Source organism: Fundulus heteroclitus, unplaced genomic scaffold (assembly GCF_011125445.2).
Source record: "Fundulus heteroclitus isolate FHET01 unplaced genomic scaffold, MU-UCD_Fhet_4.1 scaffold_94, whole genome shotgun sequence".
Lineage (NCBI taxonomy): Eukaryota > Metazoa > Chordata > Actinopteri > Cyprinodontiformes > Fundulidae > Fundulus > Fundulus heteroclitus.
The window spans coordinates 657935-800653 of NW_023397406.1; the positions used below are offsets into that span (position 1 = coordinate 657935).

Consider the following 142719-nt stretch of genomic DNA (forward strand, 5'->3'; position numbering starts at 1 on the left):
CTCGTTTGTGTCAAGATGGAGTTAGACGAGAACTGCGCGGTTACCAAAATAAGGGTCCTCTTCCTGCACCTACGTTTTGTTGCGAATAAAAAACAGTAAGCAAAGTTGTTTGCTGTAGTCTGTGTGATAATTTGTATTTATAGTGGGCACGGAAACGTTGAGTGAGTGTCTTTCGCCCTGACAGAAGGCCGTCTTTTATTTTGAAATAAAACACAGTTCCGGTTCGCTGCAGGTAAAGCGCGCAGCTTGCTCCTGGAGCTCTTTGTATGACTGAACCACATCTGCGGAGGGGCATTGACCAACAGAGTCCCAGCCAGGGACAGACAGGCACAGCGACGTCCCCTGTCTCCGCCGCGCACCGCAGCAGGACCCGGAGCCCGACAAAAGGAGGGAAAACTGCGCTCCTCTTTTTTTTTAATTCTCCAGCCTTCCCCCCCACAACCACCGCGGCGCTTTCCACCGGGAACTTTGGTCCTCTGAGCTGCAGCCGCAGGAGCATGAGAGCCCGGCGTGTGGAGAAGAAGCGCGTCCAGCCTAAACTTTAAGAAGTCTCTGCTTGATTTTTCCTGACAAAAACCTGAAAAAACTTCGCGTTTTAATGGACCGAAGCCCTTAGTTGTCCCCCCTCCCCCCTAAGTTTTATTAGTGCCCGGCAATAAAGAGAGCAGAAAGTGGAAGAGCAGATCGGAGGGAGACGTGGATGTATTTTTAGCCATGGATGTAACAGTTTACCCGCCTCCTCCTCAGCCTCTGTCCGCTTCAGACCACTCCAGACTGGGACAGCTCTCCTACCCTGACCCGGCTTTTGGGACCAACAAGGTTCGTGCATCTTCTTTATTTTTATTTTTTAAAGGGAACCAAACGCTTTCTTTTTGTTACCCCCTGTTCCTACATGTTCCCCTCACTCCGGTGCGTTCACGTGTCTCCCTCTCCTAATTAAGTGGTAATTAATTACTTTATTTGGGACCTTCTTAGTTAACTCAGCCAATGAGTGTAACTACATTTTACTCTCCCACCAGTCCTCCCCTCACTGTATCAGATGTTTTTTTTTTGTTCACCCCCCCCCAACAAAGTAATTATTTCACATAACTGCCTTTAAAATAGATCCATAACTTGTTTACCGCAAGTAAGACATATACTTATAAGAACGTGGTACATGGTAATAAGCAGAAGTGAAAAGAGTTAAGGACCATGCCCTATAATTTCTTTTTTTTTTTTCAGCTGAATTTCAGAGTGGTGACTTATGCAGGAAATGGTATAATGTTGATTTGTGCTCGGTGTAGGCTCTGTTGTGTGCTTCCCTCCACAGAAAAGCCAAAGGTCAGCGTCAGACCCCCAGCATAAGCCTGGACTTGGAGCTCCTACACACACACACACACACACACACACACACACACACACACACACACATATATATATATATATATATATATATATATATATATATATATATATATATATATATATATATATATATATATATATATATATATATATATATATATATATACATACATGTATGTATATGTTATGGGTTCATATGGAGAGAAATGCTTCTCAGAGTGAGTTGTTGGTGCCTGGGGAAGCCCACGTTCGTTTGACAGTAATCAATTGCTTGATTATTGAATTAGCCGTAGCTGATGAATTGAGCCAGCGGATTAATTAACTTTTCCTTCTGTCGTGGTTGTACGTACAACACCGCATATACTCGCTTTGTGGGTTTGGAAGCCGTGAAGCGTTCTGAAAAACGCTTGTATTTTTCTCAGGAAGTTGAACTTGGTGGTGGAGTTGGCTCCAGGTCAGTTGTCCCCCACCAATAACTCGTGAACCCATTTCGTCCCCATTTTGGACATGTAAACAGAACCTTTCTTTCCCCTGCGCTTCGACCCATGCACACCACCTTTATTGTTTCTTAGCAGTTACATATTTTTTAATGACTTGTGAAGATAAATAGACATAAAATGCTCAGATATGATAGAATGTGATTGTGAACACTATTTCAACTTCTTTTGGTCCTGATTCCCCTTTGAGCCATATGACACATTGGAGTCAAAGTGATATTTAAAAAGCAGAAACAGAGAATAGCCGAATACAAACAAAAACTGTAAAGGCTAACCATAACAGAAAATGTGCCTTTATTTAATTTGGTTTGAACCCCCTAGGAATAAAAATCTGTTCCTTTAGGCAAGGCAGGACGAGCTGGGGCCCACTGATCAGTTTTCAGCTTTATTGTGCAAACTTCTCGGAGTAGCAGTGACGTTTTCCCATTGAAACTGAAAACTGATTAGCGAGATCAAGACGGTTCTGCCTTTGCAATTTTAACATCCTTCTACAGCGGCCGATTCAGCCACTGTTTGTTGGAAGATGGGGAGAGCGCCTCAGTTTGAATGTCAGAGCTGTTGTAGGGATAAGGGGAGTTTCAGCTCTAAGCACTCCCCCCCCACCATCAACTATTGGGGCCGTTTTTTGTGAGCTTCTCTATTGTTTAACAGGGGCATTACATCAGCAGACACTGAGCAGGTACCTCCTCCCACCATAGCAGTGTCTACAGCCGTGGTGGTCTTCAGCTGCTAGCTGTGGGAGAGACGCTTAAGAGCAGCGATTTTAGGCAACGTAACGCTGTAACCGCTGATTGTGTCACGGCAACGACACCCATGACTTGTATAAAGTCACAGCAGACTCGGCGAAAAGATTCGAAAACAGATTTCTGTGTAGTTTGTTTTTGGAGCGACAGGAAGAGGAGTGAAAGCCCCGGTCAGGAAACCTGGTGTCCTAGCGTGGACACCAGGCTTGTGATTATTTCATGGCGTTTACACTACGGAACCGAGATAAAATCGTTTCAGAATCCGAGAAAGTTTGCGACACTCACAGATATTAAAAAGAAAACCTGCGAGATGTGTCCCTAAGGGCCGTTCTGTCAATGATCCCCGGGGCTGTTTGGTGTTTTCTTATCCGTACCTCAGAGTGACAGGGTTAAAAATCTAAGCTATGGCTTAGCGTGAATGATTCACTCTTTCACAGTAGAAGGTTGTAGTCAGACGTTGTTGATTGGAAAGCTTTCTAAATCGTAATAAGCTGAGCTGTAGACTATTATCAATTAATAACTGATAACTCCATCCAAAACTTCCTGGTACTTAAAAAAGTGGCTCCCTACCATCGCCCTTTTTTCTTGGGTAAATCTCTGCCCTGGTAATTTCATCTTACCCTGGTATGTGCAGTGGAATAGGAGAGGGTAAAGGGGGGATCTGGAGGAGATTGCTGCAGTGAAAACATTCCTTTAGCTGATACTGCACTCGAGTTTATTCAAATGTGATGAATAAAGGGGACCTGTGACCTTTCATTGAATGATCACTGGCAATGATTACCCTTCTGGTTTTTTAACATTGGAATCAATCAGCAGCTTTTTGTCATGTACTAGTTTTTTATAGATGTGTCGGTTTCATATCACACTGACTAAATGGACATAGTGCAGCAGGAATGTACTGACCTCACCGCAGTAGCTACATTTACATGGGCATAAGTAAACGTAATAAAGGGCCGATCAGAATAAAAATGCGTCATGTAAACAAGCCAGTTGGAATATCGTGATCGCATTAAGCTAAAATCGTATGAAGTTGTATTCCGAATGAGAGGGGTTATTGATGCCGATTTGATAATCCGATCGACAAGCACGTAAACGCTTGTTAGGATCAGGTTATTCCGAATGTGGCAAACTGACCCAAGTGCGTGCCTGACGTAAACGTGACGTATTTCCGCGTTGTTGAGTGGCGGAAATACGCTGGAAGCAAAACTGTCGGGGCTCCCGATACAACCTTTCTGTTTGAAACATTAAAAGACGTGAACATTATTATTTATTCAGTAACATTTCAACATGGAACTTGGTGTAAGTCCAGCCTGGGCGCACAGAAGACAAACAAACTCGTACAATACTGCTTTGTTTATTGTTGTTCAGCAACGACGGGAGTTCTTCTTCTTCTGTGTTTTTTTTTTTTTTAAGGGAAGTTTGATAACTCCGCACGTCAGAGTGGTTGTATTGTGAATAAAGCCAGGTGCATATAAACGCAGAGATTATGATCGGAATAATTGATTGTGTGCTCATGTAAACGGTACAATCTGATTATTTTTGGGTTAATCTGAATACATTTCAATCTGATCGTGACATTTTGTGCATGTAAACATAGCTAATGACTGCATGACCCTCAGTTTGGTGGTTGATTGGCTGTCGTCTGATGCATGCTGGGAGCTCCCTTCCATCCCCAAGCATGATGATTGATTCTCCAATGGACACACATGGGTCTTTTTATTTTTTCAGATGCATATATATATATATATATATATATATATATATATATATATATATATATATATATATATATATATATATATATATATATATATACATATTTTCTTTTGTATCATTCTGTAAACGTCTGATCCTCCCTCTGTTTTTATGGCCTGCCACGTTTAACTACCCAGATCCCATTCCTTTAGCTCAGGCTAGCCCTGCAAACAGGAACATCACCATTTTGACTTATTATCGCTGCTTTGAGCAACCACTGCCGTGTGAGTCTGCAGGAGCTTCCCATTAGCTGACATGCTTCCAAATATTTGAATTAGTCTGATAATGAGAAAGCAAGGCAACAAGTAATTAAATAACCACGTTTTATCAGCCTGTGTACGCCACTGAAGATGTTTTTTTTTTTTTTAAAAGGTGAAAATGGGGTTTAAGTTAGCTGTAAAACGAATTTTACTGCTAGTGATACAGTTGTGCTAACGTATAAAACGTGCACAATTCACAATTACATTCCTCATCATCTAAGTATATATATATATATATATATATATATATATATATATATATATATATATATATATATATATATATAAAGAATAAAAACTATGGCTCTTCCATGGGTGTCGTTAGATTTTAGGTGTAAAAGTCAGCCACACTGGCTCAGCAGATGTATTCAGACATCGTTTTCTCTGCAGAAAGAACTGCTCCTGCTACTTTACCAAGAGGGTGTGCTGGGCTGAGGCCGTGACAGATCGAGAGGTTGCTCACCCAGTTACCTCAAACAGCATCTCTGTTCCCAACAGGTTGGGCGAAGGACTTTCCTTCTCATGTTTCTTCTGTGTGCCAGCTAGGACTTAAAACAGCCCAGCAATGTCTAGTGATTAAAGATCTGGTTGCATTCTGCTTATTTCTCTTACGAAGTGGCCCTTTTAAAGATGCCATGCTCTCGTACTGCGTTGCCGGCAGAAACCCCTACTTTGTTTCTGCCTTTCTAGAAGACGGGAAGCAGAGATATATAGACGGTAGATGCTGGGGATGTGGAGAGAGCGCGAGCGAGTGTGGTTGGGGGTAGGGACTGGAGAGAGATACGGAGGGTTGTTGGGGGTAGGGATGTTGTAGATGAGAGAGAAAGACTGAGGGAGAGAGAGTGTGTGTGTGCAGTGGGGGTGGGGCTACCAAGGTTTGTACTATATTTCTCTCTGTGTCTTTTGATTCACGGCAATGTCGGCCTGATAGACGAGATCAAATTACTCTGTGGCTGAGCGCGGGGAAAGGGAGAAAGAGAGAATGCAGAAAAGGAAGAAAGGCAGGAAGTGAGAGAGAGAGAGAGAGAGAGAAAGAGAGGAAAGGAAGCAGAGGAGAAACGAAATGAGAGGAAAGAAGAGGGGGAAAAAAAGCATTAAATTAGAGAGCTGCAGGGACAGATGTTTAATGTGAAGAGGTAAAAGCAGAGGTGGAAGAAAGGAGGCAAAAAAAAAAAAGTCAATGCATGGTTACCGCCGGAAAGGCAAAATGTCATCACAATTTCTTCCCGTGATTAGGGTGATGGCAGACCACCGTAACAGTAAATTCTCTCCACATACATTAGGATACGACGATTATACGCAGCAATTGAGCCCTAAACCCTAAAGCAACCCTAAAGCAGGCGCTCCTTCCCCGTCGGAGCTGCTGTGTAACCCTTCCTCCCTTTATATAATCCACGTTTTGCTTTGCAGTTCTTGCACTTTCAGGCATGGTGCTGGCTCTTAAAACCTATTTTAAAGTCTTACATTTATTCAAGTCCGTTTTAGGCCTTAAAAAGTCATAAATGTGTCCAGATCGTGATGTATTTGGTCTTAAATACATTTGGTTGGTCCATTCCCTCTGCTGGGGGAGGTATTCATTCGTTCCACATGGTGTAGAGCTGGATAATGTGTTAAGGTTTTATTTCCTGATTACAAAACTACTAGGCCCATGATGCAGTGCAGCAAGCAGCGTTGGTTGGTGGAAATTTATTGCTTAACGTTTGTCCTTAAAATACAAGACAAACAGCTACTCCTTAAACTGGTTTGTTGCTGCTTGTTAGGAATCCAAAAACTTTGACATGGGTATATTTATATTCTTTAAGTAATTTATTAAGTCAAGTCTATGTTAATGCCATTCATCTGGGTCTTGAATTTAGATAGTATCAGCCTTAAAAAAAAAGTTTAAAAAAAAACAGAAGCCTTGTACTTTGCATTTCTCATTTCACAGCGCACGGCACAACAAGGAGAGGATGTAAATGCTTCATCCCTACTTGAGTACAAAACGAGTAAATTGCAAATTCAAAAGAGAAGCTGTTGCCAAGGGCTGCACTATAGAAACAACGATTGCCTTGATAAAACAGTTTAGTCTTTAAATGTTAAATCCATCAAGACGTTTTATTCAGTGAGATCGGTCATGTCCCCGCTGCCGTAGGGACATTTTCAGCTTTTGACTTTAAAAGCACGGTGCATCTTTCAAAAGGCTTTACTAACATTTATAATGTTCCTTTTAAGAGGCCGGATAAAGACACTGACTTTAAGTATAAGGCGGTAAAAGATTGCTGATTATTTCGCTGTAGTGAAAGCCAGATTCTAACAGGTGCTTTTTATTTTATTTTTTTTACTTTTGCAGCTTTGTACGTTTTTGTTTTTATCCTTCTTTAGGGACGTTTCACAACCACTTGGACAGCTAATAATTTCAAGTATTTCTTCTTTTAAGTCTGCTGTGTAGAAATGTGTTTATAGAGTTCAATAAATTCCCAAAAGTTTTTTTCAGATTTTGTCAGAGTTGACTGTCTAGGATGGGGATCAGAACCAAAAGGAGTGGAAATAATAATGATAATGTTAAATCCAGAGAAAAAAATTGATTGAAGCCAAGATTTGAGCAGTTTTATACTTACCCTCCTTCCCAATCCATCATAGTTGTTACCTACTAGAGGAAATTAACTGATTTATTCTGGTTAAATGCATTGGTACAAGGTAAGCTGTTTGTGGGTTATAAATGGAACATCTATTGGGTTGAATATGTTATTGGCATGCAAAGTCTGAGTTCCTGACACGTTGAGCGTGGTATCCAACAAATATTGCCTTTCAATCGGTTCTTTACACACACCGACATTGGGTCGACTGCATAATTTGTGTGGTATCGTGCAGCCCTGCTGCCAAAGTGCTCAGACAGCCACGAGGAGATGACGTTCACCATTCAACTTTTCACACATCTCAGAATTTACTGCAATCACCCGTTTGATCGGGAAAAAATGCCAAACTGAACGCTTTTCCATTCAGGCCGCGCTCCAACCTATTTCCTTAGTCTTGTTTGCATAATTTGTTTAGCATGTAGTCACAGTCGACACCAGTTGCCTTTTATTGACAGATTTCAATAGACGATGTTATCACGTTGAGTGCAGCAGACCACAAAGATTATGTTCCTCTGTGTGTCCCACACACCGCCTTGGCCTTTTTCTTGTTGTGTGTACGCGTGTTTTTGCTTTCTGAGGTCTGGAGTAGCTTAACTATGGAAAAGCTTAAGCAAACCGACTGATGGACATACAGAAGCAGGCGACGACCCCCCCCCCCCTCTGACCGAATCCCTGCCGATACGATTCACAAGCGCCTTACATTTACCGCCAACGTTGACGGACTCTGCGTTTGACCAAAGCTCTTTCTTACGAGGTCTCACCTACCCGGAGTGCAACCGTGTAGCCGTACGGCTGCTCTCAGCCGGCGAAAGGCAAAGAGAGAAGGAGGGAACCCTGGAAAGCAGGAGAAGAAGGGAAGAGGGACGGAGAGAAGTTGAGGGCCTAATGTAAACACAATGATTGTGAAAGCTGGGTGAGGTATTTCTAAAGCAAATAAAGAACAGGAGAGAACGGCGAGGAAAGAACGCGGCGTGAGAGCCGAACAGGAGGACATGAACACATTTCTACACGCTGTTTAGTGAGGGCTGAGGGAAGCAGCGCAGCAGCAATACATGCTAACGCTTAATGTTTTACTTGAAATGTTTCAGCTCGTCGAGGGCGACTCCACTACACTTGTCTTTCACGTGACCGTCGCTAAAGACAATGGGTGTTTTGAAGTCATGCAAATCGTTGCGTTAGTTCCTGGTGTTGCTTTAGTGTTCCACCGAACACCGTCTGTAATGGTCAGGGAAGATAATCTGTTCAACGTGCGGAGCTTTCTGTGCATTTATTGAGCGTACACTGACGCCCCTCTGCTAGAAAAAGGGTCCAAACTGTGCGGGGCGGCGGTGGCATTGACGGCAAAGCGGAGATGTATTGAACAGATACTGTATTTTAAAAGCTCTAAATAGCTCCAAACTGAATCATGCTCAGAATTGCTATAAACAGCTTTGATTTCAGGGTCCAGATGTTGTTTATGCTCCTCCGTGTCACTGTTCCATAGTTTATATAATCATTTCAAAGAACTGAGCTGTAGTTTATGTTATTAGAAACACTTCAGAGTTTTGCAACAGCAGAACGTTCCCCCCCAGTCTTTGCTACTTCTCTTTTGGATGTATTTTTAACAGACTTAACATTTTAGAGACTTAATAGACACAACACAACACACTTCATTCAGACATGGATCAAAAAATCTTTCGGTGAAGGCAAAACTCCAATCTTTTTTTCTTTTTAACAACAAATACAGTGCTACCAGGTGATGCTGACAGATAACCGTCGGTATGGAAGTTGTTACCGACGGAATAAAGCTCAAGACTAGTTAGTCTAGTTTAAATAAAGTCAGGGGAAGAACAAATGCCATAAGATGCTTTTAGAAAGAAAGCTGTATTTCTATAACCTGACAACAGCCAGATGCATGTATCGCTCCGCCTAGCTCCACTCACATACATCTGGGACACGGCTCATTTAAAGTGATTTCCCCAACCAAATTTTTGGTCTGGCCAATCAGGACGCAGGGCGGGTGTTTCCTGGATGTGACGTAGTGGAGAAGCCACCGTAAGATTCCAACAACAATGGCGGCTCGCATCGAGGAAGCAAGCGTTAGCATTGATGCTGCTATTTCTTCCGTGTTGTCCAATCTATCTGATATTGTTTCATTAAAAGAACATCAGAGAACGCCTCTGAAGGCTTTTGTTGGTGGAAACCATGTTTTCGCCCTTCTCCCGACCGGATTTGGCAAGTTTTGTTTTCTGGGGCGCGTACGCGGACGCGCAACGCGGACGCGCCCCGGAGCGGTTAGCGCGAACCATATTGGGAGGCCTTTAGTCCTCGACGCGGTCGGCCCGGGAACGACTCCGACCCGCGGCGCTTTGCCGCCTGTCTCCCCCCCTCTTCCGCGGACCGGCAAGCGGAGCGGGGGGGGGGGGGGGGGGTTGGGTGGACGACACGTTTTCCGCGGCCGCCTCGCCAAGATAGCGCTGCGGGAAACCCTGCACTACAGCCGCAAACACATAAAAAAAAAAAAAAAAGTTTTTTTTTTCCGGCGTCGCTCTCATCAGCGTCACGGGTTGGCTTCGGTGTGAGTGGTTGAAATAGCACGTCGATAAAGATGACAGACAAGTGGCTTATCCAATCATATGCAAGGAGTTTTGATAAGGCCCAGCCTTCAGTAAAGGCAAGTCCTATGGCGGTGTCCCAGATGTATGTGAGTGGAGCTAGGCGGAGCGATACATGCAGCTGGCTGTTGTCAGGTTAGTATTTCTACATATCAATTCTGTGGTTCGTTTAATGCTGTAAGGAAGCTGAAGACAGGGATACTTTCAGCAGATAACAGGAAGGCTGCTCACAGCTTCTCTGTCATGGACCAATTTGTTGATGTCGGCTGCCCTTTGGTAATTAGTAAGGTAAAGTCTACACAATAAGGGAAAGTACAGAGACACTAATGTTAAAAGTTACTGTTCCTATCGCTACTAAGTTCTAACACGAGATGCTAAAGAAAGTTTGAAATGTGAACTTTGGCATGAATTTGTCTGTTTTAAAATGCCAGTCAAAGAAACACACACACACACACACACACACACACACACACACACAGAGGCTTGTTTACAAAGGTCTGTAAGCTTAACACGCATATTTTCAGGACTTTGGGAGGAAGCCGGAGTACCCAGAGAGAGCCCACGCATACAAGAGGAGAATATACAAGCTCTGGGATTTGAACCCAGGACCTTCTTGCTAAAAGGCCACAGTGTTAACTGCCCTGCAAGCTTACAAATGTTCGTGGGAACTGGAATTCAGTTTTGACAGAAAGTGATTGAAAGTGATTAGGGGACGCTATCAAATCGTGGAGTTTGCCGTATTCCAGCTGATAAACAACGATAAGACGCCCGGGACTTGGACTGACAGGCCAAGGTAACCCGACAGCAACCAGAGGACTTCTTTAAAAACGAAACAGGCTGAATATGTGTCGATGCAGCAAAAGTCACCTTGGAGGGTGTCAGAACGTTATCGTCATCGCACCAATTTCTCCCCGCGCTTCATGTTCACCTGCAGGGAGCACACCGTGTTTGCATGTAATAATAAATCTGCCTCCACGTGAGTTGGCCGACTTAACTTACTGTATATTGTGATTGCTGGCATGCAGCCTTGGCATAAACAGGATAATCCCCTGTGCAATGAAAAAGTAAAAAAAAAAATAATGCCCTCCTCACCAAACCTGAAAGGAGGCATTACCATTTTTAAGCAACAATCTTTGTCAGTCAGGATTATACAAATGAATTAATATGGATTTGTCAGTGATTTTACAAAAGTCATGCACCAGGCACTGATATGTAAATGCGTTGTGTAATTGGTGTCTTCATGGCGGCTGCTGTTGGCTCCGCTGCGGCAACGCTTTGCGTTATTTATTCAGCTGAAGCAGTTGTAGACGTACTGTACACCTACAGCTCTCGTGGCTGTGGCCCTCTCCCAGCAGCTTTTTGCTCATGCTCCTACTGTACCCTCCTTAAGTTTCTATCCAGCCGGAGTGCCGGCATTTTTTCTAATTATCTATCAGAACACAACCAGTCAATCTGTCTGTCCGTCTGTCCGTGTTGGCAGTCTCTACCAAAGAGCGTCTCGCCAGACTCGCTACACACACACAGACACATACACACACACACACGCGAGTGTAAGGCTTGCTGAAGACTGGTTTGCTTTCAGAGCTTCAGAGCTGCTGCTTTTGTGGCGGTTTGTGTGAAAGCGTTTCAGTTGGTTAAATCTCGGGGACGGAGCGACGAGGGGCTCCTTGTTGGTGGAGGGGTGCCAAATGGAACAGATGGGCGGAGACAGCGCGCTGCCAGAAGAGACTAATTATCAGGATTTTGGTTCCAAAACAAACATATTGCAATCAAATCACATGCTGCAATCATCTCCGCATTGTTCTGTGTTTGTGTGCGCCGTATTTGTGACAATGACTTGGCTCAATTAACTTGTGGCAGACAAGATTGGATCAGTTCCAGCGTCGTTATTCGAAAATAGTTGGAGCCCGTTTTTTCCTCTAGCACCCGGCTTTTGTTCTCAATCATGCCATCATAGCTGTTGTAGCGAAGTGCTAATTGCTGTGGATAGATGGAAACAACTCTGTCACAGTTTGAATTTGTAAAGTTGTGCCTGTTTCGACCCCCGCTTCCTTCTGACCCTTCAAACTATCCGGGACTTTGGATAAACTTTCATTCTTTTGTGATTCATCTGCTGGTTCTCCTCTGTGGACGCACCAGGGCGGTAAAACACGACAGGGCTCAAAAATGACGTTGGGCTTTCCTTGTCTTGAACTTTAAACTCTTTTAAAAGGTGTAAGGTTCTAGACTCAGCACGTGTTCTGAGGTTTCAAGTGCAAACACTGTTAAAATAAATGGTAACTTACTTTGAGGGGTAACCTTTAAGCTGACCTTTAAGTTTTTGTTTTCAAAAAGATACGATAACTAAAATCTACCCAGAAGACTCCAGGCTGGTTTATCTTGTGCAAACAATGATAGGCAACAACACCATATCAGCTATGCCTGCATGCAGTCGTGTCATTAGTGTTCAAGTTTTCCTGTTAAGATGAGTCTTTGTCTTGGTGAGGTAACTAACCTAATGACTACTGGCCTCATTAAACCATTTAGTACCCTATTTTCTGGACCATAAGGCGCACCAGATTATAAGGTGCACTAAATATTATTCCCAAGTGTGTAATATCACTCCGCCCCTTCACGTACACAGCTCTCTCCTGAGAGAGAGAGAGAGAGAGCTATCCATCGCTGTTGGAACGACAGAGTAGTTAGACTACACTGCCCTGTTTCTAACATAAGGCCAGTGGATGGTAAAATGTGTGATTAGCTAGCTGAGCACCTAGAGCCGTTCCTTTTTCAGCAGGCTCCCACCGGTCAGTGAGAACAGAGAGGGCTGTGATACTGCACCAGCTTGTGGCAGCTCACTGTATCAAGTTCGGTGTCACATATAAAACAGTTTAATGTAAAGACTTCCTGCGGCCGAGAAGTCGTAAAACTCAAGCTCTGCACGTACGTGTGCGCCCAGACCTCCGCGGAGTGAACTACGCCCGAGTATGTGATGGCCTTTACATGAATGCACTTCTAGTTTAGACATTACAGTCAGGCAGTCGTGTAGACAGCTCAGTGGTCCGATCAGGTAGTGACACAGTGTACCGTAATACTCCATTGAGCGGAGCGGCTTTGTTGCTAACCAAAGTCATACTTTAACATTTTAACAGATTTTTGATCACATTGTACCGCATAAGATCCATCAGTAAGCTCAACGGTAATCCCCTATAAGGCGCACCATACAATTTTTGTTTAACTATTTTTAGTAGCAATTGTTAACCAGTTGGCGGACAATGCTAGCTGTAACACCTTTTACTTTCTGGATATTACTTAGATTTTCTATGGACTCATATTGTGTCAGAATCCGCCCCAGGCTGCAAATATTTTGTTGCATGAGTTTTCTTTACTAAAAATGACAGAAGCAACTTTCACAGGTCTAAATGCATCCACAGATAAGTAATGTGTAGAGTTCTTGTATTTTCTCTTCACTGAACTATATCCAAAGAAGTCCATGCAGAGATTACTCCCTCTGCAGCCATCAGGTGGCCTTCTGTAACAAGCTCAGCCACCATGTTAAGCAGTAGTAACCTAAGAAGTCTGACAAAAGCACCTATTTATAAATATATCTGAAATGTCCATTTATATACCCGTGTGTTTGGTTGAGATGAGCCTATTAGAATGTTTTGGCCGATTTCTCGATTAGGCTGAGCCCGGGCAGCCTCTGGAGAAACCTCATTTTGCCCGCTTGTATCTGGGATCTCATTCTTTCAGTCATGATCCACACCTCATGTCCATATGTAAGGGTGTATTCACTAGAGAATGCGGGTTTGGACCTTAACTGTGAAGATTGCACATTGGGAGCGCCAGAGAACAACAGGTTAATTAACACACATTCACTGGGAGCTAATGTGCTATACAGATTGTTTAACCAAAAATACTCGGGAGGTATTTTCAGATGAGTGTAAATATGGGACGCCCAGTCAGATTTCCAAAATACATTTACAAATCCAGGTTGAACGTTCAAAAAGATAAACCCAAGCATATTTTCAGTAATACGTATAGCCTTCCTGTTAACCGCTTGAAGTCTTGGTCTCTCACGGCATGAATGAAGCAAAAACATTTCAGAGAAAATAAAATGTCCTTGTTAAATAGCTTCTCACGTCTCTGTTCTTCCTCAGAATCAATGTCAAGCTCCTCTCTGATTCTTAAAGTAACTCTTTTTCTCAGTAAACCCAGCATCCAGACCAAACAGCGAAGTCAGCATGACCTGGTAGCGCACAGCACTCTAATCTCTGATAAGATAACGATTGTATTTTTGAGTTTCCGATAAGTTAAAGGAGCAGCCAATAAAGATATCCAACCATTTTCTTGGTGCATCACTAATATTTTAGAGATGTGACAGTTTTGTACAGCTTTAGGTGCAACACAGGACCATTCAGTCTGGATCGGTGCCTTCAGCGCGATAGTCTGTCCAAGACTGTCCTCGCTATCAAGTGCAGTAATGGTAATGGATCTGATCTGTCCCATCTCTAGCTAATTTAGCATCCGAGTAATCTTTTATCTTGGGCTAATAGTTTACAGTCCCCCCGCTGGCGGGCTAAAACCACATGACATAACTTGGTAACTATATCGCAGCAGCAGGTTGACTCCTGTGTAAAAGTATGTCAGCCGTCTTCCCGTTTAAATGTGATCTGGGTTGATGATTAATTGTGGCATAAGAGAAAGTCTTTAGGGTGTAACAGAAGTTAAACAAACCCTTATCAGTCGTAATGGACCGAAGCTTTAATTTACAGGAGGGAAAAAAAAAAATCACCAAGAGACTTAAGACACAATGTTGAAACAAAAATTTAATTAGATCGGCTCTCGCTGTAAACATAATGTCGAAAACGTGAGCCGCTCACTTAGCTAAAAAAATAATTCAACCTCGGATTTAAGAAATGTAATTTTTTTTTTCTCTCGGCACTTACAGGAAAGCGTTTGTCCGCGCACATCCAATCTAGATTTACAGCCAGGGTGGATACATTTAGCCAATAAAACCATGTTTATATTGTTGTCAGGGTGACACAGATAAGACAGATAAACAGTTGCTGAGCTGAGCCACCGCAGCTGGGTGAATCTGCCTTCTCCACGAGCACAAAGACGCTCGTACGTCTTCCTTCCTTTCTCCAGCTACTTCTCCATGTACAGACTCCCCCTGTTGAACGGAGATCCGCCGAGCCCGGCCGTACAGCTCCACACGTGACCCAGAACCATTGCAGTGCTGAGGGTGATAGCCGGGTATATTTCTGACACCGTTTACGGAGACGTCATCGTTTTCACGCTGGTGCAAGAGGAAGTCAAAGGCTACAGACGTTCTCCCCCCATAGAAGATGGTTTATTGTGACAGATCTGTTTGTAGAGCCATTTAACAACTTTATTCATTTCCTGCCTCTAATTGTCTGCTTTTTATGCTTTTAAATAAGATGTTTTCAGCTTGCGAGGCTCCATAGAAATTCCACTTCTTACCTCACATTTCAGATTATGTGACTCAATTGAACCATTTTCTGATGGAATAATATGTCAGTTAATTAGTTTTTTTTCCCCCCCCTCCTAAAAGCTTTTCTGAGTACCCTGATTTAGCTCAAGAGGTAACCAGACCGGCAGTCTTGTTTCTGGGAAATGGAGTAAAATCACACTCTTTCCATTTTTATCCTCTCGTCTCACTCTGTATCACTCTCCTCACATTAAGTCGCCCTTTACCTCTTTCTCCATCTCTCACTTACTGCACATTCCATTTCTCAGTGGCTGCTCCTTTTTCTGCTCCCTCTCCTCTTTTCCTTGATACACAGTATTCCTCTCTTTTTTTCCCCCCTTTGTCCTTGTCTGTCATCCTAATAGTCTCTCTCTCCCCCTCTTTCTCCCCCTTCCTCCGACCCTGACCCACTTAGCGGGCTGCTTGTTATTCAAACCTTTGCTTTACCCACACAAATACAGACGTACACACACAGAAATGGAGAGTGAGCAGCAGAGATATGGGAGAGAAAGAGATAGGCACGGGGAGGGAGAGAGGAGAAGTAATTTGGGTTTACTACAAAAACCCAGCAACCTTTTTACTTCTCTTTCTGAAAGAGCATACACATAGTGCGTACTGATATACACTGTTTTTCATAAATCATTACAGGATGCAAAATATGACATTTCTTCCTCATATTTACAATGAACAACAACCAAAGCCACATGTTTTCACAAAAAAAGCTAATAATCAAGCCGCGATGCTGCTTCAGTTCGGACCAGCCGTGCTGTTGCCTAATTTAGAAAAGTAAAAACAATCATTGTCTGTCCGGAGAATATCCGTAAAACCTGTTTATCCACTGTGGCCAAAAGGACATGATTTTGCATCCCTGTCGAAAATATGTTTGCAAAGGTTTTCAATACATCGTCATGTCTTAGTGTGAAAGGGTTATGATACACAAATGATGGCAAAAAAAATCCCAAGCATGCACTGGACCAGAACTAATCTACTGCACAATTGCGCCATTTTGTCCAAAACGTTAGAGAAAGTCTGCAAACTCTGCAAACTGAGCTTGTGTTCTTCTCCAGTCTTGTTTGTCAAAGTTTCAGTTGCTTAACTGTTGCTCTGACATGGGTATATATGCTTTATATATATATATATATATATATATATATATATATATATATATATATATATATATATATGTATATATATATATATATATATATATATGGGAAATGATGATAGTAGTTTTAAAGCCATTATTTCTGTTAACTATGATTTTTCCCCCATCACCATCTCTTAAAAACGCAGCATTTAAGATTAATATTGCATACAATACAATATTGCATCAGACCAGTAATAAAAACACAATTTTTCATGCAAAAACATCCTACAAAGGCACAATGTTGAAACAATGTCCAGCTGTCAGCTTTAAAGAACTATCGACTAGGAAGGTTATGTGTGATATTAGTGGTATACATCTTAATATGTCATCTGCTCTAAATAACTATAAAGAAATGTATTGATAATAGAACTTTAAAAAAATAGTAATCAGGTAAAAACCTCAATCTAATATTAGTTTAGCTTTTAGCATCCATTGAAATTATAATGTGTTTAAAGTCAAAAATATCTCTCTAGTTTAACACAATTATTATTCATTTTGAGCTTCATGCAGCACAAATATATCAGTAGATGTCATATTCATGTAAAGCAAAGTTGGTTTGCTATTTGAAACAAGCAGGCAGTCTCTTACAGATCAAGCGAGACAGATGATAGGCAGTATAGTGAAGTCTTAATGTCTAATCCCATTACACACAATGAACTGATCTTGTTGCAAAATTGCTAATCTTATTCTTTTGAACCAAACTCTTTTTCGTGAAGAGTATTAAAAGATGCAGATTCCAAAATGAGCAAGGTCTGCACTTCATTAAACCGACTGATTTCTAAAACAGCAGCACTGGTGCCTGCCCCTCTAACTACGTGCTAGGACAAAATATTTACTTAACTGATGTAAGACAGAAGCCGTAGTAAGGCTTCAGCATTAAAAAGCCTTTAATATTTAAACCAGTGCTGGTCTACGATTCATCATTTCTGCAAAAGTGTTGAGCGAGCAGATGTAAAGTTAAAGGAAGTGACAGCCACTGAGATCCATCTCTGTCCTTGTGTCTCTCTGAGTTAATGAAGAACGTAATAGGTTCCACTCACTGAGCGCTCACTGAAAAGAAATCATCACTATTTCTCTCCTCTGGCCTTTTTTTCTCTGCCCCCATTCTTTCTCCTCTCCTCTCCTTTCCTCTCCTCTGATGGTTCTTACTGTGAGCTCAGACCCGCATTTGTCCCTTGGATTACACAAACACATTTCCATTTAGTTTACTCCCTGCAAATGAGTCTACTTTTACCCAGATACAATCTGATTAAGGGACTCTGGAACTGCTTCTATTTTTCTTACCTAATACATTTAGAAAGCATATATGCGATTGAATGCGATTAAGCATATACTTCATGTTCATGAGTTTCTCTGTCTGCAATTTGGAAGATAACCATGAGTTAATAATAATACCGCTCGTTAGGCCTCTGTGCTCAGAACTAGGTCTAGCCGTCTAGCATTTATTGGAAGAGCTTGATGCACGTTTGTCGCCGCTATCTGGTTTTGGTTCAGTGTTCACGTATTCTTACATGCAGACAGAATTTCTGCTCTTTTTTTTTCCCAGGCTGAGCTTAGACCCCGATCCGAAGCAAGTTGAGCTGGTTCTGAAAAAGCTCCGGGCATGTGCTCTTGCTGGTTGTACGGGATTGAAGGTTCTCACAGAGCACATTCTGTTACCAGCTCTGTCACATTCTTACTCAGGAAATGAGGCAGGAGGAAAATAACTGAATCTGAAACGACCAAGGCATGGGCCAAGGCGGTATCGAGGCGCGGTGAGGTTTTCAAAAATTACTATTTAAAAAAACCTCAAAAAACATCGCCATCATACTCTTCCTATGGGTTCAAGTCTTTTAATGAGATGCCAGAGCCACAGAAATGTTCTCCCGGCTGATTGAAAAGTAACACAGCTCTGCCCCTCCCCAGCCTGTTACTGCACACTGCTGGCAGCTGGCTGAAAGAAGTCAATTACTTGTTTTATACAAGAAGGATAAATCCACCATGACTTTCACTCACACAGTTTTAAAGGTTCTAGCAGCATGTTAAGCAGGCTTTACCATCCAATATTACTCAATGAAGACACATGTTATACTTCCTTCTTCTATATCTTTAAATAAATACAATGAAACTGTGAAGGTGTGGAAATTTCACTTAAGATTGTCATACCTTGAGAATCTCACACTGGCCCACGCCTGGAAATGACCATCCCCAACGCAGCACTTGTTAGAGTCAGAAATGGTTTACAGTAAGGTTGCATGATATCAGCAAAACATGTAACTAATAATAATCTTCATTGTCATTGCAACAAGCATACCAGTGAAATTTGTTCTCTGCATTTAACCCATTTAACCCTTGCGGAGCAATGTGCTGCCACTGTGCGGCGACTGGGGAGCAATCGGTGGTTAAGGGTCTCACCCAGGGACCCAGAGTCTGGGACGCAAGATCAGTGCTCTAACCACTAGGTTGGATTCATAGAGCCCAGATGGGGCGACTGTGGCCTCAGTGTGTAGAGCAGTAGTCTTGCAACTGCAGGTTGTGGGTTTGACTACAGCTTCCCCTTGTTACATGCCGTTGGGCCCTAGGGCTGGGCGATATGGATTAAAAAATAAACCTCTGATTTTATCATAACAAATCCGATTAATCGATTTTTTCCTCCTTTTTGTTTCATAAAAAGAAATTAAAGAAATTATTTTAAAACCTTGCTTTTATGTCAAACATTTCGTCAGGGAGTTGACCTGAATTCAAAGTGCAACTAAAAACAAGCTGTGAAACATGCTTGTAAAACAAGATGGCAGCCGTGCCATTATAAACAATGAAAATATAACAAAACATTTGCTGCTAGTGGTATTACACATTGAGCTAAGAACAGGCTTCACTGCACTTGTGAACTTCAAACTAAGTTTAAAAAAAGTAAATAAGTAAATGAAGTACCTCGTATTATGGTAAAAGAAAGTTTCCAATTAACAATATTTTGACAATATATTTGCCTAAACATATATCCAGCATTACATACTGTTCTCTTCATGGAAATCATAAAGAATTGTAAATTCGTATTAATCGATTAAATCGATTTATCACCCAGCCCTATTGGGCCCCCGAGTAAGGCACTTAACCCCATATTGTCCCTTAGATTAGTGGATTTCAAACTTTTTCTGTTGCACCCCCCTTTGAAGAATAAAAATCCTGACAAAATGTAACTTCTATTGCTCTCTCTCTTTCGTTGCTGTTAAGGATTACCCAGAATCCCTTTTTCCTTTTATAGCAATTAAATTTGTATTACAACAGTAACTGTGAGGTTGTATAAACTCTATTCTATTAACAACAGTATATAACTGGTTTTAATAGGAGTTTAACACGTACCTGCAGTCACCGTTAATATTGAAACTAGAATGACTCAGCACATTCTCTCTCTGAAAAGACGACACATTACTTCTAGCTAGCCATGAACATCATCCACAATTAAATACAGACCTTAAGCAGGCTATTTGAAAACATGGCGACAATAATATCAACACACTAATACAGTTACATTAAGTTATATACTTTATTAGGAGTTTAATAATATTATTCGTGTCCAGAGACATTCACAACTACGTTATATCAGTGCAGTAAAACCGTTGCTCTGGCGATTACCCAGAATTCCTTGCTACTCATACTACTGACTGTAGTTACACACCAAACAGTAGATGGTGCTGTTGTCCCTTTAGCAGGCTTTAATTATAATTCTCTAATGAACAAGTGTTTTTGTTTGTTTCACTTTTGCTATTTTCTCCGATTTTCTTTTTGCTTTTCAAAGAAAAGGAGAAGGGGAGATTAATTTCCAATTTAGTATCATCGGTCATTAACTCATCCTTTTATCTGTCAAGAGTTAGTAAACACTGAACTCTGTCTAAAAGTGATGCACACCACACTGCAGCCCACAATTTAAAAAAAAATGCTCCAAATAGATGAATCCTTTTGGAATTACAAACGATATAAATTAATATTCTTTTTATTAAATCTTAAATTTCCCTAAAATGGTTGGAATAGTTCTTTCTGAAAACACGTGGACAACAGAGTTTATTGTAAGGATGGTTCATTTACAAGTTTTATTTATTTGTGTTATTTTTTAGAAGCTTTTGCACCAGGGCTAGATTGTGCCATTTCAGCTCTGGTGAGCACATTTCTATCAGACCCGTTGTGTGACAGGTTGTGTCGGAGGTACAGTAAATGGAAGAAAGTTATTCGACACTGAGGTCAGACGTTCTCCTCCTCCCTTCCTCTCTTTCTAAAGGTGTTGACGCTGAGGGAGCAGAATGAGCGTGATCCTGAGTGATGGAAAATGTACTCGTTCCTGTTATTGTTGTTATTGTACTGATATGTGAAACTGTTCTGCGAATAGCTCTAAAACTTAACTGTTAATGCTCCAAAGCAACACCCTGTCCATCACAGTGCCTGCTTCTTCCCTTTGGATTTCTGTTTGCTCTGTAATTCTACACCTCGTTTGCATAATACCCAACAGCTGGCGAATGGATAGGGCAGCTACACCTGTCTGTCCACCTTTATATATAAGTGTGTGTGTGTGTGTGTGTGTGTGTGTGTGTGTGTGTGTGTGTGTGTGTATACACAAGTCAGTGCTTCGTTTCTGCCCACCTGTTCAAATGTTCCTCTTGTGTTTGTCAACTGAAACAATGGTTGTGTACCTAGGATACCACAAATTATTTGAATATGGCTTGCCATGCAAATATAGATTTGTTTGGTCTCTCTTTGGGTTCCATGTAGGGCTTCAACAGTAAAAATCAATAAACGTGGTGCTGTTTTGAGATTATGGCATGTGGTGACTCTCCTTAAATTAGGAGAGTGACTGACGTAACCAGCAATATAGAAGTACATTTCTTTGATTAGTTTTCAAAAAAATCGGGTTAGTTTGCAGCTTCTGCTTAGAACTGCTGCTATCCTAAATTAGCATCAGGACGTTACCCTCTCGTTTTGTCAGGCTACTAGTTGAAGAAATTTCAACTGCTATAGTTTTCTAACACACTGTCCCCATGCTCTTATCATCATATTACTGTTATTTCAACAGCTGCAGGAATAAGTGTTGATTTTCTGTTTTAGATAAAAATCCTGATATGCATTTTATTTTTAATTTATTGTGTAAAGACTACGAAACTGGGATATTTTTACTCAAGGTTATCATACCTTTAGAGTCTCACGCTGGCTCATGCCTAAAGGTTTATACTTATTTTGGTTAAATATGGTGAGGTTTAGCTGTGAGATCTGCAGTTTACATAGTCACCCCCATAACCTATCTATAATAAAAAGATCACTAGTTTATGTATGGTAAGAAAGCTATATGAACCTGGTTGTCTAATACAAGGATAAAAGCTGTTTTTCTTTCCCTATTAAACATCAGTAACCTGTGGTTGGGTTTTGTTCAGGTCAAACCACAAAAGTAAGTACAAAACATTGTGGTTTGTACCTACATTGACATTTTGTTGCCAGTTCATCACAGGGGCAATCTCACATATAATTTATTTAAATGCACAATATAAATATACAATTGCATATACATTGTATTTCCATTGATAGTGGATCTGATCCCCATTTGGACCAGTTGAAATATGAAATAGGACATACTGTGTTCCCTAATCAAACCAAAACAGCTTCCTGGTGATATATGTTATTAATGGGATGCATACAACCACATTTCATTATAGAAAATCATTATCCTATGGTGTATGGTGGTGTAAATCCTTCTAATGAAGCAAAACCACTGACTGTCATTGAAAGTGTGTTGGGTGTGACATTAAAACTTTTGTACAGGTTAAAGAGTAATGAAAAAGAAGGAGGAAGTGTGGTTCTGGCAATAGAGGAAGTTTGCTAAAGGTCATGCTCTATACTAAGAAGAAATTCCTGTGTAAACTATATTAAATGTATTTTTATGTGCAGCTAGTTATTGCAAAATAAAGATAATATCCTATTTTGAATGAATACCAAGTAGAGTGACCCTGACAGACCGCAGTGGTGTATCCTTTAAACAAGGTACTGACATTAAGACCAAGAAGCGTAAGAAGTTAAAGAACTGGTTTGAGACTAAAAAAATATCTTTGACAATGTATCACTAACATAGGTGTATTGCCTGATATTAGTGCACCCAATTAGATGTACACTTTTAAAACATGTATTGAGCACTATATCCATTTTTTGGCTCTCTTTAGTATAATGTAAAAATATTCACATTGTTATTAGTATTGTAAAAAGAAAGCTTTTCTAAGCCTGTGTGTGATAGACATGGACTATAACAGGACTTTGAGTATCAGAAGAAGACAACTGACAAAAAATGGTTTGACTGCTTGCCAGTTAATCTGTTAACGGCATCTCACTGGAGGCTAGCAGCTCTATGTTTGCTGTGTTTGATTTTTCAGTTTGTTGACATTGTTGCTCTTGCTTTTGTTCTCTCCAGTTGGATGGGGACACTATGTTCCTGGGTATGCCAGAAGCAGGCCTTGACTTCACCTCCGCCTATCAGGTTAGTGTCTGGGCTGCAGTGTGCTGTTGTTTCAGTGGGTGAGAAAAATAAGCTGTGTGCTCCAAAAAGTTTGTAGTTTAATCTTAATCAAGGTATTTTCTGAAGTTTATTTTATTCTATTTTATTCTATGAGAGCTGGATTTAAGAGGATGTGGGCCACTGGGCTAGAGCCACAGGTTTATTTTACACTTGAAAATTACAATAAATTGATAGCTAGGTACAAGGGTTGTCAAAATAATTGATATTTTGTTATAAGAAATTCTAGAAAAAATTATTAATCAGAGATACTCATTTGAATCAAACTATCTCATTCACATTTGCCCAAATAGTCACACTTCTTCCCATAGGAACGGTGCAATAACAGACAATTAGGGTATACCTGCAGCCTCACCTGACTAAAAACAAAAGTGTTGGCTTTTGTTTGCATTGACAAACAAAAGCGTTGAGAGGAGGTACCTTCTCTGTGAGGCAGACATACAGATGAAAGGATCAATCATGCTAGCTGCGCTACAAGCTAATGCTACAAGTTACACTAATGTTTTAGAGCAATTTGAAATGGCCAATAAAGCTCCTGGATTTGAAAAGTAGCAAAGTAGTAAACCTCCAGGCGACATAAGATAATGCCATCTGTTTGACGCATAAAAGCAAAAAGAATACACATAAAACTGTGTTATATACCTAGCTAGCCAGTAGATTTTACCCTCCACCCCCAATACACCAGTTTAAAAACTTGCATTTAAAATATTTTCCCCACTGTGTTATTAAACTATAAGTGCCTATGCTTCGTTTGCTTTTATAATTTTTTAATACCAGTGATGGGATATTGTAGTGTTGTCAAAACAATTGATGTCTCAATATAATCAATACTAAACAATGAATTATTCAAACATACAGATTTGAATAGTTTTTATAAACTGCCCCATTCACATCTGTTCAAATTGTCGCGCCTCTAATCGGCAGCAGCGCAGACACTCGTCTCCTCTCTGCAGCCGCACAGGCACACCTGACCCAAACAATGTTGCTGAAAAGGTTTTAGGTCTGCTAACATGTGGAGAACAGCCAAAAGAAAATGTGACATTCTTTATAGACAAGATAAATCCACAAGCGCTGTTCGGAGAGACTTTCCCTGGCAGACAGACAAGAAAAAATGAATTGTTGAACTTGCTACATGCTAAGCTAGCATTAGCACTCCCTTTGAGCTGCGCTGTGCTGCATCACGGCACACAGCGTCCTGCTCTGACACATAGTCCCCCCCGACGTAACAACACACACTCTTTATAGACAAGATAAACTCAAAATTGTTGTTTGGAGAAACTATCCCAGGCAGACAGACGGAAAAAAATGAAAAGAACGATACTACATGCTAAGCTAACAGTTTGACACGGATGCTTGAGCGCAACAAAAAAATGTCAGTAAGCTAATGCTAGCTATCATTAGCTTGACAGCCCAGTCACCGGCTACTGTTGATCTGAGCTTCCCCGTCGAGATGTGAAGTGCTGCACCAAGCCATGCTCTGTTTTGCTGCGGTACAGATCAGCGCAGGAAAATCTTCATCAGCTGACGGCTTAGTGGAATAAAGAATAGTGAAGCAACGGAGCAAGAAAAGTAGGGCCCCCAAATTAAAACATCCCAGAGTGATATGAACCGAAATGTTTTCTGAACTGTTGTCACTCAAAATATTACAGAAATTGCAGTCTCCAAAACCTGAGGTCCCCTGTAGAGCGCTTTCCACATCCAAGATCTACAATATGGAAATTAAAAGAGAAACCTTAGACTTGTGATAAAGATGGGCAACTTGACAGATGCTGATATGCTAAAATAATTTAGATAAATATATAATGAATATATATATATAAATGCATAATATAATATGCACTCTATGCAGAAGTGATCTGAGGTTTGAGACATGCTTGAAACTGAACATGTACTCTAAGAGCAAATCCATGGCTTAACAAATAATAGCTTCATTCTTTAAATTGCAATGCTAGAGAGGATATTTACATGATGACCGAAACTAAATGGTGTTTTATTTTGAAGCTTCTCAGCAGAGTACATGAAGTCTTTGCTAAAATAATCCCTAAATTTATAGCAGGTCTGCACAAAATGTAAAATGAGCAATTTAGCCATATTTTCAAGTAAAATGAAATGCACATATTTTGTTTCCTCCACTTTTCCATCTTCCTAATCCCGTCAGAGAAGTGTAAAACAACCAGCAGTTTGTACAATTTGCTTTTCCACTTTGGTTTGTGCAGAACGGAGGAAAATTCCTTCATTCGTTAGCAAGTAATGGAAACTTTTAAGTCGCTGTTAGAATTCGGCCTCGGTTACACAGACAAAGACTCCCTTGTAGGTATCACTGAATCAATTAGTCTTTATTCTTCGGACTCGTTCCATACACAACGAGGGCTACACAGAAGGATTTACATAAGATCAAAACAGGAGGCAATGAAAAGCAAACATCATCAACAAAAAGAAACGCTAATGAGCTAAACAACCCTAAACATTAAGGGGAAAACTAAAATGTACAACACCTAAATTCCTGATAACAATGTTAAAACAAAAATCACGAATAATAGGAAAGAGGAAAAAGAAAGAGAGAAATATCTATATTTCATGCAAGCATCTGGTGAAAAGGTCTATGAACAACAATAAGAAAGTCAAACCAAGAAGACACGTCTCAGGTTTGCCGTTCGCAATGTCCTCATCTCAGGTCTTCAGGAGGGCTGCTCCACGGAGCAGGGCTGTAATGAGAAAGTTACACCTCGCCAAGTATTTTTCTTCTTACTTTTGGTCTGAAGGCTTTTTATCAGAAAATCTCGGGGATCTGGGATGCTTCTACAATAAAAGCAGATCTGATAAAGATGTCAGGTTGTAACCATTAATGATTTATAAGTCATAAAAAGGACCTTAAAGTCAGCGTTAAAACGTACGGTTAACCCATGCAAGATAATTTACAGCTGGACAGATGTGAGGCCTCTTTCTAGCCTTCGTCAGCATTCGTGCTGTTAAACTTTAAAGTAGCTGCAGAAAGAGCTGCATTCCTCTTGGGAAGGACCACGTGACTCCTGAAGACTGACATGACTGACATGCTTGACAGAAGACTTTGTTTGAAATGTGAACAATAAAAAGCAAAACACATCAACAAGTCATTTATACAATTTCTAAATATTTAAAGTCATATAAATATTCATAGTCAGATAAATTCACATGATGCAACAGCAGTGTAATTGCGTTTCTTGAAGAGCCGTTGATCAAGCGCCCTTCTGCCTTTGAGTTCACCTTTTAACTATTTTCGGTCTTATTTCCAGTTACAATAAACAAACTTCCTCCCCATTCTGCTGTATGAATCAATATCACTTACTGCACCCAGGCAGAGGCACCTGAAGCAGCGCGCTGTACTTCGATTTCTAACCTCTCTCATTTCTTTCACTAAGAGGCAGCCGCTGCGCTGCTGTGTGACTGCCGAGCAACGCCGCGCGCGTATCGACTGAGGAATGACTGAAATTCAGACCTAAAAAGACGCTCTTCGAAAAGCTAATCGTATCTTTATTCAGTGTATTGTTAGACACCGTCATAACTCTGAAACAGGGCTGTGATTCATACCCGGCCCTATGGATGTGTCAGATAATTAGTTAAAACCACTTCATTTAGGTACAGGTCATAATGTTTTTTTTCCCATAGAACCACTAGAGCGGTTCATCAGTTTTGCGAAAGCTCAGTGATGACTTCGCCGCACCTCTGAACTCAGAAAGGACCCGCAGGATCAGGGAAAATATAAATGAGCGGTGCACACGCTTGGCAGTTTTGAATAAAAAATGCATCAGGTTTTGGCTAAATTAGTTTTCTTTAGAGCTGAGTGTAAACAATGTCTCCCTCCACATGAAAGAAACAGTAGCTCTGTACCACAATCAGAAGTCACCTTGGCTGAGGTTTATACAGGTGTTTAATTTTTAGTCATTAGGAGTTTGACTGGCTTGTAGATAAATGAAACACACTGTATGTTTTCGCAGGGCCGTACTTTCTGTTGTCTTTGCCGCAACAATGACGGCCCCTTCCACAGCAGCTTGCCTTGTTTTACTAATATTAAAGAAAATGTATTATTATGTTTTAGAGTAAACTAGTACAAAAAAGTCACTTTGCCATGAGCTAAATAAAATGACAATTATCTGGAAACTAGCTGAATAGGACACTAGGCTCGCAGCAGCAGCCAGTAACGGTGGATTCTTCCCCCTCCTAGATATTTCGTGAAATTTGATAGTAAGCTGCTCGGATCACAAAACACTGCCAGGATCGCATAAAGCTTCAGCACCATCCACATTTGGGGAGCTCCTCGTAAAGATGTGCAAAAACCCTTGAAATGAATTCATCTTGTGTTACAGTATATTTGTAATACAGGCACCTCTTACAGTGCTAAAGTAAACGTAACTTTTAATTAATATTTTTCAGTACGGGCTCATCAAACGTCCCATTTCCGATGGGTGCAGATATGATCAAACGAGGCTAATTTCTTTTAGCCACTTTTCAAAATGGGAAAGACAAGAGCACATGTTGCTGCAATAATGCAGATGTGTTTTGCTCTTCATTAGTAGGGAAATCGTTACAAGGAAGTAGCTGCTCGCCTAGATTTCCCCCCATATTTCCAGTCATATTAAGAATGCAAAGATCTGAAACAGCACTAACAGATAAGGACAATGCAGTCGGGAAATCTCTTTGTTAGAGACCTGCAGCCGTGTTTTTCCCCCACTGTGAGGTCATGCTGCTGCGAGAACATGCGTCTTTAAGGCTTTTTGCACATCTTTACCAGGAGTGCCAATAAGTGTGCGGGGTGCTCTACGCTGCTGTTGCGCGTGTTGCCGCTGTTGTTGCGGGATGACGGACACGGTAAAGCGCGTCTGCTTTTTGGCAGAAGCTCAGCGCTGCGCCGCGCCGTGCAGCAAACAGTTTTCATACGGCAGGGGATGTAAGCTGCGTTCGCATCCCAGCTTCCAGTGGCCAAACATCAGAGCTCATGCGACTTTCGTTTGTCGCTGCAGAATTACCTCACCGTCGAGGAAAGCCCATGTTAATAAGCCCCACCACTACATTATTCATGGAGAAGCATATAGAGAATATTGTGCGGCACACAACCGAATGATTTGATGTTTTATTCATAGTGTTGTTCAGTAAGAAGATAGGGAGCAGTGAGGGGAATGAAAATTTACGGCTTTATTACTGAAGGACCATTTCTTCCATAAAGTCAGAGGTTGTTACGAAGAATGAGCTCGATCTGAGTCCAGCCTGAGCCCGATCTTTGTCATTTTATTACCTGTTAGTGCGGCAGGAGAGATGTAACTGTGTTACGGCTGAAATTAGAGAGGCTGTAGACATAGAGAGGGCAGCTACTGTTAAAAGAAAAAACAGAGGGGAACGATTTGTTCTTTTGTCAGATTATACTTTTAATACTCCGTATTCATATTCTATGTATGTTTTTCTATTAGGTTCCTCCTCATAAAAATCTTTTAAGAAAATATTAACATGTCTCTTCAAAACTAGTGCTTCGCCATACGGATTTTAAACCTAAATGTGCAATTAAAAGGTTAAATTGGAAAGATTAAACTAACATTTTGTGCACACCTATTGTTTAATCAGTTGGCTTGAATTTGCACATAAACAATCAACTCATGTTTTCCTCTTCATCTGTATTTGGACATTTAAAAATGTCGTTTTAGCCTTTGTTCTTCTACCTATTAAAAAATCTGGATGTTTATCTGCAAGTGCCGCCCTGGTAGAGTAGCATGCTGCTTTGTTGGCGAGGTGAGGTGCAGAAAGAGGTGAGCAACAGGATCCATAGATGACTTGAGCGCACGTGTGCAGGGGAGTTCCTGTGGTCTGTGACTGGGATGCAAAGCGTGCGCGCTTTCAAAGGGGGAAAAAATAGACGTTTAGTCACTTTGACCTTTCCATCTTAGTCACCATACCATGTTATTAAAGCCTAATTTCACAACTATTCTCCACCATTGTGACCATGATGGTAATCTACCAACGGATAATGTTTTCGATTTTCAAGAATGCCTCTAAAACGGAAAAACTGAAACCTAAGCGAAGGTTAAGCATCCTGAACCTTAGTCTTTGCGACAGAACGCTGCTTTTGTAACGAGTTGATTTACAGCTCTGCTTTTGTTCAAACGCATCCGTTTGCGTATTTGCAGTCAGAACTGGACATTTTTAAAAGATCAAAGGTCCAGGTCTGTTAAGACAAACATTATTTTATCACATTACAGCCACAAACTTTAATGTATTTTGTTGGCATTTCATCCGATAGACACAAAGGACTGCATGACTGTGAAATGGAAAACTATACGTGGCATTTTTGATTCTCAATCAGATTTAGGTCTGAAGTTTGACTATGTGGAGTCGTTGTCCTGCAGCAAAGCAAACCTCTGCCCAAGTCTCATGCCCTTTGTAGCCTCTAACAGATTTTATTGCAGATTTACCCTGCATAGAGCTCCTCCCAGCTCCCTATTAACTCTGACCAGCATTCCTGTCCCTGCTAAATAAACATCATGCTGCCCTCACCTTTGAGGATGTGCAGTATTTTAGATCTTTTTACATTTTATTAAATTCATAATTAAGGCCTTTCTTCAACTGTAGCTTTCTTCTTTTCCCTCCTCCATTAGGGCCAGACTTGTGAAGTGAACAACTAATATTTGTCACGGCGACACATTGTCCCACCTGAGCCATGGATCTCTGCAGCTCCTCCAGAGTGAGCTCGGGCCTACTGGCTGCTTCATTAATTAATGCTCGTCTTAATTAGCTTGACAGTTTAGGTTGAAAGTCATGTCTCGGTAGGTCTTTCCATTAATGGATTGAACAGAGCTCTCTCAGATTTTCAGAGCTAAGGATGGGCGATATGGATTTTAAATTTAATCTCGACATACTGTGGTACTAATGTGATAACAAGTGATGATAAAAGACTATTTACAGCTTCTTGCAGTCTTGTTAGGTAACTGTGTGGTTATGACTGCATGTCACAGTGCAATTATAGCCTCATAAACACAAATCCTGTCCTTAAAATTTTTATTCAAAATTGTATTTAAATTTAATAATGTAACGTATAACATATTAAAACAAAATTTGGAATATGTTTCATCACGGCACTAATGACATAAAGAAGTGTGATTTTCATCGCTAAACTGCACAAAGTAACTGCATTTAAATATATTTTTTAATTTATTGACATTTATTGATGCTCTGAAGAAACCAACAGTGTAGAAAATTGTAAAAATAAGAATCCTGGGTGTTTTGGGGGTTTTCAGACGTCACTATTTGAAATTTATAGTTGTCCAGATAAACCCAAATTCTTGTCATGGTAAGACATTTGTCATGATAACGATAAAACGATATGATTGAGGCCCACCCCTATTTAGAGCAATTGCTTTAAATAAAAAAAAAAAGCATGGTTTAAAATTCTCCAGAACTTTATTTATGTGTTCCTTGCTCTTCATAATGCCGTTTGTTCACTTATGTTAACGAAAAACCTTCACAGAACAGCCGGATGTATGCAGAGGTTAAATTATACTAACCTGGATTCTATTTATTGATGAAGGGACATTTGAAGGCAATTGGATGCATTGGGTTTTAGAGTAAAAAGGGAATATTAAAGAATAAAGAAAGAAACATTCTTTCACAGTGCACTACTTTGTGTTTGTCTGTCACATGAAACTTTCTTTTTGGAGCACTCTGTCACATTATTAAAGGGTTGTCTGTGTAGGTAGCAACTCCTTTACAGCCTCCATCTCTCTGAATGGGAGTCAGAGCTGCCGGTACGAACCATCTTTAATACGAGAGTGTCTCGGTTTGTGCTTTACATGCAGAATGCGTCTCTCCCTGCAACCCCCCCCTCCCCATATTACGTTTTTACTCCTTTCCATGACCTCTGTGTTCGACCCCTGACCTCTCCCCTGACCCTGGGCCCACTCGGGTCTTTGTTTGTTTTGTGATTCTTCCCACAGTTTCGTGTGCCGCAGCCCCCTCACCCACTCAGCAAGGGGACGCCACCGAACCCGGCATCCCAGCAGTGGAGGAGGGACCCACACATGGCCGACAACCACCGTCTGCCCTGGGTAAAATGTCCACACACACACACACACACACACACACACACATGAGAACGCAGACACAGCTCTGTTCTGAAAGCTGCAGCTCTAATCAAACTGTGATCATTTCAGGGGGGGGGGGGGGGGTAAAAAGTTCAAGCAGCAAGAGTTCGATGATTGCATCAGTAGCATCACGTCTGCAGTATCTGGCTTTTTAAAGATACTGGACTCAACCCAGGGTTGCAGTTTAGTCATGAAAATGCTGCGAAATTAGAGAAATAATCTTTTTAGTTCATTTTTTAAATTTCCATTTAAAAACACGGAAAACAAACTTTTAAATAAGACTTTTAAGAAACTTCCCTCTCACCTCTAGATTTGTGGTATTTTTTTTTTTAGCAGCAGTCACAGTTAGCTTTCATCTGGCTCCAACCTGAGTTAGCTTTTAGATTTTTATGGAGGTGTCACTCTGAAGACAAAAGCCTTTACCCCGTCTGCGTCGTCTAAGCTGAGCAGTAAACTTTGTTGTGCCTTGAATTTCCTCCTGCGTCATTTGCGTGCTCAATAGACAAGACGTAGATTTCTGTCTAAAAATGGAAGTAAAGACGGTGGGTTACGCAATAAATAACACAACTTGGTATTTTGCTGCCACCAGTTGAATTTTGTTTTCCGCGGGGATATATTTATCTGCTAGAGCTGCAGCTTTGCTGCATTAATGACTTTAGGTTAGGAGGAACGGAGCAGTCAGGGTTAAGAGAAGAAAAGTCTCACTTTAACATTGTTTGCCTGCAGGTGACAGAAGTGTTAAAGTGGTAACATTTTGCACTTTGCCTTCCGGAGACAAGAGTGACAGACGGAGCCTGTAAAGCTCTGCAGCTCACACACCGTGTCTGCTGCCGTTTTTCTGTGTAGTAAAGCTGCGCTTTTTCATGGCTCAGATTTCACCTCAGCTGAACAAACTCAGATCTGCATCCCAGTTATCAATCAGAGACGCAGGCGCGCTTGTGTGCACCCCTGCGAAAGATATCAAATAACTTCACAACAAAAAGATCAGAAAAAAACGCAACCTTTAGTGTTATTACATTTAATCAGATACGTTAAGGTTTTTATTTAAAGTGTATATTAGAGAATCATTGATGCCATTCACTCTGAAACAGAAGCAGGCCCACAGCATCACAGATCCCCCTCCATGCCTAACAGTATGCCTGAGATGCTACGGCTTTTCTACTGAATCTTATTCATTTATTTTACACCAAACCTCCGTGCAGTGTAGTCCATTCACCTATTATCTATGTGTTTATTTGTTTGTTATCATAACGCCCGATCTGACCAGCACACATGGTACCAGTTAAAGTACCAGCAACGTTTTAGCAAACTCCATCTTTACTTTTGTGATGGTAAGAATGATAAAGCCTTTTTTTTGTTGTCAATCCTCCCCTACAAACTGTTTGGATATCGATCTAGCATTGTTATGGAGACTTGGTGCCTCATTTTATTTACAGCCAGCTTTGAAGGCTCTTTTTGACTAATCTGACTGCCCTGCCCACTGTGCTTGGTGGCAAGATAAACGGACCTTCGTCCAAGGTCGGCTAGAAGAAACGGGCCCCTGTATCACGTGACATTTATACCTCAGGAACAGAAGTTTATCAAGAAGTCAACTTCAAATAGTAGAAATGCTTAAATTACATTCGTTTTAAAGGGATTCTTAGGGTGGAAATCAATTGTACCACCTGCAACTTAACCAAACAACCTTTTCTTAAGATCTTTCCCCCAATGAATAAATGTACATAAACTAAAGGATGGATTTTCCCAAACGTTTTACTGTGAATTTACAGTCAGGCATGTTATTCGGGGCTTTTTACACATCTTTTCTAAGCGTGTCGACAGATGGTGTTATGTCTTTTTTCTTTTCTTGTCCCTGAAACTTGCTTAGGTCATTTAAGAACAAGCATTTAGAGCATTCAGAGGCCCAACCCAATTTTTCACTAAAACAAATGCTATACATGTGCTTGGAAACTCGAAGAGCAGTAAAACATCACACTGCATCTCATTGTACTGGGATTGTTTCCTCCTTCACTTACTCATAACTAACGTCCCGGGCTATACAGCAAAGGCTTTGTTGATGGCGGCAGATGTTTTCTATCCACGGCTTCTGCAGCACAGCATTGGGCTTATAAGCTTCATGTTTGAAAAAAAGTTTTAGCTGACTCGACACATACAGCTTCAGTCTTATAAATCAAGACACATCTTACTCTTGTAGATGTTGTTTAGACATGACAGTCTTAGGCTGTTCACTATCTGTTTTCAGTGATAATTTGATTTAGAACCTATTTTAACGTGGCTCCAGGTCGTCTTGATGGAGAAAAAAATGACGGAAGAAGTTTTTCTCCCGCTTCATAAACTTGTCTTTGAACGTTGTAAAACTTAGCGAGGATCGTTTCAGCTCTCCTCTGCTGACAGCTGAGCACAGCTTGTAGATAAACTGGAGGGTGAAGTAGCAATTGTTTCTCTCTGACTGTTAATATTCCTGTAAAACGGGGAAAATACTTCGATTGAGTCTGAAAACTTTTAACATATTTTTTTTTTCATACCATACATTTGAAAACAGGCTGGAATTTTTGTGGGTGTGGCCGACCTTGTCTTGCTCGGAGGGCATCTGATAGAAAATCACAGATACCTTTGATCCGTTCCCTATAAAATATTCCCTTGCTCTTTATTTCACCACTTTTGGTTTGGTAACTGATTATCCTGCTCCTCATTCGCTCCTCAAGATGCTCAGCAAGGCCTCTGCATAAACAGACTTTACTCTTTGTTTAGACCGTTTGGGAATTTCTAAGAGTCGATCGACGTCTGTAATCACAAAATGCGTTAGAGAAAGTTTTGTAGCTCCAAGATGATCCTTGGAGTTTTGCAGTTTCTGCATTTATTTGAAATTAAAACAAACATCAGAGCTTAAAAAACTTTTACATTCTGTTAATTTGTCCCAAACACTTGAAAGACAAACACAAAGCTCTTCTTTAGCCATTTAGTTAATGTGATTATGCGATTTATGTTCATGCATTTGGAAAAATACTAACGGTTCTGATCAGACCTAATTTAATGACCAGCAGATGCATGCGTTCAGGAGATGACTCATATTCCCTCTGCAGATACGCGTAAATCACCCTCTTTGTCTTATTGCTCATATCAATATGTGCTTTCCCATATTCTGCCAAGTGAACACGGAGGTGTGAGAAGTTCGGTGTTATTGCAAACACAACGCGTGTGAAAGGACTTAATCCTGACTACATTAGTCTTTCTAGAAGCTCCCGGTGCACAAGGAAAGGCTTTTGTACCGATTTGAATGGAGGAGTGGAGCGAGAGCGAGGAAGAGGAGTAATTTATGCAGAAGTTGAAGAAATGATCGAGGAGGAGAGAGAAGGGTGAGCAAGAGGCAGACAGAAAACAGACAGGCAGTATAATTTATGGAGAGCTCAGTCAGGGGTCTGGATGAGAGATTTGCTTGTTCGTATATCAGGATGTGCCTTTAGGTATATTGTTGACTTCCAGGCTCAGGATCACATTTAACTGATTACCTGATTTCGGAAGCGAAGGGACACATTTGATAGAGACGTCAACATCAACGCACACATCACTTCCCTCCCTGAGATGTATCGTGTAACATATTTAGAGCTATTTCAAGCTGCGGGAAGAGCTATATATTGTATTTCAGTTCAGATATAGTGCCCTCTGCTTCTTTTGGCCTATTTGTTAAATTAAAATGAAGTATATTTTTTATTGCATATTGAAAATAAAAAGGGAACTTTTAATTTCAGTACATCCCACATTAGGAAATCATTAATTCGCACAAAATGATCACGTTTGGTCTCGATACAACCACAAACCTTGAGGTCTTTTACATCATAGACCAACACAGATGAATTGTTGTGAAGGAAGGCGAGTCGTGGTTTTCCTGATGGTTACAAAAAAGGAACATGAGCTGCGTGCCGAGTGTTTGAACCCAGCCTCCTTTACTCTGATGCACCCGAATAAAATCCAGCGCGGCCAGTTGCCTTCATACGTCGCCTTATGGGCAAATAAAGATCCACCTGTGTGGAAATTACTCTCAGTTGAAGTGCAGCTGCTTTGTGAAGGCCTTAGAGCGGGGATCTAAAACACCAGTCCCAATGGGACAATGTCCTGCAACGTTCAGAGCTGCATCAAGCTGCATCATTTGCCTTGGGTGTGTCGGATCGGGGACACGGCGGAAAGCTGCAGGACGCCAGCAGTTAAACTAGAGTTTAAGACCGCTGCCTTAAAAGGTTGTTCAGAGAGCAGAAGTGAACAGACAGCATCACGAAGACCAAGGACCACCGCGGGCAGGTCAGCGATGAAGCCGGGGAGAGATCAATAACAAGACATGGCCGCTCACCTACACAGACAGGCCAGACAAGGAGGGCGGTAATCAGAGACGCAGCCAGGAGGCCCGCGGTAACTCGCTGAGATCTGCAGCGTAGGTGAGAGTTTCCCCGTTGACAGATGGAAGAAGAAACCCTTTTTTTCAGAAACCACAGAAGGTTGGAGACTAGAGCGGAGGTTCGCGCTCCACAACCCGGACCCCAAATGTTCAGCCAGAGGTTTAGAAAAAAGCCCATTCATGTGTCAGAGAAGAACAGTCAAAGCGCAAACGGAGAAACGGTGGAAAAGGTTCCCGTCTAATCTGAATGAGTAGGAGCTATTACAAAGAAGAATAGGTAAAAAGTTCAGTCCCTAGACGGTGGAGGCCGTTAAAGACGTCGCTGGAAAGGTGGGTCTGCTAAGACTCCAGGGTACTCAACACAATGCACGCAGTACTTTTTAGATGTCTTTCTCTGGAAAAAAATAAAATATAAACATGTTTCCATTTCCTTACTCTTCACAGCTATGCACTCCTTTAAGATACCCGATGAAAAAAGCAGAAATCTGTGGTTTTAACTTAAAGAGAAATGTAAAGAATCATGTTTTATACATGCTCCTGTTTGGCTAATTTCCCACTCTCACTCATTAAAGTAAAGACTGTCACCTTGAACCGTGGCTTAGCACAACGGCTGTGAGTTATGAGGCGCTACTCCATCCCTAACTCATCACTCAAGCTCGTGGAAATTACAACCGAGCCCCCCGCGTGTGTGTGGGGTTGACACGGAGCAGAAAAGAGTTGAAGAGAAGGAAAAGATAGTGAGACATGAAAGAGAAATTAAGGATGAGATTAGAAGAGCAAGTGCACAGCAGAGGGGTTGAAGGAGAAGGATGGTGAGGGATGAGGGGGGGGGGGGAGGAAAACGAGATGGAGAGACTGGTGTGGCCAGCCAAGCAGAAAAGGCTGTCAGTCTCTATAAACTATCTCCTCTGTCAGATTAGTCTGAAGAAGGCTTCTCTTTCTCTTTTCTCTTCTGTGTTTTTCTTCCCTCTCCTCTCGCATGATTCTCTCACTCCATTTGCTTCTTCATGTCGCTCTCTCACGTGTCTTTGCTCTCCGAATCACTCACACACACACACTCACACACACACACTCACACACACACACACACACACACACACTCACACACACACACACACGACTCTTCCAGCTCTTCTTTCTGCTTGTCACATTAGCTCTGATGTTTTCTCTTCTCTTTTTGTAAATAAGGGTCCGCCCGTGTTTTTTGTTCCGCCGCGCAAAAAACCGTCCGGCGCATCTAAACGACTGCATTGCTCCGCTGCAGGATGGGGATCTTTCTTTAAAGACGGGGTATGTCATAAGGAGTGATTAGCGATGATTAGCGTGCGATCGGAGCGCGGGCTGAAGAAGAGTGACTAGATAAAAGAGCACAGAGTAGTTAAGGCTGAATTCAAACTCTCTGAGGTAATTATAATGGGCAGTTTTTACAATCTCCCCTATCTATTATCTCTGACAGTAATGTTTCGTGACACCTCAGTCTCCTGTAGTCCTCTTTGTTATTCCTGTTGATTTTCTCCCAAGTTGTCACTCTGCTGAAGGCAACGTCGCCCATCCAGTCGAGCTCTAAAGTGAGACTTTGTCCCAGATCAGTGAGGACTCACTAATGCGGGCCGAGCACATCGCCGAGCTACGCGCCGCTCTGACTGGACGTCTCTCTCTCTTCCTCCACAGTCCTATTCCATGAACGGCTTCAGTGATGAGGATTTCAACATCCCGCCCATCACGCCCCCAAATTTGCCAGACCACATGCTGCCCCCTCACCTCGCCCACGATGCTTCCCCGAGGCCGTACCAGCCCCTGGAGCCCCCGCCCAGCTCGGCTGCAGGCCACGCCTACCAGCTGCAGGGCATGGACCTGCCCGGCATGCCCGCCGGCCAGGACGGAGCCGCTGGGCTGAACCAAGACGGCGAGGCCTTCAGCCCGGACGGCGGGCCGATGACCAGCACTCTGTCCGTGGTGAGTACCCGCCGCGGATCCACATCCACTCATGTACTTTGTACTGTTCATGGGTGACGGGGAAACCAATCAGGAAATATTGCGGGATGTCACGCAGTGGCGTAAGGTGATGATACAAAGTATTTCAAGTCATCATAGCCTTTTTGTTTATAGCGTTTTGAAAATAATGCCTGTTTATTCAGATATATTTATATATATTATACATATTTGTAGATATGTATATTTAATAGCATTTTAACGGTTCTGAAAAATCCCAAAAAGACAGTTTTTGTTGAGAAATGAATGAGGCCAGTCCAGGTTTATTCCCACTTAAAATGCCTGAAATCCCAGAGAGGCCTTTTACATCAGGTCTGGTAGACGGTTACAAGAAGCATCTCGCTCAAGAAAACAAATTTTTACTCATAGGCTTTGTCTTAAAGAGTAAATAATTAAATTGCTGCTGCAATTAAATACGTTTATTTTTTAAAATATAGAGAAAACAAGATTAAGGCAAGGCAAGATAAGACAATCAAATTTATTTGTACAGCATGTTTTAGTACAAGGACAACGCAAAGTGCAATGGTACAAAAGGTACTTTTAAGCTGATAAACAGGCCTCTTAGAAATCAATTTTCAATTTTATTAAATATGACTGTATGTCCTGTATGTTTCTAAGACAAACCTCAGATCTAGGTTTTCAGATTAATGAATAGCATGTCGATCTACGTTTAAATTATTATGAGGTAGGGCTGGACGGTATAGGGAAAAAACCATATCGATCAAATAGAAATCATATTGATCGATATTGAGAGTATCAATAAATTCAAAACTTATATTTTAAGCGCACATGATATGTTTTAGAGAAAGAACACTGAATTTAAATTCAACCATTTATTCATCCAACTTCTTACCAAAACTGCAAGTTTTTAGAAAAAGTAAAAAGAACACATGCTCTCTGAACTCTTTGAAGGGGGCGGGGCTTGGTGCCAGAGCATCCCTGGGTCTGCATTGTGATTGGTTGGAAGGATGTAATGACGTTAATATTAACCTACATGATAGGCTAGAATGCCAAAGGAAGGAAAACTGTTCCGTCAAACTTTCTATCGCTTTATATATATATATATATATATATATATATATATATATATATATATATATATATATATATATATTGTTGTTGAATTATCGTCCGGCCCTAATATGAGAAACCTTAAAGTACTTTTGTTCCCATTTATAAAAGATTTGTGCTGTTTCAACTGAGCAGGTTTGTATAAGCTGTTGCATTAATGTTAAACCATCTTGTGTTCTCATAGTCTGGTACTATGATCATCTGTGCATTGTACAATAAGTTTGAAATCATGACGTTCCTTCCCTTTTTTCATCACTGAAATAATTAAACCTGCGATCTACTCAGAAGCCTGCTGCTTCCCTGACAGAGAGAACAACAACACACTTTGATACACAACGGACCCATTAGAGAGGGCAGTCCCTTTGTTTTCTGGTCAAACGTCCTTTTACTCCACTCTTTGAACGCTCAGTGAGAATCTCTGCGAGTCGTCAGATTCAAGCCGACAGCCTCCGGCGATATTTAGCTCTATTCTTCATACCGTTTTTATAAAATTCAGCGTAACTTTGTGCCACGGCGCACAGCCCGGGGCAGCGCTGTTCTGTTTGAAGGCAGCCGCTCCATCCGACGCCAGCCTCATATTTTAAGTCTTCATTTCACAGTAAAGTGAGATTCTTGCTTTTAGTGGTGACATTCAGGCTGTGACAGACGTTGTCACACGGTTCAGAAATGAAAGCTATCCTGAGACTCAGAGCCGCAGACAAACCAAAACTCTGTAATACAGATCGCTGCTGTTTTTTATTAAGTATGAAACTTCTCACCTCCCACTCATGATCTTTCAGTTCTTCAGTCTGTTTCCTTTGTCTCTATATTAAATGTGACTGCTGTGATATTAGGAGTCAGCTTGAAAAACACGGGAAGTGGAGCTAGAACGGCACGAAACACAACAACAGGCGGACACTTTCTAAATGAAATCACGACGTTTCTCCTCTTTTGATTTAATCGGCTCGTCTCTTAACTGCCTTGCAGGGGAGAGGATGATTTGACAGGAATTTCTTATTATATAGTCTAAGCCCTACTTTCTCTCTGTCTCCTTCAGTCTCCAGACCCCACTGTTGTATTTTCATACATTTACTGCCAGCCCATGAATTATTGTTGCCTAGCAGCCATACCGAGCTCAGCCTAATCGGTGTGGGTAGGACGAGTCAAATCAAAGGGTGTGTGTGCATGTGTGTGTGTGTGTGTGTGTGTGTGTGTGTGTGTATGTGTGTGTGTGTGTGTGTGTGTGTGTGTGTGGTTACTACAGAAATGTGGACTGCTCTGCTGAAATGATTAGTTCACAGCTTTCTGTACTTTTCTGCTGGTGAGTTTGATGTAATTAATTAATAGTTTATAGTTTCTGACCTTTTTTTCCTTCCTCGAATGTGTTCCAAAACAGAAGAAAAAGGCTGTAACCTGTTTCATCGTGTATTTAAACAGCACTTAGAGATTGAAAAAGGCTTAGACAGAAATACAAATACATAGATTAATATATATGAATATATATATATATATATATATATATATATATATATATATATATATATATATATATATATAAGACCGCTGCCCCTATATATAGATTTATAGTAGGAAATCACAAAAATAATGAACGTTTTACACCCATAATTTCACTTTCCTGACAAATAGACCTTTTCTCTTTTATTTAGAGCATTTTATGCTCTTGGAATAATATTTTAAATCTGTATTCAATTTTTTTCAGCTGGTTTATCACTGGAATATTTTATTAACAATATGTTCATGTATCATGAGCCAGAATCATCGTTTAAATCTCTTGGCCAATATATTTCCTGTATTCATGTCCAGATCAAAGTTTTATTCGTAACGCCTTTAAATATTAAAGTGATTCTACAAGGATTTCCCTATACTAATAATAATAATTATAATAATTTTTATGTTTATCGCCGCTCTGACACATAAACTTTAATATTTTATCACAGGATACAAGATATTAGATGTCAACTGTTTAAGTAGGATTTTTAATAATGTTTATGAAAGATAGAACCAGTCATTGTAATACAATCTGAAAAAGCTTGCCTCTTATGAAGCCATTTTATCAGGGTCATAAGTAAAGAATAGCTAGATTTATATTGCCATTAACTCCTATTGCCTTTTTGGTCATGTTAGCGCCAATGCGTCTCTAACCTGTACAAATAAGATACTTAACGCTCCAATTAGTTAGTCAGTGATCCAAAAGTATGTCCTTCTCATCGGCACTGATTAAAACTTGGGTTTTCCCCCCGTTTTTGAAATGTGTCAACACTGACAACTTAGACTTATTCCTGTTTTTTTTCGGATCCTCACACACATGTTCCTTAGTGGACGTTGCTTTGAGTTTAGTGACGATTAGAAATAGACCTTGATGGATTCAAAACTACTACCTCTGTCAAGAAACCTGCTGCACATGTTTTTCTGTTACAGTCCTTGTTTGTTAGAGCTACTTGTTGAATTAAAACTAAGTCTAGAAATCTGAGTTTTAACTTGTTATTGTCTCTAGAGAGAAAAGCCGAAAAGGACAAAATAGAAAAGGGTTGGTAAAGAAAGAAAACCACAACCTGAGATCAGACAGTAAAAGTGTTTGGTGGATCTTAGTGTTCCTAAAGATTTAGAAAGATTCGATTGCTGTAGTGCTAATAAAGATTTTTTCCATTGATTGTTGGGGAAAAAAAGTAACAGTAATTTTCAATATTTCCTATCAGTAACAAACTTCTTGGTTAAATTAATTTTAAATCTACACTACCACTCAAAAGTTTGGGGTCGCTTAGAAATGCCCTTATATTTTTAATGAAAAGCACTTGATCTTTCTACTTGATAAAAGCAAAGTTGAAGGAAAAAAAAACATTATTTCATGTACAAATCATTATTTCTAACCATTATTTCTTGTCAATGTCTTGACTATATTTTCAAATAATTTTATATTAATAAAATGCGACTTTTCCCAAACTGGGCGGTAAATCTGCCAGAGATATGATTCATTTTTTGCTTAACTGTAACATTTCTAATTTATATCCTTTTATTCTTGTAGGTCTAAATTTTCAATCATATGGTATTTCTCAAAGTCTCAAAGGGTCTTACATTTATCTTCTGGAACTGTACAGAAACCGTGATTTGAGGAAGGAAAAAAATTAACGAAATAAAACCAGATCCTTTAATTTGTTTATTTGTGTTTTATTTGGATCCCCGTTAGCTGTGTCACAATCTTGACAGCTTCTCTTTCTGGGGTCCTTTCTATAAATCATTCACATGAAACAGTTACACTACATTGCAAATTGATAAAAAAAAGTATTTTACAAACATCAGCTATCATGTTTGTAAAATTTAATTATGTTAAAATTTATTTGGAAATATTGTATATTTATGCTCACATTAATTTTTTTGTATACCAAGAGATGCTTTTTTCCCCTTCTCAATCGTTTATTTCCTACGTTACAAAGCTAGCTAAGAATTATGGTTACATAATAATAATAATTGTTATTATTATTATTATTATTATTATTATTATTATTATTATTATTACGGACTGAGATTTTAACCATCTGTTAGACATTTAAAATCAGTAAATGTGTAGAAATCCCCCCATTTCACTGCTGAATCATCTGAACTGCTCATCCAGCTTTGCTGAATACATTCAGAACATGTTATATTTAAGTTGCCTTGTCAAAACAATATTTCCCTCTGTTCTCATACACTCATTTGAGACAAATTCAGATTTTTCTTGAGTAAAAGCAAGAAGACGTTCTCACATTGAATCTCTTTTGTAAACCACACATTGGTGGAGCTGTGCAGCCACTGTTTTTCTCCCAACATGACTCAGTCGTTACCCAGCAGGGGTTCTCCCACCACCTCCCCAACCCTCCGGTCTCCTCAAAGGGTAAATCTAACACAGGTTTTTCCACCCATTATTCCTTTAGGTTGAAAGGGGTTTTCATTTCTATATTTCTTAGCCTCTTGGCTTAATCTTGTGTCTTCTTACCCTGCATTTTTCTTTTTCTGTTTTCATCCTTGGTATTCTGCTGTGCACAGCTGGTCCGCCCAAAAACAGTTCAGCCTCAATAATATACTTTACAAAACATTTACAGGAAATCATTTTCTTCAGTCTAGGCTTTCTGTCAATAGGTCAGTATGTTTTTTTTTAATTGTCAAGTTTTCTCCCCTTTTATTATACGCATCTCAAATCACTTTATTTATAATTTAACACGTGTGTGGAATAAATGTTCTTTTGCTAGATGAACCCAAACCACCGATACTATTTTTCACTATTTCCATCAGCATTCTGCACCAGTTCAAACCTCTTCCCATCTTCGAGAAATGTCACCCTGCGTTCCGTCTAAATACCACAACGGCGTTCAGAGGCCGCTGCCAGTAACAGTTCGGGTACCGTGTTCGCGAGAGGGGCGCAGCCCGCCCGCCACATCCGTTATTATTCGATGCTTTCTGAAAGGAAACTCGAAATACAGACGATCGTCTTATTATTTGTGACGATGAGTGTCAAAGTCCCCGCACGGAGACTGTCAGTCTTTAACTTTTGTTTTCCTGAGAAGTGGACAGAGTCTGGCTGACAAGGACTGACTCAACCTGAGATCGCTCGCCTTCACAGAATGCCATTTACAACCGAACCAAAGGGCGAAAAGATGATAGCAGTCAAAGTTCACCGAAAGAATCGTGGTCCCCGATCGACAAATTTGTGCTTTAAAATATAATAAGTAAAGAGGAAAGGCTCGGAAGAAGGCTACACGGGTAGTTAATGTTTTGGTTGGCCTTTATTTTAGGGGTTAAATGCGATTGACCAACACAAAGTCGAATATTGTGAAGCCTAAAAAATTACAAATGCTAATTTTTTTTCTACAAATACTAATAGAGCAATCTGTGAAAACCGGGATGTGCATTTGCATTCAGTCCCTCTCTAATATTATACCCTAAATAAAATCTAGCATCAGCAGTTGCCTTCATAAGTCACCAAATACATTTCAGAACCACCATTCTCAACAAATGCAGCTGCAGGTCTATACAGCTCTCCAGCTTTGCACATCTAGCTTTTCTATGCAAAATTTAAAATGACCCAATTAGGTTTGATGAAGACCAGCTTTGAATAAAAGTCGCATGGATTTTGGTCTGGACTTTGACTGGGTCACACATGATGAGTGGGAACAGACCCTCTGTATGTCGAGGGCCGTCCTGCTGCTGGACACCAAACCCTCGCGCCAATCTCACGCCTTTTGATCACCCTGTATTTAGCTCCATCCGTCTTCTAATCAACTAGATTCCCCATCCGTGCCACCATGTTTCTTCATGAGCTGTGTGTCCAAGCATCTCCTCCAGAATCAGCACAGGCATCCTGGCTGCTTCTCTGACCAAGGCTCTCCTTGACCAGCCTGACAGTTTAGGTGGACGGTCATCTCTTGTTAGATTTGCCGTTGTGCCGCCCTCTTTCCATTTCTCAGAGGCTGGATTGAGCGGTACTCTGAGGTTTTTACAGCTCTGGATGTTGTTTTATAACCTAACCCTGCTTGAAACGTCTCCACGACTTTATCCCTGGCCTGACTGCTGTGCCTCTTGTTCTTCACGAAGCCGTTTGCTCCCCCTTGATGTTCTCCCAACAAACCACCAATGCTTTCATACAACAGCTGCATTTGTGCTCAGATTAAATTACTCAAGCGGATACAATGTCGAAACGTGTTAAAGTTCACGTGTCAAGGGGTTTGAATACGTTAGCAAGTCGTTGTAATAACCTTGGTTACTACAATGCATCTGAACTGCCTCAGATTTCAGTTAACAGTAAAAAACATTTATGCCATTAAATTGCAGCAAGATCAGCTGTTTTTTTCCCCTCATATTTGATAACAGTAGGTGAACTCATAGCTGGAGAAACTGAATAACTTTACCCAGAAGAGCTGTAGGAGGAGTTCAGGCATCAGGTTAATTTTTTTATTTAACAACGGACATACAGTAAGCTCCTGCCTTATCTGCTGTAGCTATTGAACCAAAGGATGTAAGTGTCTAACATAAGTGTAAAATAAAATAGGAAATGTTTCTGATTGGTGCCTCAGGTCAACATTATTTATGTCTGCAGTGTTTAAGAGGGCCACCTATCATAGATCTTCAGCTCTTCATGACGACATCAACCCTCGTACATGTGTGACTGCTCAGCCGACGCCAAAACGTTTAGTCTGTCCTGTTTCAATGCAAAACTACGGTTTCCGAATGACATTCTGTATCGTATTTAAAATTACTGTGTGAGGTTTGTTTGTAGATCTATATGCGTATAAATCACTCCAAGCCTGTCGCCTTTGCCAGAGATTTATTTGAGGTGCCGTCCAATTCTGTTAAAACCTTTGTTTTAAAAGCCAATAAAACATTATGCATTCATGACACAGGTGTGACAGTAAAAGTGAGGACGGGGCTGTCTGGTTACTTTACATCCCGCAGTAAACATCTTTCTGATAAATTGCCTCGGCCCCGGAGGCGCCAGGAATAAACTTGTCCGTATTTGTTCAGTCTGCACCTGTGGACTCGCCGTCTCCTCCAGACAGGTTGCCACTTCTCTGGAGTGAGGCGAATGGGGTTTAAAAAGCTCTATTGATGTACTTACACATGAGTGGGAAAATGGGAATTGATGTTTTAAATGACTTCTCATCCTGCCTTTACCTCAGACCTGTATTTCCTGTTGCCAGGGTTACTATCAGATTTCATTATTAGTGAATCCCGGTCGGCGGCACAAACCCTGGCAAGCACAGGCGGGCTGGTTTAGAGTTGGGTCTGTTGCATGATGAGCAGGTTATGCACCTCTGACTCTCTTTCAGTGCGGCTGATTTAGGTCAGATTGAAAAGCAAACTAGAAATGATCTTGGTGACACTTAAACAGGATTTAATTTACTTCTTTTTTTTTTTAAACCATTTGTAACATAAACATGAGAACTTGTTCACCAGTCCGGTGAGCTTGTATTTGTAGATGTATTTTGATCTCCAGTGACTCCAGAGACAAAAGATATGCTTTATAAGTTACAATATTACGCTAGGGCTGGACAATAATCCAGCAACAATATATATTGATCGATAGACGTATATCAATGATAGAAAAAAAAGGGTAATAAAAAGTTCAATAGAGCAATTATTTTCCTTCTTTTTGCATCCTAGTCATGAAGGTTAATAATACAGTCATTATATCCTCCCAACCAATCACAGGCGTAGACCCAGGAATGCTCCGTCACCAAGCTCCGCCCCCTCCAGAGAGTTCAGAGAGCACATATTATTTTTTCTTTTTTTAAATACTTGTATTCTTGGTAAAGTTGGTTGAACAAAGGGCTGAGTTTGAATTCAGTGTTTGTGTGTTCTGTATTTAAAAATAGGTCACCAAGCCACAGCATAAAATGGCCAGGGCTGCACATAAATACATGTTTTGAATTTGTTGATAATTATCTATGTCGATCAATATGATTTCTATTTTATCAATATGCTTTTTTTCTATACCGTCCTGCCCTACATTACACTATGTTCACACATTTATCAAAAGCTGAGCAAGTATCTAAAAGCATTTCTGGGAATTCAAGGCAATACTTTCTCTTTTTTGAAGTGTTCCTTGACTCCAGTAAGATTTCTTACCTGATTAATGAGGTTATTAGTTTGTTGCTTGGACTAGTTTTTAGATTTATTAGTAGTTTACAGTTATTTCTAAATCCACATGCAAATAATACAAGATAATCATATATTTTTGGTATAATAAATAAGATAATACCTTACATACACTTACAAAAAAAAGGTATAGGTAACAACATTTTTAAAAGTTTTTATTCTATATCTCCTTCGCTTTTTACAGCTTCTAGTTTATACACGTCTTTTATGCTCTGAGCTAGAATGCATTCAGGAAAAACATAATTTTTCCAGTTATATTTTTGCTAACTGCGGCTGGCTTCCCTGTCCTTGTTGAGGAAAAGCATTCCCAGAGCATGGAGCTCCCACCACCATGCTTGACCCTGCGGTGGGTGTTTTCAGGGTTCATCGACGTAAACTGGCTGTAATCCACAAGTAGAAGCGAAAGCAGCAGAGCTTATGTGAAAGCTGAAACTTTTTGTATTTCTGCCAAGTGTATTTTGATATGTTGTTTCATTTGTTCCTTATAGTTGAACAATTGCCCCTTGGCGATAATAAAGATGATCTTTAGTTAGATGTTCAGTATTAGTTTGCTGCAACACCTCAACCCATTGATTGCATGTAGGCCAGAAAGTCATCTGACCAGAGAACCTTATTCAGTCTCACACATCTTTCCTGACTATTTACTGATTAGGTGACTTTGAAACGTTGTTTGTTGCACCTGATTTTGTTTAGGGGTATCAGACTAAAGGGGCTTAGTAGAATTGCATTATTTGCCTTCCACTTGACAAATATGCGCTAATTTGTGTCGGTCTACCCTATGAAACATTTGTGGCTGACAAAATGTGAAAAACCGAAGTCGATGTGAATGCTCCTTCCAAGGCCTCGTAAATGTAATAATTGTCTCTCATTATCGCTTTCTGTCTTTGCTCAGATGCAGCAGATGGTGAACTCAGATTCTCGATTTACCGGCAGCCAGCAGCCAATCAAGGCGGCGCTCGGACCCAGGAGCCAATCGGGCCCCAGCCAACAAAACCAGCTGTCCACAATCAACCAATCCCAGCTGGGGCTGAACGGGAACCCTGCTTCCCATAGTTCCCCTTCACCCCCTGGCAGTAAATCTACCACTCCGTCCCCTCCCAGTTCAGCCCACGAGGACGACAACGACGACGGAGTCAGGGTAAATAAATGGCAAAACAAAAAGCGAACAGACCCATCCAGTCCTTAGAAACAGTCAGAGAAGCTGCTGTCTGTGTGAATCATTTCATAATATCCCAACGAGCTGCGAACAGTGAGACATGTAACCACCATTCTTATTATGCTGTAAGTGCGCGTGTAGGCAGAAGGGACTTATGATGTTATGTGTCATAACAGAGCCATTCTCTCTGCATATCAACTAGATAGAAATCAGCTCCTTTACTGTTCGCTGTCTCACATGGAAACAAGCTCGCTGCTACCCAACTGACTCTTCATATTCTGAGGAAATGAAACCATTACGCCTGGAGAATATCTAGCAATTTTCTCAGGAGCTGTACGATGGTAAAGAAAATATATAAAATGGACACTTTGGCAAATAAAAGCAAAATAAAAATCACTGCAGCTCCTTGGTAAAGCTTTTGAACACCTAAACTAGGACAGCTTCTTTTATGCGTTTACATCACTGCACCTATCGTGAGCACACTTCAGGTAAACAGGTAAATCACTGACTACTCTCATACACTATGTCGCTCAAACTATTGGCTCACTTCACTTGCTTTGCACACACATAGACTTTAATGAGAACCCACTAGGGCAACATTTTGCAGCTAAAAAAGCTTCAGCTCTGCCAGCAAGACTGTCCACAAGGTTTAGAAGTCTGCTTTGGGAAACTTTTTACCTTTCTTCCAGCAAAGCATTTGTAGGGTCAGACACTGGTGCTGATGGAGCAGGCCTGGCTTGCAGTCTCTGCTCTGATTCATCCCAAAGCTGTTCTCATGGCTGAGGTCAGGACTCAGTGAGGGTCAATCAAGTTCTCCCGTACCAACCTTTGTGCACTGGTCCGTGTCCATGTTGGATTGATTTCATCCCCAACTCCGCACTTGTCTAACCTGACTCTCACCAGATGGATGTAGTTCTGCTGAGCTCCACACGGCTCCACACATCCATCTGGACTCGCTGCCACTGGAAAGGATTTCAATACCACATAAAGAGGACGAGCCAATCAGGATCGCTGGTCGGGATTTTTGTAGATGTGACGTATCAGAGAAGCGACTGTTTGGATTTAGACAACAATGGCGGCTCACAGCGAGGAAACAAGCGGTGACATTGATGTTTTTATTTCATCAGTGTTGTCCAGTCTACTGAATATTAATTCTTTAAAAAAAAAACACCAGAAAACGGCTGAAGGCTTTTGTTAGTGGAAACGATGGTTTCACCCTTCTCCCAACTGGGTTTGGCAAGAGCTTGATTTATCCAATCATATGCAAGGATTTTTGATAAGGCCTCTCCTTCTGAAATACATCTCCAATGGAGCGATCCCAGATGGATGTGTGGAGCCGTGTGGAGCTCGCCGGAACTACATCCATCTGGTGAGAGTCAGGTTAGCACTTCCACCTGATCCCCAGACAGAGAGAAACAAGTTGTCACTAAAGAAAACATTGTCTCTGCTTTACAGCCTTAATCCACTGGACTCTATGATTTCCCCCTGCTGATGTAAAGCTTGGCTGCAGCTATTCTTCACAGGGTTCCACCTGTGGCCCTTTAATTTTTTTCTGACCTTGTCTTAAAGAAACCTTAAGTTCTGTTATTGGGGACCACAGGTGACGTCACACTGGGTGTAAAGGACACGTCACTGTAAAACAGGGTTTTAAAATGTAAGACAAAGAGCAGTTTCACAACTTATGTCACCGCTTAGTGTGTCTAGCACAAATATTTTTAGCAAATATAAACAGCAGTCTCCATGTTGTTTCTCTAGACCAAGAAGACCCTCATCTTATCTGTTAGACTTACAAAAATGTCAAAAAAGAAAAACAAAGCCAAGCTCGGAGCATCTTTGCTGTGAATAACAGTGTTATTCTTAGGGTCCGTTTAAGTAGCTTCCTAAGGCTTTCTTTCTAACCCTTCATTTTTAGGGACCTCACATATATTGTAAATAGCAAACTGGGCTTCTTTGTCACTCTGTGATTGTTTCTTTATCGCTGAGTGTTGTGGTGTGCTTACTGACCAGCAAAAAAGCAACATATTTCTGAATTTCTCATGAGGGTCTATCAAGATTAAAATCTGCCTGTTCTAATCACCAGACAATTTCTCTGCACATGTTTTATCACACTTTATTATTATGATTAAGGAGCATAAGTCAGTGAGCGCCTGTAGTGTCTGAGGCTACTCTCTGGTGAATTTGAACTTCTTTTCACGTTATGCATTCTTCCTGATCTCAGATTTTACATTATATTTAAAAAATGATGCGCGTTACTAAAGTGTGTCTAAGGCATAAGTAAAATTCCAGCCACATCAAGTCTTTATTTCAAAGCTGCGTTTTGTGAAGAAGTGTTGGAACATTTGAACCTTTCGGTGTCACTCAGAGTCACACTGTAAATCCCTCTGACACTAATACCATGTGTTAAAGGGTCATTCTATTTCTAACTTAATATTGGTCCAAAAAGAGCTAAAGTTCTCGTACAACACACTAAGGATTGTGTTTAGGGCTGTAGAAGCTTATTATAGGTCAGGCTGAAAACTATTGTGTCATTCGGATGAAAATAGACTTTTGGCTCTGACACCATGTATGCTCTCAGCTGTAACGTATTAAAACACAGATATCTTAATTATTCATTCTCATTCCCTGACAGCTTCTTTAAAGCTTCCTGGTAATAGACAAATACAAATTGGCCCAAATCACAAATAAACAGTTCATGAAGTCAGTCAGAATGTTTGGAAGCACATAGAAAGTTGTGGATCTTTGAAAGAGTTTCATAAAAATCAAACTATCATTCATTAAATATAGAAAAATGTTTCCCTTGTATTTTTTATTTATTACTTCTTGTTAGTAATTAGTACATTTTCTGAAGCTCAAGCTAATCTGTTGTGGAATGTGAAAAGGCATATTTGACTAATTAAGAGGAGAGGATTAGGACTGTCTGTTTTTATCGGTTCTATTAAGTGGCTACATCAAGTCAACGATGGCTTTCCATCAGAAAGGTTGGTGTTGCAGTGATAAATCGGGCTGAGGAAACAGTTAATTAATGACAATATTAAACTTTTTTTTATTGGGAAATAAAAGTGACAGAAATCTTACCAGAAGTTAAATTTAAGAGGGAAAACAGGGAGCAATGAAGGTCATGGAAAGACTGGGGAGTATTTATACAGAGAGCTGGGTGATGAAAGAACACAGTTTCTGCAGGGTCTTTAAAATAATAATAATAATAATCTAACTTTTAGGCCATAGAAAGTTAATCTGCAAGTTTTGACATGCTTTGCTTTTCCCAATTAGTCCACCACTAGTATTATTCTTTAGAAATGCACAAGCAACATTCATTTGTTCCACAGTTTGTAGTTTTAACTGAGCAATGCTGTTTTCATTACACAGTGGCAAAAACTACAAACCCCATGATGCAGAGAGGCAAACAGCCCTGTCAAAATGAAATGACCGCCTGGCAACCTCTCTGCAAGCATGCAAGGTTTCCCCACCTGAAGCTGTTTTTTTTGTGTGTTTAGTCAATTATAATCGATCCACTGATCGCCTCCTCAGGGGAAAGTGTGGATCTCCCATATAATGTAGGAAGGCATCAGCTTGAGTTAAACTAAGTGCATTTGATACTCATGCCAGAGCCAAAACACCCCAGTTTCTGTTAATGAAGTTATATTTATCTTGCAAAAGCTACCAAGCAAGTATAATATGAGATTAATATAAGTTTTTAAATCCCACAAAAGTCCCAAATTTTACTTGCTGAAAGTTGCAGAAGCCCTGAAGAAAGAAAGAAAAAAGGAATGCTATTTTTATTTTATTATAATATACAACAATATGAATAGAAAAGCAGTAAAATAAATCAAAACACCAGATATCTAATAGGCGACGGCCTTTACATTTCACCTTTAGATGTCCTCACAAAGGTTCTGTGTCCGACCCTGCAAAGACTACAGTTGTTGATTAGCAGGTATGACTCCTTGTGAAATGAAGTGTAATAAAGCCTTGTCTCTAACTGTAGCTGTTATGACACTTTGGCTGTGATATCATGGAAATATTTGCTGTTCAGGGGGGAATAAAACGACGTTACCCAGTGTGAAAAGCTTGAGCACTTCTGCTGGCTGGTGGGGAGTTTCCCCATGATTCATCTTCACTGTTGACTAGCAGCATCACACATTCACAGCTGGGGTCACAGGGAAGGTCATGTTAACAGAAACACAGATTTTCTTCATATTATATATTTAAATTAACTCTCTGTTTATCTTAATTTTTCACTGTAATGTCATTATTTTAGTTTCTGGTGATTTAGCGCCTCAGGTATGCATGCATCCATCTGTCTTTCCCTCCTGTCTGCACACTCTGTGAACCTTCGTCTGCCGCCGTTGCTTCTTCGCAGGGAGAAAAGCGGCCTGCTGCAGTGGACATCTCAAAGAAACCCAAAACGCCAAAGAAGAAGAAGCGAAAGGACCCCAACGAGCCAGTGAAGCCCGTGTCAGCCTACGCCTTGTTCTTCAGGGACACCCAGGCCAACATTAAGGCCCAGAACCCCAACGCCACCTTCGGGGAGGTCTCAAAGATCGTGGCCTCCATGTGGGACGGCCTGGGAGAGGAACAGAAGCAGGTAGAGCCGTAAAACTGGACCCATTTTTCTTTTCCTTTTTTAGATCTGCAAAAACTTTGAAGACACTTGGAGCCGATTTCCAACCAGCTGTTTTATTTTGTAACAAGAAAAATATTTGCTAAGTCAATAATTCAATTTAGTGAGAACATTTAGACATGAGAAATAAATGAATGAATCACGGACTAAATGAATGTCAAAGTAGGCGGTGCGACAACACTTTTAAGAATAAAAAACGTCCCTGATTGTTAGTATCCAGATGCAATGTATCAACAAACTGACATACTGAAACTTGAGGCAGAGCTAAAACGGGCTTTTAGCAGGCTAAAAGTCCTGCAATGATGCTGCTATTGAGGCTTTTTTTTTTTTTAAAGAAAACTTAATGAAGGTTAAATAATGATCCTTCCCCCTCCAGTACAACAGAAATGACCAAATTAAAAAGCTGCAGTTACAAAAAAACATGCATGTCTTAAAATTTTTTTAAAACATTGTGTTGAGATCATAGCAATGGTGGTATTGTAACTATTAGTCTTTGAGTCTGGAAAGCCTCCTTTTCATTGTCCTTATAATTAAATATAAAAAGACGATATATGGCAGAAATTTTTATTTTAATTTTTGTACATTTATGTGGTTTTTATTGATATATTTAACGTTTTTCATGTTTCTCTTTAAAAGTATTAACAAACAATTATACCCTTCCTCCTCGTTTACTGTTCTTTTCCTTTTTGTGGGTTTTTCATTTTAACTCTGTTTTCTTGGTATGCCTGGGTGTATCATGGCCTTATAATAGCCATGGCCGTAAATAACGGGGCCCGTTTTATACAGAAAACTTCACTTCTTTAACTTCTCACCTCTCGCCAGCCCCCTTCACTCGGAAGAGACTCATTCTGATGTTTGTATTAACCACATGAACCACAATGCATTTCTAGATTTTAGATTTCTTTTGTTGGCAGTTGTACAAGATGACATTTCGACGAGTTGAAAGTCATCTTTAATAAAATCAATGAGGAATTTTGAAAAAAAGTAAAGATATAAAATTGTAAAAGAAAACAAAAAAAGCCCAATAAAATAAGTCATAATATGTGAAAACATGTGCCACAAAGACAAAACGTGTGTTATTCCTGTCAGCCCCTGTTTGAGAGACTTCTTAGCAGCATTCATTGTGGTAATAGCTGCTGAAAAGCTTTTCCTCAAATGTTTCTGAAGCTGCTAGATATTTTTTGCCTGCTTCTCCATTGTGTTTCTGTTTCCGCACACCACCGTACAACCGCCGGCATCACGGCAGCCGCGCGTCCCTGTGAGAGGAAACATGTTTATCCTGTTCAGTAGAGCCATGACAGGGAAACAAACGCAGGCTGCTTGAGATGGGAGATGAGAAGCGACACGATGTTTGTGACAGGAGCGAACGGTTTTGCATAAAAACATAAACTATAACAATACCAGTGGGACTGCCAGTCATCACTGCACAGGCAAAGCTCCTCTAAGTGACACATCGGCTGAATTGCAAGCGTTCAGAATCAAAGAAGAACTGCCGAGGGTGTTTTTGGGAATGCATAATTAAAGTAATCTGTTATTAAAGTGTCAGTTTAATGAAATAAGCCCTTTGATGTTTAAACAAGAGTATTACATTATTACGATGAATAGCTCCAATTGTAATTCTGATATTTACAGCAATAGTAAAAGCTTCTTATGATGTTAACGTGGTGATTCGGTTCTCATGTCTGCTGAATGTTTGTGTTTCAGGTGTACAAGAAGAGAACAGAAACGGCTAAGAAGGAGTATCTGAAACAACTGGCTGCCTATAGAGCCAGTCTGGTCTCCCAGGTACTTACAACCATTCATTCATTTAGAGATGCACCCGTCTGAACTTTGTGGCCAATTTCCAGTCTTTTTTTTTGTTTTTTTTATCTCTGAGCTGCAGGTTGGGGTTTTGCTCTATTTTGTTTTCTCCTTAAGAACTTGAATATAAGACGATAAAAGAACAGCTTTCAAACTATCTTTTTTTTTTTTTTTTTCTGCCGTTCCCCCTGTGAGCAGGTCATAAATTATTTATGTTAGTAGCAGAGGCAGGGTCACATTGCTGTGTGCGATAAAACAAAAATGATTGCATTGATTTATATTCTAAAATGCCTTTTGTATCTTTTATTTGTGATTAGCGCAGCTGGCTTTACGAACACCGAAGTCTACAAGTGTATTCCCTTGAGAAAACACAAAGGTTAAGAGCCCAAAAGCATAAAACAAACAAAGCAACCTCCAGCTTTCCCGTTATTTGCTTTTGATCTTAATTTCTCGCAGCTTAAGTTAATCACAGCCTGTCTCAACGTATACAGTTTACATTTTAAATAGCCTCTAACATTGAGGCTTTGCTCAGTAACAACATCTATACAGAAGAGTGTTGTCAGTGGGGATTTTTAAATCCAGGAGGACCGATCAGTAATTTCCAGTCACTCAATGATTTCTTGGTGTATTTGTGCATTCACTTATTTGGTTGTTCCTTAAAGGAGAGCTAAGTGTGACCTCAATCTTCAATTTTTTTCCCCCACAGAGTTACAATGACCCAAACGAGATGAAAGCCCCTCACTCAGCCTCCAACTCTTCCCCCTCTCCTACCTCAATGTTCACCCCCAAGTCCTCAGTTTATCCTGGTCACCCAGGTCAGCACTCTTCCCCCGGCTCAATCCCCCACCCTCACTCTCTCCCTCCCCACCAGCACCCAGCCATGTACATGCAGTACCCGCACCCCTCCCACTCCTCGAGCCCTGGCCTCGGCCCACACATACCTCCTCACCACCAGATCCATCCCCAGCTGCAGGCTCTGTCCTCCAGGGGGACGGTGCCCCGGGCCAGCGCGCCCCACCAGGGAGCCCTGTCCCTCGGCAATGTGGCGGCGGCATCCACCCCTCCTCTCCAGGTCAGCCCTCCTCTCCACAGTCAGGCACATCTGGGAGGGCTGCACAGCCCGCACCATCAGCACCAGCATCTCAGTGGGCACTCTCTGGGAATGTCACACTCCCCTGCCATCACACAGGTTAGACCCACTGAACGTGTCGTTTTATGCCGTTGTTTAAACAGTTGACTTCACCGTCCTGTCTGTTTACAGTATTTGGTCAAACTAAAAATCTGACAAACTGCTGATGTTATTTTTGAATTGGTAATGAGATTTTGGGGAGGAAAAAATGATCGGCAGTCATATTTGCCAGAAACTAAATTGTTAAACAAAGTGTGGCGTACGTGCTGTAGACACCTCTATTTTCTCCACACTTGTTAGACCTAATCACTGACCCGTTTAACACTCTGCAGAGTTTCTTTAGTGACTAAACCTAAAACGAGAACTGAAAAGTGGTTACGTGTCAGACGCTTGATAATCTGCCGTACGGCCGGTCATGTGACTATAAGTCAAAATATGCATTAAACAGAAATATACCAACAGCCAACATTTCCGGATCCAACATGTAGGAAGGTTGACAGACCAAAGGGATAATCCAGAGCAACTTTGCCTTTGTCCTGCTACCCCCATAAAGTCCCGCTCTCTCCTAGCCAGAACCGAATGTAGACGCGTTTCACCATGTCGTAGAGAGATCCTTTCTTTTGGACAGTCTTTTACGTTTCTATGATTCCTCCAGCGCTGCTTCACTGATACCTAAAGCTGAGTTTTCCTCGCTCACCCAAAAAAAGAAATGTTCCGTTCACGCTGCAAAAACCTTAATTTGTCTGCACAGGTGTTAGACTTATTCACCCCATGACCCATTTTGACGCCATGCCGAGTTTCTATCAGATTAAAACTAAAACGAGAACAGAAGACTTTAACGAAGAAAGCCGGCCATATGACCACGCATTTGTTGCACATGCCGTTTAAACGGAGGTGCGGAGAATGAAGAGAGCGAAAGGAAATTTCCGCTCTGCTCCACAAGTGGCAGATCAGTACTGAAAACCCTAACCCTCCTTATCAAAACTAAGAACTCATGTTTAGAGCATTTGGTATAAAAATGCACCAAACAAAAGCAGGTAATAGAATTGTGATAAAAATCAGATAAGAGTTAAGGACATTTGCCTTAATATACCAATGTGGATAATCGTGTAATACTTTCATTTTTTTTTGTGGGATCAGGAAAAACTACATCAATCAAACAACTTTCAGCACCTTTTGTCCTCTTTCATGCGGCATTGTCCTTAAAAAAAGAAGTAAAGATAGAAGTTTGGGCAGGTCAGACCTAAAGGCATTAGGGAAAATCAGCACCGGTCCATAAAAGCCTGATCGGTGAAACTTTAAAAGGGGAAAAGAACTTCCTGCCAGTCATATATACTAGAAATTAAAGAGTTAAAATGTTGCAAATACAAAAAAAACACTTTAACTATAGTCTTAACTATACAAGGGCTATTAGAAAAACAAGAACTGAGAAGTGGCAGAATAAAAAAGAAACTGCCGTCTGCCCCTTCATGACTGAATGTAAACATATTTTTAGGAGCCCTGTTTGTCTGATTCTCTTTAGTTCTGTTTTAATTTTTCCCCATTCCAACGCTCTGGATTAATTAGATCTCTATAGCTCTGTTTTTTTAGGACGTAGTGACTTATATTTTTCAGTGCTGTTATATTGTCTAGCATTCTTGATGGCAGTGATGTGCTGATTTATGATGTGAAACCATTAAAACTTTAAGGTAGTCAATTATCAAAATGAAATGTCTGAATCCTGGTTCTGATTCTGACACGTAGGGGCTTTGCTCTGCAGGCTGTCTTCCTGTTTTTTTGAGATTGCTGTCTGTAATGCCAGCTGTAAAGCGGGTTAGATGCGTGATGGCATGCGTTGTTAAACAATCAAATCTAAAGGGGGACTTTTCAGCAGTAATGATGAGCGTGCCGGAGCCACCAACAAAAAGTAAGCAGTGTTACTCTGAGTCACTTCATTTCCATCACGTTTCTCTGTTTCCATCACTCTTGCTTAATGAGGCTTTTTTGAGTCGGGGTTTCCTTTAAAGAGAACCCCTGTGTGCATACGGTGGCACAGATACATTTTTTCGTCAGCAGCCACAAAGTGAACTCTTCGGCAAACTCTCAAATGTTGATTTGTTGTGAACCTGTGCAGATATCTAGGTCATAGTCTGTTACATTTTTGCTTGAACATCTTTGCAAGTTTTACAGTCTAAAAAGTTCTTAATGTAGCGCACAGGTTCAGTTTGAAAGAAGCTCGCCCCGGTGCGACCTTCTGCTGCGACCTATCTGCAGGTACTTCCAGCAGAGGATTACTGCCTTTGATGTGCATTAAGTAGATATAACTAAGAAAGCAGGAATCAAAGTAATGACAGATATACTATTGCACCAAAACATTTCTGTGGAGGCTTGGTTTGGTGGTTTTGTTTCAAAGGAAACTGCAATGGATTTTCCTAGATATAATATAAATGTCCACATATGCGCAGAGATGAAAAATTCTTATTGTGAATTTCCACAAGTTTTGATGCCTTTGTCTTTCTGGTTAGCATCCAGTTAGGTCAACTACTTCTGCTACTTAGATGAGCACAAACATGCTGGTTTAGTTCTCTTACGCCTCTTTCCTCAGTGCCTAAAGCCGCACAATGGCCTTAAAAATCAGCCATAATGAGGATGCTCGGTCTAGGTGTTCAAGGGGGCATCAAAAATTTAGGGATGATGGAAATGGCAAAATCTGAAAAAAGGTTTTACACTCGATTGAGGTGGTTTTCGGATTTTGTGAAAAAGAGTTAAATGGAAACACTTTTTGCCAACATTTACCCCACACGACCAATCAGCTGTTCCTGCTGCCAGCTTCCCCCTATAATGCACATAGAATTGCATTTCTTTCTCAACATCTCCAGACAGCAAGTAACATTGTCTGTACTAGTTGTCTAGACAGAACAGTTACATAGATGTGTGATCCACGCTAGTTTGCAACCTCTACTTCCTGTTTTTACGGCCATGCGTATTGTCAACTCCTGATGATATCACACTTTGCGAAGCCTGGTTAACTTGCTCCATACCAGTAGATGGAAACATGCCTAATTCACATTTGTCTTCTAAAAATGATTTACTGTGTTACATGAATTAGTCACTCAAAGCTTCTTTGATGATGTATTCATGCCTTCAGTGAATTCAATATTCTTCAACTTTCATATACAGAACTGTGCAATAAAACATTCCTGATAATTTAAGAGTAATTTGCGTTCACAGTATTGTTATTGTGATGTGTATCAGACTCAGTCTTCTCAGCAGGGGGGCGATAGCCCTCACAGCTTTAGGGAAGAAGCTGTTTTTCAGTCTGTTTTGGATTTGATGCTCCTGAAACGTTTCCCTGATGGGATAAGTGGCAACCCGTCTGGACCTTCTCTGGACTCGTGCAGCAAAAACCAAGTTCAGTTCCCACAATTCCCTGTGCTGTTCTCACCACCCGAGCTAAGTCATTCTTCTCCTTCTCCCCCATACCACACAGTTATGCTAAGACATAAGACAATTTCTATTGTAGCAACGTAAAGTTTTTTTTAGCAGTTTAGTTGAGAGTCCAGTCTGTTTTAGTTTCCTGAGGAAGAAGAGCCGTTGTTGGGCCTTCTTCACCAGGTGTGAGGTGTTTATGGACCAGGAGAAGTCAGAGGAGATGTGAATGCCCAGGAACTTCATGCTGTCCACACACTCCACCACCTCCCTCTGTATGCAGTGAGGAGTGTGTTCAGTCTTCCTGGACGTCCTGGGGTCTGCTATTACCTAATTGGTCTTACTGGTGTTCAGGATCAGCTCTGTCTCGGATTGTGGACCTCCTCTCTGTAGTGGATCATTGTTGGAGACGAGACCAACCACAGTGGTGTCGTCTGCAAACTTTACTATTATGTTTGGTCAAGTAGCATTGTGGTAGGGAGACAGACCTGATAAAGGTATTACCAAAAATTTACTTTGCTTTGCAAGTAAAGACAAAACACGATTTTTCCGGTGTCCGGGCCTCCCTTTATCCTGCCCCTTTTGTCAAATGTCAAGGGATTTCTTCTTAATACACAAACACTTCTAAAGAGACTTTATGTTGAAAGTAACATTTAACAATCAAACACAAATATTCACACAGAGGTTCAAATTGGGGGGTTAAAATATACTGAATATATATTCTTATTTACTTCCAGTTGTGCCCATTTATAGTGCACTTTTAAATCCCTCGTTCTCCTAATCTCCTGTCGCTCAACTTTAGAGAAAGAGAAAACAAAAAGAGAAGAAAAGAAGGGGAAAGAGGGAGAAGAGACAGTGACCGAGCTCCAAACTTTTTTATTTTTTTTACTCTGGGTGAAGAGTGAGAACTGATGGGGGAAGGGAGGGAGGGAGAGACAAAGGAGGCAGATGGGGTCTTTGTGAAGGAGTGAAGGAGAAGTATTTGCCCGACAATAGATGAATAGGTGAGGTAGAGGGGGAGAGGGGGGCGAGAGCGGGGGGAGAACTCAACCACCTGCTGTCCTCCCCTTTCTCCTCTTTCACTCACAACGCTCAGATTAACTTCCCTTTCACTCCCTCTCTCCTACTCTTCCCCGCACAAACACTCAGGTCTGCACTTTGTCATTGCACACCCTCGTTTTTCTGTCCCCATTTCTTCTGTCAAGTATCCTAAGGTTGCAGAAATGTTCACCTCCTTCTCTTGTCTCCTGCTCCAACTTCTACTTTTCATCTTCACCATTACCCCGCCCACCTCCTTCTCTGACTTCCCATCTGATGAAACCAGCCCGATGCTCAATCCTTAGTAATTAACGCTGATGAACTTGCGATTGATTTGACTTATTTACACCTTGCTTACGGTGTGAACATTTATATCCCTGTTCAACTGAAAGCTTCTTCTCAGAATAGGAAGGTATTAATACAAAAACCTTCAGCTGTCTATGAACTAATTCAAGTTGAAGAAGATAATGAGCAGATTATTATTAAAACCTGCTCAAAGGCATGCATTTGAGTTCAGTCCCATTTACTCTGATGCAGTTAGATAAAGCCAAGCGTCTTTAAAAGTTACCCTGTTTGCAAATAGCAACCGTGTGTGCAAACTCCTCCCCAGTATAAAGACAGATATTCTGTGAAAGCCTCGGAAGTGTGACTGAGAGCTCTGGAGGAGCTGCAGAGATCTACAGCTCAGGTTTAAGAATCTGACTACAGGACAGCCATTAGCTGTGTCATGCTGAACTGTTCAACTGAACATGAAACATTAAACAACGATAGGTGCCGATTCTTCATTACTCTTTTAGCCACTATCACTACTGTTGTTAAAACAACAATAACAATAACGCTGTTCTACGCAGTACTTTGTGCAAATAAACAGTGCTTAAACATCTCTGAAACATCTTATGGACACTGAAAAGTAGTACCTGTATGACTGACTAAATTTCGCATAAATATTAGAGAAATTAATAAAGTATGACTTTACTCAATGTTGCTGCTAGTAGCCATCATGAGTGCAGAAGTCGACTTTCCTACTCGTAGTTCCGACTTTAAGGGCCGTTCCAGTTTAAATTTTTAACCTGAAGGATGAAAATATCAACTACTCCCGGGGACAAATGGAGTGTAGCAATACTACCGGGACTATATGTATGACGTCAAAAGTTGTTACTTGTTTGAATTGCCCAAATCTAAGTCTAGACCGACATCCAACTGAGAATCAGTAGCAAGGCTTAAAAATCAATGTTCTTAATCCAATCTGATTTTTAAGCTTTTCCACAATCCCATTGTGCAGTGGTATAAGTTTAAGACTTGTGATCTTAAACAAAATTTAGCAGTTTAAGGAAAACTATAAGGTTTGTTTATATCAAGTATATCAGGTTTAATCGTGTATTTTACTAATACACGAGCATAATTAAGTGTGTTATTGTTTTATTGATACTGTGTAAAAATCAAACGTACTGATGTCTCATGTATGTGTGCAAATATTAGGGTTTTGTAAATGATTACACTAAGAACTGGCACTTCATATTGTCATGGTTTTGAGGTGTTTAGCCCACATGCAGACACAGTCGGACTACAGAAACAGTTTTAAGATGTTTATTAAAGGCTCAACGAAGATTTGCACACAATGTGAGCAACAGGCGAGGTCGGAATGTCAGTACAGAGGTACTGTGGGAAGAAAGAGGATAAGATTAACTCTAGTCGAACCAGGGGAAATTCTCCAGGTGCTGCTGTGCTTACCGCTTGGTTGGGAGGACCTATCCGGGGAGGATGAGTGGAAAAGGAGTTCTGTGACGTTACACATTCGGGGAGCCCGAAGCAGCACCACTGCGGCGGCAGGCAGGAGGAGCAGCTGGGGTGAGTCCAGACACCAGGGTGAGTCCAGAAGAACCAGGGTGAATCCAGGGAGGGGGTCTCTTGCCCGGCTTGGTAATACCAAGGGAGTTTGAGGGGGAACGCCAGAGAAAAATCTGAGCAGGCAGGGATTTGGGGAACTGGTCTCCAACGCACGGAGCCAACACAGGTGAGCAAATCCAAAAACACGACGTACTGGAGAAGACAGGAGACAAAGTTAGATCCAAAACAGGGATTTCAAAAACTCATGTACGAAGCTCAGGTGACAGGTCTATGGCCTAGGCATACCACAACGGGGTAACACTTTGGTGTCCTCCAGCTGTCTGGGCACTCCTTTTAAGCCAGAGATGAGCAGTTCAAATGATCCGCAGGTCAACAGCAGCCACCTGTGGAGCAGAATTAGTGGAGCACAGACACAGAACCCTGACACATATTAACAATGAAATTCTAATTTCTCAAGTTTGTTATGTTCTTCCTTCAAATAACTAAAATGACCTTGTCTTAACCTTGTTTTGTTTTATATTTTTCCCTCCCAGGGCTACCATCCTTCTCTCCAGTCTGACTACCAGTCAATGGGAGGAGGTATGCTGAATAGTGGAGCAGTAATGTCTTCATCGATGGACTACCACCAGCTGGGCCGCCATACACCGAACCACCACCCTTCCTTGGACTGGAGCACTGAATACCATGGCAATGGGTTGGTATTAACCCTGTAGTTCTCAGTGGCTTAACTTCTCTTCATCTTCAGAGATGTAGGAGTCCCAGGTGTATCTGTGAAACTCTGTCTAGCATAGTATGCATAAAATGAATACACATAATTTGGTTAAAACGGAACATAACACTTCATTTCTTTAAAATATTTTCCAAGCCGCTGATTATGCAAAAGAGAAACCAGATAACCAAAGTCATATTTTAGGGACACCCACGTTCCACCATCTGTGTACACCCCTGCTTGAGTGGAATTTGAAAGTCATTAGTTGTTTGATTTTTTTTTTCCCTGAATGTTGCAAAGAAATAAACTTTATCCAAGACAATTATCAAAAACTTTAATTTTTGTTGGTTTGACCCTTAAAACCAGCAAATAAAAAAGTAGGTGGATGAAGTTATTCATAGACAAGCGGTGTTGTTGTATAAAAAGAAAATACAGTAGCTTGCGTGGGGAAGGTTCAATCCATAAATCTGTTATATGATCTATTTTTCACCTTTTTGAAGCGTTCATAAGCTCTGCATGCTTCATTTGTTCTCTTTGTCACATTTTCCTCTCATGGAACTTCTTTACTTCAGACAGGCAGAAAAGATATACAATCATAATTTTCAACAACATTTGTTTTTTACATAAACAATTGAAAGATAGATGAATAATGACAGTTTTGCCTAAATTATTTTAGTCATTCAGTTATTGAGCTCATTTAGAAAGAACCCCAGTTGCACCAAAGTGCTGTAAAGGCAAATCATGAAGAAATGCAGAACAATATAAAAAGCCATTAGAAAAAAAAAACAGTGTTCAAAACATGAATTCATGAATGAATAAATACAGTATCCTATTAATAATAAAAATTAATTGCATTATACTGAACCGAAGAATAAAGCCTAGCTGAAGAGATACATTAGAAGACATTTTTTGAAATGGGTTTTAGTCCTGGGCAGATGTGATCTAATTCGGTTTCCAGCCTTGACCCAGGAGCACAGCAATACTATCTGGTTTAAAGATTTCAGAAACTGGTAGGTTTGTGAGGGATTCAGGCCCACTTACACAGTTACAGTAATCCAAGTCTAGGGAGATTAAGAGATCAATTACTTTCTTAAAGTCTTATCATTATGGCTACCCCTTCATTTTAGATAGTAACTTTGGTGAAAAAGAAAAAAGAAAATCTGTATCAAAATCAAAATGATTTACTGCTGTTGGGTGCTAAAAGAATCTTAAGACCCAATGCTACTGGCATAGCCATCTCAGAGGAAATCGATTTCCTTATAAGACAATATGTCTCTAGGACTGTTCTGTAGTAACTAAACAGTAATGGACCTTTTTGCTCGAATGGGCAAATAGATGATTAGTGACCTAGCAGAAGGACATATTATGTTTTCTTATCATTGTCTTATCAGCAGTGGCAAATACAATGACATCCTAACGGGCCTAAAATTGAGCCCTGAGGAATGCCACAAATAAACATGGACACTTGATAACAACTGTGTGGCTACCCACTCAGAACTCCACAAGAATATAAGTTTTCTGGCTGTTTGACAACTTCTGTTAGATGTTTGTAACATTTCCCTAGACTGTAAACCATCGTCTTGGCTGCATTCAACTGAAATCCCAACTTTTAGAAACATTAAATTTAGCATTCACGATAACCATCTACCTTTAAAACGACTTGTTTTAATTGACATTTGGTCTCTTTGTTTACTTCCAGAAGTCTTCAGAGAGACAAACCTTTGTATCTGAGCTAATCTCAGGACAAAACGGCACCAAATATGGACCCTTCTACTGCCACAACGGGAACTTCAGCATTGAGTCGGCCCGGTACTGACTTCAACCCAATGAAATCTCCTACGAAAAATGAACTCGCAGTGGACTGGTCATCAGAGTGTGAAGTAAAACTTGAATTCAGCACTTAAAAAAAAAAAAAAATTCCAAGCAGAAGAAAATCCAATGAGTTTGTATATAGTACTGCTATCTCTTTAAAGTATAACAGTGTTTACACAGTGACATAAACATCTGTTATTGGCCATACCACTCACTGCGTAATTGTTCCCATTTTTGCTGATAAGTATATGGATGGAAAGAGGTGGGTAGATCCTGTGCTGTGAACCATGCCGGCTGGTGTACATACTCCCAACATTCGAATATTTTCTGTCTTCACAGAGGTTTTTTCATACATAGTTTCTTGTTTTTACTGAGAATGGTGTTTATATTCAGCGCCAGAGGGTTCTGTAGATCATGTGTAAATTGTTGTAACATAATTGGTTAAATGGACAATTTAAGGCCAGCCCTTTTCTGTTCCTTTGAGCTCAAAGCCGCTGTGTTTCCTACAGTCAAAGCCAAAAGAGCACAGCGTTAAAAACGTACCAATATAAACCAAATATTACTCCCGTTGTGTTTCCTTCCACTGATTCTTAAGTTAAAAGCTGATTCAGAGCGATGTGATCTGAACTCCCATGTGCTTGGGTGACCCTGAGAAGGGAACACATTAATCAAAACACCCGATTTATGTTGCTTTCTTAAAGATAAATAGGAGAACACCCCCCCCCCTAAACTTTTCTTTGCTTGTTTATCCAGGCTCTAAATGTGAATACATGTTTAAGATTAAATAACTTTCACTGTTATCTTGAAGAAATCTGAAGTATTTTAGTCCCTGAAATGATAAAATGTTCAACATTTCTTCGTTGAAAAAAGAAGTACTCCTTTGTATGGTGCCAGCCCCGCTTCCTGGCATATGTCTGTTGATAATACGGATTTGAATCCAAGCAGCGTGCGAGTGTGCGAGGTGTTAATAAGACCGCAGAGTGGCCGACTGGTTTGCATGGTCTCTTTTATCATCTCTATTTCTCTGTGCTCAGAGACTATTTAAGAAACTGTAACTGTTGCCGGGTTGGCTGTGTTATTTTTATTTTTTTTTAAATCAAACTGAGGTTTGTTTTTTGTGTTTATGATAATGGAAAGAGGCATATCTCTGTTGCTCTGTATCTCTTTGTATTCATGTGTTTTTTTTTGGCAGATGAAAGGACTCTGGGCATCAACCATGAAGATTTTCTTATTTTTAGATTCTAATAATGTGTTTGAGAATAAAGTCAGTGCTGCACTGATGTGCAGTCATTACTTCAAAACGTGTCTCATGCAGTTTATTACTGAACAGTTGGCGGTACTTTTATCTGTCTGCCGTTGGATATTTGGACATAACCTTACTACACCTGTACACCACAGTACGCATCTTACCCACTCTGTTTACGAAGAGTGCCTGGTGATTCAAAGAGAAACGCCTTTAATTTAGAGCCAGGCTATAAAAAAATAATAACATTTTAATAAGGAACATAAAATAATATTTGGGCCTACCAGGTAGCATGTGGGGGCACCATTATTTAAGCCATTTTACTAGATGGAGAAAAGATTGCCATTAGCAGTGTGAAATGGATTTACATTATTTTATGCTGGTATTGAAATTGTTCTGAATACAGGTTTGATACATAAATATATTGCCTGGTAAGAAAGCATTATTTTATATTTGTTTACTTGTGATGCAAAAGTCCCACAAGTGATTGATAATTATCTGAACCGTAGAAGCTATCTCAATTCAAAAAGTCTGGAACCTAAGTCCTCCTCCTCTTTTTAAGGTTGTTTTTTCTCTCTTAACATAGAAAATGTTGAACGTAGAGAAACAGGTCCACCACTTGTTTCGGTTCAATTAGCATTTTTCTAAGCCATTACATGGCCTTTGTTGGGCAGTACTATAAAGCTTGCAACTCCACATTACTCCAGACTTTTTGAATTGCGAAAGCTTCCTGGATGGGAAGCGAAACATCTTCAAACTTCGGAATAAAGCCCAGTTGTTTTGTTTTTTATTTTTTTGGAATGACCATGACCTGGATGACTGAGAATCTTCACCTGCATCCTCCAATATAGTTTACCTGTACTTAAAGCTGGTATACTAGCAGTGGTGTGTTAAACAATCTGCATTATGTGTAGAATAAACCTGAGACTGTGTAGTGCAGTTCAGATTCCTTAAAAAAACAGTGAAATAGTCCTCGCCTTAGCGTTTAGTAGGAATCTTAAATCAAGTGGCAACTTTAGGGTCATTAGCAATCCTTGGTGTAAAACCATGTATTCTTATAATGAACTGACTTCACAGCGTCTGGGTGCTAAAAGGCAAAAGAAAACTCTTCCAGTCCTGTGACATTTATTATTTTTTAAGAGCTCATGCTGTCCACTGACACCATGACACCAAGGGCAAAGAGCCAAACCTCGCATATCAAAAACTGACATCATATACATGCATACATTTCAGGGAAATTGAAGTACTGAGAAGTGAATGTTGGATGACATCAAGATTTTAATGGATTATTATTTTTCAGTCCTCCGGTTGATGCTTTAAAAAAAAAAAAACACCGTTTTGTCTTTTGCTACAATGCTTATTGTCACCTTTTTCCTCCAGGTGTAAATAAAGAAAATGAGGATTTCATTAATAGTGAGTCCTTTTTAAAGATAGAGAGTAAGGCCATACTTTACATTAAACATGTAAACTATATTATGTCCAGCATTTTACTGGTATTGGTCTCTGCTGCATTTTTAAAAGTGTCAGAGTGAAGTTATCCAATAATTTTTCCTGTATCAATTAGGATAACTAATGTCTGAATCCAGACACACAAGAATCCAGAAAATATCCCAAACCCCGGGCGTAACTGAGACCAATACTTAATCTTGTGAGGGTTAAACATCTCCAAAAGTTGTCTCTCCCACGTTAACGCGTGCTTGGATGGTTTATCTTTACCAGCGTTTTAAGTGTCTTACGTGTTCACATGGTGTGACATGCTTTGTACCGTGATGAGTCAAACACAGTAGCAGTACCTCTTATCTTTAAACCGTTTACATAAAAACGAGTTGAGAAACTAACGCAAAACCAATTAAGCAGGATGAATTATCGACGTGACATTGTAAGCCCTTCTTTAATGCAAATATTGATTATTGTTGACTGACGATGAAAACTATATTAAAGGAACAGAAATGATAGCAAAGAAGCTTGGAAGCCGGAGGATAAAGATGATGGCCGGAGCCGGTTCCAGACGGACTTAATCACTACAGGCTGGGTAGATCACACCAGCTGCAACTCTGACACAACCAGTCACCCATAATGTGTTTGTCGCTGTCACTCAAATGTTGACATTTTCTGCTTTTAGCACATAAACCTTAGAATCAATATTAAACTTGCTCCCATTCCTGAGCTCACCCCACCTAGAGGTGTCACTGAAGCAAACTCTTGAAAATAAACAAGCCAGGTTTCCCTCACGAGACCCCCCACCACAGCACCACTCATGTACAACTAGATTTTGTATTTATTGGATGTTCTGTGGTGAAGAGATGTTTAAATAACTTTCCCATAAACACGCCATGCCTGTTTGAAAACAGAAAACTGCAAATAGTCACTTTGCCTTCATAAAATGAGCCGTAACGTTCAATAAACTCGTTTCACGGAACTCGGGAATCATTGTCGAAATCTTAACACCGCAAAGGGTTGTTTAATTCTTCTATACCTTTATAACATTCAAATAATCTCTGTAAAGCCCTGAAACATCAACTTGTTGGACAGCGTGTAAAGGATGAAGAGGTCAACATCAACCGCGTTTTCTCCGTTCACTGTTTTTACTCAGATCTCTACACACCTGAAGTACAAAAAGAAAAACAAGGTGTGAGATGCTAGCGTATTTTCCTCTCCAGTGCTGTGGGGGGCCGGTTTGATGTCTTTTCTGGAAGAACCAGTCTCAGCTTCCTCCTCGGTGAGGAACCGCCTTCTTCTGACAGGTACTCCTGCTGCAAGAGAGCAGGTCCTCCAGCAGCTGGGAAGGCTTCGCTTTGTGGGGGCAGATCAGGTACCGAGACATCCATTACAGACGTACCTGCTGCCCCCACACGTTCTCCTGATCCTTCTTGTCGTGGTTCTTCAGTTTGAGCCACTCCCACAGCTGGCATGAAGACAGTAGACATATGCTCCACTATAGTTTCTGGTTCAGGACCCTGAGGGGTCTCTCCGGACATCTTGCTTGGACCCTGTTCGAGGAGGTTGTCTTTGGTAGAGGGCGCTTGTGATTCAGAGGCTGGCTGAAGCAGTCCTCTCCCAGTCTGCATATCTTGACCCTGTGTTAGATCAAACTTTAGTGAAGCAACAGATGCAGAACTGTCAACCTGCATCGTGCTATGACCCAAAACTGCTGGATTAGCCAAATTAGCTAAACCCAGGACAGGATCTTCAGATTTTGAGGTCAGACGCGGAGCTGGGTGTATTTCACCTGCCTGCAAAGTACTGGCTAGTGCCGTCTCAGCGAGGAGAGCAGGATTTGAGGATCTGATCCCTCCTGCAGGTTGTCCAGGGAAGCTTTGTGTAGCACCGCTGGGAGCTATGTTAAGCCCACTGAATGTCACGCCAGGAGCAACGGGATTAGTCAACCCACCAGTGAGACGTGGATTGGATCCTGAGGCTATGGTGGTGAGCAAAGCATTCCCTGCTTGAAGAGAAAGGCTGCTGCCGGTAAGGTGTGAGCCAGCTGAGCCTAACAAGGAGAGGCTGGTAGTACGATTCCTGTCAGCAGTACTGAAGAAGGGATGCTGGTAAGTCAGCTGAGCCCCACCTAGTGGCTGCCCGGTTGTCTGATACTGGGGAGGTTGTGGGTTTTGTGCCTGAGCAGAGACTGAGGTGCCGTCAGCCGGCCGGGAGCTGTCTGACTTTTGGGCCTTTTCCTGGTCAGCTTCTAAATTTTTATCACTTTTTGGTGCGCTGCCTTTTTGTCCTCCTTTGTCTGTCTCCACTCCCTTTTTGGAAGACTTCCTCTTGTTCTCTCTGCTACTCTTTGCTTTTTTCCCAGACTTCACTTCTCCTTCCTCCTGCTCCCTTCTCCCATGCTGTCTTTTGTCTTTACTCTTCTTGGAGCTTGTGTTCTCGGTGTGGCCCTGCTCACTTTTCTTCCTGGGATGGACTTTGCTTTTTCGTAGAGGATTTAAGTTCAGTTTTACCTTCAGTGCACGGCTGGACTGGACTTTGTGTCTCCTGTCCTTGCCACTATGATTTGCCGCCACCTCCTCCTCCAGGCTTTCCTTGTCTTGACTGGTTCTTATACTCCTCAGATCAAACTTGACATTTCTTGGTTCTCTTCTTAGCTCTGTATCCCTCATCTTTTCAGACAGCTCCCTCCTTACCTTGCTGTTGAGAGCAAAGGCGTCTTTGCCGTTGGAGTGAGCCATCCTGTTCGTAGCGGTCTGCTGGGGTGGTCTGTACGTCCTGTGGCAGTTCCTGCAGTGTGACGTCTCATAACCTCTGGTCTTTGATTCATCATCGGTCCTGTAGTTGTCTAGGTCACTGTCAGCCTTGTAGGGTGGCAGGTTGTCAGAACTTTCTCTCTGTAGATGAAAAGATGAGTGGCTGTTGTAGGAAGGAAACTTTGTGGAGATATCCCTGTTTGAATTTAGTTGCTTTGTAGCTCCTCTCCTTCTCTCTTCTTCAACCACCATCCTTAATTCCCTTCTCTCTCGGTTACCCTCAGCCATAATTCCTCCATTTGCCCAATTTCCCTTTCTCGTTTGATTTGGCACTTTCCCATTAGTGTTGCAATGAGGGCATTGGACATAGCCACCATTTTCATCAGCCCTGGACCTCAAAGCATCGCCGTGTTGATCCATCCTTTCATCCATTATCATAGACTCCTTGTTCCATAGTTCACTGCTGTTGGCTTGCAAGAAAAAATCCCTCGCATCCAGTTGATTCACATGGTTAGCTGCTGTTCTGCCTTTGTCCCCTTCCTCCTTCAGTCTTTGGCTTTCTCTCTTCTTCCTTCGAGATACTTGATAGCAGATCAAGACTACAAGCAGGGTCAAAGCAACTCCTCCTGCCGAGAAACAAGACAGGAATCAAGAGCAAGTCACATCCAGAACTTTGGGTTGCAGATTTGTTTCTGCAGATGTTTTGTTGTGTACCACACTGACAGCTATCACTCTGAAGTGTTGACACAGCAGTTCTTAAACCTTTCATAGCCAGGACCACCTTAGCAATTGCTAAATATTTCAGAACTATCACACCGACAGATGTTTTTTAAACAGTGCTACCACAGAGCACCAAAATAAGAAGGTCCTGGGTTTGAATCCCTGCAAGGGCCATTCTGTGGGGAGCTTGCAAGTTCTCCCCATGCTCTGTCAAGATTCCCCAGTGTCCTTCCACCGTGCAAAATTATTTAACTGTCCAGGGTGCAATCTGCCTCTCACACACTGACCGCTGGACATAGGCACCAATCAGCAACACTGCATGAATTAAGTGTGTATCTACTTATTCTTAGCAGCGTTGCTGTGGGATTATAGGCTTCTGCGTCTCCCTGTAAGATGGACAATATTGCAGTAAAGCGGTTTATTTTAGCAGCTACTTATTTGCTATGAGCTACAGTATATCTGTGAAGTAACTGGGTTGCAAGGTTTCTAAATTTCTTCTTTTCATCTAGTCTGATAGTTAAACGTCTTTGGACATGTTCAAACGTGTTTTTGTGTTAGCTGCTGCAGCTGCTCCTAAAATCAGATGAACTCCATGTTGTGGCTTCAGCATCCGCCTACTGAACTTTTTTTTTTTTATGATAGTTCACCTTCCATCGGTTAGCAACTGATGAGAAATCAAGTGAAATGTAGCATCCAAATTTGAAGCAGTGACTGAAAACAGCATGTTTGGTCAATTAATTTACAAGCTAAAAGCTGCAGGAGGAAAATCTTTGCCCCGAATTGTACCTTGGTTATATAAAAAAAAAAGGTTACACTTTATTTGAAGGGGTGTACATAAGACTGACATTACACTGTCATAAACATGACATAACACCTGTTATGAACATAAATGACTCTTTATGAATGTTTAGGACTGTTGTCATTAATTGTCATTCGGTAAATTATGACACTATCAAAGCAAAGTTGACATTGTTTAAAATGTCTTTGTTGTGACAACTTGACATTAACAGAGACAAGGTTAAATTTAGGGCTTGACTTGGGATTAGGTTCAATTTAGGGCTTGATTTGGGATTAGGTTAAATTAAGGGCTTGATTTAGGATTAGGTTAAATTAAGGGCTTGATTTGGGATTAGGTTAAATTAAGTTTAGGGCTTGATTTGGGAGTAGGTTCAATTTAGGGCTTGATTTGGGATTAGGTTAAATTTAGTGCTTGGTTTGGGATTAGGTTAAATTAAGGGCTTGATTTGGGATTTGGTTAAATTAAGGGCTTGACTTGGGGTTTTGTTAATTTAAGGGCTTGGAACTGGAATGTGATTAAATGAGGTAAATTAAGCCCTTATGGCAGTGTACACCTTACAAAACTCATTCCAAAGATCTCTCTGAGTACCACAAAAAGGAAGTGGTACCAGAATGAATAGTTAAATAAGTTTTCTTCCCCTGTGCTGATTAATATTCTGACCTAGGAAGCAGATGACGGCGGTGATAGCCAGGTCCCGAGCGTACAGCTGAGGCGTCACGCCGCCTCTGGCGTCTATCTGCACTGTGATGTTCTGATTGGACGGGACGCAGTTGGCCTCAGTCAGCTCCAGCACCGTGGTCACAGCCGGGTTGTCGGCACTCACACACACCATCCGTCGGCCGTTATAGAGTGTCTGAGGACAGCGGGGTTAAGAGATGTTAGTTCAGAAGAAACCTGGGGTCTGTTAACGTTTTTGTCGCTTCGCTAGTATTTCAAGGTGACGGCCAATTGACGTGACATTGCACAGGTGGATGGGGAGGTTTTCCACCTTGTCCGGTTCCTGAATGAAGCTCGACAGGACAGCAGCCAGCTCCAGCAGCTCACATGTGCAGTTCCATGAATTGAGGTCAAGGTTAAGGTTCGACAGCCACACTAGGTAGGAGAAAGCCTCAGGAGGTGCAGAACCCAGGCGGTTTCTGGAGAGATCCAGATTCCTTAAACTAACCAGACCTCGGAAACTAAGAGCAAAACAGAATGAGTTGGAAAAATCAGACGGCATCATTTCGACGCATTCTAAAAGAATAAACATGACATCACCTGTTTCTGTCCAGGAAATCTATCAAATTATCCGAAAGATCCAGAGTCTCCAGACTTCTGAAGTCATTCAGAGGAAAGGATCCAGGGTCCAACCTGGTGAGCAGGTTTCCCTCCAGCTTCAGGCTGAGCAGAACCTTTGTGCCTGTAAACCAACCAGCATGGATCTGCACACCAAACAAAAGGAGGACATTATTTCTCTGTTATGTGCTAAGCAATTCACAATGCAGTCTTCACTCTCAGTCACTTTCAGTCACCCTGAAATAAAATGGGATTCGGTGCAGAGATGCTCACCATGTCGATATAGTTGTGGCCCAGTGCGAGAACTTGTAGCTGGCTGAGGTTGGTCAGAGCTCCACCCTGCAGAGCCTGGCTGGTCAGGAGATTGTGGTCCAGCAGTAAAGTGTGGAGGAAAGGCAGGTTTCTGAAGGCCTCTTTACTGAGCTCTGAGATGTGGTTATTACTCAGACCTGAGCAATACATGTGGATCTGAACGTCAACACATACTTTATGACTGACATACAAAACATTATACATTGCCTTGCAAAAGTACATTTTGTAATGTTACAACTATGAGCTTTAACGTATGTTATTGGGATTTTAATGAGACCAACTCGTAGTAGAGAAAAAAGACAGCATCTTGGAATAGACTTTCCTTTTTGATAAAGCTTCTGGTTAGAGTGGCTTAGGTTATTCCAAGCTATATTTTTAATTATGCTCCTTTAGGCTTATGACCGATTTCCCTCACTCTGCTACATTCTCCTACTACTCTCCACTTTGTATTATTTGCTCTTATTTCAGCTTTTATCTTTATGTTCTTGCTCTCTTTTTTCTCTGCATAGAAGTTACATCTGACCTAGCGTTCTGTTTAGGGGAGACGACGGAGCTAGGAGTTTGTCTTGTAACCAGCGGGTTGTCGGTTCGAAACTGACTGTCGCTACACGTATGAGGGATTGCTGCAAAGCCAACAACACGATGCAGACAACTGTCCACTGTTGCTAAATACTCTTTTAGGGGGAGTGAATACAGCAAGTCAATGACTTTCTGCAATCTGCTGGGTTTCATTAGACAGGAAACTTTTTGACCAGTTTGAAAAATAAACAGAACTTGACTGCATTGTTTGATAACTCGCATCAAATTGGAATGTATGTACTTGTCTGGATGATTTGATAGAATTGCATTTGTAAAGTGCTTTCAGATGACGGGTTGTGAATGTTGGAGCAATATAAATAAACTGAACCTGAATTAAATTTAATTCTCACTTAGTTTAAGGTCTGAACTTTTCCTAGTTCTAAAACATGAATATGTTTTGATCTAAACCATTTCATTGTATATTTTTGGCTGCATCTTTAGCAGATTTTAATAGGTTATCTTTCCTTGCTCCACTGATCTATCCCTTCAACTATGACTAAAAATCCTGCAGAATCCCCAAAGCATGATGCTGCCACCTCCATGAGTTAATATTGAAATGGTGTGTTCAGGGTGTTGTGTTTATTCATTATTTGTGTTTAGCAAGTCGGACTTCTTATAGCTTTTATTAAACATTGTGATTCTGCTCATATTTTTTCCTTAGAGTTCAGATTTATTGAGCAAAGCATTAAGAGTTGTCCTAAAAAAACATATAAAACTAGGAATGATTTTCCACCATAAAAACCCAATAAAACACCTTGAAGTTAATGATTCCAATGTGAGAGATTTAAAGGAAAAATGCTCCGAGTGTGAATACTTTTGCGAGGCAGTGTCCTTGCAAACAGCCGATCCGTATTTTTTCTCACCTATAACGGTGATGTTCCTGAGGTCTGACAACGAGGCAGGCTGGACCACAGAGATGGAGCCCTCTGTGAGCAACAGAGCCTGGGTCGAATCTGCAGCGTCTGCTCAAAGTTACACACAGAAGGTATCAAACAAACACGTCTCTGAAATGGACTCTTGTGACAGAAGCAGTGTGTGTGTTGTACCAAAGATGTTAGCAAGTCTTTGACAGATAACTGCATCCTCAGAGCAAACCGCACAGGAAACAGGACATGATGGCACACGCTGGGCGGTAACAACTGACAGCAGGAACATCAGCAAAATACCTAGAGACAAATTCAACAATCAGCTTAAGATATGATGTTAGCTACATTTTCAACAGAGCTTGATGGCTTTTTGCTGTAAATGTGTATTAGAAGGATCAAACAGAACCAGCGAACAAACCTTTGGAGACTACTCACAGGTCATGATGCGCTACAGAAGATGCAAAATGATGATGATCAGGCAGCATCTCTTCCACATGGCTGTCACCCGATGCAGCTTTATCAGTGTCACAATCAGTATCTGTTTAATCCGAAAACAGTGAAAACACAAAATATGATCTGTTTGTGCATCTAAAAGTGTAAAAAAAGAAAAAAAAGAAAGAGAAACCGAATCATTCAAATCCATCAACACAAGCCCCAAATTAATGACATTCACGGCGACGATGAGGGTATGTAAACATCTGGCCAGGACTACATTGGACATGCGATATTAAATAGAAAAATATTGAAGGTTCTATCTTAATTAAACCAAAATGTATAACAAGACACCAAATCCTGTACTGTGCTTCTCTGCTGTACATCTATGTTGGACGTCTTCATGGCATCATTCTCAAAGTAAACAAACTGCAATAAGATGATTACACTGAAAAGCAGTTTGAGTCCGTCTGCATGTCGGCAGCTTGCCTGCACAGGGAGAGGAAATACCAAAGAAACTATGGAATCTGTTTATGAGGCCTATGATTCTTTTATATGGTGGAAAAAAAGCAGTTGTTAAACTTGTACATTTGGTCAAATAAGCCAAAATATATTTCCATGGATCAGATGGGGTAGTAAAAAAAAAAAAACCCCTCTGTGAATGCATAACTCTCACCATGATTTTGCACACGGGGGAGCGCTGCATGAAGAGCTGGGCGAGTGATAAATACCACATGTTGGGGAGAAACTATGTGTAGATAATAAGTGGTAATGTACAAAAACTCTGGCTGGCAAGAGGACACCCAGTCTGAAAGTTTGGCGCAATGGGGACGTTTTCAGCACCACGACGATCCAAAGCATGCTGCCAAAACAAGATAAGAGAAAACAGCAAATTAGAACTCAGTTATGTTGCCTGACTCTAATCCAACTAAGAAAACATCTCAGCAAGAAAGGAAGCCTAAAAAAATCTCCTTTGCTGAAGAGCAGCTGAAAATAAGAAGTCCTTGAAAAATTCAAGAGCTTTGCTTTAAAATTGATTTAGCAACATCCATGTTATCAATACTAAAGATATATATTCTTGTGTGAGTTTGAGTCTCCTGTTCTATGAGTTTTTAGTAGGCTGACATTTTATGAGGTCCTTACTTCAGGTTGAATCTGCTGTAGAGGTCTTGTTTCGCATCTCTGTTCAATTTTTGCATTTAGGTTTGCTTCGAATATCATCATTTTGTCCCCCATCCTCTTTACGCTAACAACGTGCAGAAATAAAACCCAGGGTGATGTCAAGATGGCCTTCCACCTCAGGGACTCGAAGCTTATCACCAAAGATAAATCATATAAATACCAGGGAAACAGGTAACGAGTTGGCCAGGAATTAAAAGAAGGATTTGATAGCTGGTACTGCCAATAAAATATTGTCCACCGGTTATTGAGAATGGAGTAAATGATTTTCAAAATCCCATTTTGGATAAAAGGTCAATGAAGCAGAAAATATTTCATTCAAAATTGATACTCCATTTATATTGCTTTTCTTTCTTTTGAGAGGTGCTGTTCTTGTTTCCTATTACAAACAAGCTTATCAGCTGAAGGAAAATGATTTCCAATATTAATCTGCCAAGGGTATGAATAGTTCTGGCTTTAAGTGTTTGTAAATATTTGATTCCTGTGTATTTGTGGCATATTTGTGACTTTTTTGGGCTGAGTTTGATAGCTGCTCTTCAGCTTTGCCACTTTTTTTTGTCATATCCTGTCTAAATGTTACTCAGCTTTGTGGTTTTTTTGGGGAGGGGATCTAAGAATCAACTTCCTGTCTTCATGTGGGCTGACAGCACTTGGAAAGCTCACAGCAGGCCAGCGTTCATGTTGTTTTTTTTGTTTTTGTTTCCAGCAAACCTGAAATAAGGTTGACAATTTGGACTGGATTTTATAGCCTGGTTGATATAATTCAGTTGAACAAAAATATATTTCTTACCTTTTATTGCCAGACCAATAGAAAATACTAAACTATTTAATTTTCCAAGGATGCACATTACCGATGATGCAAGCACAGGCAAAACTGGGTGTAAAAAAGTGCTTTAGAGGCTAAAAACGACTAGATCTGTATTGTTTAACAATAACATATAAGTTTAGCAATTTTGTAATTTTTCTAAGTAGTCAAATTTCCAACAATTAAACAAGATCTTGAACATCTTGAACCTGCTCAGTTCAAAATCTTTACTTTCATGCCTGCAGGTTCTCAGGTATCATTACTCTACAGTTCTAACAGTCTTAAAATGATTTACCTTCTGTGATTTTTATGGAAGCTGGTGAAAACTGCAGAGCCTGATCTAGATTAGTTTCTAGGCATATGGTAAATACAATAGTTATGCTACTTAAGACTTGAATAGGTTTAGTCTATCAACAAGCTGTCAGATTTAGAGACACCAATCTATTTTTGCAGTCATTCTCATGACATCAGTGACAACATTTCAAACAGGGACAGTATGACCGAAATACATCCAGCTTTCTGAAATACCAGTGTTAGACTTAAAAGTACAAGCTTTTTCTGCCCATATCAAAAACAGTATGCTGTTTGTGAGCTATCTACTACATCACCAAAGCCAATGAAGATCCGAACGCTTGTTATTTTTTTCATCTCCATTCAAGAAGAAGATACTAGCTGCTTACCTTTTTAATGAAAACCCAAAGGCGCCCCTCTGCTGATCATTACTTAGGGCAGCCCTCTCACATTGTGCTCCTTGAGTGCGACATGCAGGTCCGACAGCTGAATTAAAACTCAAATCGCCTTCATTTACTGGTTGCTACAGAGCTCTAAGCATGTTTGGGGTATGAGTGTTTGGAGCTTGGGTTACCTGGCCGGCTTCTGAGCATGCTCAGCAGAGCTGAACGTCACCTGAGAAACACAGGTGTCCTGTCTGACTCAGAGGGGAGCCTTGAACTTTACACCTAAAGCCGACCTCGTTGTTGCTGAGTGCCAGTTGTGTGTTTGGCATAAACAAGTTAACAGATCTGCAGAAAAAAAAATGTCTTCTTTAATTGATCACATTTATTATCCATTCATTATTTACAGTGTACCTTATACAAGTGCTTTCAACAACCACAACAAAAATTAGCATATGCGAAGAAACAATGAAACGCCGTTTAAGCAAAGACTGTAAAAATTGGAGAGCATCTTGCAAAAGCTATTCCACCTTTTGTCATTTTACAACCAAAAACGTATCTTGTTGGGATTTTATAAAATAGATAAACACAAAGTATTGCATAATTGGAATAAGGAAGAACATTTCCTCGTGGCCTCAGATATTTTCTTCCAACACAAATCAGAAAATTGTGCTGCATAATTTTTATTGAGTCCCTCTCCCTCAGAGAGCCCCAACGAGAATCAAGGGCCACCAACTGACTCAAGCAGTTATTAAAAACAGACCACCGGTGTGTAATTTAATCTCAGTAATAATCCAGCTGTTCTCTGAAGGCCCTTTAGAGATTTGTTAGAGCGCGAGTGAACGAACAGCATCATGCAAACCAATGAACACAGCAGCCAGGTCAGGGACAGAGATGCCCAGAGGTTTCAGCATGGTTAGGTTATAAAATAATATCCTAAACTTTCAACATCTCATTGAGGACGGTTCAATCCATCATCGGGGGAAAAAAAGGAGTACGACTACGATATAAAGCGTTTCTTCTCCCAACGCTACAGAAGCCTAACACCGCACATCTCCCTGAAATAACTATTCCCATGGTGACTCGTGGGGATGGCAGCATTCAAATCAAAAACTACTTTATTAATCCCAAAGGGGAAAATAAAGTGTTGTTGTAACTCGTGCAGTTTTCTCCAAAGAGTTTCAGATCCTTCCACGTCTGTCACACGAGCTCAGAGTGAAGCTGCTGTCATCTGTGAAAAGAACAGGACATCAGTGCCGAACCTGCCAACCCAGGTGTTCTGTGGTAAATGCCGGTCGGGCTCCACGGTGCCGGGCGGTGAGCACAGGGCCCACCAGAGGATCTCAGGCCCTCAGGCCACCCTCCTGAAGTCTGGCTCTAATGGTTTGATCAGACACATTCATCCCAGTGGCCCGCTGGCGGTAACTATGTAGCGCTCTGGCAGAACTCGTCCTGTTCCTCCTTGCACAAAGGAGCAGATAACGGTCCTGCTGATGGGTCAAGGACCTCCGACGGCCCTGTCCAGCTCTCCTAGAGTTACTGGCTGTCTCCAGGAATCTCCTCCATGCTCTTGATACGGTGCTGGGAGACACAGCAAACCTTCTCCAGGTACGGCCTCATGGTACCAGTAGTGACACTGACCCTGGTTAACAGCAAAGCTGCTGAAAAGAGATGTCTGCTGGCGACCAGTGCAGGGTGCCACGCCTCTTGCCCAATGACCGCAGCAGACGGATGGAAAAGTGTCCGTAGCCTTCGCCTGTAAAACCACGGGGGTCGTCTCATTGCCGCCTCTTTAGTGCACCTGTAATGTGCAGCCGACACTGATCAAGAACCGCCTTTGCTTCTAAACTGACCGGATCAATATTCCTTCAGTTTAAATGACTTCGTATAATACTCTGATTAAAATGTGTCCGTTTAATTTTTTTGGAGCAGTGCACAATTGAGAACCCGTGGCCAGACTTTCAAATCAAAATGCAGACACTGTCTCCATCCAATCGCCTCCTATTCTGACTGTGTCTAGATGTGCAAAGCTGGTAGAGACAAACCCAAGAAATTACAGTGAAGGGTGGTTGTGAGTATTCACTTGGGGGCTGAATGCACAATTTTCAGAGGTGCATTTGGGAAAGATTGTGAAAACTGCATTTGTTTCCCCCTCCCACAATGATGATGCACAACGATGCACCTCTTAGTGTTCATCTGACACACTGCATTGCAGTAAAATACACTTTGTGAACACTTTGGCAAAGCACCGTAGCTGTTGACAATATTAGAAACAAAAATTTACGCTTTGATGAAGAGCGTCAGGCAGAAACTGGCTTTACGTCACGTAAACCAGAAGCTAAGATTTGAATTCCTCCTTTCCATTCACCCGAAGCCAGCCAAGGTATTATTAGCCTTACCATCATTAATAGGTAATATTAATAGAAGTTTAAATCAGTGTGATTTAACCTTGAACTTTTTCTGATTATCCCCCAGGTATTTGTGTAAGACATCGCTGTCCACAGAGGCTGCATCCATGTATTGTAAAAAACAAAACAAAAATACAGTACTATTCAATAAAGTACTTTTGAAAAGAACATAATACCTTTAAGCAGACATTAAACATTCTTTTTATTATGGCCACATTTCTGTACTAAATGATTATATTTTAGGTCTGGTGCAATGTTCTGATCTTCAGTGTTGTGTCTTCATTTGATACCATTCATAATAAAAAAAATAATAAAGGATTGAAAACATCTGTCTGTGTGAAGGTGACCTAAATTATGCGTTTCACTTAAAGGAGTAATTAGAGATATTTCAGCACCAGGTGGGCTGCTGAGCACTGTCTGCAGACCAAAACAAGATGTGGGACAAGCCCCGCCTCTTTCTACCACCACCATGCTCCATCTAAAAAGAAACCTTTAGTTCTTCAAATTACCATTTTTTAGTCCTTTCTATCTAAAATAGTGAAATTTCGCTTTAAATACATAAACTTCTCAATAATGTTCTTCTTTATTGACATGACTCTATTTGCCTCCCCCTGAATCTTACTACACACCCCTTTACTCTTGGAGGTTGCCGTTTTACATAGTCAGGACGATTTTCCCAGCTGCCCCGGGGCTCTGGATGATGTCATGGTGAGCCTGGGCAGCCTTCTCCAGCGGGTACTGGGGGCCGACAGCTGGGCGCAGCCACCCGGCCTCCATTCCTGCGAAGAGCAGCGCCGCGCACTCCTTCTTCTCCTCCTGACGGGGAAGCAGGGGGGAAAGGTTGAATTACTGATCTGTGCGCACAATGTTACCAAAATGTGTGATTCCCACGTTCAGCCGCAGTTGGTCAGATGTAAGCGAGGCAGCGTGGGAGCTTCAAGGTTGGTTCTGTGTACCGGCGTGGAGAAGAAAAGGGCCACTCCCATGATGCTGCTCTCTTTGGCCATGGTGTCTCTGGGGTTGATCTCTATAGATCCTCTGGAGCCAATAACCTACAGGAAAAAGAAAGAAGGAGCAGAACCGCTAGTATTCAAGAAATAATGTTGAAAAAAATACACAAAGAAAAGCTGACACAACAGATTTGCTAAGACCTTCAAGCCGTGTTTAAAGCACTCAGAGAATGTTTAACCCTGATGAGAACAAGGAGACATGAAGTCCTACAGACCGTAACTCGTCCTCCGTACGCCAGCAGCTGGAGGTCCTTGCTGAGGTTGACGTTGGACAGCATCTCCACTATCACATCCACGCCCCGACCTCCTGTGGCCTCCTGGAGCCCAGAAACACACAACCCAATGGAATGGTGCACTGAACAAGTATTTAATGTTTTTCTTCTGGTTTTTTTGGGGGTTTTTTTTCTTCACATCTAAGCGTTACAGATCGTCAAACATTTTTATACCTGACAAACATGTGAAAATATTATTTTTCTTGTTATTAAATCATGAATTAACTTTGTGTAACCACATTTTTTGGTTCAGTTTTATGGGCCACACCCAGGCCTGATTACAGCCTGACCTGCAAAAATCAAGAAATCCCTAAAACAGAACCCCGTCTGACACGATGTACAAGATAAACAATTTCAAAAACCAACACATCGTATGCCCAATTTACAGAGATTCAAGAACAGCCCGTCTTTATGCACAAATACCTGGAGTTGCTCTCCTAAATTAATTAAATGTGTCCAGAAAACCATCTAAAAGCCGGCTTTATTACCAATATAATTATTCGTCTGTTTACTAAATTTGCAGACAGACATTGTTTTTTCTTATAGGGACTTATATAGTTTTTATCAAAGGTTATGTTGTAATTTCACAAAGGTTATGTTGATCTGATACTAAAATTAGTTTGAACATCTGAAACATTTAAGGGGAGACAAAGCAACAAAACCGGTAGAAACCTGTAAGGGGACAACGCTTTTTCCACAGCACCGTGCATCATTTTGCAGAAAATGCTTTCGGTTGGTCTCGCGGCGCGTGTCCGTACCGTGATTTTGTCCGCGTATCCCTCCTCTCTATGGTTAAAAGCCAAGTGAGCTCCATTGCTGAGGGCCAGCTTCATCCCCTCTGGGGTCCCCGCGGTCCCCAGCACCCTGAGGCCCAGAGCCCGGGACAGCTGGCATGCTGCCACGCCCACCTGTTGGTTCAACATAAAGAACTTCATAGCGCCGGTCAGAACCCAGCACTGCATGGTATCACGTCCAGCCCTGTGCTCACGTCTCCTGATATAGTGACCTAAAGCTAAATGGAATATGAAGCAAGTAAAGTCAGCAGTTTGTTTTACTGCTTTTTAATTGATGAAAAAAAAGCTATTTATTTATTTTTTTATGTCCTTTTTATAATCTTTCCCTTCTTTCTTTGCTTGCACTCATATTGGTGGCAAGCAGTTGTGGCTTCCAGAGGGGGAAACCCAAATGGTAAACCTCAACGAACGCTCAGGTAGGCAGAGAAGATCAGGATCAGATGATCAGTGGGCCTGACCTTCCCTCCATACAGGACGTGTACAGGTCTGGGGGTCAGGATAAAGGCAGCCATCATCTCTGCAGACCCCACGCATCCAGCACACGAGCCCTTTAGACCTTTACCCGCAGGCCGCTGCTAAGGAGCGCTATTCCCAAAAACCAGCCGCCACAGGGACTGTTTCTGTGCTGGACACAACGGGCAGCTCATTGCCGGGTTAGTCAGCTACGCAGCTGTGAAGCAAAATAGGCATATTGCACTTTCACAAGTCACAATCTTCCCTTTTTATTCTTTCCTCTGCATAAAAAACACGCGGCTTTTATATAATACACCAAACATCTGTACGTTGTAAACACTGTGACCGATTACAAATTCCTCGATTGTGCACACAATCATGACCAAAACAATCTGATTCTAAACCTTTGATCTACAGTCTTTGACTAAAGCTTCAAACAACAAATGTGAAAAAATTAAATAAAAATTATAGCGAACCCTTTCCTGCATAGGGGTGATTACACTAGACAGCTGAACAACAGCTGTGGGTGTTGATTATATACTGTACTCCCATATAAACTTTGCACTCTAGTGAATCTCTACATACACTGCCACCTACTGGAAAAAATACTGTAAGTTAAACAAAATATCTCCAGTATGGCTTTGAATCGAGCATTCAAGGGGACATAATGCATCACTGGTTGTAATTTAACAACACTGTTCCTGTCCTGCTCTTATAAGCACTTCAAAAAAAAAGATTTTCATTAACCTGTAACTTGAAGCTGTTGTAAGCAATATGCTTTTGAGTTTTTCAATATTTGTTCAATTGTGTTAGCTATAGTTAGTATTTACTTATTTATTTATTAAGGCTGAAGGGCAGTAGATTTCATAAAGCTCTACTAGTAAATCTGTGGAGGAAACATTTAAGCTCCAATGGGTCTTATCCTAGTCACAGGGCCTATGAATGTCTCTCTAAAAAAAAAGGAGGATTGAGATCCACTAGCGGTACGGAGGTTGGAGCTGAGGATGCCGAGGGAGATAAGGATGTTGCAATAGTTAAAGTTGCTTAAGAAGCTGAGGATTTGCCACCCGACAGAGCTCAAGGACATAAAAAAAAATATCAGCTATCTAGACACTCGTGAACAACCTGTTTGGGTGTCTTGCTTTTGTGTTCCTGAGAACAGTCAGATTTAGGTAATTAGGTTTAGATTATTCATTATTGACACTCATTTCTCATTTCATTTCTCATTTCTAAACAACATTTTGTTTTTCTACAAAAAAAGGGTTATTGTTTAAACTTGAGAATTTACTTTAATGATACGTCTAATACCAGAAACTGTGATAAAGTGTCTGCCTTTAATAGTTTTAGAAAGGCTGCAGGGATGTTTTCTCTGTCAGGTTGTCTTTCCTTCTGTTTTTGGCATTCTCGGACCTTAGTGTCCCCTGTTCCAGAAACGACCGGACCTCACTCACAGCCACAGGATAGAGTCTTTAAGACAGAAAAGCTGCATGCGGCGCTCACCCCTCCACTGGCTCCATGGATGAGGACCGTCTCTCCAGCTTTGGCATGAGCTCTGCAAAACACAACAAAGCAACCACAAATAAAGCAACCCTTCTCGTGTAATCATTATACCTTTTCATAAAAGATAATTAGGTCATAACTCTCAAAGCTACAATAACTTTTGCTTTTTATTGGAAGGTTTCTCATGGAACGGGATCAGAACATTTTGGCAACAAAGGAGTGGATGAAACAACAAAATGTGATTTTCTTTCTTATGCACATTCTTTATACTAAACCCACTTCAAAAATATTAAGTCATTTTAATGGTATGACTTACAGATTTTAACTCATATTTTTTTCCCGTTGTAGATCAAAATAACTAAGGATGGGTAGATAATGAAGATTTCTGCAGCAGGGGTGGGTGATTCAGAAGGATGTTATAAAAATACTGTCCACCAGGGGGCGGTGTTACCTTATGTGCAAAAACCAAACAAAAAAACAGCTGCACCAGTTGTATGCTTATCTGTTTTGCTGGCCTACAAGCTCTAATTTTACAACATTATTTTTTAAAAGCTTAAAGCTGAATATGTTTTTGTTGTTTTAACGTGTAAAGAACAAGTTATTCTATAGTAAGAGTGTTGATTTAGGTGACTATTATGAGGGCTATGCAGTCAGCTAATACTTCAGGACATTTATTTTGCATTGGTGAGATATTGTGTTAGTGTTTTTTTGTTTATTTCAACAGGGGATATCTGAAAACTCTTCTTACACAAACCTCCAACTCCAGCCTATATTTTAAGCCTCAGAAAGTAAAGTATTACCCTAAATTTCCCTGAAGATCGACACTGCATTACAACTTTTGTTACACTTCTCTGTGAATATTAACAGTGTTATCAAAATCCAATGACTTAATTAAAAAAAAAGTTAATGCAAGTTTGATCCAAATAAGTTGTTTGTGCTGTAGAAGTATTCACGCTTCTCGAACCTTTTCACATTTTGTTACATTATAACCACAAACGTCTATGCATTGTATTTGCATTTTATTCTAATTAACCAATGCAAAGTGGAACATAACACACACGGGGAAATGACACATTGTTTAAGATTTCTTTTTGCATAAAATGTCTGAATCAAGCGTGCATTCGAATTCAGACCCCTTTACTCTGACACCCTAAAATAAAACCAGGACAGGATGCTTTAGATCATGGCATACATGTGTGTTAAAATGGTTTAGGTACAAAGGCACGTCTGACTTTTCTGATTTTACTTTAAAACAGAATTCTGTTTTTTCCTTTCATTTTGTAACTATGTGCTTGTTTCTGCTGGTTTATGTACGAAAATAAAATCTCAATAAAAGGCAGAGAACTTTCTTTGTGGCTGTAACCTTAGACTGATCTGAATTACTAAATCTTGAATCTAATCACTGTTTCTCTCTCAAGCATTGCCTTCTGGAACATCCCTAGACGCAGGTCCCTCTGTACTAATTATACCTAAACACAAAAAACAATTATGTATAGCAGTTTTCAGAATGCACTTGTATTGAACAGGTGTGAAAAATCTGCCATTTCTTTGCCTCCTCTGTTACAAAGTGTGTGAATTCTGTGTGTATCTAACATGCAGGCAGTTTTAAGGGTCTGAACATCCGTTTTACAGGATGAATCATTTAGTACAGTGTTGTGGAGGGTCTGAACGGCTCGCAGTATGTTCTGTATCTGTGCAGACCATTGGTTTGGGTCTTACTTGTGAACCAGGGCTCTGTAGGCGGTGAAGTAAGGAACGCCTATGGCCGCCCCCTGTGTGAAGTCTAAAGCATCAGGCAGCTTGTGAACGCAGTCGTCAGCTGCTACGGCGTACTCTGCATAACCTCCGGACTCTGTGGCCGTGGTGAAGACACGATCCCCTGCCTGGAAGACACAATCAGTCACTCACCCTACAACAACCCGTGTGTTTTTCCAAACTTAATCGGACATAATGATATTCCAGTATTGTTTTCTACAATACTGGAAAACTCAAGTAACATAAATAGTTACTTCAGTCAAGAGGTGTAAGATGAGCTATTAGGGAGTAGAGCGTACAAACCTATCCCCCCCCATCTAGAACACACATCTTTATTAATGCACTTTGTTAAATGAGCAAAGCAGGGTTATTTAGTTGTAATTATACAATAATACATGGAGCATTGATCTGTAATCACTTCTTGATAAAGAACTGGATGCATATCGGGGTCTCTTTATGTTTTTCACATGACTGTATTTGTGCGTGCTGCGAGGAGTGTGTTTTTTTCACTGTGACCTTTACTGCAGTCACTCCCTCTCCGACGGCATCCACCACTCCGGCTACATCAGAGCCGGGCGTGTACGGCAGACTGGGCTTCCGGGCATAGGATCCTGAGCGGATGTATGTTTCCACCGGGTTCACTCCACAGGCACGGACACGGATCAGCACCTGCATCACAGAGATCCTGAATAGGTTTCATTTGTTCTTGAAAAATGTCGGCTAAATTTTACAAAGAGGATGAAAATCAGTTCAAAATATTCTTTGACCCAAATCTTTTATTCTAAATGTATTTTTTTTCTCTTTAAGGACTACAGTTATGTAAGTGCCTATCTCCAGACGTAATTGCGCCAGAGGAAGGGTGCACCCTGGACAGGTCACCAGTCCATCATAGGGCCACATAGAGACGCACAGGATCAATAAAACAACCATGAATGCAGACCTGACGACCATGTTTTTGGACAGGAGGAGGAAGCCGGAGTACCCCGAGAGAACCCACGCATGCACAGGGAGAACATGCAAACTCCATGCAGAAAGACCCCAGGCTGGGACTCAGATCCACTACCAACTACTCCACTGTGCAGCCCAGTTGCTGACCAGCATTCTGCATGTTGGCACCGATGATTTCTCTTTGGTGATGAGCTCCAAGCATTAAACACAGGCGGGCCTTCATCAACCCGGTCATAGCTCTCCCTCTACAGATTATCGGTCGAGCCACAGGACTGTCTGGGCCAGTTCAAAACGGTAAGCACACTTCAGAATAAACACCTTGGTTGGTAAAATTTATACTATTACAGTAGATGTAAAACCTGCCAGGATGTCCGAGTTTAAAATATTTACAGAGGAATGTCAGGATAGAAGAATAGTGATTATGACTCTAACAAAATCATATATGATAGGATAAATTTGCAATATTGCCCATCCCTATTGTCATTCTAAATCAAAGCGGTGAAATGTGTGATGGTGTGCCTGATTTTAAAATGTTGCCATCATACTTTAGAGATCAATTCTTTGAATTACTTCATATCCTTGGCATTAATCTATGTAATCCCGCCTTTTCAAAAATAAAAACAAGCAGAAGATACAGGTGAGAATCCCTGTGTGCCTGTACTCTGACCTCAGCTTTACAGCTATGTTACTCATTAATCCAAGCAGGGAAGACTTGTTGGAAACTGCTGAAAAAATGTGTCGCTTGACTTTAATATAGCAGAAGAACATCGGTGAGGTTCGCCCAGTGTTTGCGCAAAGTGTCATCCTAATGCATAAATCTTCATATTATCGCATTATTCATATTATTACTCCTCTGAAGTTGTTCTGGTTGTGGCCCCAAACTTCCACCCTCTGTCCACCTGCGGACCGGAAGTCGCGCCCGCAGCGGCCTGCCTCACCTGTCTGGGTCCCGGCTGAGGGACAGGGACGTCCGGGCACAGCCTGAGGACAGACGGAGCGCCAAACTCACTCACTCTGATGGCCCTCATCAGCCTGCTGACTGACATGTCTGCACACCTACAGGGCAATGTGCAAGTGGGGCATTCTCTCTTCTTCTCCAAGAAATGTTTTGGGTTTGGCACATCAGCGCCATCCTCTGAAGGTTTGATAAACTGACTTTTAAATGCATTTTCACTGTAGCCTTCTGGATACTGGTCTTCTTTTTTTTTTTCTTCTTTTTATTAAAAAAGCGCTGTTTAGTATAGAACTCGACAAAGTCAAATTAGGACAGTTAACAGTAAACTATTTCTGTTTATTTGAGCACATGCTCAATCCTGCTAATGATAAAACCAGTGACAACCTGGAGCCAACAGATATTATTTGAAAATCATTTTATTCTGTTTCAGGAGAAAATAATTGTTATTTAAATACTGGGTCTCTGAAGAAAACCAGTTCATAGCAGATCCTCCACCGTACTTTTGTATGGCCATGGCGTTCTTCGCATATCCATCTTTTCTTTTACTCCAGACCTGTCTGTAGTGTTTGTTGCTCAACGTTTGACCAAAGCACAAGGTTTGATTCAAATTATCAGATTTAGCGAGTACCATATGTCCATGTTTGATAGGGTAGAAGAAAGGCTCTTTATCAAGCCTTGATTGTCACAGTTCCAGTTGTTTTAAACTTTGGAATTATTTCTCTGTGCTTAGAGGCAAGCTGCCATTATTTGTTCCCAATTCTGCGAAAATGGAGATCAACTGACATCTGCGCTAATTGAATGCAATGTCCTCTTGTTTTTCCCATTTTAACAGTGGCAATGGGATAAATGGGCCTGTGTCAGATATTTATACTATATTTATAATATATACCCATGGATTTAGAAATTATGGGTTATAAAACTGTCCAAACTATCTAATTGGTGTAAAGAAACACAATTATTATTGATTTTGTTAAAAAAAAATAAAAGGAAAGAAAATATAAGGATTTATCACAGCAATGTGTGTAAACATAATACAAAAAGAAAAAAACTACAAAACAATAAATGACAGAAAAAGTTGTCATTGCTGCGTTTCAGTACTTTTAACTTCTGTGTTTGTAGCAGCAGCATCTTTCTAAAGTATTTATTTATTTATTTATTTTTTTACTAGTTCAGTCCATCCTCAGATCGACGATTTCGTGGATTGAATAGTTTGGCCTTACGTCACGACGTTACTTCCGTGACGCAGGCCTGATTCTTACGTGAACGGAATTGCTTTGGCGTGCCGTAGGACAGCCATGTGAACCCATCCACATGAGCAGAGAGCGCTGAAACCGGGCTGCCGGGGCGGAACCAGGCGACAAACGCGGAACCAGGAGAGATCAGTGACCGCGGCGGGAGGCTGGTGCTCTTGGGTTAAAGCCTGCAGCGTTCATTAACATGACGCTACAGTGTCCTAAAGCGGGTTGCTCTGTGTGAGAGGAGCCGGGTTCAGTCTGCTGTAAACACACGGACAGACACTCCCGCGTGATCCCTCTGGTTTGAGTTACGTCACTGTTTGGGTTAACCAGTCTCTGGGTTTGTTAGAAATGGCAACAAAGTGCCGGTTTTTGCTGCAGAGGGTCCTTACAGGACTCAGAGCCCACGCTGTGGGGTATCGCCGTGGTCCTGATGGAGGGCCACTGATGTGCAGAGCAGCAGCCAGACAGCTGAGCAGCTCCATCAGACTCCACGTGTCTCCCTCCGCCACCACAGGTAGGTCCCTCACAAGTCACGCCAAAATATTCCCCACTCCTCTTCTGGAGTGGGGAATAGTAAAAGGACGACTCTATTCTTAGAGGTGTTTGTGGATTTTTGGCTGCAGGTCCCAGCAGCCTGTCGTTCAGGACTCACACCTGTGGAGAGCTGAGGTCACATCATGTAGGAGAGAAGGTCACGCTCTGTGGCTGGGTCCAGTATCTCAGGTGCCGTGGACTGAGAGTTACAGTACCTTGCAAAATTTTTCTACGTTTTTTTCGAACCTTTTCAAGTTGTCTGGCGATAACGGTTAACTTTAGTTTGTGTTATTGGGATTTTATGTGATAGAACTGAATGAAAGTAGTAAAGAGTTGCAAAGTGGAAGAATATGCATTTATCTAAACTATTCTAGTGTAGTTCTGGCAGCTTCTAACGGTGTTATTTCAGACCCAGGATTTCCTAATTTTAGGTCCAGCCTTCTTAATAAAATTTTTCAATAAAATTTTATTTACATAGCGCCAATTCATGAAACATGTCATCTCAAGGCACTTTCCAAAGTCAAATTCAATCAGATTATACAGATTGGCTCAGATTATAAAGATTGGTCCAATTATTTCCTATCTAAGGAAACCCAGTAGGTTGCATCAAAGTCTTGACAGACAGCATTCACTCCTCCTGAAAGAGCGTAGAGCCACAGGGAGAGTCGTCTGCATTGTTGATGGCTTTGCAGCAATCCCTCATACTGAGCAAGCATGAAGCGACAGTGGACAAGAAAACTCCCGTTTAATGGGAAGGGGTGTGTCCATTGCTTTTTTTTTTATGATTTTCTCTCTACTTTATGTTTAGTTGAAACATAAACAAAAAATCCTAAACCAAACATCTGAATTTGCCAATAGATTTAATCCAAACCAAACACAAGAACCATTATTAAACTGCTCAACTCACAATGAATAATGTGCTTCAAATCTGATCGCACGATTATGTTAGTCAGTTTCACCAATCCAGTGTTGGAAATAAATGTCATCATTTCTTTCTGCTTACAATAGACAAGACCTGTTTGTCATCCTGCGAGATTCCAGCGGTTTGACACAAGTTCTAATCCCTCAGGAAGACGTAAGAAATGGCTTTAAGATACGAGGACTGTAGAAATCTGCTGATGTCACTGGAAAAAAAGAAAAATAAATCATACAGGGAAATCCCACCTTCTCTCCCTCCCCTTTTAGTCTGCCATCCACGTAAAAGCATTGCTGTGTGATCTCTCGGTGGAGTCAGTCGTCAAGATTACAGGAACAGTCAGGAAAAGACCAGCCGGGCAGGAGAATAAGGTTTGTTAAAAACAGTTTTGTAATATTCTTATAAAACAAAATAAATAGACTTTTCCCCCAGTCTGCTCTGTGTGGATAAATTGTGAGATTAAAATATCTTTTCAGTTAAAAATCTCCATGTTTTGAGTGCCGATGATTAAGCTGATCTGTCTTTTTACAGTTTTCTTTGCTGAGATTTATTTTGGCGCAAGAGGATTTAAATTTTCTGTTGATATGGGCCCTGTCAGTCACCAGTCCCTCCTGTTGATGCATATCTGTGATTTGCAGCTATACCCTAATTTCGTTTTCTGCTGAGTGGTCAGTCTTTTCGTCTTGTTGCATTCGCACCAGGGGATGCCAACAGGAGACATAGAGGTGCTGGCGGAGAACGTGGACGTTTATAATGTGTGCCAGAAGCTGCCTTTTGAGATAAAGGACTTTGTTAAAGTAAGCGTCTCCTGTTCTCTAATGAGTAAACTTTATTTGTCAGTTAAAGGCACTTTTAAAACGGATTGTGTCGTTTGGGTTGTACAGAAGTCGGAGTCGCTGCGGATGCAGTATCGCTACCTGGACCTGAGGTCGTCTCAGATGCAGAAGAACCTCAGACTGAGATCGCAGCTGGTGATGAAGATGAGAGAGTATCTCTGTAACATGCACGGTATGAAAAATCAAGGTTCCCTTTTTTCTGTTTGGTTATTGTTTTGCAGACATGCCCTCTTTCTGTGGGTTTGTTTATAGTGTTTTCCTCCCTCTGTCATGCAGGGTTTGTGGATGTTGAAACACCTACTTTATTCAAAAGAACACCTGGGGTAAGAAGGTCCTCTGCTTTTTTTTAATGATGAAGAAGAAATAATTGTTTTTGTTTACAACTCTGCACCTTTTCACACTTTGTAACACTGCAACCTGAAGCTTAATGAATTTTATTGGGATTTGGTGTGATGGACCAACACAAAGTTGCTCAAAATTGGTAAGTTATAGGAGCTATAAGTAAGATATTTACTGTAAAATCAGCCTAAATCATTCTCATTTCCCACCTGGGATAGAAGTAACATTCTCTTTAAACAATCTGTGCTCTCAAACAACAATGTCTTAGCTGTGTTTTTCTTGTTTTTTCTTTTGCATTTTGACTATAAACATAATTTTTCAAGGAAATTATATCCCTTAGATTTTATTTAGGTATATCAGAGTAAAGAGGGTTTAATGTGAATGCACTCTACAGTTTTTCAATTTGTATTATTGTACCATTTTCCGACTATTTCTCTTACTAGAACTACAGTTCTTTGTGTTGGTGTATCTCATAAAATCCTTTCAGCTGCTTTAACATGACAAAATGTTAAAAAGCTTCCCCTGGTATAAGTATTTTTGTTTAAAACCATCTAGAAAAATTATCCAATTTTTGGTTGTTTTGCCAAAACTAGGTGTCACTTTAGCAAACTGCCATCTGATCGCGCCTGATGTCCGTCTGAGAATCGCTTGTTTGTGTTTCAGGGTGCTAAAGAATTCGTTGTCCCCTCCAGAGAGCCGGGCCTGTTCTACTCTCTGCCTCAGAGCCCGCAGCAGTTCAAACAGCTCCTGATGGTGGCTGGGCTCGACAGGTGAGCGCCCACCGCAGCGTACTTTTAGTCTGCTCCTACAAGTTACATCAGAACTTTTCTCTTGTGTTGTCTAACACGTTTCAACATCTGTTTTGTCTTCATGGTAAGTGTTTTTTTTTTTTAACCACTTATAGTACTTAACATTCAGCCTGTTACCAAAATCAGACTTGGAGTGGAGACCTTATGTGTCAGTGTGTTTTCACTGTATCTCTGCCCCAACACAGCTGATAGAATAAATAACTTGTGATCAAGTTCTAAATCAGTGCAGCCTCAGAAGGGGCACGGTTAAAAAAGGAAAAGCAGAATGAAGGATCAAGTTTTTAATGAGGCGTGTTGAAACAGGAGAACATCTTAAAGCTTGCAGCACATTGTGTCATCATACCGACACAGACAGGCTAATCGATAAAGGCACAGTCCCACTCTGCTTCAAACGCTCCCTAACTCATTTGGAGCTTATTTCCACCAGTAAAGCAATTCTAATTCTAATAACACCAGTGTGGAGTTAATCTCTCTTGCACTGAGAGGTTCTTGAAGGCACATCCTGACAGATCAATGAACGCTGTTATCTAAGCTGACATTTAGGATCCTGTAGACACTTGTCATCTCCTTATCTCGTCTTTCAGGTACTTCCAGGTGGCTCGATGCTACAGAGATGAAGGCTCTAAACCAGACCGGCAGCCTGAATTCACTCAGGTGAGATGGAGCAGTCTGAGTTTAAGTCCTGCTGTTCTGTAAAGGCCTCAGAGGTTCGTAGTGAAGAGAATCATTTAAAAAAAACAAAAAAAAAAAAACAAGGAACACCGCAGACAGGTCAGGGCTGAAGCTGTGGAGCAGCTTAGAGCAACATCTACCAAGGCATGGTGGATGTAAACTCACAGCCTGGGCTGGAAGAGCATTCATCAGAGAAGCTACCAAGAGGCCACTCTGGAGGAGCTGCAGAGATCCACGGCTCAGGTTGGGGAATCTGTGGATCAGTCGTGCAATTCTCAATCTGGCCCTTATGGAAGACTGCAGCAAATATGAGGAAGAACTCGCTCTGATCAGAGGAAAGCAAAACTGAAATTGTTGGTCTACATTTAAATGCTCTTTATACCAAACACATATTTTTTTTCTGTGAAACATGATGGTGGCAGCATCATGGTTTTTCATTAGCAGCAATGGGGAAGCTTGTCAGAGTTGATTGCAAGATGGATGGAGGTAATTACAGAGCAGTCCTGGAGAAAAGCACTTTAGCAGCTGGAAACAACTTGAGACTGGGGCGCAGGTTCCTTTTCCTGCTGGACAATCAGAAACACACGGCCATGGCAACATTTCAGCCGTTTACTGGTTATAACTCCTGACAAACATGTAATGTTTTCCTTTTGCTTCTAAGACACCCTATTCTGTGTTGGTCTGCCACATAAAAATCCAGTAAAATAATCTCAGAGATGTTTGGCTGCAATCTGACAGAAAACTCAAAAGTGTTGTGAATATGTTTGACAGGATTTACTAAACTAACAGATCCTCCCACTGAACCCTCCAGGTGGACATAGAGATGTCTTTTGTGGACCAGGCAGGCATCATATCCCTGGTGGAGGGCTTGCTGCAGTACTCCTGGCCTGCAGAAAAGGGTTCTCTGAAGGTCCCCTTCCAGATGGTGACGTACGAAGAAGCAATGAGAGACTACGGCGTGGACAAACCGGACACGCGATTTGCTATGAAGGTGGGTGAGTTAAGGTGGATCACCAGTAGACTTCATATTTACCTATTCAAGTAATTCAATCCAGAGGGCTAATCATCAGGGATTATGGGAGAAAATGTTAATATTTTTCCTGATGCTTTTTTTTCCAGCTGACAGACCTCAGTGAGATTTTCTCCTCCACTCAGATTGATTTCCTCAGATCCGCTCTCAGCCAACCAGAAGGCTCGGTTCAGGCCATCCGTGTCCCCAGTGGAGCTGTAAGAAAAAAACGGCATCTGTACCACATAAAGTTCAGGGTTTTGTACGATGAAGTAAGAATAGAAACTAACAGAAGATGTGTTTTATGTTTGTGGCTGTCCTGTGTCTCCTGAAAGAAACTTTTTACTGGGAAAGACTTAGAAGAACTGAAGCAGACAGCCAAGACCCAGTTTGGTCAGGTAGGGGCGTCTTTCCTTTTGTTTTTATCATGTAACGCTTTACCAGGATCTGAGTTAGAACGTTGGTAAATCCTAGATAGCCTTCGTGATCCCAAAACATTTTCCAACTCTACATTTGGTATTCAAATTAGTAGATAGACACTAGAAGCTACCCCTAAAAAAAATGAAAATGACAAGTACTAACGCTGATCTGCACTAAAGTCAATATTTGCCGTATAAGTTACATAATGGATGAGTGAGAATATTTATTATTTTTCCTATAAAGGAGCTGAGTCTGGTGTTGGTCAGGGAAGACGGGACATTAAAGTCTCCTCTGAAGAAGTTGCTTCCCGTCTCTGTGGCAGAGGACCTGCTGTTGAGGACTGAAGCCAAACCTGGAGACCTGCTGCTGCTAGCAGCTGGTTCTCTCCACACTGTGGTAGGTCGCTGGGACTAAGATGGACTGAACGACTAGAAGTGTTCTTTTAACTAAAAACCTGTATTTGTCCCTCTGCCCTGCTCTCAGCGCCCGTTGCTCGGTAGGCTTCGCCTCCAGGCAGCACAGCTCCTAGAGGCTCATGGCTTGTCAGTCCGTGACCCTGCTTCCTTCAACTTCCTGTGGGTTGTGGACTTCCCTCTTTTCTTACCAAAGGAAGATAACCCAGAAGAGTTGGAGTCGGCTCATCATCCTTTTACTGCTCCGCAGCCGGAGGACGTGGAGTTGCTCTTCACGGAGCCGCACAAGGTGCTTAAATCTACTTTTGTTATGTTTGCCCTTTAGGAAAATAATCAGTTACGCAGAACGCCTACAGTGTGGTGTTTTGGTACTTCCTAGGTGCGTGGCCAGCACTATGATCTGGTACTGAATGGCAGTGAGATTGGAGGAGGTTCCATCCGCATCCATAAATCCTCCGAGCAGCTCCATGTCTTAAAGAACATCCTCAAGGTTAGCTTCTTCCACTTAAAGAGTGAGACGAGTGTTGTGGATGAGCTATATATTTATATCCAGGTATATTTTGCAGGAGGATCCCAGTCTCCTTTCACATTTGCTGGAGGCTCTTGACTCCGGAGCGCCACCTCATGGAGGCATCGCTCTGGGTAAGTGAGCTCCTGACTGCAGGGAGCTGAACACTAGAACCACCACAGGGTGGCATTTTGACCCAGCGCTAAAGGAGCCTTAACTAAGACAAAGAAGCGTTAAAACTGCTTTTGTCTCTTTTCAATTATTTTACAAGCAGGACAAGAGTTGGACAGCACAAAAAAATTAAATAAGCCAAAAATTTAATTGAAAAACCCTTTCTGGCCTCAATAATCTAGATACTAATCAAAAATATTTACAACATTAATTAGAAGACAAAAAACATAGAATATTATTTTTTCCTTGTTTAAGATGTCGTGGTAGAAGATTTACAGTAATTTGAGTGAAGAAATAGGCACTGATATAACCTATTCTAGCCTTCTTTTTTTCAAAAGGTTCTTTTAAATAAGTAAAGCCAGTATAATTATAATTTAATTTATTGTAATTGTTTATTTTATTAATCAATAAACCAAATCTTCAAAGATGCATCATTTCAATTTTCCTTGTCAGGACTCCTGTGCTACAACACGGTTGTATGGCAAAACGATAGAAAAGTCAGTTAAGCATGGAACAGGCCGAGTTGTTTCTCTGTGGTTAAAAATGATCCACTGTAATAGTTTACACGGTTGTATCTCTTAGGCTTTGAAAATCAGGCGACTATTTTCAAATTCTGCCGTGTGAACCAGCCGTTAGTAGGTTGTTTTTTAACAGACCTAATTCTAGAAGCTTTTGTTCCATAAAAGTTTTCTTTAGCATATTTCTACAGTGTGAGTCTTTTTTTTTTTTTTTTTTTTTTTTTTTTGTGAACTAGCAGATGGTTTGCTAACACCTCTATTTTGCCCTGTAGGTTTGGATCGGCTGGTCTCAATTTTGGCCGGAGCTTCCAGCATTCGGGACGTCATCGCCTTCCCCAAGTCATTCCGCGGTCATGACCTGATGAGCCACGCACCTGATGCTGTCTCAGAGGAGGAGCTGAAGCCATACCACATTTCTGTCAAATGGCCAACAGAGGGCGAGAGAGAAGGAGAGTGAGACAAAGACAAACCAAGGAGATGTTGTCCCATCTGTCTGTCCTGGACAGCAAAGACAAGGGTTTTGATAGGGACACAGAGAGAGGCATGCAGACTGAAGATCGTAACATGCCTTCCATGCGAGTCTGCAGGACAAGAGAATTTAAAAGGGAAAGAGAAACCGTGGCGTTATCTCAAAACTGTGGGTTAAAAAAATCATCCCAAGAAGACTGTAAAGCTGAAACACTTCCTGGTTCACTGTAAAGAGACATTTTATATCAAATGTTATCGGAACTCATATGGTCAGACTCATTGGTTGTTCCTCACAGTTATACTTTATGAAATAAATTTTGTAGACAAAGTTGGTGTTTCAAGACGTTTTCTATTGACTCTTTTAAATCTGCTTGTGTTATACATCTCTCACTAAGAATAAAGCTATTGCGGAAAAATAGTCTTAAAATGGAAACTAACATTAAGAAATGTAACAAAAATCTAATTGGGACGATGCAAGCCTTCTTTAACCCTCCTGTGTGATATGGTGTAGATTATTCAGCGCTATTCAGACGTGTGATCATTTGGAAGAAATTTATTATCTTTTCTGGATTGCTTACAATAATTTCAAGTTCTTGCTTTCTATTTTTAGTGAAATTTCTTTAAGCACTTACTGATGCATGAATCATTTTATATTATTATATATTTATATTATATTTATTATAGTCTAATTATTGCAACAACAATCATAATCCACAGCTCTTTTCTCTCTAATGCATAGCAAATCATCCAGTTCTATAACATATTTAAACCAAGGATCTTCCTTAACTCATGCTAGACATAAATAGGGAGTGTAATTTTATTCGGTTGAGTTATTTCGGAGTTTTCACCATAGACATAATATAAGAGTAGACGCGTCGTTGGGCGGGTTCTGCCTATGCTGCGATGCGTCAGAGCGTCCGCCATCTTAAATGTGGCAAATCTGCAGTTACTCAGTCACTTAAACAGTATCAGAGGGACTTTAATCTCTGAATATACTTTGTATTCGTAGTATTTTTTTTGTAATATTACAAGTTTATTTTCGTATCCCTTTAGCTTAATTCTCCTGAATTTATTCTCGTAAAGAATAAAAATATTTAAAATAATCTAACCTGGCCCTATTACTCCAGGAGTGAAATAATTCTGCAAACTGTGACTATTCTGGAAATGTTCCCCCTTAATTCTCATAATATGATGTTTTTATCATAACATTATCACTTTTGTGTTTGTTTGTTTATTTTTACTTTATTCACCTAGGACTTTTTTTCCTCATGTTATTAATTTTACCTCTTTAATACTCACCCAAAAAGTCTGTTCCTAAAGGTTCACATGTGACATGGTTTTATGAAATAATGAAGACCACAATTTTATATTTAACAAATTGATCCTTATATTCATAACACATACACACAAATATATATATATATATATATATATATATATATATATGTGTGTGTGTGTGTGTGTGTGTGTGTATTTATTGCAGCACAGGAATGAGGCATCTTCTCTGATCCACGTTCACAATAACAGAACTCAACTTTTTTCTGCCACATACAAAATGGCGGTGACGTTGACGTGCGAACTTGCGCCCAATGACGCGTCTACTCTTATATTATGTCTATGGTTTTCACGGGACCGGCAAGAGCGCACTTCCGGTTTCTACGACGACCCCCTCCGACCCGGAAGAGGAAGCGTCGGGATGTTTGACCGTAGCCGAGAAAGATGATTGAACAGAGATGCGATTGTTCTTTTTCCGCTTCGACAGCAGGGAAGTCGTGGCCTGTCTTTGCGAGCTGACGGCGACGGCAGTCCGCGTTAGAGGTGTCCCGAGAAACGGCATGTCGCTTCCCGCGGAGACGCCGAGTAGTTCCGTACGTTCCCAGAGTCAGGCGACGGTGGACGGCTAGTCGGCTGCTAGAAATTAGCCCGTGTCGTTTGTTTGGGTGAGTTTTTTCCCCCCCTCCTCCACCGTTTCTCATTGTCGTTTTTCGGGACGTTTTTTTTTTGTCTTAGAATATCGGGGGACATTTGTCCTAAAGCTGCACGTGAGCTGCCAAGCAGACGCTTTCACGGACTGTGGGACGGCCACGTCAGCGAGACCTGCAGCGTTAAACTCGGAGGACGTCTGTGCTCTCCTGGTTCCTGCGTTTGGATTTTTTTTAATTAATTTTTTTATTAGCTGACAAGTCTCAGAGTCGCTCCCGATGACAATGGCTCCGATGGGCATCCGGCTGTCCCCGCTCGGCGTGGCGGTGTTCTGCCTGCTGGGAGTCGGCGTCATCTACCACCTGTACGCCGGTGTCCTCTCCAACCATCTGTCCTACTTCAGGTTGGGCGTTTTTTCTTTATTCAAGTGTAATAAATTAACCTTATCTGCCTCAGTGCCTACCAGCAGGTGCATCAGATGATTTCAACCTAAATTGGGAAGATCCTGTTGCCTAAAGTGATCAGAAGTACTACAAGCATTTTTCTTTTCAGTTTTTAGCTTTATCACACCCAAAAGAGGAAATCATTGATGGAGGCGACAGTTTTTTTCATCCAGCAGAAAATAAAGGAGTTACAGGATTATCCTAAAAGTGCATCAGAGCGCCTGTCCCCGAGCTTTATCTGATTTCCTCTAAACTGAAAAGAAACATGCATTATAGTAGATGCATTCAATGGTCAGGGAGGAGAAAAATATCACTTTTTAATTGTCTGTTTTTTAGTCTGTTGGTTCCGATCTCTTTCGCTGCATCAGCTCTTATTTCAGATGGCCTTGCAGAAGAGTTCACCCTTCTTGGCATTTTCCTTGTTTTAGTTGCCTGACAACATCTGGAATTAAAATGCTTGATTGAAGAGTTTCTGGATCCATTGGCATTTAAATATGTTGAATTTGATGCTGCTTCAGGGGAACAGCAAGCATATGGCTACTTTTTATAACCCCACCCTGACTTGTACTCCTTACCTTGTGGTCCCTGACTTGTTTGCCGAGCTCTTTGGTCCTCACGTGGTGATTCCTCTTACTTGGCTTTACTTACTTGTTCCTCATTCTGGACATCATTGTCGTCAGGAGTGCTCTTTGTTCTTGAGGTGCAAGTGGACTGCTGAATTTTGCCCAGAGTTCCTGGCCCTCCTGTGCTGAGCCATGCGTTTATGTAGCTGTTGTTTAGTTTCTCCGATGTAGGAGTCAGAGCAGTCCTCGCTGCATTGGACTGCAGACACAATGCTGCTCTGCTGTGCTTTGGGTGTTCTGTCTTTGGCATGAACCAGTTTTTGTCTGAGGGTGTTATTGGCTTTGAAACTGGTAAACTGGTCTGTTGGTTGGAGAAAATTCTCCATCGTTTTTCAGAAACTCCTAATATATGTAATCACCATGTTTTTGTAGCTCTGTTTTCTCCTCTTGGAGGCTGTGTTGATTTCTCTGCCAGCTTTGTTGGCTGATTTGACAAACGCCCAGTTCGGGTAACCACAAGCTAGCAGTGATTTCCTGACGTGCTGGTGATCTTTTTGTTTCTCCACTGTAACAGAGGGAATGCTGTCAGCCCGGTAACTCGGCGTTATGATTACAGGGAGTTTGATCTCCAGTGTTTTAATGTGAATCAAAATGCAGATATTGGAAAAGAGAACTGAACGAAAGCCCAGTTGCCTGTGATTTCTGCTATGCAAATAATGTACTACGATGTTTGAAAACTTAAACCATAACTCTTTAAAAAGCACGCTTTCATTACTCTTTCATTTTTCCTCTATAAAGACAGATTAAAGCATTTATTTTTTAGTATTTATTCATATTTTAAACTCGCTTCTGTCATTTTGTGTCTGCAGGCAGAAGAAAAAGGTGGACCTGAGAGACCTGTTGGCTGTCTCTGTGGAGGCTGCCCAACTGGGTGGGAAGGAGGTAAAAGCAAACTTTTTTTTTTCTTCTAGATGGTCTAGACGTACTCTATGATGACATTTGTAAACCAGAGTTGTATAAGTTGATGGGGCTAATCTGCAGTAACTGATTAAATGCATCTGACGTGATATCCATCTGTCTAAAGCCTTGACTTGTCAATATTTGCCATGTTTGATTTCTCCTCAAGCGCAATAATAAGACAAGATCTTAGTACAGCATCCAGATGGGAGTTTCAAGGTTTCCTCTTATCTCCTGTAATCAGTAGCAAAGGCGTTGTCACATCGTTTTATATTAGTGGCGCCTACCATTATATATTCCCTAAACACTGTAGATCATATAATATACCTGTGCAATGTATGGTGATATTGTGTGCAAATTAATATTAAAATTGCAACCGACTGCTTGGATGCAATATTTGGTAAGATACGTTTTATTTGCGTGTAAATTTAGCGTACTTAAAAATAATAATAATCAGCATACTTTCAACATCATTGTCACAATATTCAGCATATATGGCGTAATTACGTACTCGCCGAGGGAGCAGGGTTAGGAGACTTTACCTGAAAAGGGAAAGCGTTGGAATATAAGTTTTTCAGACAGACGTGACCGTGGTAAAGTGCTGGTTTTAAGAAATTCCAAAGAACCGATCTCAAGAACACAATCTCTGCTAATTATGTATAAACTGATGATTAAAGACATTAAGGGACCCCAAGTAAATTGGCCAAATTAAAGCTCTAAAGACTGTGACACGTGTTCAAGAAATGTGAGAAAGTGGGACTTTGGTCCACATCTTTTATACACTTGGAAATGACAAACACCTTCGGGATAGAAGACTTCCTCCACTGACTGACCTGTTTAATTTATGTCAGATAATCTTCCAGCTGTATGCGTCCTGGGCCTGTTATTAGATAAATAAAAAAAGGAGGTTGTGGGTTCAACAGGCTGAAAAACAATTTTAAAACACCAGAAGGCTTCTGCTATCCAGCTTCTTCTATTGAACGTTACTTTTCTTCATAACAAGAAGACTGTGAACAGTTTTTTTTTGTCTGAAAGTAAAGCTTGTATTTACAAGATGTTTTGTGTTCAACTCTGTTAAGCATAACATAAAAACACGCCTGTTTTTAAAGTAGTTCCAACATTTTTAGCCCCTCATCCTTGCTGGAGTTTCATTAACTTAACCTCTTTTTTTTTTTTTTTTCTTCTAATCATGGCATCTAGACATCTAAACCTGTTTTGATTCATCTCCTCATCAGCTGGTTCATCATAAATCTTCCTCTTTCCTTTTCTAGGTGAAAAAAGTCCGTGAAGAAGACACACTCAACGAGAGGTCAAAGGGAGAGACGAAGGAGGGAGCCAAAGAGCTTCTGACTATGGGGGACCTGCAGTCGCACCGGAAGATGTTTAACCTAATAAAGAACACGTTCCCTGACATCACTGTGAGCAGAGCCGCCGTTCAAATAAAAAAACAAGCATTGTTGCACGCTGTGTGTGTAGGAAACGAAAATCATTGTCGGGAAAGTCGTGTTTGGGTCAAATGAAAATGTCCAGACAGCGCTTGATTGGGCCGAAATGTTTTTGCATTTATTTTAGGTGTACAGCGAGGAAAGCGACAGCAAAGCGGATCCTGTGAGCTGGAGCCAGAAGATACCGGAGGACATGTTAAAGCTGGAGAAGGGCAGGGAGGTTTCTGCTGATAGCCTCACCGTGTGGATCGATCCTCTGGATGCTACTCAAGAATACACCGGTGGGTCAGCGCCTTCATAGCTGCAATTTCAGAACCCAAGGGAAAAACTTAACGCCACACTGTTTCTTGCCGTTTCCCTTGTGTTTGAAGAAAAGTGGATTCATGGTGAGGGTTTTAAGTCATGTCCCAGCACTTCTAAGAGTTTTTAATGATCTGACTCTTAAGATCGTTGACACAGTGGACCATTGTGTCGCTTGGAGCAGTCCGTCCGAGTTAAAGCACAGCTCTCCAACGGTTTAGGGCTTATCTGTTCTTCTTTACCCAGTTAGGTCAGTTTTTCTTCCTCTATGGCTCCATTGACGTTAGGCGTGCCCCAAGGGGGGGGGGAAGTGATCAGCTGACCCATTTTTATACCACATTAACATTCACCAGGTGCTTTGCATTGACCATTTATGGTTAAATCTGGGCGTGTAGAGGGCCGAGCCGGAGGCGGAACCTGGTACCAAACGTTAAGGTACAGCTGTCATCTAGAAAGGGAAGTTGCGTGCATATGGTTTTATAAATCTGAATATTTTTTTGGTGCACGCCATCTTTTTCTTGGCGAACGTACGCTTTTAGAAATGTGAGCGCTGGTTTTAGGTGGAGCAGAACTGTTTAGAAGGTTATGAAGGTATTTGTTGTAGTGTGAGAGCAGTTCATCTGGGGTAGAAGACCGGCCAACGCTGGCAAGACTATTGGTACCAAAAGATAAATTGTCCAAGTTCATGTCTTTAACTTTAAGGAAGGTTATATTGCATGGGGGGGGGGGTTAGATTTAGAAAGTAAAATATTAACTCGAGCAAGCGGATGTTGAAGAGACCGAAGTTGATGGTTTTATTGTGATTGACAACCGCGTCAGCTGACCGAGCCAGGCGGGCCAGCACACTGTGATCACCAGGTGAACTTAATGGAGTCCGGTTCGTCACCGCAGACGATCCGACGAGAGCCTCGGGGAGAGTATTTCTGGCGGGGCAGGTAGAGGTTGTCTGGGCATTGGAACAGAGCTGATGTAGATGTAAACGGAGCTTATAGAGTTCAGAGTCCGAGCACTGGAGCGGTGATGGACCGAAAACAGGACAGTCCAGGCGAGTGCAAGCCACACCTAGCAGCAGGTCCACGGCAGCTGGCAGGCTGATGTTTGTTCAAATAAAAAAGACGAGTGCCAGGTAGGTTACCGAATAAGGAGACTGAGTAGATCAGCACGTAGATAACAAAGGCAAAGTCTTCAAAACTAGAATTACTTAAAAGGACCTTAGAGGAAGCACGCCAGCGTTCCCTCTCTCTATCGTGGCCTTTAAACCGTTTCTATCAAGTACTGTTCTAACTTAAGGTTATTCTTAATAAGTTTGCTTAGATCTGCTCAATGTATTGCAAATATTTCGTCCTCGCAATGTCATTGTTTGCAGCATTCATATTGCAGAGGACTCCTTGCAGTGCAGTAATTGTTGGTTAATATATTCCTGTTATTATCAGCTTGCAGCTTTCATGCTGATGTAACATTTAGCCAGTCTCACAGCAGCAGATGCTCGCTGGACATAAATGAGGTTGATCAGACTGCTGAAGGTCAGAGCGATGGAAGCCCAGATGAGAACAAGAGGAAAGGAGAAAATGGACTTTTATCTCAATTGATGTCGGCGTCACACGTTTTACCAATATTATCAGCATTGTAGTTTTTTTTTTTTTTTTTTTTTAAACTAACTCTAGCAGAATACAAACTGGATTCCTTTATGGTTATCATTTCTGATTGCTCTAAGTGAAAGCAGAAACACTAGAAGATGGACTCAACCCGCTCAGAAAAGCGTTCCCACATAACCGACGTGCTCTGACACTTGAATTTTACGACTTCATTTCCCTACTCTCACCATTGACCTGTAACCTTATCTTTCTGCAGAGAAGCTGGTGAAATATGTCACCACTATGGTGTGTGTCGCTCTAGAGGGTAAACCGCTCATTGGAGTCATACACCAGCCGTTTACCGGCTTTACTGGTAAGTTCAGGCGTCTCCTATCTTTGACAAAATACACATTTTTCAATATTGTTTCACATTTCTATCAAATGTAAAATAAAAAAAACCCTCTTCTGAATCTCGTTTAAAATGTCTTAGTGTTAGAAAAATTGTAATTCTGATCTATCTCTCGCTATCCTGCCTCTGTCTCTGTTAATGCTCCCTCAGCCTGGGCAATGGTGGGTCAGGGAACAAACATGGCGACCAGGTCGTCCTACAATCTCAACCCGCCAAAAGTCATCGTATCACGGTCGCACTCTGGAGAAGTGAAAAGTTTTCTTCAGACGGCTTTCGGAAACAGCACAACGATAATCCCAGCAGGCGGTGCAGGTGAGCAGAGAATCACATGTTGGCGTTTAGGGGACTTCAAAGCTATTTACCTGCTGCTGTGATGACCGGGGGCCTCATGCACAAAAATCATGGTGATCTGCAGCAAAAAGCTGGCATATAAGAAAAATGGTGAACACACAGGAAAAAAAAATCCAGATGTATGAAACTGAACGTACGCACGTATCCATGCGTGATTCCTTCATACGTCCCCATAAATGTGGAGTTGAGGACACGCGTGGATTTTCCAGAATCCCTTGACGAGCCTCATTTCCATAATGCACACAGAGCCTGTATGCTCGCACACATACACGGGCCAGTCAGGGAAATTAACATTGGGATGTTTAAATGAATTTACCTATCAGGATTTTGTGCCAGCTTTTAGTCTGTTTCAAACCATGCTGTTCATTAGGATGAATGAATCGTGCCCGGCCGCCTGACCACAATCATGGTTGAAAGCATTTGCATGCTCTAAATTAATTCCTAGACAGACTGGATGCTTTCTGTTCAGAGATCTTCCCTCTGTGACGGTGCTTTCATCCTACGTGGGGGAAGTTTTTGCTTTGGTTACATCTGGAGAAGCAGCTTTGGCTGCACTGTAATGTTTACAGGAATCTCTGACATGATGATTTTTTTTCCCCCACAAAGCTGACATGGTTCCAGCACACTTTAAGCACCTTATCAGGCCCATCTTGGGCCAGAAAGTCCTCTCGATCAATTAATATACACGCTCTTTTCAAATTTTGAATATGTTCTGATGTCCCGAAGACAGTCGTTGACACCCTTCACAACACTACTGTGTGCATACTTTAAAATGCCCTCATGTAATTTTAAATGCATTGATAAAGATGGTTCATTATGTGTCTGGCGTGTACGATAGTTTTCACGTTATTTATTTAAATAGTTTTCACATTAACAGTGTGCAGCTCGCTCACTAGGTCTGATTCATCCAGTCGTTGGCGTGGAAAATACCGTATGCCTGCTTTCTGTGCGTAACGCGCCCATCGGTACATAAGACCCCATGGCTGCATGGTAGCAGGAAAACACTGAATTGCTTTATTATTGCTGAATGTTACGACGGTGACATTGTTTGTGAAAACCCCGATCTTCATCACCCTTCTTTCTTTTTGACCACGATGGATCTGGCCACTCTCCTCTTACCTGACTCCGCCAGATAGATTTGCTCCGCATATCCATCTGGAAACCTTCCGTTGAAGTAATTTTGGGAAGGGGCGGAAATACTGGTTAGCTGATTGGCCTATGTTGGTGATAGACGGGCCAAATAAACCAATCAGATTCGTCGTCGCTCTGTTACGAGCGACGACGAAAACACAACCACAAGCCAAGCTACTCTTGCTGCTGCAGGTAAAGGCTCGTTAGCTCAGCAAAGAAATACTCTGTAATTCCGATAAAACTTGCTCGATAGCCACGCTAACGCTAGTTTCATCGGCTGAAGCCGCCATGTTCTTTAGACTGAACTGTCGCTTCTCGTTGCGTCACACCTCAACCTGCCTCAAAGCCAACGCTGATTGGACGTTCGTTTGGTGAACGGCTCCAAATTTTCTTTAACGGAGAGTAGCCAGACTGATCTGCGAGTGAAACCTTGAAAGCTCGCGAGATCAGGATGGTCTCACAAGGCTAACTCTCCTCAGGCTCTAGCAGCAAAGATCTATGTTGGCCCAAAGGACAGCAAAACTCCATTCCAAGTGGCCAATTATGTTGTTGGCAGGCAGAGTTTGAATGCATGGCACCTGAGATATTATAATATACCAAAGATTGCATCCAAGCTACTTTGTGATTTGCAATATTTTGTGGATTGATAGTGCGACAACAAGGATTCAATGCTTTGTGCAGCTGTTGAGACTAACAATGCATCATCAGCAGTTTTTATGTACAGTGGCTATTAAAAGTCTGCCACTGCTGTTTAAGGGTCCATTTATTTCTGATGTTACATATATTCAGTACAATTGAAGTTATAAATGGTTCTAAATACCAGACACTTACGGCCCAAAACATCTGATTTTGCTAGAAAGCTGAAAATAACTTTTAATTTAAAGCTTACATTCAAACGAACCAACATATGACTTGATGAGGGGGAAATTAAATTTTTAGAATGGACAAGGCATAGTTCTGATGGAGCATTTTTGGACTGGGATCTATTTGTAGAAATTCTGTAAGGCTGAGTGAGTAAATATGGTCAAATCAAGCATGCTGATAGACGTATGTGTTTTTATTCTTCAGTGAAGCGTCTTGGTTCAGTAGCATTTGTGTTCTTTTACAATAGGAAGTTAACCGTTGACGCCTTTCTTTAATATTTGGATGAACCAACCCGGTTAGTGAATTGCCATTTATCCTTTTAACCCTCAAGCAAACATCAGTCTGTGTAAAGAGTTTTTATTTCATCTGACAGGCAATCAGGCATGTTTTTGTGTTGATGTCTGTCTGCCAGGATACAAGGTGCTGTCGCTGCTGAAGATGCATTCAGACCAGCCAGAGCCCATAGACGAAGCCGACGTTTACGTCCACATCACCTTCATCAAGAAATGGGACATCTGCGCCGGCGCAGCGCTACTCAACGCACTGGGTAACATAACTTACATTTTTCAACTATTTATTCCATAAAGTTTTGTGCTGATTTCTTCTCAATTTAAAAAAAAAGTTGGATGCTTAAAACCTCTAAAAACATCGTATCTCTTTAGATAAAATTTCTCAAAGCGGAACGTATCAGTTTCCATTTTGACAAGTTCTCATAGTTGCTAATCTTCTGGAGCAGAAGCTTGCATGTGTGTTTATGAATTTGACTGACCAAATGACACATATTTGAAATATAAACTTTGTTCACTCTAACTCACACAATTTATTTAGATATAAACCCATTTATTTTTCCAAGCTTAAGTTTTAGAACGATGAGAACAGGACACAAACACAAATCCTGAAATGTCTTTGCATATGACTCATTTAATAAGCGTCTCCTCGTAATTCTGCTCCTGGTGAAATTCGTTTAGCATTTAATGTAAACTTTTTAATAACCGTCAATCGCATGCGACTGTTGTGATTGCAGGAGGCCACATGACCACTCTGAAGGGGGACAACATCGACTACAGTGGAACGCCAGTGAACGAAGGAGGACTGGTGGCCAGCGTGGACGTGGATCATAAGGCCATTCTGGAGAAACTCCCCAACTGGGACCCTTCGAAGCACTGAAAGACATTGGAAGCTCAGTCGTGTCTTGATAATGCTTACAAGAAACAGAGATGGTTAAACATTGCAGATATTTTTTTATTTTTTATTTAAGGGGTGGGTTGGTTACTGCCTTCACCAACATGGCACACTGAGCAGGACTGTGAGCAGCATGGCCACCACACGGGTTCTGAATTATCACTCCTCCACAGCTACAAGCATCATTCATCTTGGTGGACTGGCACATCTGTCCCATGCAAAGCCGCATGCTCACAGTGACAAACAGCAGAGCTTTCCACGTGTCCTCCTTTCACCGTTACAGGAGAGCAGAGGGACTGTAATGTGACTTTCTATGGAGCACACAGCTGAACACTGCAGGAGGAACTCTGGAGCCCGGCATTTCCTTCCACCGTCTTAAATCCTTTTTTTTTTTTTTTTTTTTTTTTAAATATATATTTCAGAAAAACACAACACTAATTTAGAGAGGTATGTTTCAGAACATCCAACTTTAGCCCACCTCTGGCTATTTGTGGTGAGATACAACTAATAAAACTCTGTATTTTCAGCAAATCTGGTTAATACAATATGAAAATAGATTTTTATGTAAAACCTTTATTCAGGTTGTATAAAGCCTGATCAATTGAGAAAGTTAAGCCAGAGGGGGTCAGATGGACCAGATTTATGTTGGGGCTAAAATCTCCGTCACCTAATTGGCCATGTTAATTTAAACACTTTCACGTCGTTAAAGCACAAAAATGGCGTACAGGAGCTGTTGGCGTCGCAGTGGGACACAGGAAGGGACGGGATATCCAAGCTAACGCCTTCAGACATTTACTAAGTGGAATCCGTGGAACAATAAAGGCTTGAAACTGGCGCTTGTTAGATTTATCCTTTCAAAAATCATCAAGCAACACAAGTCAAATAATCCTGTACTTGGCCTCACCACCGCCACGTGTTTGATGCATTTAAAAAAAAAATCTGATTCACTAAGAAAAATTATGAAAGCCTTTTTTTTTTTTTTTACGGCACCATAAGTGGAACTTAGGACTGGATAAAAGACTTCCTCATTTCTGCCTCCTCACCCTGGGAAATAAGATGTTGCCAATATTGAGCCTTTGGCGCCATTTAAACCTGGGTTAATCCTGGCTTCACGGTACAGAAGTTTACCCGCATAGACGTTTTGATGACGAATCCCTGTTGCTGTCGACTACTGTTCGTCTTCCTGCGCTCTGTTCCACCCCAGTCAGTCTGTTTGAACTAAAAGCTGCACAATCAGTAGTAAAAACACCAGCACAGAGCTCACATGAGTGGCTGAGGAAGATACTGTTGTATAGGATCTGCTTGTCTTCATGTTGATACCATTTGTGTTGACATTGTGGAGATGGAACTGCGTTCAGGTCAGAAGTTCAATACGGAAACGGTTCTGTCTGCCACGGGTTGACGAGGCCTAAATAATGCCCGAAGAACCTGGACTGATCGGGATTGGGTCGGTTATTGCGTTAAAACACGGCAAAGCCAGAGCGCTTCCAGTTGAAGCCTTGTGTGTATGCTACGTTTGAGTTTTGGGATTCGAGTGCCTTGCTTGGACAAAACCACATTGTGAGTGTAAGTTACAGGTTGTGCAGAAAGGACGGGGTTTACCGTGCAGCAGCTGCATCCGCTGGACACCGGTCTGGGTGCCGCTTCGGATGCACACACACACACACACACACACACACACACACACACACACACACACACACACACGACTCCTGCATGTGTACGTTGAGGAAACCCTCTTACACATCAGAGTTGTGACGTGCTCGAGATTTAGAAAAGTCTTTTTAAAATCCATAGTTGAGAACTTTCCATTCATAGATGTTTAAAAAAAGAAAAATCAAAATAGATCCGTTTATAGACGTCTGATCTGATCTCTGTAGACCGCCGCCTCATCTTTGCGTGAGTCTGTGCACACGTTCAAACCTTCGAGCAAAGTTGAATCGGGGGATTTGCAGCAACTGGGTTGTGATGTTGCTAACCTGCGATGCTGAAGAGGTGAAACAGCCTGTGAACACCCAAGGTGCTCCTGTGAGGGCCCCACGCCTTGAGCACCTCTGTCTTTCTGTCTGGCAGCTTGCATTATGTTGTAGTCGGTCATCTGGAAGGCTTTGGAGAAATCTTTTACTGGTGTTTACTACTTCTACGATCTGTAGTGGGGGGGAATGGGGGGGGGGGGGGTAGCAATGCTCATTTTCTACATCTGCGTGCTTATTCTGGTTTTCTCTGCATGGCTACTGGGTTCATAGCTATCTCATATCCTCGTGTCTACCTCTCTGCCAATGTTTCACTTGTTTGCTTTAAAGTCGGATGGTTTAAACTTTGAAATAATGGGAGGGGGGAACCTAAATGAGAAGTGATCAGTAAATGAAGTGTACTTTTGATCAGCTGAAGTAGAAAAAGCTCTTAGTTACAGCTGAAGTAAAGGATTTTAACTCTGTCATTGGTGTTTTGTGTTCCCTTCAATAACATGGTGAGTTATTACATTAATGATAGAAATTAAATTAAAAAAAAAACATCTGTTTGAAGGGACTATTTTGCCTTTTAAGCAGTGTGTAAGCTAGACATGGAAGAACCAATGTATGCTTTTAAAGTGTTCCTGGAAATAAAACATAAGGTTGCGAGTGCGACTATGGTTTCACAAACTGTAGAGTGGGTTTTGGTCTGATTGGGTTCATTTGGTCAACAGCATGTACCGTTTCCCTGCCTCAATCATTGCTACTGTGAATTTCTAATAAAGTGTGTGTGCATGATGGGAGGGGCTGTGTCTACTTTGGTATCTTTGTTAAATGAGTCAATGACGACAAATTTAATTTTTCTGTGGTTTTGGGGGGTATAATGAGCTGCTGTGCACTGATGAGGCCGTGTGAATATCAAGAATGGGTACCAAAGGATTTGCTCATAGGCGGCCAGCTTTGCTTCTTTCCTCAAAAACGGACAAATCAGATAATAGTTTAGGTTTAGTTCAAAAAGAAATACCGGCTGAAGTACATGCAGCCGTAGCTTAACTTGGATATAATGATCAAAATGATCTAATTACTGCTCTAACTAAAGCTTATTTTAATTTACTGTCATAAAGTACATAGTTGAGCTTTCAAAAGCCAGCCAACTTGTGTAAGACGTGACTAATATTTAGTACCGTTTAAACCTTTTTATTTTTTTGTGTAAAACATATATATGCTGCAGTAAAAGGAATTCAATTCAATTTTATTTATATAGTGCCAATTCATGAAACATGTCATCTCAAGGCACTTTACAAAGTCATCCAAGGACTTACCTGGAGAATTGACCTCGACCTCTCGTAAAGTATAAAATGACCTGGTCAGAAATAACTTTATCCCTGTTCTTTCCTGCTAAGAACATGTTTTGCTGTTATAGGGAGCATATACTGACTTTTCTGCATGCGTGGCAAGAAGAGAATCCATTGTTGAACGAAGGCCACAAATAAGTCTGGTTTTCAGTTTGTCCTGTTCAATATGGTCCTATGGTCACTTTAAGATCTACTTATCCTTTTATATCTAAAAAGTATTAGGATATAGCATAAAAGTGCAATATTTTGACAGTTATTTCATAGAATGAAATGTTATTTTATAGAAATTCATAGAGTAAATATATTGCAAGCTTTTGTAACTTGTATTTATGATGATTATGGCTTACAGAGACCCCAAAATTCAGTATGTCAGAAAATTAGAATAAATCATTAGACCAATAAAAAAAAGGGTGTTTTAAGCACAAACAGCCCACAGAGTTTCTATGGGGTTCAGGTCAGAGGAAATTGCTGGCCAATCAAGAACAGGAACACCATGGTCATCGAACCAGCCTTTGGTACCTTTGGCAGTGTGGGCAGGTGCCAAGTCCTGCTGGCAAATAAAATCAGCATTTCCATACTGCTCCTCTGCAGAGGGATGCATGAAGTGCTCTAAATGTCCTGGTAGATCGCTGCATTGACTGTGGACTTCAGAAAACACAGTGGACCAACACCAGCGGATGACATGGCACACCGAACCAAAACTGACTGTGGAAACTTCACACTGTACTTTAAGCAACGTGGATCGTGTGCCGCTCTTCCTCCAGCCTCTGGGACCTTCATTTCAATATTAAATGCTGAACATACTTTCATCTGAATCAGGACTTTGGACCATTGCGCAACAGTTCAGTTCCTCTTCTCCTTAGCCCAGATAAGATGCTTATGAAGTTGTCTCTGGTTCAGGAGTTGCTTGACACGAGGAGTTTTATATTTGTAGCCCATAGTATTTGTCTGTGTGTGGTGGCTCTCGATGCACCGACTCCAGCCTCAGCCTGTTCCTTGTGAAGTGGTTCTCCCTGTTGCTGGTGCACCTTTTCCTATCACACTTCTTCCTTCCACTCAATTTTCTGTTAATATGCTTGGATACAGAACTGTGTGAACTACCAGCTTTTTCAGCAATGGCCTTTTTGTTGCTTCCCCTCCTGGTGAAGGTAGTCACAGACTGTCTCCGGGACATCTGACAAGTCAGCAGTCTTCCAGATTATTGTGTTGCCGTCTGATCCAGAATAAGAGACGGTTTAAAGGCTCAGGAAACCTTTGGAGGCGTTTTGAATTGATTAGCTGAACAGGGTGTGACATGAGTTTCAAAAAATAAACTTTTTCACAGCGTTGTAGTTTTCTAATACGCGAGATTTTAGGTTATTGTGATCTGTAAGGCATAGTCATCAAAATTACAGGAAACAAATGCGTGGAATATATCACTCTGTGTGTAATGATTCTATACAATATATGAGTTTCACTTTCTGAGATGACTGGCGAAAATATAGTACTTTCACATAATATTCAAATTGTTTAAGCTGTACCTATAGTTGCAAAAGACAATGGGAGGCAAGGAAAAAAAAGACGTATATCACCTTGAACATGTGGCTGCGTCATCCTGTTGGGGGGGAATACGGTGAATACGGGGAAATCTTGGAAGAGGCTGGACTTGAGGCTGGAGTACAGGTTCACTTTCCAAAAGGAAACAATGACCCTAAACATACAGCCAGAGTACCACTGGAATGGTTTGGAGCAACCATTTTCATGTGTTGGATTGGTCCATCCAAAATCCAGACTACAAGTTATTAACTCACGAAGGTGCAATACAAACAAATTACACACATTTCAGATTATGAATTGTAAGAAAAGTAGAAAACCAGTTATTTCTCCAGTACAACAACAAAGTTTGTGTTTGTAATGTGATAAAATTTGAAGCACTTGAAGGAGGAAGGATAATTATGCAAGCAAGGAGCTCCAAACACAGAATAATCGCGCGGAATAATCACATCCCTCTGCTGTTTTAATGAAAATCTTGTGTGCTCAGTACCAAACAGTTTTGGAAATAGGCTTACATTTTACGCCGTTAATGCACACAATGTTCTTAAAGCATAGGCTTTTTTTTCAAATGCTTGGCTCTTTGGGTTTTTTGACTCGCTGTATCAATCTCCTTTGTAGAGAGTGTGTCTGTGAATAGCAAAAAGAAAACAGTTAAAAAAAAAACCGCGACAAAACAGATCATGGGAGATTCATAAACAGATATTCTTTAAAACATTAAGTTGGAATAAATTTAAGACAGTCTAAACAGCACCCTGAGTTACAGTCTAAGCATTAATATACCTCTTGATCCTGCGTGAGTTTCATCTGAGTCAGGGATGATGTCTTCCTGTTCATGCTCTGGACAGAGACACATATATTTCAGAATCATTTTTCCCTTAAGCTGATCCACGTTGTTGTGGTGGATCTCACACACCAGCCTGCGTGAGGCAGTCACAGCAGTCCGTCTGGGAATATTTCCTGGCCAGGTCCACAGGCCTCTCCCCTCTGAAGGTCTCGGCCTGTGTGTCAGCTCCCAGTTCAAGCAGAGTCCTCACTGTGTCCAGGTGGCCCCAGCAAGCAGCGAGATGCAGCGATGTATAACCTAAATATATATATATATATATATATATATATATATATATATATATATATATATATAACACGATTATGGCTTACCTATATGACAAACATGTAACATTAGATGCAGTCCATTCCGGTCCAAAAACTCAAAACACGTAACGTGTGTTTAAGCAGTAAACCTGAGCAGTGTTGTAAAGACGTATTTGCTCCTTTTTATCAGTTTGAAAAGTTTTTATTTTTCACTTAATGGACAAGAAAATAATCTGAATTTAGAAATAATACAGAAGAAATTAGGTTTGGCTATTAAGTGAACAAATGACTGATTACTACATGAATAATAATCCTGGCTCACCTAAATGAAATAAAGTGCGATAGTTGTGTTAACACTGTCGGTGTTAAATGAAGAGAGACCCCCTGCGGTGATGCCTTTTCACTTCCGCTCACCTCTGACGGTATGGCCGTCCACCCTGGCGCCCTGTTTCACCAGTTCACGGACGATGCTGCTCTCTCCCAACATGGAAGCGACCATCAAGGCGTTTCTTCCCATCTCGTCCACTTTTCCGAACAAATCCTGCTCCTCTGACTCTTCTGTGGCATCGTTGCTTTCCAGAAGGTGCTTTATGTTTTCCAGGTCCCCGGAGAGGACGCTGTCAAAGATTTCGTCTTGTTTTGTTGTCATCGCGATTCCCAGAACGACTGCTTCCATGGTTACAGCGTCAGTCGGTGTTGCGTTAAAGGCCATTGTACTGTTATGCAGTAGGTGGTATTTCTACATAACCCGGATTTAGTTACCTGTGGTTTTATATTGTTCTCCAACTGTTTTGGATTTTATTTTTATTTGGCTGTCTCTTCTTATAAAAGAGTATATTCTTGTGACAGTTTTTTTAGTCGGCCTTCGCGTGCAGTTTCTTCTTCAGCATTGTTTTTTGTTTTTGTTTCGTTTTTTTACGCGTAGCCGGTTGAAATGTCAGATTAATATCGGTTCATCCTACAGTTTCAGCAGTACTTAAACGTGTCATCAACGCTACGGTAGAACACACGTCAGCGGCATATACGGTTCCATGGTGTAATGGTTAGCACTCTGGACTCTGAATCCAGCGATCCGAGTTCAAATCTCGGTGGGACCTTCTTATTTCAGCGACGCCCAACAAAATGATGGCTCTCATGTCTCGTGTAATTATGTATTTCAGTACTTTAGGAATAGTCCTCTAACCTACATAAGATTCTAAGTATACAGCACAAGAAGTACATACTTGCATTACTACAGTTTATATATATGTTATATATAATACACAAGACGGACGTTTATAATTATAAAAAGAATTTAAATATATTTAATTCAATTTAAATGTGGAAAATATTATTGAAAACCTGAATTAATTCTCTGTTAGAACAATTGTTTAAGTATTTATTTTTTTCCCTCTGAAATAGTCCTTTATCTACGAAGCCTGCGAGGGGACATTTGGGGACTATATATGAAAATGCGTTTATTTGAGCATTGCGAAGCAAAGAGGACTTCGAGACAACTTCCCGGCGGAGCGGGAGTATTTTTCTTGCGCTTCGATGGACCGATAACATTGATTCATGTAGTGCTGCAACACAACTGACCGAAATAAATATTGAAACACTGCTTCAAACACATTCATACAGAGTTTTATATAAAAAAACTCACTCACATTTAAGTTTGAAACATTTAAATAACTACATATATATAACTATGTTTTTACTTCATTTTCATTATTGGTTATTAATTTCTGAAATACTTTTTAACCTGTTTAATAATCGTATTTAAATTATTTGATTTATATTAAAGTCAGTGGTTTTTTCATTAAAAAAACTTTCATTTTAAATTTAGTTCCCAAAGGCTTTTTTCCACCGGAAGTGATTTGGCCTACCCCTCTGCCTCCGCTCACTGAGGCGGAAGTGAAGAGGAGCAGTCAGGCGACGTGCGGGTCGTATATTCGTTTAGTGTGGACCTTGTTAGTTTTCGCCTAACAGATTCTTGTATAGTATCACCCCAGTACCAGATTCAATGATGTTTAACAGACAAAACAGCCTGTGGATGGGGGATGTAAGTCCTGATGTGCTGCTTCATTTGACAACATTAGCTTAGCCGCGCATTTCGCTAGCTTTGTTAGCCATGACGAAGAGAGAGAAAAACCTTCGCCGAAGTGCTTAGTATTGCATGACCCATAATAAAGCTCTTCGCTAGACCCATATGATAGCTTAAATTGTATATTTTTTTAGTGCAATAAATATTAACGTAGTTATGTTGTGTATAAGCGCTTCGTCATGCCGCAGCAAACGTTAGCTGAATATAAGCTAAAAGTCATGCAGCCTGGTTATAACACCGGCGATGCTGAAAGTAAAATCTGTTAGTCGTCCAGTCTTGCATCCAAACGTAAATATTCAAGTGGCTGTTAGTTTAAGATAATGTAGAATCAAAGACTCCTAAAATAAAGTTTTTTAGTTTTAGAAGAAAAAATACTTAAAACCTGCAAAATGTTAATAGTGTTCGTCTGACTGAATTTAGCACCATAAATGCTTTGCTGTTTCACACTAACTCAGGGCAGAAACTACTTGTTTAGTGTCTGATGTCACTTAAAAACATGCCGCTGTGTTGTTTTCTACAGTAGTGATTTGGAGTCGTGCAAAATCTGCACTCTCACTTTACTGACATAAAATAATTAACATTTATACCAAGATCCCTTTAAAGTGATTTCCACTCTACTAAAACTGAAGGGCCTTAAATGAAGTTGAAGCACCCTAATATATTTTAATGGCGAAAAGCAAATTGTTGTCCTTACTGGAACATTTAACGCTCACAATCATAATTGTTACTCTGCAGCCTTTAGAAACAAATTTCTGGATTTGCGTTAAACTTGTCCAGGTCGTTTACGAGAATAGAGCCTGTGAAAGCCACTAGCTTTATTTCGTAATGTTTTGGAAAGATTGCACATGGCACACGATCTTATGCCGGGTTGAATATATTTATCGGGTTATTTCCAGGCGTTGACGAAGCTATTTTTATTTGATTCATAGTTGGACCCATATATGGATGAGAACTTTGTCAAGCAGGCCTTTAGTGCCATGGGAGAATCGCCGTTGGGAGTCAAGATCATCACTCACAGGATAACAGGGTAGGCAATACAGAGCACTACTAACCAACCATGAGTCTGTGTGTGAAAGCTTTTAAATGAGCTAACACGATGTCAAGATATTTAGCTAATTGTTTTGTTTTGCACCCCCTGTCCCAAGAGTTTTTGGAGAACGAAAACAGATTTTTAGCAATGGTTTCCAAATGGGAATGTTTTTATTATTAATTTGTGGTGTGTGCATGTTGACTGAATGTATAGCTATTATAAGAAATATTATGACCCTTATTTGTCTCATGGTGTCCTGACGCTGTTTTTCATTAGACATTTAATGTAAGATGAAGAAATTCAATTATAATTCACACAAAAATACTTTTTATTGCGGATAAATTGACTGTATAAACCAGGCCTTAGCGTGTTACCTTGTTACTGTGCAATTTTTGGTTTTACATTTTCACATGAGCCTGTTTTTTTGGCAATATTGCTGCCCCCTTAGGGTTGAATGGTGGCTATTGCAGTTGAATTTTCCCGTTGTTTCAAATGGTGCACGCTTTCGTCATCATAACTCCGCGTTCGAGTATGGAAGCATCTCAGTCAGACACACGCCTCCCATGGCGAGTTAGAATCATAAGCATTGGGAGCATTGATCGATGGTTCTTTAACGTTTGTTACTGCTTTGAACGTTAGCCCATGTTAGCGATGATGCGGCTAACGTCACTTCACCACTTAGAAACTGCACCCATTCTGTCCTCCGCTGCCTCGGCAGCACCGGCCTCGGTCATCGCTGATCCAACGCCTCAAGCCAGCGGCTGGACCTGCTGAGGCTCAGCCCAGCTGGACACAGCCCCCTTCAAAGCCCCCTTTTGGTCACTTTCCCTTGCCCTGACCGCAGCGGTTAACCCCCTCTGCCCCTCACATAGCCGCGTGTCTCCTGGAAACGCCCGCTTTGGTGGCGGGTTTAGTTTCCAGTTAGAGGCCGTCAACCTTTAAATGCTGAACTCTCTCCTACTCCAGTTCATTTCACTGTTTTAACAGCATATATTCTTGATATTGGAAGATCTTCTGACCATATTGTTCATAACTGACTTAAGATCTATTTAACTGCTGCTTGATCAGTTACACATTCTCACCGTCTCCTTTGCTGTTCTCACCCTCCTGTGACATTTCTTTTCTTTCATCCGCTGGCTGCTCTTTTGCTTCTCTTTAAGGTCACTTTCTCTGTTTTTACTTTTGGTTCCACAGGGGCTCAGCAGGATACTGTTTTGTGGAGCTGGCGGATGAAGCGAGCGTCGACCGCTGCGTTCAAAGGCTCAACGGAAAACTGGTGCCAGGATCAAACCCGGTTAGCTGTTTGATTTACTTGCAAAAATAATAATCTTTTTTGCAGTAGTCCTTATATCAGAAATAAATGTTTTTCAGTGAACATTTGACAGTTTCTTGCCATCTTTTCTCAGTGTTAGAATCAGGTGTATTTCTGTATTTAACTGTTTTTTGACTGTGGATAGAGGAGCTCTGGCAGTCTTGTCTGCCCTTTGTTTCATGAACACACACCTGTAATCTATGCTTAAGAGAAAATGTATTCATCCTGTGCATTGCTCTGTAATCACAGTAGATCATTTAATAGAGCGTATTTAAATGTGCCAGACCAGTTTGACCTGCTATTACCAGTGTGATCTACAGTCATTTTAATCGTTCAAAACTCAAAATACTCATTGCTCGTATTTCTATGTGGCTGGAGATTAAGGCCTGTTGATGTAAAGCAACACATGTTCCCAACCTGAAGATGGCCGTGTCATGTGGTGTGTGGCATTGTGAGCTATGAGCTGCTGCGCTCTGCAGCGGGCTGGCCAAGCTACGGGCTCCCCTGTTCACTGGCCTGTTTCTGCTGCTGAAAGTGGCTTCAGGGCTGCTGTACATGAATGTACTTTGTCTGAAGCTGGTCAATAGAGTCTCTGGTAGGAACTAACTGAGGAAGGGGCTAAAGGCTGGTCTGGGTGGTGGAGGTATGTAAACCTAAATAACCATAACAATAACTCCACTTTCTGTTTTCAGCAATATCAGTGCTATACTACACGTCTTTGGTGTTTGAGGTTGGCTCAATGTCCGCTTTCTTTTCCCGTCCGCAGCCCCGGAAGTTTAAGCTAAATTATGCCACGTACGGGAAGCGTCCAGAGGCAGGGTAAGACCCCATTTACATTCCTCCTTTTTTTTGTGGGATTATTGAAGTCTAACACCAGTTGAAGAAGCAGGACATGTTTTTACTTTCCCGTTGAGGATGTTTTCAGAGCTTTGTCTCAATAAGCAACTTCCATACAGACTGTGCCTGTGTAATACGTCCCCCACAGTTCTTTTAGGCGTAACACGGTTGCTACAGCAGGCGCTCCCAGGGTTTTATGACCAGTCTCATTCCCAGAATAGCTCCAGTGTCCAAACTTAGTGTTTGGACACATCGTGCGAGTTGACTGGATGTGAGAAATGTAGCGCTCATGATATCATGAACACAGATTAAAATCTATATTTTATTCACATGAATGTAGAAAGAAGATCTCAGTGGGGTTAAAACTTTTGAGCATGAGCATTTTTAATTGTTACATGTATTAGTGTTGCTGTTTTTAAGCATATTGGGTATGTTGGGTTATGTAATCATAATAAAGTGACTTTTTTTTATTCTGTTCAGTATTAATTTCTTCATTCTCTAATAATGGGGGTTTTAGGAAACGATAAACTTGGACAGGATGGATCTCTCCTGTGCAGCAAATGACCCGACCTTTAATCTCAGCCATGTTTTGCAACAATTGCTGTTTTTTTATGGAGTAACTCAGCTTCACAAGGCCAAACCAGACTTTAAAATTTTCATTTGAGAAAGCTAAATTGTACAAAAAGGCTGTAAGGTGTAAATATAAATTCCCTTGCTACTTTTCAAAGTTCAAAGATCACGTTTTTAATCTTCACAGGTTTTTAAGTTATTTTTAGGTGTTTTCACGCCACATCGAAGGCTTGGCTGCCTTCATTCAGTTACAACTTCCATGCTGAAGAGCGTTATAAACGCGTCCTGCCAGTGTTTAGGTATGGTGCGTTTACTGATCAGGAAAAGATTGGATTTCTGTTTCCAGTGGCGTGTTAGACTGAAGATGATCACGCTGAAAATTGGCTTATTCAGTTCCCTGGTTGATTTCTAGGTACATCTCTAACTATGACTGGTGGTTTAAAAAGAAAATCAGAGATCAATAAGAAAAAAAATGATAATCCTCAACATTTGATGTTTTACATTTCTTCAGGATTTCAGACCATCTGCTGTAATAATTTAGCTGCTCTACCAAAACTTAGCAGATGATCATAAAGGTTACTTTAGTTTATAAAATGCTAATTCAAGTGTGTAATATGAGTCAGTGACTTTCAGCATTGTTGCACTTTTAAAGAAAGAAAACTTCTGAAGAACTTTCGATGAGAAACACATTTGCAAAACAAAATGCATACTGAGATGTTTTGCTACCGGACGCTTTTTGAATGAATGAAGACCTTTATGCTTCTTTCCATTACCACGCGTGTACAAACAGACTTCCTTATCAGAGGTTTTTCGTTTTTCCCTGCTTCTTTAGGCCGGAGTTCTCAGTATTTGTGGGAGACGTGGCCTCTGAAGTGGACGACTTTCAGCTGCATCAAGTCTTTAAGAAGTACCCATCCTGCAAAGGAGCCAAAGTAGTCACCGACCAGTACGGCTATTCAAAGTATGTCAACCACTCTGTCTTTTAAGTTGTTGGACTATGACTTGTTACCTGGCTTTGTGCGTTTTTGTTTGTGCTTTATTATTAAACTTGGTTATTCAGATAGCGGTGCTATGGACGTTGACCACCAGTGCATCTTCATCTGTTTTCGAAAAAGGCTGAAGAAATGTTTTCTTGCCGTCTTATGCTAAAACTATTGTTTTCCCCATATAGGCTAAGCAAGAGCAACTCACAATTCAAGTGATGCTACCTCATGTTAAAAGTAAAACAGCAAGTTTCAGTTCTACCATAATAATACCCATTATATTCTGTTTCTCATAAGTGGCTAATACATGGCAAGTATGTGGCACGAGCTGATGGGCAGAGGAGGCGTAACTTTGGTCTGGTTTTTCAGAGGTTACGGCTTCGTTAAGTTTGGTGACGAGAGCGAGCAGAAGAAGGCCATAGAGGAGTGCCAGGGAACCATGCTGGGGGGGAACGCCCTGAGGCTCAGTATTGCTGTAGCGAAAAGGTGAGATACAAAACAGGATGAAGTGAAAGAAGAAAGCAAGAAGCAAGCAGAAAAAAGGAGGCGAGAGTTTAGGAGATGAATCCGACTTTGGAAACATCATCCGTCCGTCTGCTAAAAGAGCATCCAGAGTTACTATAGCGGCCAGTCCAGAGCCCGGTCAAATTCCTTGACTGTGTGTGTGAATTCATGGCAGAATAGCGATGAATGTCTAAAAGTCGCATTTAGCAAATCTCTTGATATCAAGGTTGCTCCACAATCTGGAAAAGTTTAATTTGAATTCACTCTTGTCCAGGTCTGCAAATAACCATAAATATCTGCTCTTTCCAGACTTAATTCTCTCTTCTGTGATCTAAAGGTTGTCTTTCCCTCTTTGTGCTTATGGTTTTCCTTCCTCATCTCCTTCCTTTCTTGCTTCCCTCTAGCCTTGGACACTCATCTTTCCTACATTCCCTCTTTCCTTTTTTCCTTCCTTTCTTGTTTTTGCAGATTACAAACCTAAAGCCTGTCACCTGTAGAAAATATTTTGCCAAATTTATAGTAATATGTTGCAGACTTACTCTGTTAGTTTTAGTTTGGCAAACTTGTCCCACAAGATGAATAGTAGTCTAGAGAACGAAAAAAAAATTCAGTAAAAATATCAATATTGCATTATTTGGAATTTTCCTAAATTCATGTCACACTTTTTCAAATCAGGCAAAAACATGTATACTGTATCTTTGTTGATGGATTTCAGTGTTTTTAACACCTTGAATTACCTTTAAAAACACAACTTTTTGATTATTACATATTTTGCGATGGCAGTACTTAAAACACAGTTATAAACATGGATTTAAAAAAAACAACTAATGGTATTATGTTTGTGGTGTTTTTTCTTGAGCAAATTCATACGCAATTAATTAAGTACATGGGAACAAAATAGTTTTACAGGTATGAAACGGAAGTAGGGAAGGATAGAATGGCATTAGCCCGAAATTAGTGACACACACTTCAGCTAGTAAAGCTAATCCAGTTCAAGTTCCAGGCTCTCTGCAGTTTAGACTAATTTAGACTTTTTCTACTAAAACTTTGTCAAATCGGCTGGTTTTGTATCAAGTTTGCCATCCACTTTTGTAAGACTGTTGCTTTTGTTGCCTTCTAGCCAAAAGACGAGCTACCCAGGAGGCCAGAGCCAGAGTTACAGCAGCTACAACCCGACCCAGTCCGGTTACTACGGCAGCCACGCTGCAGGAGGTCAGGGGGGTTACTATCCTCAGTGGGGCGGCTATGACCAGTACAGCGGCTACAACAGTGGTTATGGCGGCTACCACAGCGGATACAACAGCGGCTACAACGGCAGCTACAACAGTGGCTACAACTATAACTACGGGGCTTATGGGTACCCTCCGCCCGGCCAGATGATGCCAACGCCTCCCATGGGGATGCCACCCATGTCCGCTGACATGTCGGGAGCTGTAGAGGTAAAGGAAATGTTAGGTTTCCTCTTTATTTGTTGATACGTAGCGTCATAGCTGCTTGTAATACACAAAGCTGACCAGTAGGGTGCAGTCTGAGGAACCTAAAGCAGTTCTACAAGTGAGCGAAGCTGCTAGCAGTCAGCACTACTTGCAGCTCTTATTAAACATGTAGCATTTATAGCGTTGACGCTAACTCGAACACAAACAAAGCACAATGCATCAGGCTGTTTGCAAACTTTATTTATTCAGGTTATACTGATGTGTCTTTTAGAGTTGCGGTTGAACTTGTAGTTGCGCTTTTAAGGTCCAGAGACATTAGTTTTATGTTAATGTTGTGTCTTTGTCGAGCAGGGCCAGGAGCAGGCTGAAGACGTCGACGATGATAACCCAGAAGGTAAGTAATCGTTATTTCTGCTGGGTAATGTTCAACTCAAACAACTTTGCTTGAATTTAGTGTTTTTAGCATAAGATTGTTGATGATGATGTTGGTGGTGTTTTTCCCCCCCCAGAGCCCATCCCTGAATGTGACGTGGAGCTGTGGAACAAAGATTTTATGCAGCACAGTGAGGAGCTTTATGAGGCTTTGATGAACTGCCAATGGGAACCTTTGGACTCTGTTGACTCCCCCATCCCCACCCTCTCCTGATATCATCTCTTTCATCAACCAGTACTTTAGATTTTTTAAAGTGATTTCTATTTTATTTTGTACTTCAAAAATCTGTGACCACAAACACACCTTACCAAACGCCGGCCAGAGCTCGGTGTGCGACGTTAAGGCTGGTTGTAGGTTCAGTCATACTTGTTCTCCTGCGAATCCATTCAGTTGATTGTGATCGTCAGCTTTTTGGTGACAAACGCAAAGTTAGTCAATCAGTACGGACACTGCGAGGATCGGATGGCGTCGATACAGCAGGACTACAGGAGCTGGAGCCGACCGGCACACAGAGGCTGCGCTGTTATACACTGAATGTTGTGTGGTTGTGTTTGCAGTGGTCACCAAACCCCCAACGTCGCCTTTTGGTTTGAATCGTCTTCAGGATCCTTGTGCAGATAAATCAGTCCTAATCGTGTTGTTTGTTTTTTACTGAAGGACTTTTACATTTCTGCCCTTTGGCTTAATGACTTTTGTTCAGATGGACGCTGGCTTGGGGGAGGAAAGCGGCTATTTGAGTTTACCAAAAGAATAGAAGATGTTTTCAGCGTGAGAGGCTCAGCGTCGTTGAATGGGGAGGGGGGGGGGGGGGGGGCATCTCCAAGGTGCTGAAAGGCGGTGCAACTGTAAGGTGTTTGTGAAGAGCCAGCTAAACTGATGGTAGCCTTTATTTTCTGTTGTTTAGCAGAAAATATTTTGTATATATATTGTCTTTCTGAAGATGTTTTATCAATAAAACTGTTAAAGAGCAAAGTGGCAAAGAGAAGTGACTTTGTTGGTAATGAATAATTTCCATTTTCTAAAGCATGAGCCCCAGCAGCACAGCTTTAAGTGACTGGAGCGTAGCCTTTGTTTATTCCACTATTTGCAGCCTGTGGCAGGTGCTGCTCAGTAGAACCTGCTGACAGTCTCTTTTTTCTTCTTCTAACAAGGCTTGTTGCCAATAAATCTTAAAGCTTTTAAAGCCTGTTTACTCCCAAGTAGTGCCACATACAGTGGTGTGAAAAAGTGTTTACCCCTTTTCTGATTTTTTTTTTTTAAATTTTGCATTTTTTTTCACAAGTGTTTCAAAACATCAAACAGATTTAAATATTAGCCAAAGACAACACCAGTAAGTTTGAAATGGTTATGATCAATGGAGGAAAAGGCCCTGTGTGAAAAAGTGATTGCCCCCTTAACCAAATAACTGTCTGGGCAGCAACTGCAATTAAACGTTTGCGATAATTTGCAATGAGTCTTTTCCAGCGCTGTAGAGGAATGTCAGCCCATTCATCTTTGCAGAGTTATTGCAACATTGGAGGGTTTGTGGGCATTAACAGCATTTTTAAGGGCATGACTGAGTCAGGACTTTGACTAGGCCACTCCAAAGTCTTCGTTTTGTCTTCAGTCATTCAGAGGTGGATTTACTGGTGTGTTTTGGTTTATCTTCCTGCTTCAGAACCCAATTTCTGAAATGTGTTACTTTGACACCAGATGTCAAAGCTTAACTCTGAAAAGTTCAACTCTTGTCTCGTCGGTCCACAGAACATTCTTGTGTCTTGATGGGTTGAGTAGTCGTCTTGCAATCAGAAGGTTGTGGGTTCAATTGCAGCTTCCCTTTATCACATGTCAATGTGCTCCTGGGCAAGGCACTTAACCCCAAGTTGCCTATTGGTGTATTAATGTGTGTGTGATTGGGTGAACGTGGCTCTAGTGTACAGTGCTTTGAGTGGTCAGTATGAGTGGAAAAGTTCAGTCCATTTACCTTCACCATGGAGGCCATTTTGGATTTCTCTTCTGACGGTGGAGGCATGAACTCTGACCCTAAGTGAGGCTTGCAGTTCTTTAGATATTGCTGAGGGGTCGTGTTTTTGCTCTCACTGTGGTTTTCTGGAGTCCCAAAGCTTTAGATGTGGCTTTGTAACCCTTTCCAGACTGATAGATCTCTGTTACTTTCTTCATTTGTCCCTGAATTTCTCTGGATCTCGGCATGAAGTTCAACTTTTGGGGATATTTTGGCGTAATTAACCTTGTCAGGCGGGTCCTATTTAAGTGATTTCTTCATGTGTGGCAGTAATCAGGCCTGGGTGTGGCTAGAAAAGGGGAACTCAGGTGTGATCAACCCATTATGTTTTAACTGGGGAGCAATCATTCTTTCACACAGGACCATGTAGGTTTGGATTATTTTTCCCCTTAACAAAAACAAAACAAAACGTAATTTAATAACTGCATTTTGTGCTTACTAGTGTTATCTTTGAATAATATTAAAATTGGTCTGATGTTGAACTCACTTAAGTGTGACAAACATCCAAAACTCATTGAAGGGGGCCAACACTTTCCCACCACTGTACATAAGGAGAATGCATTTGTGGGTCGCTCTCATGAAATGGACAATTAGCTTTAGGTGGAGGCAGTATGATGGTATGGGGCGCCGTCTACCTGACTGGAAAAACAAGGCTGCCTGTCATCGGGAAGAAATTTCCATGCAGTTTGATGTCAACATGAATTTCTGCAAGATTTTAATCCACCTTATGCTATAGGTAAAAGAAAGAAAGAAAAGAAAACTGGATTTATTATCAAGGTGGAAGTTTTAAAGATCTGGTTCACATATTTATCATCAACGCATGTGACGGGATGGAATAAAATGCCATCGAGCTAAAACGCTGCAGGTGTGAAGCATCTATTTTTAAGGTGTAAGAATGAATGAGAGAAAAAATATTTTAAAGGCACGTAACATTTTCCTTCTGTCAGTTGGTTTATCACATACAATCCAATAAAATACCTTGAGTTTTGTGACTTTAATTTGCATTAATGAACCTTTAATGCAACATACATTTACTGCACAGGTTTATACACAGATGGAGGCCAACATTTGTTGAAGATTAAAGAATATAAAGTTCAATGCTTTGGATCTTATCTTAATCAGTTAATTGTAGTGATTGTGGCTTAGTGCATCCTCTGCCTCAGTGCTGCTGGGCTTTTTGTTAAGCAGTCCCTGCCCAGGCCTACCCGGGCAGTACCAGCTGGGCCCCATGCGGTACCAGCCCTGATACAGTCCCCTCCAGCTGAGGCAGCCTAGAGCACCTCCCAGCAACTGGGTGGGGAACTGGGGGAAGTAGGCTAAGAGGCAGAGCAGCAGAAAGATCCACAGTCCAAGAAGGAGAACGCAGAACAAAAAGAGGATCCTCAGCGGGGCGTCTGAGGCCCCCCCCAGGCTCAGATAGGGGCCGAACACGGCCGTCTCCTCTGCCAGCAGCAGGCAGCACAGACACAGAAGGAAGACGTCCTCTGAAACCTCGTAACCTCTCCAAACCATCCCGGCTTTCAGGCACTCGGACTTGCTCTCCCCCTCCCTCAGTACCAGCAGAGGCTGCCCATCGGGGACCTCGGGACTAGTGTGTAAAGATTCATAGCAGCTTCCTGTGGTGTTCTCCAGGAGGTCCAGCAGCTTGCAGAAACAAAGCCAAAGTCCTCCAGCCACCGCAAGCCTGCTGAGGTGACGGAGGGAGAGGAAGAGGGAGCGACGGATGGAGTAGGAGAGGAGAAAGACGAAGGAGCCAACAAAGACGCACGTCCAGCCCCAACCAGAGCGCAGGAACAACCTGGAGGATGGAGAGGAACAGGAGAAATCAGAGGAGGAGCAGATACTCTGTCTTCAATGTTGCACTTTCCATCTTCAGGACCATCACTGGCACATTATCCGGCATATGCATATTCATTTAGAAAATATTTGAACAAAACCAGAAATATACCTCATACATTGTTTAACAGCTCTATTCTTTACCATTTGAACCTGCATCATCTACAGTTTTAACAAAACGGAAACCCCTTCCCATGATCTCTTCTAGCAAACTCAGTCTCTCTCGGTTAAGTGATGGTCTAAACAATTCACTTCACTCCACAGAGAAAGTGTTGCCTCAGGACGATGAGAAACGCAGACCTGAAGATCTCTATCAAAGCAACCTGGACTCCCTGATCCCCTCCATGCTGTATTTATGCAGTAGTTTGTGCAACAGGGAGCCAAACCAAATATGGGGTGTTTAGAAATAAACATACTTTTTATTTGTCAAATGTGAAATTCTTCTTTTTTTATGACAGTGACTTGTGCATTTCGTCTTGTCTGTAACCCCTAATCATGGAAATTATATGAAATAAAGGCTTGACATATTCCACCTCGCGTAATAAACTTTCACTTTCTGAAATGATTGACAAAAAAAAATTACCTTTTTTGTGACTTTCTGATCTTTTGAGCTGTACTCATATGTCCACGATTTATCAAAACGTCCCCTAGACGATGGATGAACTTTTATGTACATAAATCTGTAGACAACCAATTTTTTTTCACGTTTCTACGTTTATTTAAAACTTTGCACTAAAACCTCATAAATACAAGGCTCAACTATCAGGGGTAGACTGTAGCTAAGGCAACTTGCAAAAACACTCTTCGCCCTTGAACTTTTCCCATTGGGACTACGTTCAAAATGCTGAGAGTGAAGGGAAACCAAAACGACCAAACACGGTGTTGGCAGCATCCTACTGTGGGGATGCTTTTCTTCAGCAGTGGATGTGAGGATGGATGGAGCTAAATAGAGGGGGATCCTGATAGAAAACCTGTTAGAGGCTGTAACAGACCTGAGATTGGAGAGGAAGTTTACCTTCCACTAGGGCTGCGACCCTAAACGTGCAGCCAGAGCTGTAATGAAATCAGTGGTTGCCAAGCCTGGTTCTCAGAGCAAACTTTTCTGTAGGTTTTAGATGTGGTCCTGCTAGAGCGCAGCTGATTGAAACCACTGCATCACCTCTCCAGCGTATACCATCATGGTTGGCAGAATCCTTGATGTAATGATGACCCATTTGTTTTAATCAACTGTGCGGTAGCAAGAAGACATCTAAAACACACAAGACAGTGGACTGTGAGGACCAGGGCTGGGGACCACCGGTTTAGATCAAAACGTAGTCATTTGTATATAAGCCGGGTCAAAGTCCAGACCTAGAAATTTGCAACAAGACAGAGCGATGACTAGTTTGGGCTATTCCACAGACAAATGGATCAAAATGTCTGTCTCTAACTGAGCAAAGCTGGTTGGCATGCCCAAAACAACTTGAAAACGTAATTGTGACTGAAGGATGTTCTGTTGGCCTATCGTATATCCCAATGACATAACATTGAAACGTGAAAAAAGTGTGAAAAAGTTTAAATGGGGATTCATATTTGTTGTCGTCACATGGTTGGAAACAACGTGAACGTTTTTACGCATGCTGTATAGACCCCTGTGATGAGAACAATAGGTGAAATCCGTCACTGAGAATAAAAGAAAATGCATCTGATATCCTCCTCTGCAACGTAGAGCATATGACATCTGGATTCAGTTTCGACCCAATATCTAAAACATTAGGTGTTTCCAAAAAGTTGTTTAATTTTAATGTTTTTGGTTTTGTTTCCTGAGAGGAGCGCAAATGGAGAAAATGGATAAAACCGTGAGGGTAAAACAGGAAGTGGTCTTACCTGTAAAGGAAATGGCTTCTCCTGGCAAAGATGCTGTGCTGAGATACCCAGAAGCTAAGCGCAGGGCCGAACACCAGAGCAGCTGAGAGCAGCAGGTGGAAATGCTGCCTGAACAGCTTGTTGCCAAGTAACCTGGCTGCCAGGTCTGTCAAGACCACCAGCGCCGTGTTGAGGAACATCTGAAAGCGACACCAGAACTGAGTCCAGATCCACTCTACAATAGGAGAGTCAGCCCCTGAATACAGTATTCTCAACATAAACTAACCAGATTCAACAGTCTGCAGCATTTTAGGTTAATGCTTTGAACGGCTGTACAATGCCCTTAAAACGTCACTCACCTTAAATCACCGTTGTTGCTAAAAGAAAGGAGTCAGTTTCTAACGTGTTCCAGCACGCGCAGTTCACGTGTACAAGCCATGACCAGAAGACTGCAGACAGGAATCCCCTGAGGTCAGTTTGTCAAGGTGAGCTTTTGTTTTAAAGCTCGAGATCGGATCCTCTGCTCTTCCTCGGCGGCTAATCCTGCAGAAATCCAAAGCTGCTGCTTGCATATAAAACTTGAAGTCTCTGGTTGTTGGCTTGTTGGGGTTCGCTGTGCAACATGAATGAAGTGACAACTGGCTTTCAGGATTCCTCAGACTCCAAATATGTGCACGGTGTGAAATCCAGCCCCGCTAGTCTTCGGCCCAGCAGTCCTTCTTGCTGACTCAGACGTAATTTACCCACCTGTTGATTGGATTTTGTCACGGCTGCAGCTCAGGGTCTGTGGTGGGACTGTCATTTGGTTCCCCTCCCCTTGTGTGCTTCTGCAGAAATGCAACATTTTGCTGCTGCGTTATAACCCGAGGCATCAGAATACTTTTCTATTTCCATCGTAACTCTACCCCTCCTGCTATTCTCTGACTCTGACCCTCGTCCTCTGAACATAAACCATTATAGCATCTTTTATGTTTACCTCTTGAGCCTTGAAGGGGTCGCATTGCTCCTGCATAGGTGAAGGTTAATCAGATGGGTTTTTTTTGTCTTACACTATTTGCACATGACAATTTCAGACAGCCTCAATCTAATTCAAGGCAAAGTAATGCTATACAGTGATGAAAGTCCTGAAACACATGTCAATAATTACCTACAAAGTGTCTCGTTATTAGTATGTGTTTACGTGTATTAATAGCAGCAACCTTTGGACTGTAGCCGGTCCAAAACAGCTGCTGCAGCAGCCTGTTTCTGTCAATCACCTTCAGCCAACACACCCAATTTGCTCAGTTATTGTCCTTTCTCGCCCAGCACGCCTCCCTCTCACACCTCTTACCTTGATTTCACTGACTCACGAGTCTAATCAGTCACAAGCCATCCCGTTAGTTGACCGTTCTGTCACCAATGAGATTCTCATGCGTACACTCAGGAAGCATACTGACAGAAAACTGGTCATAGTTTCGGCTCAGATTTAAAGCTAAAGAAAATGAAAGGCAGTGAATGTGAATGTGGTTTGACAGTATAGATGAATACAATTAAATTCACCCTGAGCCATTTGAACCAAAGCAAAATGAGGAGACCTCATAGATGTTCTGTTAATGAAAGTTATCAAATGACGCAGGTAATAAATTAACAGGTGATTTAAGAGGGCCTGATAAATTGAAAAGGATTTTTTTTTTTTAAAACATTGGGACTGATTATTTTGGATTAATTTTACAACTACAGGCTCAGTTAAAGAACAGCTTTTTGTATTTTCTTGCCGCAGAAAAATGCCCCGTGTCACAAAGCTCAAATCACCTCAAAGTGATTTCTTGAACATGATAATGAGCACTGTACTACGATGGCCATTACAGTCACCAGATCTCAATTCAATAAACTACCCTTTGGGGTGGGATTTGAGTGAAGGACCAGCAGCCGACAAAATCTGCAGCAGTTGTGTGCTGCATGTCAATATGAACCAAATTTAATTGATTACCTTGTAGAATCTATCTCTTAAGCAATTATTACAGTTCTCAAGGCAAAGGTGTGCCAACTCAGTGTATTTAGACAGAGCATGCACTAGAACAGCACACCACACAATGTCCAGTATTTCTTCCTGTTAAAGTTCCTCAATGAGGACTATACTGTCATTACTGTGTAAAATGTCAAAATGTGAGCATCCAATCCAAGTTTTCATTGCTTTTGATTTCTTTCTCTTTCTGTCATTTTACAACCACAAACTTAAATTTTATTTATTGTTTAACTGGACAGACAAAAACAACATTGAAACCTATCAAACCAATGATGTTATTAATTAATCAGCCAAGCAGCCATGCGGCCCACGGTGACTCTGGGGGAGCTGTAGAGATCCACTGGTCGGATGTGGGAATCACTACTCGCCATACTTCAGATTCTTGTTCATTTTAAAAACCATGCATCCTAGTCCGGCCTCCGCAATATTTCTGCAGGTCTGTCAGAAGATATTTGAATCTACTGAAGATTATAGTCGGAACGTGATAACATGAATACTTCTGCAAGGTATGGTGAACAAAATGTAATTCAGCACTTCAGAGCTGCATGTTCCCCTTGATTTCCTGTCCTTAATTGGAACAAGTGTTTCTCTTTGTGTAAATTATAGTTCGGAAATGTTTAGCTCAGCTGAACCATGCTTACTGTCATTTTCTGTTTTGTAGCTGCCAGGACAGAAATAGAAGTGGACCTGAGGGTTTCTGAGTGTTAAATGTCCTTCCTTCTCTGGTTTCCTGACAAGATGCTGAAGAAGTTAGCCGTCCAGCCATGAGAGCCCCTCTTTAGTGACAAGCACCATTCGATCGGCTAGTCAGCTGCATCTTTAGGGAACTATGAATATAATCCTTCAGAAAGAAAATACCTATAGACCTGTTCCTATATGTTTGGGAAGCCTTTTTGGCAGCTTGTCTTTGTTTTAATTAAAGATTTAGTGTAAACACCAGTGGCTGCTTTTGTTCTCTAAATTATTTCACTCCCTTGTCAGCAATCCTTGATTTATTAATATTTGGTTATCTTTTTGTTTTACATCTCTAGTGTTTTGTTCATTACCAGTTTTTAGCGACATGTTGACGCATCTTTCTAGTTGAAACGTTTTCTATAAAAGGTGATTCTTTCACATAAAAAACACAGTGAAGAGAACAAGAACACATCTGCAAATGATTTGTGATGAATGAAAACAAAGGAGAAAGGAAGATGATTGTAGTTACTTTTAGTGAAAAAGTATTTTTTCCGCCTCACAGATTTTTTCTGCTTATCCTTTTTGTCACACTTAAATGTTTCAGATCATCAAAATGTTATTATTATTATTATTATTATTATTATTATTATTATTATTATTATTATTATTATTATTATTATTATTATTATTATTATTATTATTAATAATAATAATAATAATAATATCCATTAAGGAGAAATATTTGTGCTGTGGGAAAATCTTCCAGCCTTGTGAATTCATATATTGACAAGGATTAACTACATTTCTCTGCGCATCTAAGTTAATTTTTACTAGCCACACCCAGATATTTCTAAATATCTTAAGAAACAGCCAATCAAAACCTGATCTGAACAGATATAAACAAAAGACTGACATCTATCAGTCTGTAAAAGGTAAAAAAAAACAACAAAAAAACACACATCTCCAAAGCTTTGGGATTATTCCCAAATGGAGAAAACATCAGAATCAGCTTTAATCGCCAAGTTGGTGTTTTCACTTTGGTTTCAGTGGTGACATTAATACATATTTTATATTAAAAAAACAACAAAATAGCAATTTTTTTGTTGCAAATATGAACATATGTTTTTATAAGAGAAAGACAAGATGGGTGCAAATATGCAGGGTATCCATCTAGTTACTCTGACAGCCTGGGGGAAGAAATGGTCTCTGTGGTGGCTGTTTTTTTTTGTTGCAAGCAGCACTCTGTAGCGCCGACCTGACGGTAAAAGTCTAAAGAGTTTGTGTCCAGAATGTGTGGGATTTGCAGAGATGCTAGCTGCCCTTTTCCTGACCCTAGACCTGCACAAGTCCCGGAAGACAGTATAGACAAATCCTGGAAGGAGGGAAGGACAATCCCAGGGATAATCTCTGCAGACCTCAATGTTCTTTGTAGTTTGGACCTGTCCTGTTTTGTGGACGAGCCAAACCTCAGAATGATGAACCTGCACAAGAGATACTGAATAATGGCAGTGTGGAAGATGACCAGCAGCTCCTGTGGAAGGTTGTTGTTCTTAAATTTCCACAGGAAATACAGTGTCAGCTAGGCTTTCTGCTGAACAGTGTCTGTATGTGAGAAAGGGTGGCTCCTAGGAACCAGAAGTGATCCACAGCAGACACATGCAGCAGTGGTGAATCAGGGGCCTACATAAATGACTCCCAGAGCACATCAACTCCAGGGGGTTTGCACAGGAGTTTAGAAACTCTAAAACACTGCAGAACTCATTGCCTCAGCTGAGGTCAGTGTTCATTACAATAAATAAGAGACTTGGCAAAACTGTGGTCCATGGCCAAAACCACTGCAGACCAAAAAGAACACGCTTGCCAAAAAACATCTTGGTGACTTCTCAGCCTTTGGGGAAAATGGTCAATGGACTATCAAGACAAAAGGGGAACTTTTCGTCTGTTCACCAATTCACCGGTTTCTCTAACATGTAAATGTAGCAATGCTGTGCTAGATTTAGATGTTAGACCATCACACTACCACCATGTTTTGGAATGGCCTACTCAAAGTCTGGACTTAAATCCCATTGAGATGTATCTCTGCCATCTCTGAAATCTTCTCCAGTATTAGGTATTAAGACCCATACATTATCACCGGTGAGTAATGAATGTTGCTTGTGGAAAACATTTTTGATAATTTTTTTGCCACACACCCAGATAAACAATCTCTCAATGATGTCCAACAAAACTCCTCTTCTGTTGCTGCCATCTGAAAGCATTTTAGTAACACTACAATTCAAATCAATCCTCACAACAAACACCTCAAGGCACCAGACCCAACTGACCCATTAGAGAAAGATAGGCCAACGCTCAGAGCGCCATGACATCCAGTGGGTGCCACAAAATCGAGAACGAAATTCCACTCCACTCCATTATGTTAAAACAAGTTATTATATTAAACTAGTTATTTCTTGGAAATATGGAAAATCTAACATATATTCAGATGTAAAACAATGCTCAATTAACATTGATACATCTGATAATATTAAATACACGGACGACTTTGCTGGGAGAAAATCTAAGAGAATGCAGCTGTAGAGGTGAGGTTGAGTAGGTAGTGGTGTAGTTTATCACCCTATTGGATGAGTTATAAAAAGCACCACTAGAGGTCTGGAAAAGGCCTTTTGCCTACAAGGTTTGTCATATAGTTGTACAATTTTTAGTATTTGACTTTGTTATTGTACATAATTATTGCCTCTAGGTAGGGCTTCATATTAGGTAAGGCTGGCTCTGCAAGGCACTTGCAAAAAGTCAACTCAATCAGATCATACAGGTTAGACTAGGCTATAAAAAGGTAACCAAGTATTCATGCAAATGCTGCACATGCTGCACACACATTCCTTTCAAATAACCAAAACACCCATGGTACAAAACATTTGACTGTTTTATTGTCCTGTCAAAACTGAGGGAGGTGTTAGATCGTAGAAGACACAATTTTATTGACCCATTTCAGAAATTATAGCCCATCTTCCTAAAATCACAGGTGAGGTAAAATGCTTCCATGGGGCGATGTCATTTGAGACACTAGAAAGAACATATATAAACCATAACATGAAAAAACAGTATACAAACTCACTGGCCACTTTATTTGGCACATCTCTCCAAATGCTTGTTAACCCAAATAGTGAAATCACCCATGCACATGGCAGCAACTCAATGGCTTTAGGCATTTAGCTGTAGTGAACACAACTCGCTGAGGTTCAAACCAGTGAGAAAGCTATGAGTTTTAATTTATCCTGAATTTGGCTTCGTTGAGCTGATCTGAGTGTTTCAGAAGCTGCCAATCTGCTGGAATTTTCTGACAACTCTCTCTCAGATTTATAATGAATGGTCCAAAAAGAAAGAAAATCTCCATTAAACTGCAGCTATCTGTTTGAAAATCCCTTGTTGAGGTCAGAGGAGAATGAGCAGAGATAATTGGAGATGTCATAAAGGGAACAACAGCTCAATGAACCACTTAGTATTATCTAAGGTTGGCAGAACACCATCTTTAAAAGCACAACAGCTTTAACCTTGAAGCACATCTGCGCTGGGCGCCCCTCTTATCAGCTAACAACAGGACACTCAGGTTACCCTTCAGACAGGATCACCAGAAAAAGACAAGAACAGATTAGAAAACTGCTGTTTAGCCTGATGAGTCTGGGTTTCAGCTGCACCATTTGGACGATAGTCCAGTGTTTAGACGTAAACGACATGAACGCATGGATCCACCACTTTCCTTCCTTTGAGTGAAGGACCAGCAGACAAAAAGTCTGCAGCAATTGTGTGCTGCATGTCAATATGAACCAAATTTAATTGATTACCTTGTAGAATCTATCTTTTAAGCAATTATTATAGTTCTCAAGGCAAAGATGTGCCAACTCTGTATAGTTAGACAGAGCATGCACTAGAACACCACACCACACAATGTCCAGTATTTCTTCCTGTTAAAAAAGGCATAAAGTTGTGCTTCTTGAGAGCGACAACAGCGGATTAGACAAAAACCAAAAACCAAAAAAGACATTATCTACACCGCAAACTGAGAGAAGAATCATTTGCAATGCTCTGAGCTCTTCGGCCAAGCCTATTTTTGTATGGATGGGTTAGATGATGCTGGATTTATCAAAATATGCTGATGGTGAACATGCTGAACTATAAACCTTAATGTTTTCAAAATGTTCAATCAATAACCTGATACTAAAATATTTTAAAACGCCTATATATATATATATATATATATATATATATATATATATATATATATATATATATATATATATATATATATATATATATATATTACTTTCCTATGCTCCCCATATGGCGATGTGATTTTCAACTAAGACAGTTGTGGTAAAGTACTGCCACCTCATGGAAGATAAATAGTATTGCAGTTTACTCAAAATGGACCTGTACGCTGAGTTTATCAAGAATCAAGAAGCTTTATTGGCATTATGTGTTACCATAATGAAACACAACAAGAGCTACCCAAGCTTGTGTTTTTATGTATTTATTTTAATTTTATTTTTTTAATCAGCCGATTGCAGTGGCCAGTAACACTTCCTGAGGGGCTTAAACGTGCAAATGATCCTCAGCAACTCATGGACAAAGTTTCGAGTCTTTCAAAAGTCAGATAGCAGTCCATGATACTGTGCAATAATCTAACCTCACTATAAACTTACTATAACCAACCCTCTAGCTTAAAAAGATGTACTGAGTGACTCTGCTTATCTCTTGATTTTTCCATGATGTGTGTGTGTGTGTGTGTGTGTGTGTGTGTGTACTTGTTCTTGCAGCCAAGTAAGAACATATTTTTTGTATTTTACCATCAAAAGGAGGACTTTGATGTAAAGTGAGGACTTTCTTTTAGGTCCTCGCTTTTTTATGCTGGGGAGTAGGGTTAGGACTAAGGTGTCAATTAGGTTTAGGTTTAGGTTAGGGGTACCTTATGTAGTGGTAATGGTTAGGGGTGGGTTAGGATTAAATGTCTCGATGGTCTTCCCCTAAATCAGTCAGTTGACCGAAAAAGTTTGGTGTAGGAAGCCAAAGGCAGGGCACGGGCCGATGCTTGTCACTCAAAAGCTCAACTCCTTATGTCTGACCAAGTAGGGGTAGGTTTGAGAGAGAGAGAGAGAGAGAGAGAGAGAGAGAGAGAGAAGAAAGGTGAATATAAAAAAAGGAGAGATGATGCGAAAGATTAAGGAAGGAGTGGGAAAGCTTTCATAAACACTCGAGTGTTTAATATCCTCCGAGTCTGCAGCAGAGAGAGCCTCCCCTCTCCTTGCGCTCTTCGTGAGAGAGATGTTTTTTGTTTCAGTAAAAAAATAAGTTTGGAATGATAATTTTTTTTTTATTATTAAATCATTCTATTCCAGTGACAATTGACTTTGGAATGATGGTTTTTATTTTAAATGAAGTAATTTAAAACTGCAGCATAATTTGTATTAGAATATCTATCAAATAAAGGCTAAAAACATACATCATTGGGAGAAAGCCAAACCTGTTCCAGAAAACAGTGGAAAGTAGCCAAAAAAAAATGCTCTTCACCAAAAACCAGACTCGAGGTGAACAGCTATTATCCTTTAGGAAAAGGTGAGAAGAATGAAATAATCATCAACAAACAGTCAGGCGGTTGATTCTTCCTGAGGATATAAACAAATAACTCCAGAGACAAATATTTCTGCAGAAATACGGCAAAAACAGAGAGAGAAAAAAGGCCAGACTAAGAGAAAGAAAGGTTAATTGCTATTAAAATGAAACAGGAAGTGCTCCACATCGACCTCTGTTTCTGGCTCTCTTTGGACAGGTCATTGAAGGGGCCTGTTTGTGTGTGGCCTCCAGGCTGCCAGAGGTAAAATAGAACCTCTAATCCTCCATTGTACTCAGCCTGACAGCCCAAACAGCTACTGGCCTGTCAGGCTAACAGTGCTTTTGAGTAGCTGAGTAATGTCAGTGACTGCAGGGTGATTAATGCAGGAAGCTCAACACAGTGCCGTGCAAAAATATTCCACAATCATTTTGTCATGTTACAACCAAAAAACTAAATGTATTTTATTAGTTATTACCAATGCAGAAGACACCACAAACCTGTGGATAAAGGTGCTCTAGTCAGACGAGACCAGATATCATTTACTCTCTAACTTTCTGGCCCATGTGAAAAACATCGTGTATGGCGAGAGACTAATGCTGCACGTAAACCTCAACATCCCATACCAACTGTGAAACATGTTGATGGCAAACTCAGGCTGTGGGGATGCCTTTCTTCAGCGGGGGCAGGGAGTCTGCTCCAGAGTTTATGGGAAGATGGATGGACCTACATACATTGCTGCAAAGCACTTAAGTGTGGGGCAGAGGGCCTACTTCCAGCAGAACAACAACCCTAAACATACTGTGTGACCTACAATGGAAAGCATGCCCATGTGTTACAATGGCCTAGTCAAAGCCTAAGACAGAGACATAACTGAAACCAATATGTCTATCAAACATAATGAGTAAAGAGGGAACGACTGTCAGACTAAACACAAATAAGGGTCATTGTAAAGTCACCGGAGGGTACTTTTCCCCTCCATGATGGTGTCTCACAAGCCTGGCTTTAGTCAGTTGTGGTAAAAATGTACTTTTATCTCCTCAGCTGCTGTCAGATGGAAAATGCCTCTGATAGCTTGGCCAGCAAACATGCACTAACACAGCCGCTGTACTCTGCAGCAGAGGGCACTCAGGTCAGGCAAGATAACGAAGGAAACCTCTATTAATATCTGCAACAGCACAGTATTAATAAAGTGGGAACCTCACAAATGACTTAATAACTACCCCATAATAGTACGTAAAATAGTTACCTTTCCCTTGGCTGTACTGACTGCATGTGCCCTGAGTCGTGCAATACAAACACACAATCTCTCAGTAGAACTGGGGCGTTCGCAAAAGCTTAAAGATGAGGCACATTCCAGCAGGAAACCATAAACCGATGCATCTAGTGCCATGAAAGGCGACTTGATGTTGAGTCATTTGTGAATCATCCGATTTCTATGAATCTTTAATCAACCTGATGGATATCTCTTTCTGCATTCAGGTGCAGATCCTTGTCTACTTGGAGGTTCTGCATTGGGTTACAAACAGAACAAAAATGTCATTAAAGGTCATTAGGCAGTGGTTTTAGAGGGATCAAATCTCTGAAGTTGTTACCATCCAGAGGCCACGTGTGGCTGTTTGAAACAAGCACTCTCAAACCGCTGATGAGCCTGTAGGAAGAATCTGGCTGCAGACAGGTTTAAACTTTCATCGCTCTCAGATTATTCTCTCATGTTTGTCCATCTGTCTCAGTTGTCTTTTAGTGTGCCATTAGGTGACACTCAGCAGCTAATTATAATTCTGTCACTAAAGTGGCTGCAGATGGGATGCCTACTAATTAATGCTTGACCTCCCACCACAGGCCTAAAGCCAGGCAAGGGTGAGATCGGCAGAAGTACTGACTTACAGGAGCAACCAACAACGTACCCTGTAATTGGAAAGCCAATTAGCATGAAGTGACAGTAGATTATATAGACAGACAGATTTAAATGCCAAGATTTTCTAAAATGTACATACATTTCTTAGTATTTGATAGTTACAGCCGTTCTGTCAGGAGGAATGGGCCTTAGACCCAAGCTGTAAGGTTTTAAATGCAGTTCTGATTCAGGACTGTAGGCCGTCTCGCTCACACACCTTTTCAACGCTGCTCCCCCAGAGCTGAAACCCCCCACATAACAGCATGCTGCACAGTACTTCACAGTGGGGATCAGGTTCTTGGGTTCGCAGGTTTGACTGAACCTTACAGCTTCAGACAACCTCCTCAAAAGGCTGACTTGGAAATGTTTCACCAGACACACATTTATCTCTCAGACATGGAACCCAGCTTGATAGCTGGGCATTTACATGCTTTGTTTATAATTTATTCAAAGTCACATGGTGTTTTTAGCACTTTTTGATTGGTATTTATCAATGAAACCACAGAGAGATGCAAAGGTGGATGAATAGAGTTGATTTCCCCCTGAAAGAAAAATCTATAAAAATGGACACACTAAATTTTTGTCTGGGTGAAAAAGCCCCATAGAAGTCCACAACCGTCGCCCATGTTGAGCCTCATCTCTTTTTATCTTTCCATGATGTCACTGAAGTAAGCAGTACGTGTGACGTGTTCATCCACCATACAGCCTCCATTTTACTCAAGTGTGGAAACTTACAAAGCCATGACATCATCATATGGGCTTTACCAGTTTAACACCAAAGCAGTATATGCAAACTTCTACATTTGAAGAAAAATCAAGTTTTATTTTTAGTATCATGGGATTTAGTGAAAAGAAGCAGTTTTGGTAGCCTTGGCTGACCTAAATAAATTTTTCTTTTATTTTAATGTGAAACTGCGAGTAATAATTTACATTGTATGTAAATATCTGGTTTTAACTGTAAATCAACCTCATCGTTTCCCCAAAAGGCCTTCAAGCAGAACAATAGTTTGAACACAACAGAATAAAGGCTTTTCTTATTTTGACACAGGTGCGGGTTTGGGTGGTGAGACTTTAAGAGAGCAAAAGAATGCAGTCAGGACTTTAAATTACACCAACCAAACAGTCCAGAAATATGTGACAGGTGTCACTGTTTTCTAACAGGTGCAGAGGCAGCCATTCAACCTTAGTTTGTGCCAACTATATACATGTTTTAAACGATGGAAAGATAACAACAATAACCAAATAGAAACCCCTCACATGAGGAAAAGCAAAGTATCTGGCTCATCCTGGAGACCTGGGACAGTATCATAATTTACACCTGAGTGTTTATTTAAAGTGTTGCCACACATTTATTACTACATTCAGTTTTACTACATTCAGTCTGCAGAGGTTGGAAGTTTTACAAATATTTAAGTGACATAAAATACAAAGGTCAGAAAACTTCCAGTGCAATGGCTGAGGTTTTTTTTAGAGTGTAGTAATGTAAAAAGCTTTAAAATGATTTCAATCACTGAAAGAGCAGAAAAGGTTGTGGGTTGATCTTGCAGACGGCGGCCAGACTGACGTTCAGCTGCCATTTGAGTTTCAACATGTCAAAATACAAGAGGTGATGAAGTATTGACCATGAAGAAGAAAATATTCAAAATACACAGATTAATGTCAAAAGAACAAAATTATTATTTTTTAAATAATATTTAATTACTCTTTACTCTTTCATTAATATTGCTGAATTCTTTTAAATAGCTCTCCATCAACAGTTCTGGTGATCTGAGAATATGTTAGGATATTTTATGATTAAATATGGATTTTTATAATTTTTTAATACAGGTTATTAGTGGCTTAATGAGTATGAATGACATTTGACTTTTTTTGTTGTTGAAAACTCAATAGATACAGCATCCCCAGCTCCACCTTACTCCTTCTTTTCAAGGTTCTCTTCTTCTCTTTTAGGAGAGCTTTAATATCAGGGATTTAATATCAGGGCTTGTTGTTTGAGAAGCACCATACGTCCCTAGAGGGAAAGGTTTTCTCAAGGTGGAAGTTTATGTAGTCCATTATGCAGTCCGTGATGGCACTGGTGTTATCATCCAGCTCTAAACTGTTTGTCCATGTTGAGCATCATAGATGGAAGTATTAATGATTTTCTTGAAATCCATTGCAATACCACTACTGGGCAAAATGCATTCTAATGTCCAAGTCTTTGTCCTGCCGATTCCAACTTGGACAGCATGCATTTGTTTATTTTTTTCCGCACAAAAAATAAAGGTTTCCTCAATCTCAAATGTATTTAAAAGAATACAGGTAAGGCTGGACCTCTAGGAATTTCACAATTTTAACATAGAAATGATCAAATTGTACCCCGATTCTTGAAACAAAGTGCAGTCCTTTACTGAAGTGCCACAAGGAAACTATAAATCAGATACCAACTTCGATGTAGTCAGCCAGCTCCAGGATGCCATATTAATTTTGTCCTCGAGACACAAAATCCTGACAAAGACCTTAACATTTGCAAGCATGCCCTGTAGTCCGATAAAGTGAAAACATTTGGTCATAAAGACCACTGTGAACATTTGGAGATAAAAGCAGGAAAGCTTGCAAGTCTGGGAACACCTCCACGATTGACTGTGATGCATAAGAGTGGCAGAGTCATCCTGTGAGGATGTTTGGTTCCAGGAAAGACTGATGTTCCTCACAAAATAGGTGACATCATGAGGAAGGAATATTGTGTGGAAATGTTGAAGCAACATCCCTAGACAGGCGGGGATTTGAAGCTTGGACACGTGGCTTCAAAATGGAAAATTACCCAAAGTATAGCAACAAATTAGTAAAAAAAAGTAATGGATGAAGGACAGAAGTATTATTGTTTTTGAAAGGCCACAACCAAATCCCTGATCTCAGTCCTTAAATTTGCAGGCAGGGCTGAAAAGGTGGGTGTGAGGAAGGCGGCCTCCAAACATAACTGAGTGAGGCCAGTTCTGTCAGGAGGAATGTGAGAAGCTTGTGGATGGAAACTCAAAACAGTTGACCCAAGTCATACAATTTAAAAGGCAATTATACCAAGTATTAAAAAATGCAGGTATTCTGACTCAGAAAACGGCTATAACAATGGTCAAAACAGGTTTTTCCCTCTTGTGACATTTTGGAAAATAAATAATTTTGGTAATCCTTACTGACCTAAGGCAGGACAAGTTTAGGTTTATTAAAATGTCAGACAAATAGAATCAAAACAGGTTTTGTGTCTTTTTGTAAAGTGTAACTTTCAGCTGTACAGGCGGATATTCTCACCTTAGTGGCTTATAATAAAAGCTTAGAGAAATTTCTGCATACAAATTCAAAAGATGACAGCAACTGAATAGCATTTTGCAAGTCAGACTTTCACTATTATTGTTTCTGTCAGTCTGCCCCAGGACAGCTGGGGCTACTAACAAAGCTCGCCACCGTCAGGGTGTGAATGTGTACATGAATGACTGACTGTAGTGTAAAGCGATTTGGGGTCGTCGGACATGATAAAGCTCTATACAAGTACAAGCCTTTTACAATTTATAATGAGAAATATCATCGCATTTTAATTTGGCAAGATCTTGTTACATTGTATATTTCCAAATTTGCTGGTTTGTTCTTTTTTATTCATTTAAGTCTTTCTGCTAATTGAAACAACTTAAAGGTCATAGCTGCAACTTTTACATCAAAGTGATTCATTTTTCAAAAACAATACATCCACAGAATGTCTAGAGTGGTGCAGAATAAAAGTATTAATTTGATAAAAAAAAAAAAAGTTTATAAACATAAATTTTGACGGGTCCTAAAAATGTAAATATTTTCTTCTGGTTATGATGGCAATCTCGACGAAAGCATTCTGCACTAATAGGAATAGTAGATTGAAGTCACGTGAGACGGAGCTCAGAAGTTGCCAGATTGTAGTAGCTCCGTGATAACGCTACATTTAACCCATCCTAGTGATCTAAACATGATTTACAAGAAGATGCAGTGAATAATGCATAATTACATAGAGATACTGAAAGGCTTATGACAATTAATATACCACAAAAGACTGCTTGCTTGACATTTCTCTTCTCTGCCCACCTCAGGACCTAGGAAACAGTTTGAACGAGGGTGGGGGAGCGGGATTGCGCCACCTACTGTCAGGGAGGAGTTAAACTTGTAGCTATCTCCTTTAAGACAAAACTGTGCATGTTATATCATTTTCCTTTAGGTGAGATTTTTCATTTTAAGAGGCAAAAACATGACATTTCAGCAGCCAGTTATAGCAGCAGTATGTGTAAACAATAAATTCAGCAGGTAAAATAACGTCGAGTAAACATGGGGTAAGTAAGCAATGATGGCTGAGAGGAGTTTCACTAGAGCACAAAGATGTTTTGAGTTAAGATTGCTGGTGTGGAAATGTATGAGTAGGAACAGCAGCACATCTTTGCATTTAGCTGTAATGTTTCAGAAGGGTTTATGTTTTGATCCACAGAGTATTTAAGGGATGTGTCTTGTTTGACCTCTAGAAACCTGTTCAAGAGGGGTTTGAAGTGTCCTGTCCTCCTCCTGGCAGGATCGTCAGACACACCGGGATTTTAGATAATCTAATCCTTCTTCTTCCACTTGACAGCTTTCACCACTGGGAACTGTGGATTTTATCACAGACATGGTATTCTGACCACAACAGCTTACACATTACTGATCTCCCCTGAATATTTCGTATTCATCCCCACTAGGCAAACCTTCATGTTGGCCCTCCTCCCCACTTTACCTTTAATTATGATAGAAACTGTGTTGTGTGGAAGGAAGAAATTACAAAGTAGGAAACTTGGAGCCACATCAATCGTCTGTTTTATCACAGCTCCTTTTGTTGAGGACAAGATTAGTGGTAAGGAGATCTGAAGATGGATGAAAAAAGGCCTTGCAACAGTATC

The 142719-nt window shown here is 40.9% G+C and overlaps 8 protein-coding genes and 1 non-coding gene across 10 annotated transcripts; 5 read left to right on the top strand and 4 right to left on the bottom strand.

Moving 5' to 3' along the window:
• Positions 1 to 259: 259 nt before the first annotated feature.
• On the top strand, positions 260 to 64954 carry tox (thymocyte selection-associated high mobility group box). 2 transcript variants are annotated; one of them, XM_036134912.1, is made up of 10 exons: positions 260 to 819; positions 22850 to 22915; positions 30907 to 31017; positions 37115 to 37399; positions 47025 to 47270; positions 51649 to 51873; positions 53614 to 53694; positions 54416 to 54898; positions 61666 to 61826; positions 63544 to 64954. In XM_036134912.1, exons 1-10 carry the CDS (start codon positions 715 to 717, stop codon positions 63575 to 63577), a joined length of 1797 nt encoding a protein of 598 aa, XP_035990805.1. In that variant the 5' UTR covers positions 260 to 714; the 3' UTR covers positions 63578 to 64954. The 2 variants fall into 2 exon arrangements, with proteins under 2 accessions (XP_035990805.1, XP_012738263.2); XM_012882809.3 differs by having other exon boundaries at positions 261 to 819; positions 63541 to 64954.
• Positions 64955 to 65706: 752 nt separating this feature from the next.
• On the bottom strand, positions 65707 to 74172 carry lrrc53 (leucine rich repeat containing 53). Its single transcript, XM_036134913.1, has 8 exons — positions 74076 to 74172; positions 73821 to 73940; positions 73638 to 73736; positions 72157 to 72332; positions 71866 to 72029; positions 71597 to 71786; positions 71269 to 71461; positions 65707 to 69715 (listed from the first exon to the last, which is right to left on the bottom strand). Exons 1-8 carry the CDS (start codon positions 74080 to 74082, stop codon positions 67536 to 67538), a joined length of 3129 nt encoding a protein of 1042 aa, XP_035990806.1. The 5' UTR covers positions 74083 to 74172; the 3' UTR covers positions 65707 to 67535.
• Positions 74173 to 79315: 5143 nt separating this feature from the next.
• On the bottom strand, positions 79316 to 86977 carry cryz (crystallin, zeta (quinone reductase)). Its single transcript, XM_012882822.3, has 8 exons — positions 86809 to 86977; positions 85439 to 85591; positions 84887 to 85050; positions 83168 to 83219; positions 81179 to 81328; positions 80364 to 80465; positions 80095 to 80190; positions 79316 to 79954 (listed from the first exon to the last, which is right to left on the bottom strand). The coding sequence occupies exons 1-8, from the start codon at positions 86914 to 86916 to the stop codon at positions 79793 to 79795; spliced, it is 987 nt and encodes a 328-aa protein (XP_012738276.2). The 5' UTR covers positions 86917 to 86977; the 3' UTR covers positions 79316 to 79792.
• A 1036-nt stretch (positions 86978 to 88013) lies between these two features.
• On the top strand, positions 88014 to 96005 carry dars2 (aspartyl-tRNA synthetase 2, mitochondrial). The gene is made up of 17 exons (XM_012882821.3): positions 88014 to 88577; positions 88687 to 88786; positions 89606 to 89672; positions 89783 to 89884; positions 90215 to 90310; positions 90398 to 90521; positions 90626 to 90672; positions 91352 to 91458; positions 92082 to 92151; positions 92981 to 93160; positions 93289 to 93396; positions 93514 to 93576; positions 93842 to 93994; positions 94082 to 94300; positions 94391 to 94501; positions 94578 to 94653; positions 95481 to 96005. Exons 1-17 carry the CDS (start codon positions 88412 to 88414, stop codon positions 95663 to 95665), a joined length of 1974 nt encoding a protein of 657 aa, XP_012738275.2. The 5' UTR covers positions 88014 to 88411; the 3' UTR covers positions 95666 to 96005.
• A 1336-nt stretch (positions 96006 to 97341) lies between these two features.
• bpnt2 (3'(2'), 5'-bisphosphate nucleotidase 2) lies at positions 97342 to 107765 on the top strand. The gene is made up of 9 exons (XM_012882810.3): positions 97342 to 97616; positions 97687 to 98002; positions 99475 to 99547; positions 100834 to 100980; positions 101135 to 101288; positions 103159 to 103254; positions 103441 to 103602; positions 106049 to 106183; positions 106661 to 107765. The coding sequence occupies exons 2-9, from the start codon at positions 97878 to 97880 to the stop codon at positions 106801 to 106803; spliced, it is 1035 nt and encodes a 344-aa protein (XP_012738264.1). The 5' UTR covers positions 97342 to 97616; positions 97687 to 97877; the 3' UTR covers positions 106804 to 107765.
• Positions 107766 to 112110: 4345 nt separating this feature from the next.
• Positions 112111 to 113457, bottom strand: ankrd45 (ankyrin repeat domain 45). The gene is made up of 4 exons (XM_012882793.3): positions 113162 to 113457; positions 112572 to 112739; positions 112439 to 112495; positions 112111 to 112285 (listed from the first exon to the last, which is right to left on the bottom strand). Exons 1-4 carry the CDS (start codon positions 113421 to 113423, stop codon positions 112203 to 112205), a joined length of 570 nt encoding a protein of 189 aa, XP_012738247.2. The 5' UTR covers positions 113424 to 113457; the 3' UTR covers positions 112111 to 112202.
• Positions 113458 to 113772: 315 nt separating this feature from the next.
• trnaq-cug lies at positions 113773 to 113844 on the top strand. The gene has a single exon. It is a non-coding gene; the product is annotated as a tRNA-Gln (tRNA).
• Positions 113845 to 114737: 893 nt separating this feature from the next.
• Positions 114738 to 122958, top strand: trnau1apb (tRNA selenocysteine 1 associated protein 1b). The gene is made up of 9 exons (XM_012882811.3): positions 114738 to 114788; positions 115760 to 115857; positions 117055 to 117154; positions 117939 to 117991; positions 119412 to 119540; positions 119932 to 120048; positions 121187 to 121505; positions 121854 to 121896; positions 122012 to 122958. The coding sequence occupies exons 1-9, from the start codon at positions 114750 to 114752 to the stop codon at positions 122146 to 122148; spliced, it is 1035 nt and encodes a 344-aa protein (XP_012738265.2). The 5' UTR covers positions 114738 to 114749; the 3' UTR covers positions 122149 to 122958.
• A 1972-nt stretch (positions 122959 to 124930) lies between these two features.
• fitm1l (fat storage inducing transmembrane protein 1, like) lies at positions 124931 to 128454 on the bottom strand. The gene is made up of 3 exons (XM_012882794.3): positions 127978 to 128454; positions 127640 to 127818; positions 124931 to 125735 (listed from the first exon to the last, which is right to left on the bottom strand). Exons 2-3 carry the CDS (start codon positions 127816 to 127818, stop codon positions 125060 to 125062), a joined length of 855 nt encoding a protein of 284 aa, XP_012738248.2. The 5' UTR covers positions 127978 to 128454; the 3' UTR covers positions 124931 to 125059.
• Positions 128455 to 142719: the final 14265 nt, after the last annotated feature.

Bases quoted from the DNA above. Each gene is read 5' to 3' on its own strand.
- tox (XM_012882809.3), top strand. From the start codon at position 715: ATGGATGTAACAGTTTACCCGCCTCCTCCTCAGCCTCTGTCCGCTTCA. The intron at 31,018-37,114 runs GTAAAATGTCCA...CTTCCTCCACAG, and splicing joins ACAACCACCGTCTGCCCTGG to TCCTATTCCATGAACGGCTT. The intron at 53,695-54,415 runs GTACTTACAACC...TTTCCCCCACAG, and splicing joins GAGCCAGTCTGGTCTCCCAG to AGTTACAATGACCCAAACGA.
- lrrc53 (XM_036134913.1), bottom strand. The intron at 72,030-72,156 runs GTGAGCATCTCT...TTTGGTGTGCAG, and splicing joins GCCACAACTATATCGACATG to ATCCATGCTGGTTGGTTTAC. The intron at 71,787-71,865 runs GTGATGTCATGT...TTTTGCTCTTAG, and splicing joins GATTTCCTGGACAGAAACAG to TTTCCGAGGTCTGGTTAGTT.
- cryz (XM_012882822.3), bottom strand. From the start codon at position 86,916: ATGTCAGTCAGCAGGCTGATGAGGGCCATCAGAGTGAGTGAGTTTGGC. The intron at 85,592-86,808 runs GTGAGGCAGGCC...TCTGTGATGCAG, and splicing joins CTCAGCCGGGACCCAGACAG to GTGCTGATCCGTGTCCGTGC. The intron at 81,329-83,167 runs GTGAGCGCCGCA...TTGAACCAACAG, and splicing joins TCCATGGAGCCAGTGGAGGG to GTGGGCGTGGCAGCATGCCA.
- dars2 (XM_012882821.3), top strand. From the start codon at position 88,412: ATGGCAACAAAGTGCCGGTTTTTGCTGCAGAGGGTCCTTACAGGACTC. The intron at 90,522-90,625 runs GTATGAAAAATC...TCTGTCATGCAG, and splicing joins GTATCTCTGTAACATGCACG to GGTTTGTGGATGTTGAAACA. The intron at 90,673-91,351 runs GTAAGAAGGTCC...TTTGTGTTTCAG, and splicing joins TATTCAAAAGAACACCTGGG to GGTGCTAAAGAATTCGTTGT.
- bpnt2 (XM_012882810.3), top strand. From the start codon at position 97,878: ATGACAATGGCTCCGATGGGCATCCGGCTGTCCCCGCTCGGCGTGGCG. The intron at 98,003-99,474 runs GTTGGGCGTTTT...TTGTGTCTGCAG, and splicing joins AACCATCTGTCCTACTTCAG to GCAGAAGAAAAAGGTGGACC. The intron at 103,603-106,048 runs GTGAGCAGAGAA...TCTGTCTGCCAG, and splicing joins AATCCCAGCAGGCGGTGCAG to GATACAAGGTGCTGTCGCTG.
- ankrd45 (XM_012882793.3), bottom strand. From the start codon at position 113,423: ATGGAAGCAGTCGTTCTGGGAATCGCGATGACAACAAAACAAGACGAA. The intron at 112,496-112,571 runs GTGTGTGAGATC...GTCTCTGTCCAG, and splicing joins TGACTGCCTCACGCAGGCTG to AGCATGAACAGGAAGACATC. The intron at 112,286-112,438 runs GTATATTAATGC...TGCTATTCACAG, and splicing joins AACTCACGCAGGATCAAGAG to ACACACTCTCTACAAAGGAG.
- trnau1apb (XM_012882811.3), top strand. From the start codon at position 114,750: ATGATGTTTAACAGACAAAACAGCCTGTGGATGGGGGAT. The intron at 114,789-115,759 runs GTAAGTCCTGAT...TTTGATTCATAG, and splicing joins ACAGCCTGTGGATGGGGGAT to TTGGACCCATATATGGATGA. The intron at 119,541-119,931 runs GTATGTCAACCA...CTGGTTTTTCAG, and splicing joins GACCAGTACGGCTATTCAAA to AGGTTACGGCTTCGTTAAGT.
- fitm1l (XM_012882794.3), bottom strand. From the start codon at position 127,818: ATGTTCCTCAACACGGCGCTGGTGGTCTTGACAGACCTGGCAGCCAGG. The intron at 125,736-127,639 runs GTAAGACCACTT...TCCATCCTCCAG, and splicing joins AGAAGCCATTTCCTTTACAG to GTTGTTCCTGCGCTCTGGTT.